The sequence below is a fragment of the Triturus cristatus genome, chromosome 3_1 (assembly GCF_964204655.1).
Source record: "Triturus cristatus chromosome 3_1, aTriCri1.1, whole genome shotgun sequence".
NCBI lineage: Eukaryota > Metazoa > Chordata > Amphibia > Caudata > Salamandridae > Triturus > Triturus cristatus.
Genome location: NC_140583.1, coordinates 740,535,312 through 740,679,490, shown reverse-complemented (window position 1 = coordinate 740,679,490; position 144,179 = coordinate 740,535,312). Strand labels below are relative to the sequence as shown.

The 144,179-nt window shown below is 46.3% G+C and overlaps 3 long non-coding RNA genes across 4 annotated transcripts; 1 reads left to right on the top strand and 2 right to left on the bottom strand.

Moving 5' to 3' along the window:
* Positions 1–61,291: 61,291 nt before the first annotated feature.
* On the bottom strand, positions 61,292–92,540 carry LOC146860904 (uncharacterized). Of its 2 annotated transcripts, XR_014978890.1 has the most exons (4): positions 92,429–92,540; positions 62,301–62,395; positions 62,089–62,190; positions 61,292–61,680 (listed from the first exon to the last, which is right to left on the bottom strand). It is a non-coding gene; the product is annotated as an uncharacterized LOC146860904 (long non-coding RNA). The 2 variants fall into 2 exon arrangements; XR_014978889.1 differs by lacking the exon at positions 62,301–62,395 and having other exon boundaries at positions 92,429–92,533.
* On the top strand, positions 92,400–98,402 carry LOC146860903 (uncharacterized). Its single transcript, XR_014978888.1, has 2 exons — positions 92,400–93,066; positions 97,531–98,402. It is a non-coding gene; the product is annotated as an uncharacterized LOC146860903 (long non-coding RNA).
* A 16,403-nt stretch (positions 98,403–114,805) lies between these two features.
* Positions 114,806–137,119, bottom strand: LOC146860902 (uncharacterized). Its single transcript, XR_014978887.1, has 3 exons — positions 136,989–137,119; positions 133,970–134,075; positions 114,806–115,648 (listed from the first exon to the last, which is right to left on the bottom strand). It is a non-coding gene; the product is annotated as an uncharacterized LOC146860902 (long non-coding RNA).
* Between the last annotated feature and the right edge of the window lie 7,060 nt (positions 137,120–144,179).

The following is a 144,179-nucleotide window of genomic DNA, read 5'->3' as shown; positions in this document are numbered from 1 at the left end:
GCTGTGGTGAGCGTTTCAGTGATTAAGTACCACTCAACAATGTTTGTAGCACTTTCCTATGGTTATTTCTGCATGTAGTGTGAGATGAACAGCATCAAGCAGCCTGCTACTTCCTCCTAACCAAACACACTGGCTGAGAGCAGTAAAGTTGAAGGAAAACACTTTTTAGGTCAGGCTTACTCGACAGTACATGCACTGGCTGATGAGAGTCATATTGTGGCTAACAAATAATTTAGAGGGCTTAGAGCCTACCCATTGCTTACCATTGTTTGGCTTCAAGTCACTGGTTTACTTCTTATGTGTGTTGCAGCATGTCAGTCTTGTGTTTTTCCCTCCGGTGGTGCATTCCTGCTTTACCTTGTCTTTGCTTAGCCTCTGCTTTCACTCGTTGTATTTCAAGCACTATTTTCTTCTTCTATTAAGTACTTCTTGAGTGTTTTCAAGCTGTCTCCCTCATGTACATATCTCCCCCTGCACTCTGTGATGCTGTCTGTCACCATAGGGCTTCTCCCCACCCCCTGCATGTTCTTTTCTCCCCACCTGCCCCTTACTTTTGCCACCTTTATTGTTCAGCTCCACACCGACACCCTCGTATTGCTTTACCGCAATCCTTGTGTTGCTTTTTTACCTCTGCCACCCCCCTTGCATCTCTTTGGTGTTGCTTCCTCCCTTCATCGTATTGCTTTGGAATGCTCCTCCTACCCCACCCTCCATCATATTGCTTAGGCACCCCCTTGTGTGGCTTCTGTGTTTCCCTTACTCCCCTGTTTTGCTTCTGCCTCCCCTCACCCCTGTTTCCGTTCACCCTATCAATGCTTGTTCTCAACTAAGGTCTTCTGTTTGAGCTCTGGTGTCTTAATAGTCCAAGCGTGAGTGCACTTGTGCTAGCTGTATGTCCAGTAGATGCTGCTGTAAACTTTCTGTTTGTCATCATTATCCTTGGGACGTGTGGTATTCCTATTGTTTTAGTACACTTGCTTGACACTTTACAGTTTGATCAAGAGATATACCAGAAATTACTTTTTCAAACACTTTTAAAAAAGCAAGCATTTCAAAAGAAAAATGAAGAATCTATCTGTGATACTGTCATAATAATTTGGGGCAGATGACATTCCTGGAAAGATATGTTGTGTTGTTCTCTAATTAATATAGCCCAAAAACAGCGTGTTTTTTTCGTACACTTTTTATGCAATGTATTGATGTTGTTTTCGGTGCACCACAATCTCATTACGTGCTCTAGGGTTTCTCTGGAAGGTAGTTGATGATTCTCAGACCATTTTCATTAGATTATTTTAGGTTTGGTGACACATTAGGTAGTCTAGTCTGATTAATTCATTAAGTACTCCTCCATGGCACACTGTACGTTGAAGTGAGCGCCTTTAGGTGCCATCTAGGCTCTGCACATGGTAAATCCTGGTTAATAACTATTAAACCCAATGTAAACGTACAGTAAACATGTTGAAACTACAAAGAATAAAACACACTTATCATTCATTTAATTTTACATCTCAGAAAGAAGCTGCTAAAATAATCAAGTCACATGTATTATGTCAGTCCTGCCATTCATTAATATAGGTTTGTTTTCATAGCATCACTGACTGGTGAAGTTAGTGAAGGCATTATTGAATAACATTACTTTAGTCATTGTTTAAATTCCTGTATGTTGCAGACTTGCCCTATCTAGATATGAATTGCATTTCCACTGTCCATTAAATAGCCGTTTAAAACCAGCATGTGATGTAAAAGTAGCTGTTGTAGTACCTAGAATAATGTGCTGCATGGCTCAATACTTTTACGGTCCCAAAGGTGAGACCTATTGTCTATGCCAATGCTTGTTTTTTCATTTTGTCTGCAGGGGGGTCATGATAGGCGAGATATCTTCCCTGGTGTCAACCAGCTCAATAGCCAGTTTCTCCATAATCACCCAAAAATGATTTACAAGCTGTGCTATTTGAAACATATTATTTGCCCTATCCTCACAAGGCTGCGATACTCTCTACTTCTTCTCGGGTGATAATGTCTCAGTTTTCATGCCATCAGACGGGGAAGCTCAGTGTATCATTTTAAGTCTCTCCTTTACCAGACCAATTTTTTCATTTGTTGCCCCCATGACACTTTTTAAGCAACTTGTAATGGAAGTCGGCACCTTGTTGGCACCAGCATTATCTCCTCTATTGTGGATGTTAATGATCTCTCCCTCATGTTAACAGTTACTTTTTTCAAGAACTCGCCTTAAATGTCATTGCCATTAGACCACAAATCGAGGGTAGACGTGGCTAGATGGCGATTAGCCACTTTTGTCACAGGGTGAATGCTGTCAAGAGGTTGGGCCCACAGAAGTATGCTAAACTTGTCCCAGTGTAATTTTCAGACACCTGGACACATTCAGCAGCACCTGCACATTGTCTGCTTTCGTTAGGACCAGCAAGGGACAGGCAGCAAAGGGGCTTATCAGATTCCAGCTAGGCCCCTAACAAAGCCAGCACATAAAGGGCCATTAGGCCTACGTTTGTTGGAGTATTCTGACTGGGTGCTATGGGGAGCCTCACACCTAGATGCAAATGAAATGGAGGGGAAGCAAAGGCACACACAGCTTATCACATCACATGTACTTAAGAGAGGCAGCTTTTGACTTTGTTCAGTCCTTTCATATAAGGGATTAGCAAGCACTGCTAGAATGTCAGATGTGTTGGTCTGTCCCAATATTTTACACAAATAACAAATTAAATACCACTATTAGGTGGCCGATTCCGATTCCGGCCGCAAAACGAACCGACCGACACGGACCCGGACCGGAGACCGACTGACACGGACCAGCGCCGTACGACCCGTGCAGTACGATGCAACGTGTGAGTACCAACCGACAGGTACAGAATACAAGCCGTACGACCGAGCCATAGGGAAAATAGTGATCCGGACGGAAAACCGACTCGATTTTCACCGACCGACACAAACCCTGAATGAACCCGACCGACCCATACCCGCGATGTCCCATTAGCGCAGTACGATGCAATGCGTGTAAAACCAGACCGACTCATACGGAGACCAAGCCGCACGACCGACACGCACAGACAACCCGGCACACAAGCAATAGAGACCGCCGCGAACGACGCGTACCAAACACAGAAGACAGGCAGCGTGAACGAGGCAGAGAAGCCCGTACGAGACAACAGCAGCGTCCGTTTCCGTCACATGAACGTCTCCTTCATGCCTACAAAACACAAAGGAAAAAGACAAAAAAAGGACCAAACAAGCAATGACAAAGCCAATAAATACCAAAAAAAAAAAAAATGGGACAGAGACACACCCACAACTCCAACTATATAAAGGACTACAATCACGACCATCATCCCTTGCAAACAGGAGACACAGCCAGCAGCAAACACCAGTACACAGCAACCACAGACACACTCACAACTCACACATCACACAACTCACACACCATCAGCACCTCATACAAAAGCACACACACATACACACAGCATAACCAACACCAAACCACCATCACTTGCACCCTCACACACACATCACTCACCACCACCACCCATCACCATGCCTCCAAAAAAGAATCCAAAGTTCACAGATAGTGAGTTAGAAGTGCTGGTAGACGAGATCATCAGAGTAGAGCCACATTTGTTTGTTACATTGGTTCAAAGGACCCCCATCTCACAGAAAACCAAGATGTGGGTGAGGATTGTTGACAAGGTGAACGCACAAGCACCAGCAAGGCGCACAAAGGACGACATCCAGAACAGGTGGTATGACGTGCGCAGGAGGGTCAAGAAACTCATCGAAAAAGATCACGCCCTGAGTCAGTGCACCGGCAGTGGCCCTCCTGCCAAACCAGTCTACTTCCGGACCTGGGAGGAGAAGTTGCGGGACATCCTACCACCAGAGAGCGTCCATGGCCTAACACACATCCCAGAGCCTGGTGAGTACACAAACAACATACCCAAGATTGTGTGGCAAGGGGACAGTAAAACCATGCACCGCAAGCAAAGCTACACTAACCAATAGATAATCAGCCCAAGATGTGTATGCCAGTCAGACACACGCAATACCTGCCATCTCATAGTGACTGGGGACTGTGTCATGACATGCACCAACCTACAAACAAATAGTGCAAGCCAGTGGCACTAAGCCAAATACACCCTGCCAGACAGTTTGCCACCACAAACACACCACCTCACAGTGCAGCTGACTGTCAGGAAGGAATAGCGGGGATGCAGGTGAAGTGAGTGTAGCCAAAAGCATGATGGGACCTGTAGTCACAGATAATGCTCCCCCTCCTGATTGGCCCATCAAGACCTCTCTGAAACATGCCCACATCACAGGGAGTGGAAAATGACTGACAAGATGGCTAACACTGGGTCCTGCTGTGGGGAGCACAAGGCCCTGCTAGGGCTTGTGTGCAAATCAAAAGCAGGACACCACTGACTGACATCCTGAAAGACAACTTGCACGCCCTACAATGGAAGCACGTTTCATGTTGGGAAGGAGGACTGACAGCCCTGACCATACTACTCAGCATGGGGAGACACCCCCCCCCCCAACACAAACTCCACACAACTCACCGGGTACAATGCATTGACACACACCTCATTGAAATATCAGCAAAAGATACCCCATACTGGGTGCTGCAGTATGTAGCACAGGGGCTAACTTGGGACTTGTAGCCAAACAAACACATTTCACAGTCAGCCATCTTGCCATTGCTGTCACACCCCCTCACAGGGAAGCAGAGTCGTCAAGAGGGAGTAAGCATGGGTGTTAGACCTGGCACCTTGGCGTGAGTCTCCCTTCCTCTTTTTGTCACTGTGCCTCATGTGTTTTTATGGTGTTGGCCGCTCAGCGCGCTGTGCCACTGCCAACCAGTGTCGCGGTGCGAGTGCTCCCTATGTAAATTGTATATGTTGGTTGGATTCCATGATTGGATTGTTTGATTTACTGTCAGACCCCAGTAAAGTGCGCCGGGGGCGCCAGGGCATGTAAATACGAACACCGCTGGTGGGCTTGCAGCACTGGTTGTGCCACCCACAGAAGCGGCCGGTAAAATATATCCGAGGTCTGCCATCGCAGAACCTGCGTGCAGTCTGGTACTGACATGCTGACCAGCAAGTGCCCACACTTGCCAGTCCCCAAAACCTTCCCTTAGCGGCATGTTAGTCACCCCTCTGGTAGGCCCGCGGGCAGGGTGCGTTGTAAGCCTAAGGTAGGACAAGCCCGGATGCGTGGCATGTCCTAGTAGTGAATTGCCGCCATCTTGTTGTTCACTACTGCAAGGCTACCCTGTTCTCATAGGCCAGTATGGGCGGCCGGGATTATTACACCCTATGATCCTAACCGACCCAGGGAACATGGTAGGAGATCGAGTTTAGTATGCCTGAACTCGGAATAATAAGGTACATCTTTTCGCAAGGTTTATTTTAATATTCCGGGTTTGCAAATGCCGCTTTTAGAAAGTTGGCCTTTGCTTGCCTAAACCTTTCAGCCGCCTCTGCGTGTTGTGTATCTGATGTCTGGCTGGTGTGAGTGACAGGGCTGGGGGAACCCAGATGGGCAGGGCTAGGTAGCCTGGTATGAATAGGACGATCGACAGGTAGATGGGTGGGAGGAGTGCTCCTAGGTTCTGAATAGGACAGTGCTCCGCTACCTCGATGCCGGCTCCACCCCCTGTGGAGCGTCTGATGACTCTGCCCTGCACTCTGAAAGGAGAAGCCTGCATCACGTAAACAAAGTGCTCAGAAACCGGACTGAACTAGGCAAGGGCCCCCCTGGCCTGGGAGAACAAAAGATTTGTGGTATAAATGGAGGAGCCCTGCTCCTAAGAAACTAGATCCGCGTTTGACCAAGAAGAATCTCTGCCTGAGGAGGAGGCACCGGGAAAGCTGTAGGAGGAAGACTGTCCCTATCCTGGGGGATTGGCCTGCAGTGGTGACCTTGCTGCCAAAGGAGAGAAGAGAAACTGTTGCTGAAGACTTTTACTTTACTTTTACTTTCAAGACTTGTGCTTTTCCAAAACGATCTCCAAGGGCTTGGAACTGAGCTTGCCCCCTGAACTGAGCCCCAGGACCATTGGGCTCTACCTGATCTTCACTCGCCTGCTGCTGGACTGTGGTGTCCTTTCCCTCGCCGGAGCTGTGACCCTCGTGCCCAGTCCCTCCCTGAGCCGTGACCAGGACTGCTTAGCCGCCCCCGCCTTGGGAACAGCCTCGCTCGATCGGAGCCGCTCCCCCTACGCTGTGCTGGGCTGCCCCGTCACCTCGCTCGTTGGAGGCTCGCTGTGCCCCTTCACCCTCCCGCCGGAATCGGCGTTTGTGAGCATCTCCAAGCCTCGGACGGCCCGGGCGCATCTGCGTACCCGGCTGCCCCGCTTTGTTCACCCGCCACCTACAACACCCCGCTCTTGTCGTGAGCCTGAAGATCAGACCCCCTCGTGAAGTGTGGGAGCCCCGGACGCCGCCTCGCTCTTCTGTCGAAGAGCCGCTGAAATCCCGCACCCGCCTTTGCGTCAAGAAACAAGGTACTGTACTTACGAACTCGACCGCGAGCTCGCATCGGATCCAGGGTCCGCAACGTTCTTATTTCCCTGTCATCTGCTGTGTGCTCCCTGGGCGCTGCCTCAGCACGAAGTGCGCTGAGGCCTACAGTTACCTTGTGCCCGCCTAAAGAACTTTCCGTAAAACCAAGAGAACTTGACCGCATTTCCAAGAATTGTGGCCCCATCAGTTCAACGTTACTGGGCCTTGTATTTGAATCTGCTGAAACTACATAAAAGCTTATTTTTATATACTTCCTGAGTGGTGTCCGTTTGTGGTGCATGCAAGGGGTTTACTGTAGGTGTAATTGCATTTGCTTAACCGTGTACGCCTGAGACTTAGCCTAGACTGCTCGCGCCACGCACCTAGAGGGTGAGCAGGGGTTATTCTGGGGAGTCATCCTTCGCCCTGACAAGAAGTAAAGGGTCCCTGCTTGTTGTGGGTTCACACCTGCGTCAACCAGAGTTCCCTCATTTCTAACATTGGTGGCAGCGGTGGGATTTACGGATTTGCATTTGTGGTTTGCGTATAGTGAATCACTGATCACCACGTAGTGAGAGGAGACCAGTAACACAGCCACAAGGCTAGCATTTGTTTTTGTTTTGCCAAGAGTCTCCGTTGTTAGAGCCATGCCTGGTTCACTTTCAGCCGGAAGGGCGGCTTCCATAATCTCTGGATTTGAAGACGTAGATTGGGAAGAAGACGCGCTTCTGAATCGTACCAATGAAGACTTGAAAGGTCTTTGCTCCAAGTTCAGGATTGCCCAAACTGGATTGAAAAAGAAGGAACAATTTGTGAAGGCGCTGAGGGCCTGGTATGAGTCAAAGGCACCAGAGAATCAGGTGGAAGTGGTTCCACCAGAAAGTGTCCATGAGTTTGGCAGGTGCCTGTCGCCAGAAGAGTTGGCAGACCGGGCCGCAACCCGGGCACACGAGGTGGAAATGGCAAAACTTCATGGGCAGATGGATATGGAAAAACAAAGATTAGCCATGGAAGAAAAGAAACTACAATTAGAGCATGACATGAAGCTGAGGGAGCTGGAGCTGAAAGCAAAAAGTTTGGAGCTTAATCCCTCTGGTGGCAGCACACCGCCAGTACCGGCGGAACCAAGAGTTTATATTCCCAAGGATGTAGTGAAGGAGTTCTTCAGGAATGACGACATCGGGCAGTGGTTCAGAGCCTACGAGGTAGCCATGTCTTCCCACCGGGTCCCTGAGAAAGATTGGGGAGCGGGGTTGTGGGGAAGGTTCCTGAGTGAAGGGCGGGACACACTGTTAGATTTACCTGTTGAAGTTCGTAATTCTTATGCCCATATGAAGGAAGCATTGATGGCTAGGTATGGGTTGACCCCTGAGTTATATAGACAGAGGTTCAGGGGTTGCACTAAGATTCCCAATAGTACGTATGTGGAGTATGTGACTTTCTTTTGCAGAGCGCTGGATGGTTGGGTAAAGGGTAGTAAGGTAAATGATTATCAAGGGCTTCTTGATTTAATGGCATGGGAGCACTTGTCCAGTAATTGTTTTCCTGAGCTACGCCAGCACCTGATCGATAATAAGCTGACTAACCCGAGGAAGCTTGCTGAGGAGGCGGACCGCTGGGTCAGTACCAGGGTCCACAAGGGTACCGTGGGAGATTCCGCCAAAGGTGGGCAGGGTCCCCAGCAGAAGAGTGGGGGGGACAGGGGTAAACAGAAGCAGTTCCAAAAAGGGCCCCAAAACAGTCCCCAAGGGAACCAAGGGAAGGGTTCTCAGCCTCCCCCACCCCAGAAACCGACCGGGGCCCCGACAGGTCCTCCTGTTCCAAAGGGGCCCGTAAGATGTTACAGGTGTAACAATTTGGGGCATTTTGCCTCTGATGTAAAGTGTCCATTGTTTGGTAAACCAGCACCCACTGGTGCTCCACCCCGGCAGGTGACTAGTGTAGCCTTGGGGGAGGAGAGGGATGTCCAAGGTGGGTGGGGTCCCGCAGAGATGTCCCTGGTCTCGCTAGGAGACCGTGAAGTGGTCCCTCCAACCCAGCTGCCTGAGAACACTAAGAAGTACAGGCAGTGGGTGACCATAAATGGCCATAGGGTGGAAGCTCTTAGAGATACAGGAGCCAGTGTGACAGCTGTCAGGTGTCACCTGGTGTCTCAGGAGCAGGTGGTCCCCAATGCATTCTATCCCGTTGTTGCCGCTGACAACACAGAGAGGCACTGCAAGGTGGCTCAGGTTCCCTTTGAGTGGGGGGGGGTCTCTGGTACTCTTCAGGTAGCTGTGAGGCCCGCCATGCCTGTAGACTGTTTGTTAGGGAACGATTTGGAGAGCTCACCTTGGGCTAAGGTGGAGCGGAGTGCTCACCTGGAGATGTTGGGTATGCCGGATTGGGCGTGTGTCACCACACGGTCCATGGCAGCCAGTAGAGGTACTCAAGAGGTCCTGGAGCCTGAGAGGGAGGCCCAGGAACCGGCCTCAGAGAGAAGGAGCAAGGGGCGCGGGAAGCCGGCCCCTGAAGTTCCCACGGTCCAGGAGGAAGCAGACCTTGAGGGGGATGCCCTGGAGCCTACAGGGGAGCAGATAGCTGAACTGGGAGACCTGCCGGAGCTGACCCATTGGCAGCAGGAAGGGGGTCCCACCAGGGAGGACTTTTGCAAGGCACAGAAGGAGTGCCCTTCTCTCGTGGGTATGCGGCAGCAGGCTGCAGACCAGGCCGCAGGTGATCAGTCAGGATCACATTTCGTTTACTGGGAGAACGACCTCCTACATACAGAGCCTAAGGTTGCTGAGCCTGGGTCAGCCCGTGCGCTGGTGGTACACCAGGACTTCAGAGCCTTCCTACTGGGGCTGGCTCACGATGTGCCATTGGCAGGGCATTTGGGGCAGGACAAGACCTTTGAAAGGCTGGTCACCCACTTTTATTGGCCTCAAATGCGCAGGAGTTCAGATACTCACTGCAGGACATGCCAGACTTGCCAGGCAAGTGGAAAGAGTGGAAGGAAGCAGAAGGCTCCACTCCAGCCATTCCCTGTGGTCGGTACCCCATTCCAGCGAGTGGGGATTGACATTGTAGGGCCACTGGACCCCAGGACAGCGATGGGCAATAGGTTCATCCTGGTCCTGGTGGACCATGCCACCCGGTACCCGGAAGCCATTCCTCTAAGGACAGTGACGGCCCCCGTGGTGGGACGGGCACTGATGGGAATTTTCTCCCGAGTGGGATTCCCTCTAGAAGTGGTGTCTGACCGAGGTACCAATTTCATGTCCAAGTACATGAAATCTCTTTGGCAAGAGTGTGGTGTAACCTACAAGTTCACCACCCCTTACCACCCCCAAGGAAACGGGTTGGTTGAGAGATTCAACCGAACCCTCAAAGGCATGATAATGGGTCTAGAAGGAGCCATGAGGCGTAAGTGGGACGTCCTCTTACCATGCCTTCTCTTCGCTTACCGTGAGGTGCCACAGAAGTCTCTGGGGTTCAGTCCCTTTGAGCTTCTGTATGGTCACCCAGTCAGAGGACCTCTAAGTCTGGTCAAAGAAGGCTGGGAGCAATCTCCCAGGAAGCCTCCCCAGAATGTATATAGTTACATGCTGGCCTTCAGGAATCAGACTAGGCGATTCAGGCAACTTGCTGAGGCAAATCTGGAAGCCAGCCAGGAGGAGATGAAGCGGTGGTACGACCAGAATGCCACTCTGGTAGAGCTTCAGCCTGGACAGAAAGTATGGGTCTTGGCCCCCGTGGAGCCGTGTGCGCTCCAGGATAAGTGGACCGGTCCCTTTGAGGTGGTGGAGCGCAAGAGTCCTGTTACCTACGTGGTGGACCTGAAGTCTCCTAGGAACCCCTTAAGGGTCCTACATGTCAACCGCCTCAAGCCCCACTTGGAGAGGTCCCAAGTGGGCATGCTCTTGGCAACAGATGCTGGAATGGAAGAGGAGACGGAACCTCTTCCTGACCTCCTGTCAGCCAAGGAGCAAGATGGGTCAGTGGATGGTGTCATCCTCTCTTCCACCCTGACCCCTGAGCAACAGAATGATTGTCGCCAGTTGCTGGGACAGTTTTCTGACCTGTTTTCCCTGGTCCCTGGTGTCACTGATTGGTGCGTCCATGATGTGGACACTGGGGATAGTCCACCTGTGCGGCACAAGGCCTACAGGGTGACTGACAGGGTGAGGACCTGCATCAAGGAGGAGGTCTCCAAGATGTTTGCCCTCGGGGTAATTAAGTCTTCTAGCAGTCCTTGGGCCAGCCCCGTGGTCTTGGTCCCAAAGGCTGCAGCGCCGGGAGCCACACCCGAACTCCGGTTCTGTGTGGACTACAGAGGACTCAATTCGGTCACTAGGACCGACGCACACCCCATCCCCAGAGCTGATAAGCTCATCGATCGGCTAGGGGCTGCCAACTACCTCAGCACGTTTGATTTAACGTCTGGGTATTGGCAGATCGCCTTGACCGAGGGGGCCAAAGAGAGGTCGGCATTTTCCACCCCAGATGGGCACTACCAGTTCCGGGTTATGCCATTTGGGATGAAGAATGCCCCTGCCACCTTCCAGAGATTGGTCAACCAGGTGTTGGCTGGGCTGGATTCGTTCAGTGCAGCCTACCTGGATGACAGCGCAGTGTTCAGCTCCACTTGGGAGGAACACTTGCGTCACCTCTGGGAAGTGTTGATGGCGCTGCGCAGGGCAGGCCTCACGATCAAGGCGAGTAAGTGCCAGATCGGGCAGGGTTCCGTGGTGTACTTGGGACACCAAGTTGGGAGTGGCCAGGTGGCACCCCTTTAGCCCAAGATAGAAACCATCCTGAATTGGGAGGCGCCCAAAACCCAGACGGAGGTGAGAGCCTTCCTAGGTCTCACCGGGTACTACAGGAGGTTTGTCAAGGGGTATGGCAACATGGTTGCCCCCTTGACAGCGCTGACTTCGAAGAAGCAGCCCAGGAAAGTGATCTGGACTGACACCTGTCAGAAAGCTTTTGAGGCCTTGAAAACTGCTATGTGCACGGCGCCCGTGCTCTTGGCTCCCAACTTCTCCAAAGAGTTTATCGTTCAGACAGACGCTTCAGAGCATGGTGTGGGGGCTGTTCTTTCACAGATTAATGAGGAGGGCCTAGATCAACCCGTAGCCTTTCTTAGCAGGAGGTTACTTCCACGGGAACAAAGGTGGAGTGCTATTGAGCGTGAGGCATTTGCTGTGGTCTGGGCGCTGAAGAAGCTAAGACCCTACTTGTTTGGGTCTCACTTCCGGGTTCAGACGGACCACAGGCCCCTCAGATGGTTGATGCATATGAGGGGTGAGAATCCAAAGCTGTTGAGGTGGTCCATTTCCCTACAGGGTATGGATTTCACGGTGGAACATCGCCCTGGTACAGATCACGCCAATGCTGACGGTCTGTCCAGATTTTTCCGCCTTAGTGATGAGGAACTCCCTGGGGTAAGGTAGTTCTCCCCACTTTTCAGCTGGAGGGGACACGTGTTAGACCTGGCACCTTGGCGTGAGTCTCCCTTCCTCTTTTTGTCACTGTGCCTCATGTGTTTTAATGGAGTTGGCCGCTCAGCGCGCTGTGCCACTGCCAACCAGTGTCGCGGTGCGAGTGCTCCCTATGTAAATTGTATATGTTGGTTGGATTCCATGATTGGATTGTTTGATTTACTGTTAGACCCCAGTAAAGTGCGCCGGGGGCGCCAGGGCATGTAAATACGAACACCGCTGGTGGGCTTGCAGCACTGGTTGTGCCACCCACAGAAGCGGCCGGTAAAATATATCCAAGGTCTGCCATCGCAGAACCTGCGTGCAGTCTGGTACTGACATGCTGACCAGCAAGTGCCCACACTTGCCAGTCCCCAAAACCTTCCCTTAGCGGCATGTTAGTCACCCCTCTGGTAGGCCCGCGGGCAGGGTGCGTTGTAAGCCTAAGGTAGGACAAGCCCGGATGCGTGGCATGTCCTAGTAGTGAATTGCCGCCATCTTGTTGTTCACTACTGCAAGGCTACCCTGTTCTCATAGGCCAGTATGGGCGGCCGGGATTATTACACCCTATGATCCTAACCGACCCAGGGAACATGGTAGGAGATCGAGTTTAGTATGCCTGAACTCGGAATAATAAGGTACATCTTTTCGCAAGGTTTATTTTAATATTCCGGGTTTGCAAATGCCGCTTTTAGAAAGTTGGCCTTTGCTTGCCTAAACCTTTCAGCCGCCTCTGCGTGTTGTGTATCTGATGTCTGGCTGGTGTGAGTGACAGGGCTGGGGGAACCCAGATGGGCAGGGCTAGGTAGCCTGGTATGAATAGGACGATCGACAGGTAGATGGGTGGGAGGAGTGCTCCTAGGTTCTGAATAGGACAGTGCTCCGCTACCTCGATGCCGGCTCCACCCCCTGTGGAGCGTCTGATGACTCTGCCCTGCACTCTGAAAGGAGAAGCCTGCATCACGTAAACAAAGTGCTCAGAAACCGGACTGAACTAGGCAAGGGCCCCCCTGGCCTGGGAGAACAAAAGATTTGTGGTATAAATGGAGGAGCCCTGCTCCTAAGAAACTAGATCCGCGTTTGACCAAGAAGAATCTCTGCCTGAGGAGGAGGCACCGGGAAAGCTGTAGGAGGAAGACTGTCCCTATCCTGGGGGATTGGCCTGCAGTGGTGACCTTGCTGCCAAAGGAGAGAAGAGAAACTGTTGCTGAAGACTTTTACTTTACTTTTACTTTCAAGACTTGTGCTTTTCCAAAACGATCTCCAAGGGCTTGGAACTGAGCTTGCCCCCTGAACTGAGCCCCAGGACCATTGGGCTCTACCTGATCTTCACTCGCCTGCTGCTGGACTGTGGTGTCCTTTCCCTCGCCGGAGCTGTGACCCTCGTGCCCAGTCCCTCCCTGAGCCGTGACCAGGACTGCTTAGCCACCCCCGCCTTGGGAAGAGCCTCGCTCGATCGGAGCCGCTCCCCCTACGCTGTGCTGGGCTGCCCCGTCACCTCGCTCGTTGGAGGCTCGCTGTGCCCCTTCACCCTCCCGCCGGAATCGGCGTTTGTGAGCATCTCCAAGCCTCGGACGGCCCGGGCGCATCTGCGTACCCGGCTGCCCCGCTTTGTTCACCCGCCACCTACAACACCCCGCTCTTGTCGTGAGCCTGAAGATCAGACCCCCTCGTGAAGTGTGGGAGCCCCGGACGCCGCCTCGCTCTTCTGTCGAAGAGCCGCTGAAATCCCGCACCCGCCTTTGCGTCAAGAAACAAGGTACTGTACTTACGAACTCGACCGCGAGCTCGCATCGGATCCAGGGTCCGCAACGTTCTTATTTCCCTGTCATCTGCTGTGTGCTCCCTGGGCGCTGCCTCAGCACGAAGTGCGCTGAGGCCTACAGTTACCTTGTGCCCGCCTAAAGAACTTTCCGTAAAACCAAGAGAACTTGACCGCATTTCCAAGAATTGTGGCCCCATCAGTTCAACGTTACTGGGCCTTGTATTTGAATCTGCTGAAACTACATAAAAGCTTATTTTTATATACTTCCTGAGTGGTGTCCGTTTGTGGTGCATGCAAGGGGTTTACTGTAGGTGTAATTGCATTTGCTTAACCGTGTACGCCTGAGACTTAGCCTAGACTGCTCACGCCACGCACCTAGAGGGTGAGCAGGGGTTATTCTGGGGAGTCATCCTTCGCCCTGACAAGAAGTAAAGGGTCCCTGCTTGTTGTGGGTTCACACCTGCGTCAACCAGAGTCCCCTCATTTCTAACAATGGGCATGCTGGGAAGAGGGGTGTAGCCAAGAGTATGATGGGAGTCGCAGTCACAGACAACCTACACCCACCCACATGGCCCAGCAAGACCAAACTGAACCATACTCGCCTCACAGGGAGTGGGAAGGGACTGACAAGATGTCTGACACTGGGCTCTGTCGTGGGGAGCACAAGGCCATGCTGGGAAATGGCCAACAACAATATCAAACTCTGTCTGTGACAAGCTGGGAATAAGCAGTGTACAGGCAGGCATCTGTTTGAAAAGTAGTAAATGTCATGTTTGTGAACAAACAATGCATGTAGAAATATAATTCACATTGTGTGTCTCTTCCAAACACAGGTGGTGCTGAGCACCCAGCACCAAATGACGAGGATACCCAGTCCCTGACTCTGGTGGACACTGAGCTCTCTGGTCTGACTCTCTCACTGTCCTCTTCGGATGATGACGACCAACCTGGCCCCTCCGGTGTGAGCCATCATGCAGCACCAGCAGCATCAACATCTGCCCCCCCTGTACCCACGCCTCCAGCATCTGGAAATTGACAGGGCATCCCCGCCAACACGGACAGACCAAGGACAATCAACACCCACAGCACAGGGACACAGGACCCCCCAGAAGCAACAGCCAACACCACCAGCAACACCACCCAAGGGGTCCCAGTGTCACCTGTGCGTACCACCGCTGGTCCTGCCCGTGTGGAGAGGGGTGCTGGGAGGGGTGGGAGGCACAGGGCACACCTTGCAGAGGGGTCTGGACTGCATGATGACCCCCTACTGGCACGCATCTTAGATGCGTACCAGGATAGCACCAGAGGATTTGGCCAGGTAGTGGGGATCCTCAAGGACATGCAACACGAGCAGGTCGCCCACCATGCCCGCATAGAGGCCAAGTGGGATGACATCACTGCGGTGCATCGGGACATACTACAATGCCTCCGCCAGATCAACACCAACCTGTCCACACACCCCTGTGTGCCCACAACATCTGTCGCAACACCATCTGCCAGCGCCACAGGGAGGGAGGAGGACTCTGGCTGAGAGTCCCCTGCACCGCAGAGGCCTGCACATGAGGATCCCCCCCCCGTAAGAAGAGGGGTCACCCGAAGAAGGACATGTGAGAGGCAGATGTTCCAGCACATCCCCCAGGGCCTCCAAACCTGTTCTGGACAATGTTCTTTGTGCGCAACCTGTTCACCTTGTCCAATCGCACACAACTCACCCACATGACATGTAGGGTTCATGTTGGGCCAATGTATCAGATGACTGTGGACTTTACTCTGGACATTTCATCTACCAGCACTTCCAACTCCAATGTGAACTTTGGATTTCCAAACCACTGTACAGCACCCACAATCCTGTGCACTTCCCTCACCAGTACACCATACGTGCCTCTGTTGCGATTCCAACTTGTCATGTTCAGGGAGATGTCGATCTGCTACACAACACAGTGCATGCCAAATACTGCAACGTAAGGTGACTCATGGGGATGTGATACATGTGAGGGACATACACCACTATGGCAACACAAAACATACTCACCATGGCCATGTTACTCATCACACACAATGATGTTGACCTGAAACACATTGGCATGCACAGACACAACACCAAGCCCAGTCAGTGGTAACAAGTCCACAGGTGAGGTAAGCAGATGTCACTCAGATGTGGGAAGACTGACAACGCACATAACAAAGCATAGCACAGGTTCATTACACATCAGCAACACGTTTATTCCACACTAGTTGCATGGTAATTCTATGTAACAGTGGACACAAGCTCACAATGTGTTGGAGAATGGAAGTCCAGGGATGTGTGGTACATCAGTTGATGGGAATTGTCAACTTCCACACTGGTGTTGGCTTCTGGGTGTTGGGGGTCAGTGTTGACCACACAACAGGCAAAGTACCCTGGGAAGGACAGACAAGATACAGTCAAGATACAGTCAAAAGCACAGAAGAACAGGAGAGAAATGCAATACACATGCACAAAACATGTTGCAAAACACCTACACAAACACTAGTTAGCAGTGCTACCCTATTGTGGAGTACACACCACCTAAAATGAACACATCACAGCACGCATCCAGTCAAGTGGCACACAGACACACTCAGACAGCAACAGACCTGGCTCAACACATTCCAGGCTACCTCCATACATTTAGAAAAACAACCCTGGAAACTCACATTCAGGTGAAGAATTTGTGGATGAGCTGGGAGCGGACGTCACCATCATCTTCATCATCACTGGCATCTTGGCCCAGGCCGGGATCCTCCACAGGTGCCGGAGGTTGGTAGTCGTCATCGTCATCCTGGCACCTCCTTCCGCACCGCCATGTTGTGTATCATGCAGCAGACAAGGATTATTTTGCACACCTTTGCAGGCTCATATGGGAGGGCACCTCCGGTCTTGTCCAGGCAGCGAAAGCGGCTTTTCAGGAGGCCGAATGTCCGCTCAATCACCCTCCTGCTCCGACCATGTGCCTCATTGTAGCGCAGCTCGGCTGGTGTCACAGGGTTCCTGAAGGGTGTCAGCAACCACGGCATGTTGGGGTATCCGGAGTCACCTACACACACACAAATGAACAAGTAGCTGAGTTTTGTAGGAGTGCGGAATACAACAGTGACAAACACACACAATGAGAAACAGTCAGTACACACCGACAAGCCAGGCACGCTGAGCTGGCATCTGTGATATCAGCGTTGCAATGCGACTCCTCCTCCTAATATAGGCATTGTGCGCCGAGCCAGGGAACCGTGCACACACATGTGTGATCGACATGTCAGCAAGACAGACCACCAGAGCATTGATCGAATGGTAGTGCTTCCTGTTCCGGTATGCCTGCTCATGTGCCTGTGGTGGTATCAGGGCAACATGTGTCCCATCAATAGATCCGATGACGTTCGGCATCCTTCCCAGTGTATAAAAGGCATCCTTAATTTCAGGGAGTTCATCTGGGCTCGGAAACTTGATATACAGGTAGAGGAATTGCAACATCCCCTCCAAGACATTGCGTAGCACCTGACTAAACATCGTGGAGAGGTGTGGCTCACTAGTTAGAGGCGGCAGACCCGTAAGCAGAGAATCGGCCAGGGACCAGGGTTCAATTCCCGACACGGCAGGGTCGTGGACCAGGGTCAAAAATGGACTCGATAATTCTCGCCTCGATACCTACTCTAACCAGGAACACACTCGGCAACTCTGGGCATTAAGCTTGCCTCATCTCTACAACGGCCCCCCACAGATGCCGGGGATGCCTGGTTTCACCTTGGAGATACCCAGAAAGGGACCATCTCACAGGGATAGCCAGGACGGGTTCCCCAGCGGTCTACAGCGCCGGGACGCCCCGTTGCTTGGGTAGCTGTGCGCTTTACAAGTCTACAACATTAACATTAACACCAGCAGTAGCCACAGTGTACTGGAAGGTGCCGGTAGCAAAGAAGTGCAGGGCTGTCATCACCTTCACCTCTGGGGTCAGTGCTGCAGGGTATGTCCGGCCAGGTAGCAGATGTGGCGCCAACTGCTCCGCCAACTCCTCAATCAGTGGCCTGGTGAAGTGGTACCGTCGGATGCAGTCGCATTCCTGCATGGTTGCAAGGTCTGGGAACGGACGATGGACAGCTGGTGCCCTGCAGTACAGAGATGCACAAAGGAAGATTGTCAGTACATCCACCCATGTGGCCATGACCACGATCACTATCACATGCTAGTTCATGACTTTACACAATGTACTGAGGTGTGTGCTGTTGGGCATGGACACATATGTCACCTACAAGACCACCACCTCACTTCTCAATTCCACATGTCCACATGAGTCCCATGTAGTGCAATGGCCAATCATCTGGCTGTGTCACCCAACATATGTGCTGCTGCAACGTTAAAAAAATACACCCCAGTGACAATTGAGGCCTCATGCCTCCCAGGTATCACATATCTTTGCCATGCAGAAACCCAGGCTCCCTGTATTGCCACATCAACACAGCAATGGACATGGCGTAGCACGTACACACCACAAGGCAAGCGTAAGTCTCACAGGTAGTGGCCACTGTTGTTCCTGCCGGCCCTACATGTACGTCTCTTAGACACACACCCCATCAAGGTTGATGCATGTACCACATGGATGTGGAGACTGTCACCTATTGAGAACATGTGATCAGACACATCTGAGACACAACATGCACACAGACTGTGGGTGCACATCAGTATTGTGGCTACAGGTCTCACTGTGATGTACATGCCATCACCCCCAGGACTCAGGGTGTATGTGACATGTCCTAAACATATACAACCTGACACAGTGGCCTTGACTCATGCCCATTACTGTGCAATTGCACATCATAGTGGTAAAGTGCACAACACACAAAGGATTCTGCCCCCATGTACAAGTGCACAGCCTGGGAGTGGCTGCACAAAGTGCTAGCCAAAAAAACTGCTGTGGCCCCCCCAAACACCCAGGGAATGCAGCCTTACATGCCATGGGACACTGTGTGGCCAATGCTATAGTGTGGCAGGTGTGCACAGGTGTCCATGGCCAGTATATGTGTGTTGCATCCGTATAATAGTCACACTAATGAGGTGCGACGCGGATGACAATGCGTACGCATTGCACGGGTCATGTCTGAGCCGTGCGTACGCTTTGTCATTGAATGCAATGAGGTCCGATGCGGGTGACAATGCGTACACATTGCACGGGTAATGTCCGAGCCGTGCGTACGCTTTGTCATTGAATGCAATGAGGTCCGACGCGGGTGACAATGCGTACGCATTGCACGGGTCATGTCCGAGCCGTGCGTACGCTTTGTCATTGAATGCAATGAGGTCCGACGCAGGTGACTATCATGCATACGCGTCGGACAGGCATGGTCCGAGACAGGCGTACGCCTTGGCCATTGAATCGTATGGAGACGGGTGCATGTGTACATTCAAAATATGCATTGTACAGTCAGTTGAACGAGCCGTGCGCACCCATTGGCTCTGGACTTTCATGGAGATGGATGCAGATTCAAAACTTGTACGAGTTGTGCACTGGAAATTCAGTTGGATGCCTATAACAATGTTGCAATTTCAAGTGTTCCATGAAGGTGAAGATTTGAACGATGTGGAAGGCGTGTACGAGTCGTACTTTTAAATGGATTGGCCAGATTCATAGAATGCAACCGTGTTGGACCTATCACTTGGGACACATGTCACAGAGTCTGCCTCTGCAGCACAGATATAAGGCTGGCTAGCTCCCAGGGAGCTCACTTGCCTGCACTACATTCTACTGGACCACATCCCTGCTACCACTGCTGCTGTCTATGCATCCTCTGGCTCCTGCTATGGCACGTACTCTGGAGAGGGCCCCAGCCTTCACTGAGGAGAACCAGGCCCTGCTGGACGGGCTCCTTTCAGAGTACAGAAAGCTCTATGGGAAACCAGGGGAGCAGGTGAGTGTGCAGTCCGCTGCCTTCCTAATTATGCATGTTGTCTGACTAGCAGTACTAGCAGTGTGTACACCAGTGGTAAGCAGTCTCAATGACTGCTTTCATCCACCAAAGTGTGTAGGTACATGCAATGAATGGTTTTCCTGCTGCAAAAGTGCATTATTGCAAGCTCAAACTATCCAGGTATTGTTAACATGTCATACATGCATGTGCTTTTGCAATCCCTATGGTTGCACTACCTGTGTAATGTATTTCCCTTTGTGATGATGACATGTCTATCCAAATGTGTGCTGCACAAATCTGGGGCATGTGTGTTAATGTACTTTTCACTTTGTCCTCCTCACAGGTTGATGCCCACCAGAAGCAGGAGATCTGGCTGACCATCGCCCGGGCTGTTCATTGTTTGGGGGTCTACAAGTGCCGGATCCGCATCTGCCAGAAGAGGTGGCAGGACCTTCGGGGCTGGACCCAGAGGATAGCTAGAGTCCAGCTGAAGCTGTCACCTCCACGCAGGAGGGGTGGACACCGGACCCTGACTCCCCACATGCTCTGGATCCTGGCGCTAGTCTTCCTGGACCTGGATAGGCAGCTGAAGGCCAGACAGCAGCAGGAAGGGGGTGAGTCCATGTCTGATCTGTGTACTATGTCTGACATGCAAACAGCAGTCTTTTGTCCTGCTCACACTTCCACGTTATGTAGCTCTTGTAGTCCCAAACTCAGGTCCCTCATTTGTGTGATGCAACCTCCCCATCTGTTCCACAGGTGTGGCTCCTCCAATCTTTTGCTTGTGTCACTAGGGCACTGTGTCCCTGCAGTCAGCTATGCTTCAGGTACTGGTCAGCATCAGTTCCCGTGAATCTGTTGTGTGTTTCATGGGTGGGTCAATTGTTTACACAATGCCTGAGATCTGGCATGTGATCTGTGTGTGCCCTTGAGATGTGTACCAATTGCTGGTCTGACTCGCAACATGTGGCTGGGGTATTCCAAACAAACCCATGCAGCAGGAGACTCCAATTTAGGGGCCTCAGGAGTATGTATAGCAAGTATGTCTCACTTGCTTAGCCACCTGACTACTGTCCAGAACCAAACACTCTTCCACTTAGTCCTGGCCAGTCATGCCCCCTCAAGGGCATTTACAAACACTCTGTAATCCCACTCCTGAATATGAAATTGCAGGTTGTGCTCAGTGACATGTGCCCTCAGGTGTCTGCCTCTGTGTCATCAGGGTGTGGCTTGGTGCTACGTACAGCTGGGGTGTCCATGATTCAGAGGGTCAGCATGACATCTGCGATGTGACTGTGAGAGACAAGACCTGTGTGACATATAGGTGTGTGATCATCTGACAGCGCACAATGGTGTATGCAACTGTGTCCTTCATGCAGCTGGGTCACATGCATAGCAGACTGTGATGTGTTAATGTACAGGGAGTTGTGTTTGCTGACACTCATGTCTGATTTGCATGATGTGGGGTATTCTGGGTCCTGGATATGTTGTTTGCATGGGATGGGCAAGTGCGTCGGTCATCTGCTGAGTTTGCTTTACCCCAGAGCTAGGATTGTGAGTCAGTGCATATTGTTGTTGTCTGGATGCCCTGCCCCTGTGACAGGAGACAGTGTTGACTGACTTTCAGGGCATACCAGTGCCATGGCATTTAACTTGCTATGAGTGAGCCTGCATTTTGTTCAAGTGTGCACCATGCACCACATTGTGGCATTGACCATCAGGACAGGAGTACATCATAGTGTGTGTTGCTGGCATGCATCACAATTATGTTGAATGAGTCTCTGCCCATCCCTTCACCCGGACACCTGTACTGAGTCAGTAGCAAGAGATGTGCTGTGTGTATAGTGACATACACCTACATGTTCACTTGCATGTACTACTGATGTGTGGGTGGTGCATGTTGGCACATTGGGGTGTTAGCATCCAACATGCAACGGCCATATGTGTGAAAGTCAAGGAGGGATATGTGTGCCATGGTTGATGTTGAGAATGACAATTGTCTTATCCTAAACAGTGTTGCCACTTTGAGCTGTGTTCCGCTGATGATGCCAGGGCTTGCCCTGTGATGTGATGTACTCACTGTGTTATGTGCAGTCGGTGCAGGTGACTGATGTTGTTCTCTTACTTCCTATTCCTATCCAGATTCATCCACGGCCACAGGAGGGGACAGCTCCACGGACCAGGAGGAGCCATAGTGCCTTACAGGGACAGAAGGAGAGGAGTCAGGTGGACCCATTGGCACGGAGTGCGAGTTGAGCCACACAGAGGAGTCGTCAGCACCATCCCACCAGCTGAGGGCCACAGCAGCTCTGAGGATTACTCCCTTGTGGAGGCGGGTGTCAGCAGCCACCAAAACCCAGCTAGTGAGGCTGTCCCTGCCCCCGCCACCACCACCATCACCACCACCACCAGACCCCTCCCATCGGCTCCCATCCCAGAGGTCCCTGTGGGCTGCCGTGTTCGTGAGCATGTCTCCTTCGTGCCAGGCACCGCACCCCCCACTGCCCCTGTGTCTCCTGCTGCTCTGAGTGAGGAGTCTGTGGACTTACTTAGACAGATCCATGTAGGGCAGACGTCGATGCTGAAGGTCCTCCATGCACACAGAGGTCTGTTGACACAACTGGTGTCATTCATGGAGGGCATTTCCTCTGGCATGTCTGTCCTACAGAGGACCAATCAGTCCATGGCCTCCTCCCTGATGGCAGCAGTGTCCCTCCTCCAACAGTCCCGCACCCCTCCTACCCCTGCACCACCCACGATTCCTAGCAACTTACCTGTCCCAAGCACAGAAACCCCCAAACCAAGGTCTAGACGTGCACACAAGCAAGTGCAGGGGACTGATTCCACACTCACAGGGGCTGGTTTACTGAGACACACACAGTCATTCACAACCACTCCGCAGTCCTCCGAGACCTTTCCCTCCCAGCCCCCTTCCCTTGCCTCACCTGCAACCCCATCCCCCCACAAGCCCTTCCTCTGTGACCTTGGCCTCTTCCCCACCGACCCTGCAGATCCTGATTACAAGGGGAAGAGGAAGTCCCCACACACAGAAGGGAGTGCCCCTCTCACCCGGACACCCTCCCCCAGGTGCAGTCAGACCGAGACGCCCACACGCAAGTCCCCCCGGCGCCAGAAAAGCAAGACCCGACCGCCACCACGCAGCTCCAAGGCAAAGTCTCCGTCCTCCATCCCCCAGGCCACCACTCCAGAGGTTCCCCCCCCACTCCCTGCCCCGGGTTTACCCACACACAGATACACCATCCCCAAAATGCTAAGGCCATCCCCCCCAGCATTTGCTCCTCCACACCTGGTCAGACAGTTGGTGCCACTGATGTGGGGACCGTGCCCCCCCCCTGCCCTGCTGACCTCACCTGTCCCCCATTCCGCTCTCATGGATGTAGGCACGGCTTTGGAGTCCACGACCACCCCGTCTGACTTGGGCACTGCAGTGGTGAGCCAATCCACTCCATCTGACCTGACCACTGGAGTTGTGCCGGCATCCACCCCATCTGACTTGTGCCCCACAGTTGTGACAGCACCCACCACTTCAGTCAGCTCCACTGCAGTTGCAAGTGTCTCGCCTGCATCCCCCACCTCTTCACTGCCTCCTTCTGCTGCGCCCTGATCCTGTTCCTGCGGTGCCGGGCCTGCCCCCATTTATGCCCCTCCGAGGGGATGACCCCGGTCCTTAGGAGTGCAGGCAAGCAAGGTGTGACAGTTGTCACTCTACTTCACTCCTTGGCATTTGGACATGGACTTGCCATTGGCCTTTTGTTTGCAGAGACGTTTAGATTTTCATATACTGAATTTGTCACTCTAGTTCACTCCTTTGCATTTGGACATGGACTGGCCATTTGCCTTTTGTTAGAACAGACGTTTCACTTTTAATATGATGAATAAAGCTATTTTCTTTATCCCTGTGAACTTGATTTAGCTATACATTATGTTGATGTTGTTTTACATGCCCTTGCACCTCTAATGCTTGGTTTACAATGTTGAGTACTGATGTGTTGATGTGAGGCACTCCCTGTGGTCCATGAGATATGTATCCTATTCTGGTGGGTATCCATGTCATCCTTTGCAGCTACCTGGGTGTGTCAGGATCGACTATTTGTGTACATCTCTCTGTGAGCATTTCATTGGCATGGTCACATCTGTGGCTTGCACCCCTGCATATATGATGTGCTTCCCATTGTCCAATTTGTCACTTCCACATACTTTGTGCTCATCAACACTGGACCTACAGGTGTGGGCATCATTGTAATAGGAGCAACTGGGCCTCTGTGCAACTTGCTACACATATGTTTTGGGTATGTGCAGATTACTTAGGGGAGACTCACGTACCCAGGCTGTTGTGACCAGAGCCTTCATTGTGTGGCAACTGATGGATGACTGATCAAGTGTTCTGCAGACATGAGCGGGACTTGAGGGGAATATGTTTGGCACAGCTGGGCTCCCACAGGAGTTGTGTACCCTCAAATAAGTGTGTTGTCCAGTGACATGGCCTGGGCCCATGGTGTGTGTTGTATGAGCATGTGTGTGTGTACACATCCCTGTTCATACACAGACAGTGTTCCCTTGATATGTTCCTGTTGTTGATGCTTGCTGAGTGGTACTTGGTTCATCCCACTACTTTTCCAATGGGCTACCAGATGTGTGGGTGCATGACACACTACTGTTAATTGGTGTATCATCATTGGGATTTGTCAGTTCTGAGTGGTGATGATGTTGTCAGACACAGATGGGACACAGTCAGGGTTCCTCAATGCACTTGTTTGTTCGCAATATCATGTAGTTGTCCCTAGGTGGTAGTTTTCAGTGATTGAGACATTTGTATGTGTGTGTGACTGCTCCCACTTGTCAGGTTCATGGCTGCGATGCTGGCAGGTGTCAGCATGTGTGCCTTGTGTTTCTCCTTGGCATCTGCATTGTCCTGGGACTGTGGCAGGGATTCTGAAGGTTACATGAGCTCTAAGGTCATGGCCATGTCCTGCATACTGTGCAGTATGTCTGTCATTCCCCAGGGTTGCAAACTGTCCTTGTGTGATGTGTCTGTGCACCTTAGTTCCTCCCAACATTCCTGTGTTTGTCATGGGTGCATGTGCTATATCACCTGTCCATATGGGCTTCACAGATACACATTGTTGCAGTTCAGGGTGTGTAGTGTTGAGGGTGGACTGATGTGAATGTTTGCATGGATGGTCCCCTGGCTCCCGTTTGTCCATGGATGAGGGGCCATGGTGAGTGATTTGTGTTTGTGTATGTGTGATGTATGTTTGTGGCACAGGACACATGTCTGGGTTTCCCAGTTTGTACGACATCTGCCTTTGTCATCACAGTGGAGGTGTCATGCATGCTTGTGTCACCCCACTGTCTGGTCCCTGGGGGTAGTGGTGTTGTGTGTCAGTCTCTTGCTGTGTTAGTTGGTGTTCATTCCAGCTTGTGTCACATGTGTCTGTTGTGCTCCCTCTCATCTCCCAATGCCTGATTGCCCACTGAGGGTGTCCCAATGATGGTTTACTTTTGTATGGCACTGTGTCCACATCTGTGTCACTGTGGTTCAGCCCCCCTCATGTGTTGTGTAGTTGCCTGGGGATACTGTGACACACACACACATGTTGTGTCCGATGTGCAGTGTGAGTTTGCCTGTTTGTGTTTGTGCATCTGCACCAGTGCATTGGTATTGCTGTTGTGGGCCTTTGTCTGGATGCTGTTTCTGCGAGTTTGCATGCTGTCCCTGTGAGTCATTTCACATTATTGTGCACATTCATCCTGGTTGTTGGGTGCCATTGCTGTCATGGAATGTGAGTTTCTGAGCTGACACCTACAGTCTACACATGTTGTTTTGATTGGTGTGTCTATTTTCGAGATGTGTGCATGCTTGGTGATGGTCACTTCTGCTGTTGTGTCATTGTACGCTGTATGCATTGTCAGCCCCCATGTGTGGTGCTTGTCTGCACATGGCCGAGTGTGTTATGTTTTCACAGCACTGTTAGCCTCACCACATCTCTGTGTGTATGGAACACAAGCCACTAGTTTGCCTCAGAAGTGTTTGATGTGTTGGGAGCAGGGATCATACATGTTGTTTGTTATTTGCAGCTTTGACCATGATGACACTTACCTTTTGGTGACTGTGATGAGGGGGGTTTGGTCTCCATCACCACAATGCTCCACATCTGCTGCATTTTGTGCGCCCCCACTTAACTTCTGTTCTACACAGTGAGGGGGTGTACTTTTTACATTGCCGCAGTGCTATGGTGATGCTTGCCTTGTGTATTTCACACTCATGTGTTGGTCACACATGTGCTGTTACTTACATTGTATGCTCGTAGCCATAATCACTGTTGTGGGCATTTGTCACAGACAACACACTGTTGTCATGATGTTATGGGGGATGTATTTTGCGGACATACTTGATGTTGGAGTATGCTGGATGTGTTGCGCATCACCCATCCTATGGCTGGGGGTGGCAGGGGTGATGGGCAACATGAGCCCTTTGGCCGGGGGTGGCAGGGGTGATGGGCAACATCAGCCCTATGGCTGGGGATGGCAGGGGTGATGGGCAACATGAGCCCTATGGCTGGGGGTGGCAGGGGTGATGGGCAACAGGTCCCCTGTGAGTGGGGGTGGCAGGGGTGATGGGCAACATGAGCCCTATGGCTGGTGGTGGCAGGGGTGATGGGCAACATGAGCCCTATGGCTGGGGGTGGCAGGGGTGATGGGCAATATAAGCCCTATGGCTGGGGGTGACAGGGGTGATGGGCAACATCAGCCCTATGGCTGGGGGTGGCAGGGGTGATGGGAAACATGAGCCCTATGGCTGGGGGTGGCTGGGGTGATGTGCAACAGGTCCCCTGTGAGTGGGGGTGATGGGCAACAGGTCCCCTGTGAGTGGGGGTGGCAGGGTGTTAGACGGACCGGGAGGGTCGGCCGAGGACAAGGGGAGAGGTCTCCGGGGAGAGCCGTCTCCAGCGATCGTACAGACAAATAACTTCCCCCCCACAGACAGATACCACACAAGGAGATGAGTTAGTGTTCTTTATAAGCACTTCTTAAGGTACGATGAAAAGGTACAAGGAGGTCTGGACTCAGGGGTCCCCTCGATTCAAGTCTCTCAAGATGGGAAAAGGGGGTAGCGGGACAGTCTGGTTACCAGGCTGGTAGTTGAGATGGTATGATGGGTAGCTCACAATCCTCGAGCTTAGGTGGTCTAGCTGGTACGGGCCGCGGCAGCGCCAGCAGGTCCCAGTGAAGATGGTCGATACACGGGCCGCGGCAGCGCCAGCAGGTCCCAGTGAAGATGGTCGATGTACGGTCCGCGGCAGCGCCAGCAGGTCCCAGTGAAGATGGTCGTTACAACGGGCCGCGGCAGCGCCAGCAGGTCCCGACGAGGATGGATGTTGCAGAAGGCCGCGGCAGCGCCAGCAGGCAGGACGATAGATCACAAGATAGGGCTACGGCAGCATTTGGAGGTCGGAGGGTCCGGGATGAAGGTGTCCAGACACCCAGCAGGGGGTGGAGCCAGCGCCTGGGGGAGCTGGAGGCGATCGGCACCTGGCAGGGGAGAGTCCTTGGCACTTCGTCCTCCCATTGACCTGCCAAGTGATCCGCTCACCTCCTGGGTGGATGGTGGTGCCGGGATGTCGGGGCCGGCCAGGCCCAGGGTTAGGGTCGGGGGGAGGCCACGCGGCTTCGTGGCGCAGGGCCCAAGATGGCGGCTTGACCCGGCCGAGGGAGCCGGTGGTGGCTTGGGCCCGTGCTACAGGGAGGTCCGAGGGCAGGAGTTCCGTCGGGAGACGGGGTGCGGGTGATTCTCTTGGGCCGCGCCTGGGGGGCCGGGGCTTGGGCCCTGTCATGCAGGGGGGGCGCAAGCCCTTCGTGTGGCCTGTCCAACATGCGTCCCCCCCAGCTGAAGGCGGGGAGAGTCACCCATCTCCTTGGGGACTCTCTTCGTCGAGGCGGAAGAAGCGGGACAGGCCATCTGCGTTGGCGTGGTCTTGGCCCGGTCGGTGCTCCACGGTGAAGTCCATTCCCTGCAGGGAGATGGACCAGCGCAATAGTTTTGGGTTTTCCCCCCGCATCTGCATCAGCCACTGCAGGGGTCTATGGTCGGTTTGTACCCGGAAGTGGGTACCGAAGAGATAGGGCCGGAGCTTTTTGAGGGCCCACACCACTGCGAAGGCCTCCCTCTCGATGGTGCTCCAGCGCTGTTCTCGGCCCAGGAGACGTCGGCTGATGAAGGCCACCGGCTGGTCATGACCCTCGGGGTTCACTTGGGAAAGAACCGCTCCGATGCCGTGGTCGGAGGCGTCTGTCTGTACTACGAATTCCCGACTGTAATCGGGGGCCTGGAGCACAGGGGCGGTGCACAGGGCGGCCTTCAGCTTTTCGAAGGCCACTTGACAATCGGGGGTCCAGTTAATCCGCTTTGGTTGGTTCTTGGACGTGAGACCCGTGAGGGGCCCCACAATGCTGCCGTAGTCCCTCACGAACCGCCGGTAGTAGCCGGTGAGCCCCAAGAAGGCTCGGACTTCGGTCTGAGTGACGGGGGGCTGCCAGGACTGGATGGCAGCAATCTTAAGTTGCAGTGGGGCCACCAGCCCGCTCCCCACCTGGTGCCCCAGGTAGGTCACGGACCCTTGACCAATTTGGCATTTGCCGGCCTTAATCGTGAGGCCGGCCCGCTGGAGGGCCTGTAGGACCTCCTGGAGGTGGAGGAGGTGGTCGGACCAGTGGCGGCTGTATACAGCGATATCGTCCAGGTAGGCAGCGCTGAACTCTTTGAGCCCCGCCAAGACCTGGTTCACAAGACGTTGAAATGTAGCGGGGGCGTTCTTCATGCCAAAGGGCATGACCTTGAAGTGGTAGTGGCCATCGGGGGTAGAGAATGCGGATCGTTCTTGAGCTCGGGGTGTGAGGCCGATCTGCCAGTAGCCCGCTGTTAGGTCGAAGATACTGAGGTAGCGGGCGGCCCCCAGCCGGTCGATCAATTCATCCGCTCTGGGGATAGGATGAGCGTCGGTTCGGGTGACAGCGTTCAAGCCCCGGTAGTCGACGCAGAATCTCAGTTCAGGTGTGGTGCCGGGGGCAGCGGCTTTGGGGACCAATACAACTGGACTGGCCCAGGGACTGTCCGAGGGCTCGATGACCCCGATCGTGAGCATTTTGGCCACTTCCTCTTGTATGCAGGCCCGTACCCGATCTGGTACGCGGTAGGCCCTGTGCCGGACAGGGGGACTGTCCCCGGTGTCCACGTCGTGCAATCACCAAGGGGTGACCCCGGGAGTGAGGGAGAACAGTGAAGCGAACCGCAGCAGGAGGTCCCGGCAGCCCTGGCGTTGCTCTGGGGTGAGGGCATCGGATAGCCGGACCCCGTCCACGGAACCGTCTTTCTCCTGAGTCTTCAGGAGATCAGGGAGAGGCTCGGAGTCTTCTTCCGCCCCACTGTCTGTAGCAATCAGGAGGCTGAGTTCTGAGCGCACAAAGTGTGGTTTGAGTCTGTTGGTGTGGAGGACCCGAAGGGGGTTCCGGGTGGTCCCCATGTCGATGAGGTAAGTGACGGGGCTTTTGCGCTCGACCACCTTGAAGGGCCCCGTCCACTTATCTTGCAAGGCACATGGTTCGGTGGGGGACATCACCCACACTTGTTGTCCAGGTTCGAACTCGACGGAGGAGGCATTGTGATCATACCATCTCTTCATGTCTTCCTGGCTGGCCTCGAGGTTCGCCTTGGCCATCTCCCTGAAGCGCCGGGTCTTATTACGTAGGGCCAGGAGGTACTTGAAGACGTCTGGAGGGGTCTTTAGGGGGGCCATCTCCCAACCTTCTTTGACTAGGCTGAGGGGCCCTCGCACAGGGTGCCCGTACAGGAGTTCGAAAGGGCTAAAACCGAGGGACTTCTGGGGAACTTCTCGGTAGGCGAAGAGGAGGCACGGGAGTAGTACATCCCACTGGCGACGGAGGGGCTCTTCCAATCCCCCAATCATCCCCTTGAGAGTGCGGTTGAATCGCTCCACTAGTCCGTTCCCTTGGGGGTGATAGGGGGTCGTGAATCGGTAGGTGACCCCGCACTGTTGCCAGAGGGACTTCATGTATTTGGAGATGAAGTTCGTGCCTCGGTCGCTGACGACTTCTCGGGGGAAGCCCACCCGGGAGAAGATCCCCATTAGGGCCCGGCCAACCACCGGAGCTGTTACCGTTCGCAGAGGCACCGCCTCGGGGTAGCGGGTGGCGTGATCCACCAGTACTAGGATGAACCTATGTCCTTGTGCCGTGCGGGGGTCCAGGGGCCCCACAATGTCTATTCCTACCCTCTCGAACGGGGTGGTGACCACCGGGAAGGGTTGTAGAGGGGCCTTCAGCTTACGGCCACTCTTCCCGCTGGCCTGGCACGTGGGGCAGGACCGGGAGTGGTTCAGGACGTCGTTCCGCATCTTCGGCCAGAAAAAGTGGGTCACTAGGCGACTGTAAGTTTTGTCTTGGCCCAGGTGTCCCGCCAGGGGGACATCGTGGGCCAGATTGAGCAGGAAGTCTCTGAAGCGGAGAGGTACCACCAGTACTCGACCGGCCCCTAGCTCTGCGATCCTCTGTTCGCTGTATAGCAGGTCGTTCTCCCAGTAGACCCAGTGAGTTCCGGTGGAGTCCCCTGCGCTCTGGGGGCTGGCTTGTTGGCGGAGTCCCTCGAGGGAGGGGCAGGTCTTTTGCTCCTGGCGGAACTGTTCTTGGGTGGGCCCCCCTTCTTGACGCCACTGAGCCAGGCCGGGGACGTCCTGGAGGTGCGCGTCCCCTTCGGTCGTTGGCTCCGGGGGGTTGGCCTCATCGTTGTCTTCTACTGGGGCGACCGGGGGCGGAGGTGCTGGCCATTCCGGTTCTTCTGGTCGGGGAACGGCACGGGCTGCCCTGGACCGGGTGGTTACGCAGGCCCAGTCCGGGAGGCCCAGCATCCCCAGGTGCTCTCTTCTCTCGACGGTGGCCCATTGGGAACTCTCAAGGTCATTCCCCAGGAGGCAGTCCACGGGGGCATCATCCCGGACCGTCACTTTCAACAGGCCGGAGACCCCTCCCCATTCGAAGGGGACGCAGGCCATTTGACACAGACTTTCGGAATTGTCAGCTGAGCGGACGGGGCAGAGAATGTTCGGCAGGATCTGCTCGGGTTTCACCAGGTGACAGCGGACGGCCGTCACACTGGCGCCTGTGTCACGTAAGGCCTCGGCCCGATGCCCATTAATGGTCACCCACTGACCGTATTTCCTGGTGTTGGCGGGTAGGGGAGCCCGCGGGACTATGTCTTTTCCCCCTAGGCACGCTAGAACCATGGCGGCCGGTTCCCACTCTTGCTGGGCCGGCTCATACTCTTCCTGTTCCTCTGACAGTCGTTCTTCCCCCAGGGCGGCGGCAGCTACCTGGCGGGGCTTGGGTGTTTGGTTCTGCGGGCAGCTCGGGTCATTGGCGTAATGGCCGACTCGCTGGCATCGGTGGCACGTGACATTGGCTCGGAACCCTGGACGCATCGGGGGGTTTCCCCGGCCGGCCGGGGGCGGGGTGCTGGCCACGGGTGTTGCCGGGAGGGTGTCTCTCCCTCGCCCCTGGCCTCCTCCTCCTCCCCGAGGACGGTGCTGGCCTTGGTTGCTTCGGTTCTGCTCGTGCGGTCCTCTCCGGCTCACTCGGGTGCTCTCCCATCGGTCAGCTTCAGCGGCGAGCTGCCGGGGGTCGGTCAATTTACTGTCGAGGAGGTGCTGCCTGAGCTCGACGAAGCAGTTGTTCGACAGGTGTTCCCATACCATGAGGTTAAAGAGTTGTTCGTAGGTCGTTACATGGCTCCCCTTGATCCACCCCTCGAAGGCTCGGCTGAAATAGTTTATGTACTCCACCCAAGTTGTACCCGGGATCCGGGTGCAATCTCTGAACCTCTGGCGGTACATCTCGGGTGTGAGGCCGTAGCGGGTGAGGAGGGCAGCCTTCATGTGGTCGTAGGACGACATTTGGTGATCAGGGAGCTGCAACAGGGCATCGCGACCTTCGTTGACGAACCTCCCCCATAGTCCAGCTCCCCAATCACTCCGGTCGATCCGGTGGGAGGTCATGGCGATCTCGTAGGCTTTGAACCACTGCTGTATGTCGTCTTCTCGGACATACTCTCGGACAACATCCTTGGGGATGTGGACTTTCTTCTCGGTTGCCCCTGGGGTGTGCGGTCGCTCAGGCACCCCCGTCTCTTTATTCTGATTCCGAAGTTCTATTTCCGCCAGTTTGCGTTCGTGTTCGAGTGTTATTCTTTTTTCCTCAAGCTCTCTCTGTCTCTGTTTTTCTTCTCGCTCCTCTCGGAGCCGCAGATGCTCTAGATTTAGTTTCTGCTCGGCTAACTTTAGTTCACCGTCCATCTTGAGTCGTGCCATTTCCAACTCGTGTAATCTGGTCCTTTCTCTTTCCTGGATCTCCTCCTGCGAGAGGCCCGTTCCCCTCTCCTCGGGAGCCGTGGCGTTCCCCTCTGGTGCGACACTGTTTTGGTCGGAGGATCCGGTGATCCCAGTTTCTGCCCACGACTCAAGGGCGCGCTTCAAATCCTCTTTGGTACTCAGGCCGGTGGTAGCAATGCCTAGTTCCATGCAGAATTGTTTAAGTTCGCGGTGGTTATACTCTTCCAACTTATCCATTTGGAACTTTTCAGTGGAACCGCTATCTTTAGCTGACATCGTGGTTTTGTCGTGGGGTGAGCTACTCTCTGTACGATTACGCGTTGATTCGGATCGCGCCGCTGGCCACCAATGTTAGACGGACCGGGAGGGTCGGCCGAGGACAAGGGGAGAGGTCTCCGGGGAGAGCCGTCTCCAGCGATCGTACAGACAAATAACTTCCCCCCCACAGACAGATACCACACAAGGAGATGAGTTAGTGTTCTTTATAAGCACTTCTTAAGGTACGATGAAAAGGTACAAGGAGGTCTGGACTCAGGGGTCCCCTCGATTCAAGTCTCTCAAGATGGGAAAAGGGGGTAGCGGGACAGTCTGGTTACCAGGCTGGTAGTTGAGATGGTATGATGGGTAGCTCACAATCCTCGAGCTTAGGTGGTCTAGCTGGTACGGGCCGCGGCAGCGGCAGCAGGTCCCAGTGAAGATGGTCGATACACGGGCCGCGGCAGCGCCAGCAGGTCCCAGTGAAGATGGTCGATGTACGGTCCGCGGCAGCGCCAGCAGGTCCCGGTGAAGATGGTCGTTACAACGGGCCGCGGCAGCGCCAGCAGGTCCCGACGAGGATGGATGTTGCAGAAGGCCGCGGCAGCGCCAGCAGGCAGGACGATAGATCACAAGATAGGGCTACGGCAGCGCCAGTAGTCCGTCAAGGCTGATTTCTCTCGGTGTCTCTCGACTCCAGGATACAACTGCCTTCCTGCTCCGCAGCTGCTCCAGTTATAGGGCAGGTGCCCTTTGATGTCCGGACCCTCGCATTTGGAGGTCAGAGGGTCCGGGATGAAGGTGTCCAGACACCCAGCAGGGGGTGGAGCCAGCGCCTGGGGGAGCTGGAGGCGATCGGCACCTGGCAGGGGAGAGTCCTTGGCACTTCGTCCTCCCATTGACCTGCCAAGTGATCCGCTCACCTCCTGGGTGGATGGTGGTGCCGGGATGTCGGGGCCGGCCAGGCCCAGGGTTAGGGTCGGGGGGAGGCCACGCGGCCTCGTGGCGCAGGGCCCAAGATGGCGGCTTGACCCGGCCGAGGGAGCCGGTGGTGGCTTGGGCCCGTGCTACAGGGAGGTCCGAGGGCAGGAGTTCCGTCGGGAGACGGGGTGCGGGTGATTCTCGTGGGCCGCGCCTGGGGGGCCGGGGCTTGGGCCCTGTCATGCGGGGGGGCGCAAGCCCTTCGTGTGGCCTGTCCAACACAGGGTTGATGGGCAACAGGTCCCCTGTGAGTGGGGGTGGCAGGGGTGATGGGCAAAATAAGCCCTAAGGCTGGGGGTGGCAGGGGTGATGGGCAAAAGGTCCCCTGTGAGTGGGGGTGGCAGCGGTGATGGGCAACAGATCCCGTGTGAGTGGGGGTGGCAGGGGTGATGGGCAATATAGGCCCTATGGCTGGGGGTGGCAGGGATGATGGGCAACAGGTCCCCTGTGAGTGGGGGTGGCAGGGGTGATGGGCAACAGGTCCCCTGTGAGTGGGGGTGGCAGGGGTGATGGGCAACATGAGCCCTATGGCTGGGGTTGGCAGGGGTGATGGGCAACATCAGCCCTATGGCTGGGGGTGGCAGGGGTGATGGGCAACATGAGCCCTATGACTGGGGTTGGTAGGGGTGATGGGCAACATCAGCCCTATGGCTGGGGGTGGCAGGGGTGATGGGCCACATGAGCCCTATGGCTGGGGTTGGCAGGAGTGATGGGCAACAGGTCCCCTGTGAGTGGGGGTGGCAGGGGTGGTGGGAAATATAAGCCCTATGGCTGGGGGTTGCAGGGGTGACGGGCAACATCAGCCCTATGGCTGGGGGTGGCAGGGGTGATGGGCAACAGGTCCCCTGTGAGTGGGGTGGCAGGGGTGATGGGCAATATAAGCCCTATGGCTGGGGGTGGCAGGGGTGATGGGCAACAGGTCCCCTGTGAGTGGGGGTGGCAGGGGTAATATAGGCCCTATCGCTGGGGGTGGCAGGGGTAATGGGCAACAGGTCCCCTGTGAGTGGGGGTGGCAGGGGTGATGGGCAATATAAGCCCTATGGCTGGGGGTGGCAGGGGTGATGGGCAACAGGTCCCCTGTGAATGGGGGTGGCAGGGGTGATGGGCAACAGGTCCCCTGTGAGTGGAGGTGGCAGGGGTGATGGGCAACATCAGCCCTATGGCTGGAGGTGGCAGGGGTGATGGGCAACATCAGCCCTATGGCTGGGGGTGGCAGGGGTGATGAGCAACAGGTCCCCTGTGAGTGGGGGTGGCAGGTGTGATGGGCAACATCAGCCCTATGGCTGGGGGTGGCAGGGGTGATGGGCAACATGAGCCCTATGGCTGGGGTTGGCAGGGGTGATGGGCAACATCAGCCCTATGGCTGGGGGTGGCAGGGGTGATGGGCAACATGAGCCCTATGGCTGGGGGTGGCAGGAGTGATGGGCAACAGGTCCCCTGTGAGTGGGGGTGGCAGGGGTGATGGGAAATATAAGCCCTATGGCTGGGGGTGGCAGGGGTGATGGGCAACATCAGCCCTATGGCTGGGGGTGGCAGGGGTGATGGGCAACAGGTCCCCTGTGAGTGGGGTGGCAGGGGTGATGGTCAATATAAGCCCTATGGCTGGGGGTGGCAGGGGTGATGGGCAACAGGTCCCCTGTGAGTGGGGGTGGCAGGGGTAATATAGGCCCTATGGCTGTGGGTGGCAGGGGTGATGGGCAACAGGTCCCCTGTGAGTGGGGGTGGCAGGGTTGATGGGCAATATAAGCCCTATGGCTGGGGTTGGCAGGGGTGATGGGCAACAGGTCCCCTGTGAGTGGGGGTGGCAGGGGTGATGGACAACAGGTCCCCTGTGAGTGGAGGTGGCAGGGGTGATGGGCAACATCAGCCCTATGGCTGGGGGTGGCAGGGGTGATGGCCAATATAAGCTCTATTGCTGGGGGTGGCAGGGGTGATGGACAACATAAGCCCTATGGCTGGGGGTGGCAGGGGTGATGGGCAACATCAGCCCTATGGCTGGGGGTGGCAGGGGTGATGGGCAACAGGTCCCCTGTGAGTGGGGGTGGCAGGGGTGATGGGCAACAGGTCCCCTGTGAGTGGGGGTGGCAGGGGTGATGGGCAACGGGTCCCCTGTGAGTGGGGGTGGCAGTAGTGATGGACAACAGATCCACTATGGGTGGGGGTGTTTGTGGTGCTGGCCATGTAACCCCTATGGTGGGCTGTTGTTAGTGGCCAGGAAGTGGATCCCCTGTGTGTGTGTGCCAGTTTGCGGGTACGTGTCATTTGTTTGTGTTGTAGGTGTCTGACTTACCGCCTGCGCCGTCGGCGTCGGTCCCTGATCTGGTCATAGATGTAGAGTACTGGTATGACCTGCGCAATAGGATTCATGGTGTGTTCGTGTCGTACATGCTGCTTGTTGCTCCGTCTCGTACCCGCTGCAAGCTAGTCCGTCTCATAGCCATGTATTGATTTGTGGCATGAATCGAAGCTGATATGCTTCCTTTCCAGATGCTGTGACATCCCGTGAGTGACGACCCGTCCGGCGCGTAGGAAGTACACATCGTACTTGTCATGCCGGAAACTGCTATGGATACTGCTTCTGAGCGACTCGGTTCATCTTTAGGAGTTAAGGCTCGGACGGAGAATGGGGCTTGATTCACAGCCTACGTGTCAGTCGTGTTTTTGCCAGTTATGCGCATCGTACATCCTCTACAGGACGGACCGGCTCCAGGTACGTGTCGGTTGCACTGTAAGGCTACGGACAGCTGTCCGACCGGCCATCGGAATCTGCCCCTATGTGTTTTTTCTTTAAAAGCGCTATAGCGGTACTTATCCCAATGCAGGGTGTCAGAGCGGTTTACATCACATGTAACAATTATACTTGGACATTAAATCATATGTGTGTAAATTATTGTGCAATATGTGCTACATAAGACAGTAAGGTTTACAAGGTATAGGAGCCACATGTCCTTCATAACTCACTGTGCTTTACGAGCTGCAAGTAGCAAAAGGATGTCTGTCTTAAATGTAGCCATTTACATAGAATAAAACTCTGTCATCTCTGTGTTACATATTGTGCTTTGTAGAAGATATATTAACCTTTGATGCTACTTTGAATCAAAACAGGGACTAGAAAAAAAACAAAGATCTCTCCAGCAAATTCATTAACCTTCAGAGTTATCTTACCATTAATATTATTCCCTTAGATTTATTTGGCACACAAAGATCTCTGAAGCTGGTGCCCTAACCCCATAAGATATTTTAAAATGTATACTTTGCAACAAATTAAGTAGAACAGATTTACTGCAATTTTTCTCCTTTTTGCCAATTTCTTTAGGGAAGAGTTTGAAAAACAAATGTATATGTTGAGGCCCAGAGTTTGCGTTTGGAGTGCGTCACATTTTGGCACAACCCCGGCACAAAATCTCATCTGTTAAATATTGTAATACGTTCACATGTACTCAAGATAAAGCTGCTAAACAGATATGTGAGATCTTAAGATCTGATGCCACTTCCTGTGAAAGCCACATGTGTTGTCATGTGCCATGATGTCACGCACTGCGATGTCACACGCCATGATGACACCTGCATACTCCCTAGCTTGGTTAACCCCCTTACTTCTTGTTTTAGGACTTGTGCTCTAGCTGCCACAAACTCACCTCCAAATTGTAAGCCAAATGGGAGGTGGCCCATTCCAGCCTCTTTTGATGTCTGACAGGCTCTTGACCCGGTCCTCACCTGGACACAGCCCGGCACGTCCTGTGCTGCAGGAGTGTTCTCGTCTTCAGAGAAGGTTAGCCCCTCCTCCTAAACCGGAGCTTGTCAGCAATGCAGTCCTATGGAAAATGAGGTCCAGAAACCGTACAGGTATGCTGCACGCCCCACAAAAACATATCAAAGATGTAACTACAAGCCCTTGAAAATCTCTGCTGACTTCAAAAAGCAGGGGTAATGCCCAGCTGTCATTGGTCCTGTAGGAGTGTAATTAGCCCTGTCTTTTCACCTCATGGATAACTGTACCTGTTTGCAGTGTATAATTTCTACAAACATAGGTGCCAGGGCCCAAAGTACCTCTTACGATGTGACTGCAACTCCCATACTCTCCTACCCCCACTGACCCTGCCAGTGGTGCAAAAAGGCAGTACTAATAACCTGAACACACTTCTATTATTATAAAGTGTATAATGAAAAGTTAAACGCCTGTGCTGTGCTGAAACTGGTACACAGCGCCACCATTTGGTAGACTGCCATCAAAAAAGTGTTGATTTAAGCATTCTCTCCCTTTGGAACTTAGGTTGTGTCACGTGCACTTAGTATTTTGCAAAAAATTAAAGACCTTACTTTATAATCAAGTTTAACTCCCCTGTGCTCACTTCCTTAACTTGTGGCTTGCGATTGGTCCAGTTTAATGCCGGAAAACCCTGTTGCATAGCTGTGCGCTTTATAAATCTTAATTAAAAAAACAAATAATTAAGGCCCATATTTATGACCTGGTTTGGTTGCTCTTGTACAACGCAACATGGTCAAGAGTGACACAAACAAAAAGTCATATTTTGTACAACGCAAAGCCACTTTGTGTGGTTTTGAATGGATTAAAGAAAATGGAGCAATGCAATACTTCGCAAATCCTTCTGTTGCATTACTCTGTGCTAGGGATGAGTTGCATGCGTCCCCACGCAAATCTCATTGTCTGTGAAATATTTCAAGATTTATTAAACCTGGGAATGCCCCAAAAAGATATGCCATGTCCATGTGTGCTGCATTTGTAACACACATGGAAAGAGGAATATGCCTCTTAGGATTTTTTTTAGCAGAAAGGTGCCACTTCCTGCACAAAAACAATGTTCATGCATCACAGGGTCTCTTGGAACATGTGCAAGGGTGTCTGCATTGGCGCTAGTCAGCCCATTGTGTGCCAGCACAAGGTGGAATCACAGGAATGCGCCGGATGCCTTAAACATGCCTTAAATATGGCAAATTCCTGCACTTTCCCAGTGATGCAGTGCAGTGCAGCAAGGGGACTGGTTGTACTGCACTGCACCACTTTGCCTTTAAAATAGTCCCTAAGGGTTGGTGCCTATGTTCCTACTAATATATAATATGAACAATTGATTCTGTTGGGTAAAGGTAATTTCTTTAAAGCCCTTAAACCAGTCATTGGTTTACTCATAGGAACAAATAATTCATCAAAAAAAAACACATATAGGTAACACACCAAAGGACACCATAGAGGGTATTCAGAAGTTTTATAAATTACGTCATTTAAGTATACCACCATTGATTCATGAGGCTGTCAAAACGTAAGAACACAACATAAAATGCGTTGCAATTTGTGTCAAGGTGAATATAGTGCTCAGTGCAGTGGTGAAGGTGCACAATATATACAAAGTGAATTTCAACGAAATGTCGTTTTTGAAAGGCCAGAAAAACAACAATGTTTGAATAGCTCTGTAGATTAAATGAATAGGTCTTGACACAGAGTCTTTCAACTGGTCCAGGGAAAATGTTGACGTTTCAACCGAGGGAGCATTACTGTATTAGTCAATGCGGGTCTTCATCAGGACAAGAACAAGCGGGACAGCCTAAGGAGTAGTAAGAGTATGGGTCAGGTGTGTTGTAGTGATGGATGCTAGGACTAGTCATTGCAAGGACGGCGGAAGACTCACCTAAAAGGCCCAGTAGGACTCAGGGTCGTGTATATGTTCATGCAGCTACAACATTCAGCTGTCAATTGAGGAATAATCAACCAGGGGACCCTATTGATGAAATGAAGCATATTAGGGACCGGAAGAGCCAATAGTGTGGAGTTAGCACCGAATAGTCATTTAATGAGGACTTACTCCAAGGGAATCAATCAACCACGGTGGCATGAGGCATTGAATACCAAGGAGGAGGAACAGAGGGACCTCACGTCTCCTATGCAGTAGAGCGCAGCAAATGCGCGTTTCTATATGAAATTTTTTTTTAAAAAAGAGAATTAGCTCCTTCCGTAAAACCGCATAAACTCGGGATGTAATCTTCCATAAGTGAATGTCATCTTCCATAAGTGAATGCTCACCTCTTACGAAGACCAGGGGGCCAACCCAGACGGCAGTCGCAAACGTCCTGTCTCGTGCGTGGTGGAGACGGGAATGCCGATTAAATACAGGTTTAACGGGTGAAGGCGCGTGTACGTAACGTAGCGTCTTTGGGTAGGTTGCTAGGCAACGCATGACGTGCTATGTCATGCGGGAAGTCATGTCTCAGAGCTGAGAGAATCACATTGTTATTCGGGGATGATACGAGTAAAACCATTGGAAAACGACAAGTTGCTATGCAACGCATGACGTGTTCTGTTATTGGGAGGATCAAATCTCTATGTGAAACATCACGTAGGCAGTCCACTGTTACATCGTGGGAGATCTCAACCCGAAGACAAACATACAGGTGGTAGAAATCGAAAGGACTAATTGTGCTAACACTGAATCACAGATTAGATCTAACCTTATTGACAACAATAGTGTTGACATGCATACTACGGCAAACCAAGAATTGATTTCTGTCAACATATTAAGTACCAACCTTTTGGAAACACGACATGCCATAACCCTTCCCAACACTGTGACAACTCTCAACCCACCTCACACCAATATTACAACACCGGTAGAGCTGTCTAATGGTGCATCTAGACAAACAGCAATACCCAATGAAATCACAATGTCAGACCAGAACGAACCTATAATCAATTTGTCAAACCACGTTATGTCTATAGCCGAGAGACGTGTCCTCGCTAAGGGGCTCTCCTTTGTGCCGACCGTTGTACCTGACTCTTTTCAAGTTAAACTTGAGCTCCAACAATTTTTTCGGAAGATCAGATTGAAATATTACTTCAGCTTAAACACCTACAGTCCTAAACCAGCTGCCACCGGCTTCAGACCTGCCTCCACCTTCACACCAGGTTCACACCTGATAAATGAAAAAATACTGGCCTTTGAGAAAATTGTCCTTCATGAGACTATGCTACTCCTGGAGCAAAGAAAATATGTACAGTATAATATTAGCAAGGAAGAAAAACTTGCACTAAATTCACTGCGAAATAATGATTCCATTGTGATTAAAGCTGCAGATGTTATGTTATGTTATGTTATTTATATTTCTATAGCGCACAGCTGCCCCAGCAAAGGGGCGTCCTGGCGCTATGACAGACACTACAACATAACACACAATAAAAGAAGGGAAATTAAACAGACACGGGAAACAGGAAAGTTTTAATCGCCTGCCTGAAGGCGAGCAGGTCTTCAAGAGCTCGGATGTGTACCGGGAGCGAGTTCCATAAACCTGCCGCGAGCACCCTAAAGGAGCGGCCACCCATTGTGCTCAATTTAAAGCGTGGACAGACCGCCAGAAGAAGCCCCTCCGATCTCAAGGATCTCAAAGGAATATAGGGCGTGAGTAGGTTGGCAAGTGCCGGCGGCGAAGAAGATTTCAAAATTTTAAAGGTCAGGCACAGCGCTTTGAACTGGATTCGCTGTCTGACCGGGAGCCAATGTAAGGCCGTGATGGTACCAGACACTGAGCAATGTCTAGGGAGGCCCACAATGGCCCGTGCCGCGGCATTTTGTACCCTATGGAGCCTAGAGGCCTCCTCTTGATTCACCCCTAACAGCAGTGAACTGCCGTAGTCCAGCCGAGATAGTATAGAGGCCTGGACCACAAGCTGTCTGGTAGGGGGATCAAAGTACTTTAAAACCGGCCTTATTCCCCGCAGAATGCCATAGCACGTGGCAGCCACCTTCTTAGTGTGGTCCCTGAAGGTGAGCGCAGAGTCCAACCAGATGCCTAAATTTCTCACTCCAGAAGCTGGAATGGGAGTGACACCCAACTCTGATGGCCACCACTGGTTACCCCATAGCTCAGCGTGCTTCCCTAATACCAACACCTCTGTTTTGGTGGCATTTAACTGAAGGCAGTTGGTGCGAAGCCAGCTTGCTACTGCCATCAGACCCGCTCGGAATCTGGGGGCCTCCACCTCAGGGTCTCCACTAAGTGTCACCGCTAGCTGTGTGTCGTCCGCATATGAGGCCATCGTAAGACCCCACTGTTTGACGACACCAGCCAACGGTTTCACATAGAGGTTGAACATAGTAGGGCTCAACGAGGATCCCTGTGGTACCCCCAGCTCCAGGGGATAAGTGGCGGATTGGCCAGGTGGTATAGCCACTTTAAAGGATCGATCCGATAAAAAAGACCGAAACCACTGGAGAGCGAGATCAGTCACTCCCGCCTCCTGTAAGCGTTGGATCAGTATATGGTGGGACACAGTATCGAAGGCAGCGCTTAGATCTAATAATAAAAGCGCTGCAGTACGACCTGAGTCCAGTACCTGGCGAAGATGTTCCGTGATGTAAAGTAATGCCGTCTCGGTACTGTGTCCCGACCGGAAGCCGTTCTGACTGGAATCCAATATCTGGTTGCGAGCCAGATGCTCAGACAGAACAGAGTTGACGTGGGCTTCTGTTACTTTGGCAATCCAAGGCAACAGGGATATGGGTCGATAATTTTCTGGCAGCCGGGGGTCAGAGTTGGCTTTTTTTAGTATAGGAGTAACCACTGCCTGTTTCCATGCCGTGGGTACCGACCGTTCCGTTGGACAATGACATATTGATAAGAGTCAATGTGGGGTCACGGCACAGTGGGGAAAGTGTGTTGATAAAGGCTGGCTTTAACGGGTCCGAGGGAGAACCTGACTTGACCCTGAGGCTAAGCCTGTCAAAGGTCTCAATAGTCAGTTCAGGTAGCATAGCAAGGGTCTCATATCCCATCGTATCGGGGACAGTAACCTCTCGGTTCTGGTGGAGTGTGTCAAAACCTTGGTAGATTTTTTCCACTTTCTCCACAAAAAAGGAGGCCAGCTTATCACAGTGGGAATCTGTGCAAATCACCTCTGAGGTGGATCTGTTTTTCATAAGATCCTTCAGTACCTTAAAAATCAGTTTTGATGGGTTAGGGCTGGTAGCAAATTCTTGAGCGTAAAATGCGGCTCGTGTTCTGCAAATAGCTCTATGGTAGAACTTCAGCTCAGTAAAGTACCGAGTTTTCAGAGCAGGGTTGTAAGATCTTCTCCATTCCCTCTCTGTTTTTCGGCAAGCTTTTTTCAGTTCTGCGAGTGACTCATTATACCAAGGACTAGGTGTTTTTGTCCGGCCTTTCGACCACCGTAAAGGTATGAGAGAGTCCAGGGCATCGGTGATCCAGGCACAGAACTGTTGGTAACCTTGTTCCACATTAATAAAGGTGCTCAGAGGTTTCTGTTCTAGTATGCTATAAAACTCTTCAAGCCTAAGCTTGTGCCAAAGCCTTTTTAGAATAGGTCTGTCCACAGCTATAAAAGGCTTATCGTGGACCGGACAAAAGGCTTCTACCAGCAGATGATCAGTCCACCCCATCAGCCTCGGATCTGACAACCACACCCCATCAAGTGTGGAAAAGAAGGGGTCCAAAATATGGCCCCCTGAGTGGGTTGGAAGGGTGACGAGCTGAGTGAGTTGAAGAGCTTCAAGGTTCGCCAGCAGAGTGCTCACCGTAGTGGATGACCCATTATCAAAATGGATGTTAAGGTCCCCCACGATGTTGAAATTGGCACAACCGAGTGCTATAGGACCGATCATATCGGCCAGTGCGGACCTGAAGACAGATAAGGGTGGGGCAGTGGTGCTACAAAACTCCGCTGACTATGTGGATGAGATAAACCTCCAACTGAGTGACCGGGAGAGCTACCAACCTACCCCACATGACCCCACACCGAACCTGAAATCCATGATAGAGAACGTGACAAAGGAAGGTATGGCTTCAGGATTCCTAAGCCAGCATGAACATGATTTCCTTAACAAGAAGGAACCTCGGATTCCGACCATCTACACATTACCTAAAGTGCATAAGCGGTTAAGTAAACCACCAGGCAGACCGATTGTGTCCGGTTGTGGTTCTATACTTGAACCATTGAACCAATTTATTGATCATTTTTTACAGCCTTGGGTTCCAAAAACCAAATCCTTTGTACGTGACTCGATGCATATCATACAACTTTTGGAGGGACAGGCCTTTGATGTACAGACACAACTGCTGGTAACACTTGATGTATCGTCTCTTTATACATCAATCCCTCAGGATGAGGCACTGATGGTCATCAGAAACACGCTAGATGGACGACAGAGCACTGGATCCCCACAGACTTCCTGATCTCGCTCTTGGAGATTGCAATGAAGAAAAATTATTTTGTTTTTAAGAAACAATTCTTTTTCCAATGCAAGGGTGTGGCGATGGGAGCTACCTATGCGCCGAGCTTGGCAAATATTTTCATGGATCACTATGAGGAGGAACACTTGTACAGCAATGAGAATCCATACCTAGATCGGATCACAGTTTGGAAACGCTACATAGACGATGTTATAATGGTGTGGGCTGGCGATGCAGTGGAGTTGAATGAGTTCCATGTCTGGCTTAATGCCAGATCGAATGACATCCAATTTACCATGACGAGTAACAATGAGGCAATTGATTTTTTGGATCTCACGTTTCGGGTGGAAGAAGGTCTCCTGTACCGTGACCTGTATCGGAAACCAATGGAAAGAAACACACTGTTGATGTACAACTCTCACCATCCCCGCAACCTGAGGGATAACCTGCCTTATGGGCAGTTCCTCTGACTCAGAAGGAATTGCACCAGGCGCACTGATTTCTTCAAAGAAGCAGATACCCTCGTGAGTCGCCTGAGAGAGAGAGGATATCCAAAAGGACTGCTTAAACGAGCGAAAAAACGAGCTTGGTACTGCCCACGCAACCAACTTCTGGAAGTTAAGACCAAAGACACCAAATCAGATAACATTGTCTGTGTCACGACCTTCAACACCAGGAGTAATGACATTAAAAAGATTGTCAAGAAATATTGGAATCTAGTGGCAAGTGAACTCATGATCAAACAAGATCCGATCTTTGCTTTCAAGAGAGGCAAGAACATCAAGAATACCGTTGTGAGAGCATTTCTGGAACCACCCAAGCAACCAGATCTAAGGAACTACTTTGGACTACCATCACTAAGTGGACACCATAAATGCGGACAGTACAAAGCATGTGATTTTTGTCAAGAAGGAACGACTTTTACTTATAACAACAGAACGTACAGACAACCACACTTTACAAATTGCAATAGTTCCCATGTAATCTATGCCATCCTCTGCCCTTGTGATCTGATATATCTGGGGCAAACCATCCAGAAAGCAAAAACCAGAATCCTCCAGCATATGAGTAGGATAAGGTGTAAAGTACAGGGCGCACCCATGGTTGACCATTTTTTGACATACAACCATTCTCCAGACAGCATAAGATGGTTGATTATTGAGAAGATCTGTCCCAACCCAAGGGGAGGCGCAATCTCTGGGGTCCTGAACTACAAGGAATGCAGATGGATTCATTCGCTCAACTCAATCCAGAATGGGTTGAACGAAATAGAAGAGACTACTAGACAAATGGGGCAACTATAACCTTTCTTGCCCATGTTTGGGTTAGTAATCGCATATCTGACATAGAGATAGATGAGCTACCCTTTCTGACTGTTCTACACACCTTCAACTTATTAGACAGGGACTCAGACGAGATTATAGCTATCCCTGCCCACTCTAGCTAAGAAATCTCACACTCTAGTCATACATACCTGAGAGTTCTATTGAACTGAGTTCACATGACCGCATACTTGATATTTACTCGGTTTCCGAGTCCTATATCGCAGGCCAGTGGTGTGTCTCCAGCTAATGATTGGTTAATAACTTTAACTGTGATTGTGCTATTTACTTATACTTTTGATGCATATCTGTGATCTTTGCCGAAATACTTACACTTTCCTTCTTAATTGATGTGTCGATGAAGTCTATGCACACTCGTAATGATTTTCTCCCATGGGTTGCGCATTTTATGTAAAATGTTAATTAAGGTTCATTTGTACCTAGGCTAATAATGTGTTTCCCAGTTTGAGATCCACAGTTTGAGATCCACAGCTAATTCTACTCATCAACATCTTAGCTCCATAGCCATAGTTTTCCAATCCCACAATATAACAGTGGACTGCCTACGTGATGTTTCACATAGAGATTTGATCCTCCCAATAACAGAACACGTCATGCGTTGCATAGCAACTTGTCGTTTTCCAATGGTTTTACTCGTATCATCCCCCAATAACAATGTAATTCTCTCAGCTCTGAGACATGATTTCCCGCATGACATAGCACGTCATGCGTTGCCTAGCAACCTACCCAAAGACGCTACGTTACGTACACGCGCCTTCACCCGTTAAACCTGTATTTAATCGGCATTCCCGTCTCCACCACGCACGAGACAGGACTTTTGCGACTGCCGTCTGGGTTGGCCCCCTGGTCTTCGTAAGAGGTGAGCATTCACTTATGGAAGATGACATTCACTTATGGAAGATTACATCCAGAGTTTATGCGGTTTTACAGAAGGAGCTAATTCTCTTTTTTTAAAAAAAAATTCATATAGAAACGCGCATTTGCTGCGCTCTACTGCATAGGAGACGTGAGGTCCCTCTGTTCCTCCTCCTTGGTATTCAATGCCTCATGCCACCGTGGTTGATTGATTCCCTTGGGGTAAGTCCTCATTAAATGACTATTCGGTGCTTACTCCACACTATTGGCTCTTCCGGTCCCTAATATGCTTCATTTCATCAATAGGGTCCCCTGGTTGATTATTCCTCAATTGACAGCTGAATGTTGTAGCTGCATGAACATATACACGACCCTGAGTCCTACTGGGCCTTTTAGGTGAGTCTTCCGCCGTCCTTGCAATGACTAGTCCTAGCATCCATCAGTACAACACACCTGACCCATACTCTTACTACTCCTTAGGCTGTCCCGCTTGTTCTTGTCCTGATGAAGACCCGCATTGACTAATACAGTAATGCTCCCTGGGTTGAAACGTCGACATTTTCCCTGGACCAGTTGAAAGACTCTGTGTCAAGACCTATTCATTTAATCTACAGAGCTATTCAAACATTGTTGTTTTTCTGGCCTTTCAAAAACGACATTTCGTTGAAATTCACTTTGTATATATTGTGCACCTTCACCACTGCACTGAGCACTATATTCACCTTGTCACAAATTGCAACGCATTTTATGTTGTGTTCTTACGTTTTGACAGCCTCATGAATCAATGGTGGTATTCTTAAATGACGTAATTTATAAAACTTCTGAATACCCTCTATGGTGTCCTTTGGTGTGTTACCTATATGTGTTTTTTTTTTTGATGAATTATTTGTTCCTATGAGTAAACCAATGACTGGTTTAAGGGCTTTAAAGAAATTACCTTTACCCAACAGAATCAATTGTTCATATTATATATCATTGCCCAGGTTCTGAGGGATACTGGGTCACCCCATTGTTTATATATTTATGTTCCTACTAAGACATGCGCTTGTGAGCTCCTGCAGAGAACGATTTGTCAGCGTGCAAGAGGTTATGAAGAGCACATTACACATGAGTTTTCTGAGGCATAAAACTTTTAACAAAGGAAGATATTGTTACACATTTTACGATTGTTGCAAACTTGGTGCAAGGGTGTCTACGCTGGCGCTAGGCTGCTGATACGGTACCCACGTTGGGGGGAAAGGACAGCAATGCACCCTATCAGATAAATAAAGTGCATTGCTGCCCTTTCACTTTGGCGCACGGCAGCACAGCAAGGTGACTTGCTTAGCTGCCCTACGCCAAAACCCCATAAATGAGGCCCTAGATGTCCTTTAATGTTTGGCCTCCACCTATAAGCGCTACATCGAAGGAAGTTTTCTAAGAGAACGTGTTCCATCTCAGCACTATGAGTGGGATTTTCTGAATACTTTCTTGAAATTCAAATCTGTGGCCAAACTGGCTCCTGGTCCTGTTCCGCATGGAACAATGGTGATATTAATTAATAAGTGCACTGCACACTGCCCAAGTGATGGATGTGGTGTGGGTGAGGCCCCGGATCTTTGTTATAAAAGGGCGCGCATGGAGCGGATCATACACCCTCCTGACTGAGCAGGCTTTGTGTAGATCGCCATCCAGTGACATCCGGTGACACCGGGAAGATGAAGGCTGCTGTGCTCATAGTGCTGGTGTCGATGGCTTATGCTGACAGCGATGAACCACTAGAACCAGAAGAAGCACTTTTAAAGCCGATATCACTACCGCCAGGTGAGGCTTTTAAGTCAAACTCAGATTTTTCTGATATATACTTTCATGAGTGTGACATGTAGACTGACTTCAGAGGCGGGGGGGGGGGGTTCTTCAAACGTGGACAGCGGGGCTGGAGGGAAGAGTTTTGAAAAGCGGGTTTAACTGATTATCTGTCATTGGAATGTTCTTAGAAGAAGAGGAATGATAATTAGTCAGGACTTGAATGCAAAAAGTCCGGTGCCTTCATTGACAAAGAGGTTGCTGTGGACTTTCCTGCAGATAGTGTCAATGCGCAGTGATGGGAGTTCGACAAGTAAATGAAGCTCTTCAGAGCCTGAGATGCACAACATTTGCCTTGCTGAGCAGCGTTGTGAGCTGTAGCTCCTGAAAGAAACAGAGGCGCTCTCTTTGAGACTTTCAGGAGACCCACAAATGTCACAGAGCCTCTGAGAAATGCTCACAACACCTCCTCTTGACTGAGAGCGAAATAGCCTGTAGTCCCGCCGAGAGAATGACCTCCCACAGAAAGAAAATCGCTGTGAAGATAACACTTCCCCCAGCTTGCTTGTCAATGAATATGTATCCACCCCAGAAAGTTGAAAGGCCGAGCCAGTCCTACAGCCTTTAGAGCCCTGAATTTAGTCGCTGACATCTGATGTCTCAGTACAAATGACCAGCCATCTTTCAACCATAGCGTTTTGTAGGTTTGTTCTGTAGGTTTTCTTTGCTGTGGTTTTGAGACTGATTTAATATATCTCTGTGTTTTTCACCAGTGGAACCAAGTACGTGCAATTTGCTGAAAAGCAGTGCCTTCGTAAGAGTCACCCTCAGCAAGAAGGTCTATTGCCAAGGATATGTTACCGTCTCAACCTGCAGGGGCTACTGTTACAGCACTGTCTCGTAAGTGATATTGTGTATGTGGTGCTCTAGATGTAAACTGATGTTGAGGTCTGGGGTCTCTGCAGTGGCGGCCGCCACAAATAAAGGGTGGTGACTGGGTGGAGGGAGTGCGGGAGGGGCCGCAGGAGGGGGTTTTGCGCAGGGATGGTAGTAATATATTTCTTTAAAAAAGAAGTTGCCTGAAACCCCCCCCCCCGCCTCCCGGGTTGTGCCTCCTCTCCTCTTCCTGGTCCCAGCAGCCCCTGGGACAGACTCCCATCTAATCCTCATACTGCAAAGCAGCGCATGGATTGGCCTGAACGGGCTGGAAAAATCCTCCAATCAGACCAGGGTAGTCTGTTGGGTTTCTCCATGCAGCACAGCTGGAGAAACCTAAGTGTGCATTATTAACACCAGGTCCGACGCGTTTCGGAGTTGAAAAGCACTCCTTTCTCACGGGCAACAGACTGTGTTATTTTTTCTAATTTAAAGCGCAAGTGCCGGTCACGTGCCATAGACACAAACAACATACTTAAATTCATCATATTTTAAATCTGAAATCATATGGCAATTAATGCATTGACATGCGATATTCGTAACAAGAAATGATAATGTTTAAAAGTGCATGGAACCGAAGCAACATTGTACATTTGCATGAAGTAATTCAAATATACGAAAACTTTATCAAAAGCGCTGGTGCGCACAGAGACATGCTGGGATACCCGTACCTTCATTGGGGGTTATCATGGCAGAGAAACACACAAAGTAAAGCCCGAGTGGGCAAAAATAAAAGTCAGACCAGCGGACGGTCAAATCGACTGGTAATGGGAATGTGTCCTCGTGCATGGGGATACAAAGAAATCAAAACTAGAGAACAGGGCACCAGCACGCTCCTGCATGCACTCACTTATTTTAATAAACAGTCACAACCCACCTTAGTAGACTTCACAGACCTCCAGGGGTCCATGGACCACAGGTTGAGAACCTTTACTCTATACAATTTTGGTCAAATATGTGAGAGGAATGCTCAGTTCCAGTTAATACTTGCCTACATAAAGACAATATGGGAAATAACACAGGCAATCCAAAGTCTTCTATTGAATTTTGTGAAATGTAAATCAGCAAAACCTAAACAAATACGTTTCTCATGTAGAATAAAGCATTCATTTGGGACACAGCAAAACTAAAAACAACGTTCTTTGCACTTTCAAAATAAGGGTCCAATCGCACCAGCACAACTAGCAATCATTTAGACAGAACAAGTGGAGAAAAGCAGGCTTAGGAGTGTAACCTGTCAGTGGTTTCCTTCTTGAGTGCCAGATTCTGCAATAGGTTTGGTCTCAGAGCTTGCCAGACACCCAAAAAGCCAGCATGTTTCCACCCATCTACAAGATGTAGACTGGACTTTCGTCATGAAAAAAATGAAGACATGCACCACACCACCCATAGAAGTTCAAATAATGTGTGCATTACACATTTCCTGTAAAATATTTTTCGTGCTCAAACATCTGCAGGGATAAAACAATAACAGGCTGTTGCCACATTGAAGAATAATTAATAACGCATACTTCTGTTTCCGATGTATTTCTCCCAATGCAAACCTGTCAATCGAGAGGCCACATGGAATCAATCCATAATATTTAATAAGTCACTTAAAGTACCGAACCTTGAACAGAGTTGGTACACTATTAACTGCAAGCAAGGGGTGCTCTGCTCTGTTTGCTGTATTTACCAAAACTCAGTAACTTAACCTGCGGTGGATACACTGGGAAGGAATAATCAAATTAAAAGTAAAAATGGGTTATTAAAGACTCTCAGGGTGCATGGAGTCTATTCCTGTGTCAAAAACGTGCTGAAAACCATTTGAAGTAAAACAAATGTCTGTTCCCAATCTAAATTAGTTGCGATAGGGTGCACAAAAAGGCTCTGAAAGAAGGGAGACATCGATAACAAACATAATTGCACGCATGCCAACATTACAAACATTCATTCACATTATTCATTAATTGTGAGTTAAGAAATCTGAATCATGCAAGAAAGAAAAGGGAGAAGATGTAAGGCATTGGCTCCAGATAAAAGAACAAAGGGGCATATCAACAAGGGCTTTATCTCTGCTTTTTTGGCTTTAAAAGCCAAAAAACAGAGATAAAACTAGCGCCCTATCAACAACAGGGTGCTAACACGCAAATTTGCATGTTAGCACCCTTTTACTCTACGCTTCCCCTTGCATCTCTAATGAGATGCAAAGGGGGCGTTCCAGAGTAAAATAATAGGAGAAATGTCGCTAAGCGACATTTCTCCTATTATCAAGAATGTCGCTAACCCTGTTAGAGACAAAAAAAGCAGCGCTAACCGCGGTTAACGCTGCTTTTTTACGTCTGCTAATTTTCAGACTTAGCCATGATATCCTATGGAAGGAGGATATCATGGCTAAGTTTGCCTGTCCCTATCAACAAGGTAACGTGTGATTATCGCTGGGTTTCCAGCGATAATCTCACGTTAGCCTGTTAGCGTGTAGATTTTTATCGCTATTGAGATAAGCGTTGCTAATAGCACGCTATCTCAGCGATAAAAATTCACGCTAGCCGGCGATAATTATCCTCACGCTAAGAGCGCTGAGCGATAATTATCGCCGGTTGTTGTTGATATGCCCCACTATTTCTTGCAGTGCCTAACATATTTGTGCTGCAATATTATGCAAGTGAATGCTCCTTGTGAATGTTGTGACTTCGTCTTCTGGTAGAGTAAGTTGGTGGGTTAGTAAATGCTACTGAAGTATGTTTATGTGTAATCTCCAAGGCACAGGTGTGAATCCAGCATAAGAATGTGGTTCACCATAAGGCCTTCATTATAGGTCGGTAAGTAATCGTATTTTGCCCAAATTACATTTACTATTACACACAGCGACCACCCAAAAAATATTTTCCAAGTAAAATCTGCAAATTTGTCCAGCAAGTAGAAAGTAAGCAAGCTCTACTTTGAGTCAAGGGCCCGTATCATGAGCGAAACATGAGTGTTACCATGCCACCGCCTGCAGATTGTTTTGTATTGAAATTCTTTATTAAACACTTTTTTTTACAGTGCGCCTTATATAGATGTGTGTATATCAGTCAACAAAGGCACTGTGTCTTCGTCCCTCAGTAGACTTTCTAGCCTCCCTTCCCTTAGCATGGAATACCTCAGTCCTATCACATTTAACAATTCATTTCGACTGGTACAAAAGGTTAACAGGAAACAATTACGAAACAGAACCCTCCAAAAACTGCTCCAGACGTTCTAAAAGATTTCCGATTGGGAATTAAGTGCAGATATATTCTTACTCACTATTCAGAGATTCCTCATCTCATTCCTGAGCAGTTGAGGGAATGCCTCCCTCGCAAGACACCTTTCCCCACTCTTTAGTATTTATTTTCTCCTTTCCCTTTTTCAGCTAGTGCGGTTTCCCCTTGAAAGGATATCTTGCTATGCTGCTGGCCTCTGGGATACAGTGACGAATTTGACCTTTGCTGCATTTTAAACAGATACTTAACGAAATCATCCAAATGCAAACTGAAATGTTTAGGGTGCAAAATGGCAGATGGTTTTGAGACGCATCTAATTTTCCATGGCCATAGCCAAATAGGACTTCTGCAAGCTGGTATGGTGTCTGCTGAGGTAGATGATGCACATAACATGTCAAGTGTGATATCAGACAAGACAATCTCGCCATTAATTATTTGTTTTTTACCCTGTATTGCTTGCTTAGGAATTTAGAGAATCTTCTCAATATTTATCCTTTCTCTAATGAGAATAATTTCCACTTGGGCTAATTGTTCTTCTTGCACCAATATCCCTTTGTGAAGTTCTCGTTCCGTACTCTCCTCCACAATCTTCTATATATTAGGAGTTCTTGCTTCTGTCTGACGATCAGCTTCTATTGCTCTACCAGCAGCAGAAAATCATCAGAGCTTAGCACAATTATGTCATCTTGCATTTCTGGAAAATAACCCTCCTCCTCTTCTAAATGCTTCCTCTTTTTAGAGCACTGTCTCCCCTCATTTAGAACAGTCAAAATGTTGGTTCCTGCTTTAAGAACTCCTTTCAGAGGCCACAGGGCTAGCAGAGGTTTTTGGGCCCGACCGGCGATGTTGTGAACTTTTACTCCTCCTCTATCTGAGCAAGACTTTCTATGGGCACTGAGTAAATGGGCCAAGCACTACCCCTTCTGCATTTGACTCTCAGTAGTAGAGCTTGGTGAGTAGTCAAAAGCTTTTGGGTAGAGCGAGGTGCAGGTTATGAGCAAGCTCATAAATCACAATACTCAGAGTGACCCCAAAAATATCATTAGCCTGTCCAATACTTTCTTTTGGTAAGAAAAGCAGTATTAATCAAACACAGAACACAGCACACTAAATAAGTCACACAAAATGCCTCTCAGAGCTAGCTCTGATCTTGGCTGTGTTCCCCGAATGAGTCCTCTTCCCCCCCTCCTCCTCACACTAACTATCTCTCTCTGGAGGTGATCCCACAGCTGTTGCCTGAAGTTGTGATGCATAATAAAGCCTGGCTTTGGCCTTGAAAGTTTCTGCACTCCGGGCCCTAATCAGTCAACTGGGGATGGGATAGGGTTATATAATGAGATCGCAGTTGAGCTGGAAATGGTGCATGGGTTAAGGTTAAAGGAGAGAAGCTTTGAGGAATCGAGGACTGAGAACAGACTATAATGGACACCTGATGATACAATGTTTATTCAATATAGTAAAGTTATCAAACCCTATTAATTTTCTAAATGACTTGATGTTTCTATCAATGTTTATCCATGTAATTGTTGTAAAATAGTCAATGAAATTGGAGTGACCATTAAAAGGCGCTTTTTAAGTCATTCATTTAATTCACAACTGTACTGTTGGCAGTGCACCGATTTAGAGTCCTGCTTGCCCTCATGACCTGCTCTCTCTCCTAGCACCGCCCACCAGTGTATCTCTAAGCCATTTTACAATCATTTGGAAAACAAACCAAGTTTGCAATCTATCGATTACTTTTCAGCAGTTATTGGTTTTACATTTCTAAGTCCAGCTCGTTCAATTGAAAAGAAGCAAAACTAAAAATCATTTGAATTCACTAATTTGTTGAGTAACATTTTGTAAATAGATGGCATGTCATTACCAATACTTGTAAGAAATGTAGGTACTAAAATCAAACAGACCTCAAATTTGAAACTTTAACCTTTCTTGCATTCTTTAGCTTGTTTCAGTTTGACTGTTTTGAAACAGTAGTAGTCATACAAAAGGGTTCGAACACACTTTTTTTTAGGTCTCGGTTGGCAAACAAAGCTATTGTATCGAATAAAGAATAAACGCCCTAAACCCTTGATTTCCCATGATCATGACTTGATTGCTCTCTTTTCTATCTCTGGTGCCTCTTCCTGATACTATGGCTTTCCTATGTTTGCCTGGCCAAGGAGCATGTCTGTCTCCTGTTATATGATGAGTGATCTTTGTTTGTATCCTTCCACTTCTGATGTCACACTTTACATTACAGTGCATGCAGGACTATTTTCCCAGTCAATTTTTGCATGTTGTCCATCTTTCCTAGAGATTTTTTTAACCATTAGAAATAATATTCAATCAATCAGGAGTTTGTTAAGCGTGACTACTCACCCGTAAGGGTCTCAAGGTCTCAAGGTGCTGGGGTGGTGGGGTGGGGTTAGCAGGCTCCAGTCCATCAAGGGGGGGGTTCTGTCGAAGTCAGGATTTGAGGTTTCTTGCGAAGATAGGGAGCGATGTCTGTCTGAGGTGGAGCGGCAGGGTTTTCCAGGCTCGGGACGCGAGGAAGGAGAAGGAGCAGCCTCCCATTTTGGTCTTTCTGGTGCGGAGGAGCACAGCGTAGGAGAGCTGGGCAGATCTTAGAGTCCTCTGGGGTGTGTGGAATTTGAGTCGGCTGTTCAGGTATGCTGGTCCGGTGTCGTGGAGGGCCTTGTGGGCGTGGGTGAGCATCTTGAAGGTGACTCTAGCTTTGATGGGGAGCCAGTGGAGATGTGGCAGTGTCTTGGCAGGTCGAGGACCAGTCTTGCGGTGGCGTTCTGGATGTTCTGTAGCTTGCGGGTGAGGTTTTTGTTTATTCCAGCATAGAGTGCGTTGCCGTAGTCGAGTCTGCTGGTGACCAGAAATGAGTGACGGTCTTTCTGTGTTCCCGGGGGATCCATTTGAAGGTCTTACGTAGGAGGCGGAGGGTGTGAAAGCAGGAGGACGAGTTGATTTGGCGGTCCATTTTGAGCTTGGAGTCCAGGATGATTCCCAGGTTGCGTGCGTGGTCCATGGGGGTGGGCGGGCTTCCGAGGATGGGGGGCCACCAGGTGTCGTTCCATGCGTCGGGGTTTGGGCCCATGATGAGTACTTCTGTTTTGTTGGTGTTTAGTTGTAGGCAGCTGTTTTTCATCAACTTGGCGACGGCTTCCATGCCTTCTCAAAATTGTGTCTGGGGGTATTGGGTTTGTTGGATAGGGAGAGGATCAGTTGGGTGTTGTCTGTGAGGATGAGTTGGGTGTTGTCTGCGTATGACACAATGTTGAGTCTGTAGGTTCTGACGATGGGGGCCAGCAGAGCCATGTAGACGTTGAAGAGTGTAGGGCTGATGGAGGACCCCTGGGGGACTCTGTAGGCGGTAGGTGTAGGGTCGGAGAGGAAAGGAAGGAGTCTGACCCACTGCATTCTGCTGGAGAGGAAGGAGCAGATCCAGTTGAGGGCCTTGTCTTTGATCCCTGCATCATGGAGTCTGCGTATTAGGGTACGGTGAGAGACTGTGTCGAATGCCGCTGAGAGGTCGAGGAGGATGAGGGCTGCTGTTTTCCTTTGTCCAGTATGGTGCGGATGTTGTCTGTTGCAGCGGGGAGGCTGGTTTCCATACTGTGGTTTTTTCTGAAGCTGGATTGGGAGGAGTCGAGGATGTTGTGCTCTTCGATGAATGTGCAGAGTTGGTTGTTGATGGTTTTCTCGATGACTTTCGCTGGGAACGGGAGCAGGGAGATAGGTCTGTAGTTTTTGAGGTTGGTGAGGTCTGCCGAGGGTTTCTTCAGGAGTGTGTTGACCTCGGCGTGTTTCCAGTCATCGGGGAACGTGGCGGTTGCCAGGGAGCGGTTGCTGGTGTGGCAGAGCATGGGTGCGATGGTGTCGGTGGCTCTGTTGAAAATGTGGTGGGGGCAGGGGTCTGTGGGGGCCCCGGAGTGGATTGACTTCTTCGTCTTCAGTGTGTCTTCGGTGGTGAGGGCTGTCCAGTTGTCGATCGCTGGCTTCAGGGTGTCGTGGGTGGTTGGTGAGGGTTCAGTGTGTTGGTTGTATTCGTCGAAATGGTCATAGATGCTCTTGATTTTGTGGTGGAAAAAGGTGCTGAGTTTGTCGCAGAGGTCTTGTGAGGTAGGGATGTCAGTGGACTCGCTAGTGGGCCGGGCGAACTCCTTGATCATGTTGAAGAGTTCTTTGCTGTTGTGTGCTTGAGTGGAGATTCTGTCTTTAATCGCTTTTTTCCTCGTTTTTGCGATGAGTTGGTGGTGGGAATTGGTGGTGTGCATTGGTGGCGGTTCTGAGGTTGTTGTATGCTTCTTGTTACTCCAGGCCTTTTCGAGGCGGTGGCAAGTGCGTCTGGACTCTTGAAGTTCGATGGTAAACCAACTGGCTTTCTTGGCGTGGGTGTTGTTGTTTTTCTTGAGGGGGGCTATGATGTTGGCGCTGTCGGAGATCCATCTGTGCAGGGTTCGGGCTGTGGTGTTGGTGTCGTCGTTTTCCACGATGGTTGAGGTGGAGTTGCTGAGTGATGAGGTTAGATGGTCGTCGATGATTCTAGTCCAGTTTCTTCGTGGGAGCAGGTGGAGGTGTCAATGGATGGTGGGTGTTCTGAGGGTGAAGTGGACGCATCGATGTTCAGTCCATGGGAATTCAGTGGTGTGGCTGAAGGTGATGGACTTACCTGTTGTGAAGAGGGGGTCGAGGGTGTGTCCTGCTGTGTGCGTGCGTTCGGTCACAATCTGGCAGAGTTTAATGTTGTGGAGGTTGTCCAGGAGGGATGTTGTGCTGGGGTCCAGTTGGTTGTTGAGGTGGAAGTTGAGATCGTCCAGTAGGGTATAGTTGCTGGACGCGATGGCATGCGGGGAGATGATGTCCGTGATGGAGTTGGCAAAAAGTCCGCGAGGTCCAGGTAGATGAGGGTTCCTCGGAGGGTGGTGGTAGGGCTGGCCAGTATCTTGAAGTGAAGGTGTTCCATCAGGTCTGTTGGCTCTCTCAGGGAGTGTGCTCAGGCAGAGTTTGGATTTGTGGGCGATGGCGATTCCTCTTCCCGGGCGGGTGGGGCGGTCCTTCCTGGGGATCTTGTATCCTTGGGGAATAGCGATGGCGATGTCTGGTCTCGAGGTGGTGTTGGTCCATGTTTCAGTGAAGAATGCTACATCCGGGGTGGTGCTGTCGAGGAGGTCCTAGATTTTGGTGGCATGTTTGTGGAGGGATCGGACGTTGAGGAGGATGCATTGCAGGATCTTCGGTTGGGTTGTGGTCTTGTGGGCGGGTTGCGCGGGTCCGTGGTCTTGGCGGTGCTGCAGGTGTGCTGGCAGAGGGGACAGCTGAAGGGTCCATGGGTGTCGGCTGGTGATGCTAGCTTGCAGTTGTTGTTGCATCCTGGGTTGAGAGCGTGGAGTGCCGCTGGGTCATAGTGTTGGCGTTGAGGAGGTCCAGGGTTCCTGGCGCTGGTCGCGGTCGGGTCGTGGACGGGTGCAGACGGGCTTGCCTTTGACGCACCAGCGGTGCGCCAGCGGCGCGCCCACTGCCCGCGTCTGCCGCCATTAAGTAGGGGGAGGGGAGGGCTGGACAGCTGGGAGGCAGGAGGGGAGCTAGATTGGGCCAGTTGCCTTTGGTCGTGCTGGGGGGAGGGGCTGCAGGGGCAGCAGTGGCAGGGAAAAACAAGCAGAAAAGGCAAAAAGAGAGGAAAAGATAGAAGGAGAGTGAGAGGGGTAGATTAAATCAGGGAAAAACGAGTGAAAACAGATGAAAGACAGAGGGGGAGTAAAAGGGGGAGATGGAAATCAGTAAAAAAACGAGTGAAAATGGAGAAGTGACACAGAGGGGGAGTGAAAAGGGGAGATTGAAGTCAGTGGAAAACGAGTGAAAACGGAGGAAAGACACAGAAGGAGAGTAAAAGGGGGAGATTGAAATCAGTGAAAAACAAGGGAAAACAGAGAGAGAGAGAGCAGAGCGAGAGAAAGGAGACAAAGGTCCACTAGACCACCAGGGATGAGGCGCAGGTAAAACCTGCGGGTGGAGGGCCTCGAACACCAGCACTCGAGAGTGCTCAGGGGGGCCTCACTTCATGGTGGAGTTGCGAGGGGGGGAGAGCAATTTCACTGACAATGAGTCAGTGGTCTTGCTCGCCTGTCCCCGCAGTGGCCGCCATTAAGTAGGATTCGGGGAGGGCTGGACAGCTGGGAGGCAGGAGCGGGGAGGGGAGCTGGATTGGGCCGGTCGCGTTGGTCGTGCTGGGGGGAGGGGCCACGGGGGCAGCAGGGGCAGGGAAAAATGGGCAGAAAAGGCATAAAGAGAGGAAAGAGTGGAAATGAGGCAGTGAAAGGTGCAAGAAAAGTGGGGGAAAGACACAGAAGGAGAGTGAGAGGGGAAGATTAAATCAGTGAAAAACGAGTGAAAACGGAGGAAAGACACAGAGAAGTAGTAAAAGGGGGAGTTTGAAATCAGGAAAAAAACGAGCGAAAACAGAGGAAAGACACAGAGGGGGAGGGAAAGGGGGAGATTAAAATCCGTGAAAAACTAGTGAAAACAGAGGACAGACACAGAGGGGGAGTGAAAGGGGGAGATTGAAATCAGTAAAAAAACGAGAGAAAACGGAGGAAAGACACAGAAGGAGAGTAAAACGGGGATATTGAAATCAGTGAAAAACAAGTGAAAACAGAGAGAGAGAGCGGAGCAAGACAAATGAGACAGAGGACATCTGGACCATCAGGGATGAGGCCCAGGTAAAACCTGCGCGTGGAGGAGGGCCTCGAACACCAGCACTCGAGAGTGCTCAGGGTGCCCACACTTGATGGTGGAGCTGCGAGGGGGGGGAGAGCAATTTCACTGACAATGTGTCAGAAGAGATCGTTGAATGATTTTGCCTTTGCTTGACGTAAAGAATTAAAAAATGACTGCTGTGCACGTGCGTTCATGCACAGAGGCCATCTTGAAATGATTTACCTTTTGTTGAGGACATGTCATTCAAGGATGGCTTTTACACCTCTGTGCTCTAGCATGGTTGTCATGTTGGAGAAATCAAGTTTTGACAAAACCAGTATGTTTCTAGTGTGTGATGTGTTGGCTTTGCCAATGATCATTATATGGAATTAATATTAAAATTATAGCAATTTGTCATGCCAACAGCTTTGCTTTTATTTGGGCTATAGAAATGGAATGCATATTTATTTTTTCTAATAAGAAGAAGCCAGGTGCATTCCTGGCTTTCACTGTCTAGATCCTTAGGACCTGTCAATCTATATTTATGCATACAACCTGTAATAATCTGTAACTCAGCCTTGAAGTAATATTAATATCACAGCGCAGATAAGTTAACAATGGATGCATCTAACATTTGTATTGTTCCCATTGTTCGAAAATTTAAGATGCAATAACAAGCATTTGCTATTTTTATGTATACTTATTAGAATTAAGATGAATCTATGCTGGTCTTAATAAAACGGCGTTGGTTTGAACTGCAGTGTATCTATTATTTTGTATTAATTTAGCGGACGTTACAAACCTAGGCATATTACCCTGCTGTCCTACCACCATGCTTTCAGTGCTCACTATGCTGACTCGCCAGATGTGGAACATTCTCTCAATCTAAACTCTTGGGGAAAGATACTGGAAGGAAATTTCCAGTGGCAAGATCCAAGTCAGAGACAGCGATTCTTTAAACTCCCATTTAGTTGGAAAACCTGTAGTAGACCGGATGTGAACCGTGTTGTCATCTATCGTACTGCCTCTGTTGCTTCCTTGGTGGCCTACACCCAGTATGCATACTCCTCGGTGTGAACAAGTCCATTGGATACCCTTAACCGAGCATGCATACCCTATATTCCATTAACACTCTTGGGGTGAATTAGGCATTTTAACCTGCTTTTTGCACCCACGTGGCTCTTTGGTATTACGGAAGGGATTACAGGCTATTGTGTACCCTAGCTGTAATATTGTTTCCATAGACGTATATTGCGCACCTGAACACTACCCAGCATGCTCTGATATTTGCATCCTTCAGTCATAGCCAATAGTTGGGTGCCATAACAAACCAAACCGGTCTGCAAGGGGATCCCTCCACCTTCTTGAAAACGAGGTCTCGTCTGGTGGCATGGGAAACAAAACATTGTTTTCAAACTGTTACTTTCTTTCACTTGCTCACTTTCGTAAACGCTGGGGTAAACAGTCAATCATCTCACATGCACTAGCTAGAGTAAATGTTTTCCTATAATCAGGTGCAATTTTGCAGTGTGCAGAGGGCGCTCACATTGAAGGCAGACAGACAATGCCTGGACAGCTATCATCAGCCATGGTGCGCTTCTCTATGCCCGGGTATGTATCCTTCACCCAGCCTTATCAGAAATCCAATGGGTCAGTGTATGCTGGATATCCTTTTTTTAATACAATAATATTTCCTTTTATTTCCTTTGCAACATTAATGCACATGCACAAAGCTCATATACACGATCTTGAAACCATGTAAAATGTAACATAAACATATTAGAGCAAACAATCAAAATCCCTATTTCCAAATGCCCATTCCGGAGACTTAGCCATCTCCTCCAATCAGACAACACTTACGAACAAGAGAGGTACATCACTGTAACTATGCATAGGAACCCAATATGTAGACTCAAATGAGTTCATGTTATCCTTGGCCATTCCATATTTCTCCATCGGTCACAAATAAAAACATAGTGCCTCAGCCATCTTGAGCCGGATGTATAATGTAACAACGCGAGTCATTACAACGCGTGCAGTTACATCGCATGTGTTACAACGCATGCGATGTTACAACGCTATGCCATTACAACGCAAGTCTTTACATCGACTTGCGCTAGATGGCGTGCTAACATTAGAAAAGTGTAATTTACTATTCCAACTCCAGTCCACTTAACAGTAGGGAAGGTGTTGGGATAGTAAACTACACTATTTGTAATGTTAGCACGCCATCTAGCGCAAGTCGATGTAAAGACTTGCGTTGTAATGGCATTCTGTTGTAACATCGCATGCGTTGTAACGCATGCGATGTAATGGCTGCGCGTGGTAAAAACCGCGTTGTAATGGCTGTTCCCCTCTTGAGCCTCATGCCGAGTGGCCTCCCATGGGCTTCCTTCCTGTGCATGTAACTCTTGTTTGTCTAAATAGACTTTGAGTTGAGAGGGCCCCATGTATCTTCTGGCTGTGAAGTAAGCAGCATCATCAAGACATACGTCTTGATACGGTTGCTGCGGACAGCAAAGTCTTTTAACCAATAGCTGATCATAGGTAACCTGCATCAACACCAGTTCATTGCAACCCTGCATTTGACCAACAGTAATGCCATCACCATCAGGAACCGAACACCCAGAGGGAAGTCCTTTACGTATCCTAGAAGCACAGTCAGCTGCTTAATCTCCAAGCGTTCATCTATCATCTCGCCCAGTACTTTCATGTAATCTCTTTCAAATAAAGAGAGAGGGACCCCTGTGACAAAGGAGAGGGGCACCAAATATGACCTTAGTCAAAAGAATAGATCCTCCCTGTCTTCAGAAACACATTCAAGTTAACACCTTTCACACCACAGGGATGAGGATGGACAGCACAAGCATAAGAACCAATGAGAAGAAATAAATCAGACAAATTTATTCAACAATTCATAAAATAATGTACAGATACAAAAAATACAGAGTCAAATAGCTAATAATTAAGCAAGGACAATGTCATCATATCAATGTACATATAATTAAAAAACAGTTATTTAAGAACAATCAGTCTACTCTTGATCAAAGACAAGAAAGACCTACACATTAATATATACAGCAAAACATAAAATTGGGAACAACATAAAAAAGAAAGAATGAAAATGATAATCCTATTAGCTTGAGGAAATCACCAAATCACGAAATTTCTCAAGTGTGACCAAAGGTTCTGTCCCTTTTAGATATGTGTCACACAAACCAATAATCATAGATTTAAGGTGGTTTCCTCTTTTAAGAGCATCGACGCGTTTCGGTGGGCCAAGATTCACAGCCAACACCTTCTTCAGGAAAAGCACGATAGAGTCCCAATAGTAATGATCCTAAAAACAATTTAAAAAAACATATAACATCATTTTGATTACATCACAAATGTATTTCTTCTCACTACATGCCATCTAAATACTGTCCACTATCATCCTCCTGCAATTACTAGTATAACAACCATATATCAATACCGCTCACACTACATCCTTGTGACACCCATAAGATATACTGATGGAAAATCATATTTCCCATCATCAATCATTCAGATATGTCCAATACATTCATAGATTACCATAAAGGCAATAATTAGAGGAATTTATTACAATTATTAGGAAAGCAATGCTGTATTCTCTGCATTTTCACTCTAGTGCAAAAAATCACTCGTCTTACTACGGCACCAAATTATGGCCTATTTTTAATATAACTCTTAATTTAAAAAGAATTATGCCCAATATCGAACTTACATTTAATTTTGAGAAGGCAATGTCCGTATGGATCCTGCCAACGGTTCTGTTTATTCGGTTTATTGTCCCCGTTTCTGGAAAGAATCTTCGCTGGTGAACTCACTAAATCGATAAAGAAAGTAATACCAGACTCCTTACTTACATGCTGCAATGTGAGTGATGACTAGTTTATTCTATCCAAAGGATAGAACAATATATATTGTTCCATGTACCTTATGTAGATAAAGTTCGGGTCTAAATAGGCCTCAAGACAATGCTTCTTTCAATTAGGTGCAGTCATAATTTCATATAAAAGATTTCGAGAGACCTATAGGAGGAAGTGAATACGGTTAAAGTATTCACACATTCGTGACATGGAAGATCATCATCTTGATTAAATGACTTCTAGACACCGACTTTATTGACATCCTTACTTAAAAGAGTTTAAACAGGATACACTGCAAGAGGCCCAAATATATAGGCCACTAACGATAGCTGATCACTCGGTTGCTCCTATATTTGGAATCCCCTTCACACTAAGACTTTCGGTACCTACATAAAGCTTTTCTGCATATCGTTAAAAACCCCATTGGCTAGGCAGTGTCGGATACCTACTAAACACCCCTTTCTGGTATATCTAAGTGTGTCTCACTAGCAGACTTTAGCCACAAAATAAAATAAAACTGCTGTTTACAAAATGGGAGCCCAGGGTATATATAGTGTAGACTCAAAAGGACCTAGATGTCTGGCAAGGATGTCTACCACTGAAAATTCTCCCAACCTAAAACTAAATACCAAAGCCCCTCTTGATGCTCATTAACAGTATATCCAAATACACAACATACATAGTCATCAAGGTACATAGTTTGAAAGAAGTACCTTGGATATTGTCTCAGCCGTGGATTACCGTGCCCTCATAAGGTGTGGGTAGACAAATATCCCATACCGGTAAATGGTGCCAAATAAAGCAACTATGGAAAAAATATTATTAAAAAAATCATCCTATTCTCCTTTCCAAATAGCGAAACACACCACCAGCCCATAGCCACCTCTAGACAACACCTACCTTAATTTAGGCTTGTTACGATGTGCATGGTACGGTTTTCTTCGACAAGGGTGTTTGGTGTACGATGGGCGGAAGGTTTAAATTTCACGCCCTTAATTACATCGGACCCAGGAAGTAAACACACCTCTTTCGGGGCAATGACCACTCACCCTAAATCCTGTACAGACGCCCGCATAAAAGATGCGCCATCTTTGAAAGGGACAGAATAGCATCTTGGTGGGCCCAACGACAACAATTATCATCAAAGCTCTTAATGTGATGTCCAGCTCGCCTTTGTTCGGAGACAGATTGTTTCAGAAATAGCCTAAGCCGAACAATGCACATCATTATTTTATTCCGTGGAGGGAAATTCACTACTGCCAAAGAAATATACAAACAGATGTGCATTGAACACCGATACCTCCAGAGTCAAACCGCCATCTTGGGACGGTATAAGAAATATAATTATAACTCATGGGGTACAAAGTACTAAGTATGCCTAATCACAGTAGAAATCAGCATCACTACTAATAGTGTATAAATGAGAAGATCACCATAATTGTACGAACAATGGAGGTTAAGCACACCTCCTACGAGGTAGTACGTACTCACGCTGGACTGTATTCAGGCACTGGCCAAATAGGCGCGCCATCTTGGAACGGTACAAAAACCTAAAATCCCACCAAAAAGCGGTACAAAATGAAGGAGTAAATAAAGGTGGCAAATCTTCACCTCACAGTTGTTGTTGTTAAGCCACAAAGGCAGCCATAAAGAGCAAGATGAGAATCTGTGAACCACAGCACAGCACAAAGGGGAAACTATTAATACTTATCATCTTGCTGCTAGCATATTCTCCCATTCTTCTCTCGAGTTCAACCCCTTATGTACAGTATTGAGATGGGAAATGTACCATTGTTCACGTGCCTTACGCTTATTGGTGATGTTGCCGCCTCTCCTATCTACTCTGACCTTTTCCAGGATAAACCACATGAAGTCGTTCTCTCCATGTCCAAACTCAAGAAAATGAGGAACAAGGGGGGCGGTCAATTTTTTTGTTTTAATGGCAGATCTATGCTCTTGGAGCCTAACTCGTAGTTCCCTCCCTGTTTCCCCCACGTAGCCTAAACCACACGGGCATCGGAGAAAATAAATCACATTTTTACTCCTGCAATTGTTGAGAGTACTGGCTCTCATAGTGCAACCATTGTGTGTTATCTCTTTCGTTTGAAGGCATAGTGGGCAGATATTACAAGAGCCACATCTATTGTTACCAGTAGCTGGATGGTTTTCAATAGTTCTTTGGCTCTCACACTTATCTTCACAATATGTGTGCACCAACATATCTCTTAAGTTGTTATTTTTCTTGAATGCATACAGTGGTCTTTCCAGTTTGACCTCTTCTTCATGATTAAGAATATGCCAATTCCTATTGACGATATTCTTAATTTGATTACTCAAATTATAGAATTTGCTGACAAACACCACTTTGTTAGGTGGCTCCTTTTTCACTACAGGTTTATTGACCAAGGCAGCACGGTCATAAAACCTTGCGCGTTTGAGAGAATGTGTCAGAAGTTTCTTTGGATAACCCCTATCTTTAAACTTACATTTCAGGACATCAGCATGCTTATAGAAGTCTTGTAAATCAGAGCAATTCCTCCGGAGACGGAGGAACTGACTAAAAGGAATACTATCCCGTTGGGATTTAGGGTGAAAACTTGAAAAGTGGAGTAGAGTATTTTTCGCCATAGGCTTAGTGAACAACTCTACTTCTAAAACTCCATCCGCATCTTCAATCGTGATGTCCAAAAAATCTTAGGTTGGTATCTCCAAGATTCAACCAATCCAAAAACAGTTCCAGGTTTTCAGTGGTGCCTTCCCAAATAAAGAAAATATCGTCAATGTAGCGGTACATTTTCGAAGAAGGGGGCCACCTCGTTGTGTATATGCTTGTTTTCAAATTGACCGACGTATAGACAGGCCAGACTAGGCGCACAGGTAGCCCCCATGCTGGTCCCTTTCAACTGTTTGAAGTACTCATCATTGAACAGGAAAATATTGTTCTTCAAAATTAGGTTAACAGTAACACAACTGACAATAAATTCAGCATTAGCACCCCCGAGGTCACGGTCCATCAGAATCTCTCGGATTACATCAACCGTATCGTTCTGTGGAATATTAGTGTAGAGAGACTCAATGTCCAGAGTAACTAGACATTGAGTCTCTCCACAAAAAGGTTTCCCTTCAATAAGAGAGATGATGTGGGCCGAGTCTCTAACATAGGAGCGCAAACCGCACACAATGGGGCGTAGAAAGTGGTCAACATATTTGCTGACAGGCTCCAGCAGAGAACCAATACTACTCACTATCGGTCTCATCGGGGGATCAGTGCAATTTTTATGGATCTTTGGTAGACCGTACAAGGCAGGAGTCCTGGGTTCCAGATTGTTTAGGAACTTAAACTCATCATCACAAATCCAGGACTTATCTTTCGCTTCTAGGAGCAACGCAAGGCACTCTCTAGACACAATGGCTAGATTTCTCTCATTTGTACGTACATAATGTTCCTTGACATTTAGCATTTTCAGCATCCTGTTTTCATAATCTGGGGTGTTAAACAACACTACACCACCTCCCTTATCGGCAGGTTTAATAGTTACAGTTCTGTCTGCTTTCAAAGAGTTGAGGGCCTGTCTTTCTGCTCTATTGATGTTATTATGTCCTGAGAACTTGCTAGATTTATTTAAAATATTCTGAATATCACTCTCAACAGCTTTTTCAAAGACTTCGATGTTTTTTCCAACCATCGTGAGACTGGAGTAAACTGGGATTTGGGTTTAAGACCCGAATGATTCACACGCTCTAGCGTCTCCCTATTCTCAAAAAATCTCCTTAGTCTAACTTTTCTAAAGAACGAGCGGAGATCCTTCTCTCACCAGCAATTGTGTGTGGTGGGGCACCCTCAGACTAGATGTATGAATCTAGCACATCCATCCCCACAGGGCACAGAGTGGTGGGAGTGAGTCAGAGCTATTCTAAGTTGTCGATTCGGGGTACTGCCTGAACAATGTATAAATGTGAAATAAAGTAGTGCCTATTGCTCATGAACACGAGCCTTGTCTGGGTACAGCAGAACTTCCATTTTAAGTCTTTGAGGGACTTGCCCAAGTCAGTTTCCTACAACTGTCTAGACTGTTCTGCTCACCCCATACTACAATGTGACATATGCATATAACTTGGATACCCATCATGTTGTGTCAGGGAACTAATCATTTGTGTTAGGGGTGTAAATTCAGTGAGCTCCATTAGGTATCCTGTGTAGTTTGTAGCTTGGCATATATGACAACGTCTAAAATGATTCTCCCTTGATTGAAATAGTTTAGTGTGAAAAATCACCTATCTACATGTACATGACCTGATTCTGACAGTGCCATTTTCGTTTGTGTCATCTATACTTTGCACTCCATGGTCAGGAGCAGCATAGAGTTATGTTGACGTCGGAGGGCTGGTGAATATAACAAGCATTTGCAATGCAATAGGTCTCACATTTGCTAGAGTTTGAGCTGTTGGCATTGTAAATGACAATGCCTTTTATTTATGTGTTGGTTTTTAAAACATAAATAAAATGCATTGTCATTTACAATGCCAATAGCTTAAACCCTCGCACATGCAAGAGCTATTACATTGCAGGGTGGAGAGCTAGAAGAAAGGATGGATGGATAAGTGAAAGGGTGAATGGCGGGATGGATCAGTGGAAGGGTGGATGAAGGGATGGATGGGTGAAATAATGGATGGAAGAATAGATGATACATAGGTGTGAAAAGGGTTGAACATGTTTGGATATGGACGGGCACACAGATGGAAGGACAGAATGAATGGTGAAAGACTGAATGATGGATGAAAGAATTAATAGATGACTTTTTGAGTGACACCCAGCTGCTACTTGAATGTTACACTAGTAATTGTAAATGTTTGCATGTTTTGTTTTAGGTGTAAAGTTTTAGGGAGAGCCTCATAGTGCCATGAGATGAGCTTGAGATGTATATTGTGTTTGTAGCAATAGGCAAGTCATCAAAAATAAACTATGTAATAGTGTATCAGCAGAGCATTCTTTAAGAAAGCTGCAGGGAAAAGCAGCTTTGTGACTTACGTCAGTTGTGCCACTCTCTGCGAAGCCCCTAAAAGCAAAGTTAGAATCCATATTTTAAGCTCCACTTGCTTAATCACCCATAATGTGTTCCCTATAGTGGGTTCATCACAGCAATCCTCCCTTTAGTTCATCCATGCGTGCCGCTTTACATCTGACAATAGCACTCAGATTTGAGATGCTAGTAACAAAGTCTATCCGAGCAGATCTTCCTGACCACTTCTCTCACCAAACATGCCTGCTCAGGACCATGAGTTATAAACAAAATATCAGACTGGACAACCCAGTGCAGTAATCATATAAATAAATTATTATCATATGAAATACCACAATAAGACCTCATATCAAACAACAACTCTGTCACAAAAGTTAATATCCAGTTTGAGAGAAAGAGAAGACAACTAATGTACACTATTTATAATGTGGACACAAATTTACACTCAATCTTACAGAATCAAAATAGACCAATAATTCATGGAAGTCAATTCACGCAAAGAAGAGCGAGTATCATCCCTCCTTTTTCCTATGGATGACATCACAGAATGTTCCTTGACCCGCCATTTCCCCATCCAAAGCTTCATGCTGCTGGGATGCGAAGCGAAGGCCTAGTGTGCAATCCACACACAGTAAACATGGCTCATTTGGTTCTGTCTCCTTTCTTTTCCTTCCTATGCCTCTCTGCTCCCTGAGATTATGGGTAACAAGGCAAGATAAATAATAAATAGCAAGTTAGGGGTAGCAGCAGCTACCCCCAACTCCCCCCCCCTGACGTCCATGCCACACACAAATCTGCTTCCAGTAACAGTGAGCAAGCCTACATTCTGTTAGCAGCTTCATGTTTGGCAAATAGTGTAGTCTATTGAACACATGTTCCTGCTGTACTAAAATATTAGACAACCAAAGTCAGGTGGAGCTAAATCGAAAATTAAAATGAACGCAGACTGCTAAAGTTCACATGTAAAAAACACAAAACAGCCTCACTCTTCCCACAAAGCTCAGGAGCGTGTCTTGTTTACACGGGCGCATTGGAACAATCTGCTGGGTCACTTCTTACACAACCATGGCAAAGCAGGCAGCTGTCTTTTTCAAGTTAGGAAAACGTCGTGTTTTTTCAAGAATGTGCAGGCCCAGTGACTGAACAGTCACGTTAAAAGCGAACAATTCGCAACCCTCTTCCTTACTAGTTCCTAATAGTCATGGGGAAGGTGCACACTCACCACCAGGGCTTCCAGTGCACAAGAATCGGTGTGCCTCTTAAATTCACACCAGTAGTGGTCAAAATAAAAGACGAGTGCTTCCTGTCAAGTATGCTTTCCAACTTTAAAAAAAAGTGAAAGCACACACCGTTAGCATATTTATACCGTGAATGTATGAGTGGCAACGTGTATCCAGCTTAATTAAAGAGTTTACTTATCTGGCAAAGTATATTTGCAAGAGTTGAACATGGAAAAAAGAATAAGTGACAATGGAAGTTTAAGCCTGGTGTCAAATTACCTCTGTAACTTGTCTATTGCAGGCCTTAATTAAGTCGAATAATGGATACCACATCACTGTGTATAACCACTGTAGGAAGCTGGCTCTTTATATGATATATCAAAATTAGATATATCGTGCAAAGAGTCCAGGGTTTCCCTTATGGACAGACAGGGGCTTGCTCTAGCAATCTCAAGGTGCTCTTCAAGGGGGTAGTGTGTTTGGGAGGCCTTAGGCTCATCAGAGAGGAGTGTAAGACATATGCAAATAATCAAAAGTCAATAAATGATGCGCAGGACTCAATGAGGAGATGCGCACCAATTTATAAAAATAACACAAATCTTTATACATATTTAGACACCAGAACCAGTTCAATAAGGTAACTAAGTTTTTCAATAGAAATACTGTTACATTTAAAAAGTCAGCACCGTAGCGATTTTTCAGAACCGGCAATGTCATCTTTTGGGAGGAAGAAGAAGTAGGGCATTCAGTTACAGTACTGCGACTTACGGGACCAATCTTCAGCAGTTAAGGTGAGAGGTAGGCAAGGTCCAAGGCAGCACCAGCAAAACACCACCAGCGGCACTAGGGCAGCTGATTGCAGGGGTGTAAAACAGCATTGAGTGCCTAGTGTCAGTCTATGGGGATCGGTCTTGAGGTAAAGAGGCTGCAGGCTTTGACTGGGAGGGCAGTCGAGCTGAACCAACAAGGGGACTCAGGCCTCACAATGCTCGAGGATGTAGGGATACCTTTGGTCCTCTTCCCCAATTCCCAGTGGCGACAGTGCAGAAACGTCTTTAGGCGTTGTGTTTTCCTTACCAGGAGCAGTCGCAGTAGAGGGGACCTACATGCAAAGACTGCAGGTGATGTCAGAGAGTTCACAATAGGCAAAACTACAGTAGACTCGGTCTCTGGAGGGCTGAGGGACCACACTGGCATCATTGGTCCACCTCAACTCGGGCTTGGAGCAACGGGTGCAATGGTGTCCTTAGGCATCAGGTTTATGCAGTCTTGAAGTCTTCTCAGGTCTTCCAGGGTGCTTGCAGGATACAGGGAAGTAGGTCAGCTGCTTCACAGGAGTTCTTCGTTCCTGGGTGAAGTGCTGGCAGGTCTCCGGGCTTTGGGGACTCAGCAGCTGCAGTACAAGTAATCTTTTGTCGCAATTGGCGAAGTCAGCAGGCAGGCCAGCAGGGTTAATGCCAAGTAAATTTCTGTATCTTCTATTCTTTCTCTTTGTGATTCTGCACGTCCGTCTTCTTCTTTCAGGTCATCACGATGTGAGTTTCTGGTGCCAGGGCTCCTCTAAATACTGAATTTAGGGGTGCTTGGGGAGTATAGGGCAGTAGCCAATGAGCTGCCTACCCCTCGGGTCACTACATCCCCTATATGACTACTTCCTTTGGAGAGTGGGCATTACACTGTCCCAGAGTTCCTAAGTTTACCATCACAAAGAGGCTAATTCTGAAAAGTTGTGTCCTCTTCACGTTAGGCCACCTTAGGGGTGGTACTAGCCTAGGGGTGGGCTCACCTGTCCAGGTACCAAAGGGCCTTGGACAAAGGGGGCCAGCTTCCTCTCCTGTGAGGGGAGCCAGATTTGCCTTTCAAAGCTGATGGCTTCTTTGAAGCTCCTTTGCTTTTGAATGCTAATCAGCAGGTCATCCTGTGTGGGTGTGAACACACTCTTTCTGAGCAGGCTTTGTTTCTGTCCTCCTGAGAGCAAAGGCCCTCACCCTGGGAGGTCAGAAACTGGTTTTGGAGTGACAGACTGACAGAGACCATTCAGCCAATGCACCAGTGGCTGTATGGTGTTCCGGTGGGCACCTTTAAGGTGCTCTCCGTGTGCATGCATTTACAAATCCACTACTGGAACCAGGATGGATTTGTAAATATGAGAAGTCTAATACTAAATATCCCTGTCATCATTGAAACCATCCTGTAGCTGGTGAGCTCATCTTTGTACTAGTATCCAGCACCTGTTTTAAAATGGCTTCCCTGTTTACTTGTACTAGCAGTAATGTAACTGACCAGCACATGGATATATCCCCTCATGCAGATATGACCGCACATGTAGTATAAGGCACCCTGTCTCAGGGCTGTAAGGCCTGCTGCAGGGGTGACTTAGAAATATTACTTACAGAGTTAGGGGACATGAGACACAGGGATGTGCGTCATGTCTTGATTTCACATTTGTCTGGACCAAAACATGCAGCCTACAAGTGTAGTCTTGCATGAGTTTGGTGAAACATCCTTTAGCGTGGCACAATCGCTTGCTACAACTCTTGGGGACACTCTTTAGTACCTCAGACCCTAGGTATCAGGGGTACCCAGGGCCGGCTTTACTGCTGGTGGCGCCCTGTGCGACAATGTTTGTTGCGCCCCCCCAATGACCACATCCACCACGGATTCTCTCACTAGCACCCTTTAACAGTGACCAAGTACCCATAACCACACTCTCTCAGATGCATTGAATTAGTTATATAGCACCACTCATACCGGTGTAGGGTGTCCGAGCACTTTGCATCACACGCACATTACACAGAGACAATCAATCACACGTGTGTAAATCAGTGTATAGGAAATGTTACATAAGCCAAAGGACTAAAAGTGTAGGAGTCACATGTCATCCATACTGGTAGGCAGTATAGTTTAAGAGTGCTTGGTGTGGAGAAGCACAAACTCAGAGTCGAAAAAGAAACAGCATAGCTGTGAGTTTTCTTTAATAATAAGAATCGATTTCTAGCCAAATAAACCCTTCTTGCAACATTAATCAATGTTCTAATAATGTATACTTTGCAGTGCGTATGCAGTTCTGGGATGAAAGTTAATAGCTCACTATTCTATATTAGGACTTTAAGTTATAAATTGCAAGTAACAAAAGGAGGCCTCCCTTGAAATCTGTAACCTGCTGATCTGTTTACATGATATGCACTCTGTAATCTTCTAGGGGATCCCCTCCGAGGCGGTTCAATGTTTTGGTAACAGCAATTACCGCTAATCAGGAACTCATGTATCATAAAAGACGACGGTTGTGCCACAGGAATAATCTCTTCAAACGCGCTGACAGACCTCTGTTTTCTCCGTTGACATACTAGACTCCCACGTTGCGCATGTGTTACACTTCGCTGAATAATTTTGAATGTATTTCAAACTCTAAGACGCAACACGCGCCTCACAAATTCTTACTTAAATGTCAAAAGCTCTGCCCTATGAGGAGACACTAGTTCCTCACGGATGGCTACAGTTGAAGTGCGCAGTTCCTTCTCGGAACACGCACATTGGGCTCCCTGCAGGTCGCGTGAGAGGAAACACTAGACCGCAAACCTGACTTTGGCCAATCCTCCAACGCACGGCCCTTTTCCTCACCAGAGTCTTTTATTATTTTCAAGCATTGTTTCAACAGGAGTTTTGACACCAAATATCTTTTTCTCCATCGTGGATACTTAGTCTGTCCCAATAAATGTTTGTTGTTTTTTACACTTAATTCCACATTATGGGCCTCATGTAGGAAGCCTAATACCGGTCGGTAACGGCCGATATTTGGTAAATATACCGTTACCGACCGGTATTTAGGCTTTTGAGATGTAGGGGGATCATTTCATGATTCGGTATTTACCGAATCGGTAAAATTACCGAATCGGTAATTTTACCGATTCGGTAAATACCGAATCATGAAATGAGATGTAGGGGGAGTGTGTGGTGGGTGTGGGGATTCGTTATTTACCACCAACTAAAGGTTGGTGGTAAATGACGAATATGTGTAAAAAAGCATTTTTGTGCACGTTTAAGTGTGCAATGTGGCAGACATACATGCCCTTAGGGCATGTATGTGAGCCACATGTGCACACATGGCCGAATCAGGGGTGCAACAGGGTGTCAATGTGACACCCTGCCACCCTTGCATGTGCTCCCCCCATTACCGAATCGGTATTTACCGAATCGGTAATGAGGCATACCTTCCCATCAATGGGAAGGTATGCCTCATTACCGAATCGGTAAATACCGATTCGGTAATTACCGAATTTCTACGAATCGGTAATTTTTACCGATTGAATACCTACATACGAGTTACCACTTCTTAAATACCGAATCGGTAAAGTTCGGTATTTAAGAAGTGGTAACTTGTATGCTACCTACATATGGCCCCATGTGTGGTTGCTGCTAAAGTCTTGACATAGACAATTTTCTAATTTTATGTACATTCAGAGATATTCCAACTGCTGGTATCAGTGCTCCAAAGATATCACCTATAATTTCTGACCAACTCTCCCTCCTTTTACGTGTTAGCTGTCTACCTATATCTTGTGCAATCCGTCATCTCCCCTTTATACATGAAATATTTTTTGAAAGACCAGGCCTAAGTAGCAAGTCCCATACCAATAATCATGCAACCTATAATATGCTCTGTTCCCACAGATGTAATATATTCCAGGGAATACTGGATCTTTTCCTCCTTTAAATCCCCATCCTCCCATGATTTTGTATAAGTCATGGCATTCACTCGCACCTACAAAATAATTATCATATACAGTATTATCTCTACTTATGCATAACTTCCCTTTCTGGGGCCAATCTAACACCATTGCTGGGTTTGATTCTCCCTTTATATAATTTTCTTTCCCAACATCCCAAAATGTTGTTTCCATCTTTTCCCCAGACACCTTCTTTTGCATTTTAACTAGCCTCTCCTCTACCATGTTCAGGAAAGTTTTCTCTTCTTTTCTCAAACTACAAGTAAGGTTATTCTTAAACACTTCTTCTAAAGTTAATTCTCTTGTTTCCAGGAAAAATTCACCTAGTGTTTTACCAGGAATCACCTTGTTTAGTTCAAGAACTACAGGAATCTGTGAGAAAGTATTATCTATATTAGTGTAATAGTATTCTAATTTTCCAGTTTTATAAAACAGACTAGCTAAGACACTACAAGTTATCCCATATGTCAAAGGAAGTGACACCTTCTGATACAGATGCAGGTAGCTGCATAGCAGTCTCTAACCTCCATTATTTTTACATATTCATATAGTAACTTTGAAAAAAACATTGTAAGAAAAATCGTTTATGCACTTCTCTTTGTGAAATTCTTTTCTATCTACCAGTTTTGTGACATTACTTTCATCAGCCTTTTTATTATTAGTTCCGTTTACTGTGTGTCCATCTATACTTTCAAAGGTTACTCTAAATGAAATTGTTATTGCTAATATGATCCAGGCAGGCATTAGTAATCCTGTACAACAAAAACACATTTTACACCATCTCCGATGAAATCCACATGTTGGATTTCTATTTTCATTTTTTTGCCATTTTGGTAATGACCAGTGTCTTTTGACTTAGCCTCTTTCTTCAACAATTTACCTGTGTCTAAACCTAAGGTTTCAGTTGCCTACTTGGTTCTTTTCTGGTCATGTGTCTTGTCCAGGTTATAATTCCTTTTCGATTTCCTTTGTCACTCAATCCATGTATGAATCGTCCTTGTCCTTAGGTTCACAGTATTTGTTCAGAATTTCCTGATCATCCGTTTCTTCTCTGGTGTCAGACAAGATAACTCTCAGGATTTCCGAATCTTCTTCTTGTTAGTCCACCTTCTGCACAGTCACTCTTAGACATTCTTGGCTATCAGCTTCCTCTTGTATATCAGGAAGTGCCACGTATGTCCATTCCGGTGACATGTACTTCGGGTTTGGTTTCTTTATCCTCTTTGTGCTTTGCAAGTGCTTCTGATCCATGTCCTTTTGTTTCTCTTGACTAGACACTTCATTCACTTGTTCAGTATTATCAGGCTTTATTCTGGTTAGTCGGTATCTCAACCTCTTGATTTTGTTGGACCAAATATCTTCTTTCAAAGGCCTTTTCAATTTAGATCCTTTCCTTTCTCGCTCTGTTTTCCAAGCTCTTTTCCTCAAAATTCTTCCACCTTTACTTTCTGCTTCACTTTCTTCCGATTCTGTCTCCGTCTGGATTTCGCCTTCTTTAGATTTTATCCTCAAGATTTCAGGTTCACTGCCTGTATCTATCCCTCCTCGTGTTTCTTTCACGCAATCTTCCTGCTGACTATCTGTCCCTTTTTCTACCTGGGTGTGTTGTGTCCCTACACCTCCTCTGGTTTTTCCGCAAATACCTCACCCTCACCCTCTGTATCTAATTACTCACCTTCCATCTCTGTTATTTCGGGGGGAATTTCTCTTGTATTTGTACTCGGTATTTCTTTTCCAAAGATTACTTGTTCAGTTTTTCCAATATCATGATTTATTCTTTCTTGTATTTCTACTGGTTCTGTCTCAGATTCGGAGCTTGTATCAGAAATTTCAAGTCGTCTTCTTAGTGGTATATTTTCTTGTCCAGTAATTTGACTTAGACCCTCTTCTCCTGCTTCTGGGTTTTGTCTTGTTCTCGTTTCTTCTGATTCTGATTTGGAACTGTTATTTGATTCTTCTCGTTGTTCCTCTTCAGATTGATCTTCCGGATTTGGGACTCGAAGAGTGTGACTGGCATGAATCACCCCTGCACACTTCACAGCAGTTGTTGTTGTCAGAATCACTTGTCGTGGTCTTTCCCAGTGTGGAACCAGACAATTTCTTCTTCTGTGTACTTTTGGGCAGACTCAATCTCCAGGACTCGAGTCATGAGCTGGCTTCTTTTCAAGAGTGGTCGCATCCGGTCCAACCTGATGAAACACCGAATGTACCATATCAGCCAATCCATTGCAATAATCCAAGACGAAGTCATCAGATATAGGCAGCAGTTTGTTGACAGGAAGGAAAACATGTCTCATTGCTCTGCCCATGATAATTTCATGGGGGTTCAGACCAGTTTTCCTATCAGGAATTGATCTAATGCTCATTAGAACCAGAGGCAAGACATTTGGCCATTTTAGACCTGTGGCCAAACACATTTTTCCCAATCTTTTTTTATGGTGCCATTCATTTGTTCCACCACTCCAGAAGCCTCTGGTCGGTAGGCAAAATGCAGTTTCTGTTGTACATTAAATGCTTCACAAATCAATGTTATGACCTCATTCTAGTAATGTGTTCCTCTGTTTGTTTCAATCGTTACTGGGAAACCAAACCTAGGAATGAACTCTCATTTTTTTTTGCTACAGTAACTCCATCCTTCCGTCTGGTTGGGTAAGCTTCAACCCAACATGAAAACAGACAGACAATCACCAGTACATTTCTTAGCCTGTTACATGAGGGCATTTCAATGAAATCAAGCTACATTCGAGTGAAAGGACCTCCCTTCCGTCCTATGGTTCCCAAGCTCACCACAGTTTTCCTTCCTGGATTAAAATGCTGGCATATGAGACATCTCTGACAAAGGCTCTCAGCTATAAGCCGAAACTTTGCATTACACCAGGTCTGTTTAAAAAGTCTAATCATGGCATCCCTGCCTATGTGGGCCTGCCCATGGTACATACGTGCCATGGCAGAGATCATGCTATTAGGCATTCCTGGTCTTCCATCTCTGTAAACCCAAACTCTGTCTACTTCTCGTTGTGTACATCCAGATTTTATCCACTGTTTCTTCTCCTCTTCCCCTGCCTCTTCCTGTAACTGTCTCACTTTATCCCATGTACTTACGGTGTTAGTAAAAAGCAAGGGACAGAAATCCATTTCCTTTTCCCTGTTACGATTTAATGAAGTTTGATTTCGTGCACAGTACTGTGCTAGGTCATTGGCAAACTCATTGCCTGCTAACACATAGTCGGTTCCTTTTCTATGTGCACTACATTTTACAACAGCGATCTGTTTAGGCAGTTGTATCGCCTCAAGTAATTTTCCAACTATTTCTGCATTTCTAATTGGAGTTCCACTCGACGTCAAGAAACCAAATTTGCCCGAAATCATGCACCACTCCAAACCCATACTGGCTGTCAGAAACCACAGTGACTCGCAAATTCTTTCCCAGCTTGCATGCCCTAATCAGTGCAAACAACTCAGCAACTTGAGCAGATCGTACTCCTCTCAAACAAGATGCTTCCAACACAGCCACTACAGTACACACAGCATATGCAGCACTCAAAATCCCTTCTCCAGTTCTTAGGCATGAACCATCCACAAAAATCACATAGTCACTCTCTTTCAGAGGCACATCTTTTATGTCCGGACACGGTTTGGTGAAAAAATCAAGCACTTCCAAACAATCAAGATCTACTTCGTCTTTCACCTCTGCATTCACGGCATCAGATAGTAATGTCGATGGGTTCACATTAGTGCATCTTATAAGACTCACATTTGTAGCACCCAAAATCACCTTTTCATACTTAGTTAGACGACTATGCGTCATGAACTGTGTTTTACTTCTTGTCAAAAGGATCGCCACATCATGGGGAACACACACTCTCACAGGGTATCCCATTACAATTCCTTCACTTCGTTCCAGACTTTTACAGGTGGCAGCTATTGCTTTCAAACATCCAGGCAATGCTACAGCTACTGAATCTAGTACAGCTAAAAAATAAGCAATCGGTTGTCTCAATCTTCCATGTCTCTGCACTAATACGGAGAGAGCACATCCATCTCTCTCACTGCAATAAAGCTCAAATTCTTTTTCATAATCAGGCATTCCAAGTGCTAGTGCTTCACACAAGCTGTCTCTCAATTGTTTAAAAGATTTAATCTCTTCCTTATTCAACTCAAGTGGATCTTTCACATCACTCTTTGTCAGTCGTACTAGTGGTTTTGCAATCAGCGAGAAATTGCTGATCCCCTGATGACAGTATCCCACCATTTCAAGAAACATTCTGACTTCTCTCTGTGTCATTGGAGCTCTCATTCCTTTAATTATTTTAATTTTGTCCATTGTTACTTTTCTCAGGCCTTTTTCAATCTTATGACCTATGTACTGTACCTCTTTCTGAAAAAAACTACAATTTTAATGGGGATACCTTAAGTCCTCCATCTGCCAAATGATTTAACAGGGCAACTGTGTCAACTACACATGCCTCTCGCGTCTTCGATGCCACTAACAGGTCATCGATATATTGAACAAGCACTGAACTTTCTGGCATCTTTAAATCATCCAGTGACTTCTTTAGAATCTGATTAAATATTGAAGGACTCTCTGTATACCCTTGAGGGATACGGCACCATGCCAAAATACGCTCACCGAACTGGAACGCAAAAATGAGTTGCCTATCAGGGTGCAATGGAATAGAAAAGAAAGCATGACACAAGTCAATGACTGTGTACCATTCGACATCATGGGGAATCTCATATACAATTACTGAAGGGTTTGGCACAATGGGACAGCAAGGAACAACTATTTTATTCACCTTTCTCAAATACTGTACTATCCTAAAGCTCCCATTTGGCTTTTTCAAACCCATGATTGGAGAGTTGCATGGACTGCTCATTATCTCTCTCAGAATTCCTTGTTCAATCATTCTGTCTATTACAGGGGTTACTCCTGCAATTATTTCTGGTATTAATTTATACTGTGGAATATTCGGGTAATTTACTCCTTTTACAGTTATTTTCACAGGATCTTTTCTTTTCATTAATCCAACATTCTCTCCTGTGAAATCCCATACTTCTGTTTTCACTGTTTCTTTTAACTCTTGAGGCAATCCTTCCTGATCAAATACAACAAATGCTTCGGTAATTTCAGGTTCTAAGTTTGCCATTGTCATTCTATACAGTACATATTCGTCTAGAGTTTCAAAGGCTATACCATCAGGTGTGCAAAAGATGGTGCATTCATTTTGCACAGTAAGTCTCTCCCTAGCGGGTTTACAGGACTAGTGTCGCATACTACACAACGATGCATGTCAGTGAATTTCCCTATTCTAACCTTTACGTAAGATAAGCTTTTATCTGTTTATTTGAAACTCCAACTACTTGGATTGTTTCACCCGAGAGAGGAAGATTTTTCACTTCAGCTGATCTAACAGTTGAACGAGTCGCACCAATATCCACTAGGAAAGTAATGTTTACTTCACATCCACAAAGGGTCCTGTCTGGTCTACCTCTAGAGTTGCGTCAAGTACGCACTCCTCTTCCTCTCCTAGGCACCGTCAATAACCCTCTTCTAACTCACTCTCATCGAGAGGGCCGACCAAACAGTCACTGTGCACTTGAGTGGGCATACAACTCTGCCCCTGCCCTGCTCTGTGGGTAGAGCATAACCACCCACCCTCCTGTCTGCAAAGGAAACATAGCATGAGAATATCAGGTAGTTATCATCATGTTATGTTTCCTCTTCTTGCGCTGCTTGAAAGCAGCGGGCGACGTTCTTCTGCCACAGCAGGGGAGCCCGCACTGGGGGTGCGTCACCCACAGGCGCTAGGCCTGGGCCCGACTCAACTCTATCCCTAGGCCTCCTCCACTACGCGTTCCAGATTCTCCTCACTTGGACACTGAAACCGTAGCGCAATCTGCTGCACTCTCTCTAAATCTGTGAATCAGCCAGCAGGTGCCTCAGCTAGTTGGGATTTCACAAGCCTGGTTACAGCAGTTGCCGCCAAGTCTGCTGGGGAAACTCCCAATACAGGTAATGCAACAGGGCCTCGTTATGCCTGAAGTTGCAGTGCTCCCACCACACAAGTTCGGCGCAGCTTAGGGTCCTCACCCTCCACAGTGTCTGGCCAGCGCAACAGCCTCTGGCCTGTGATGCAGAGAGGCACGACCCACCATTGGTAAAACTCTCCTGTGCACCCTGGTGTAGTGGTAGCGTGTGGTATGCGATGCAGACCTCCCTATATTAGTGGGCAGGAGCACCTCTACCATTCACAGCTCCAAGGGGCACCAGGTAGTCTTCTCACAAAGGTCAGCAACGTGTCTCCATGTGACCTGACAGACTTCACCACCAGGTAGAGGCGATCTCTTGACGCCTCAATGTCTACCGTCATGGCCCAGCAACTCTACAGCACCTCCGCATCCCACTCTGGGTCCCAGACGCAGGCGAAGCGAGGCCTCTGGGCCCTGGGGACTGTCCGCACATTCAAGGTTTTGGCTGCCATGGTGTTATGGCGCTATGAAAAGTGATGCATCACAGGTTTTCCCCAGTGAACCGCCTCCTTTCATATATGCAGCCCTGATTCTGCATTTCCTCTTCCCCTGGGACTCTGGCTGGTCATCCTGGCTGTTGGGGGGTTTGGAGAGGTTGTTGATCTGTGCTGCACTTGTCCCTGGCTGCTCCATTTTTCATTCCATTGTCTTTTTGTTTTTTTTCAATGGAGGTGGACTTATTGGCCATTTTTGCCTCTAGAGACAAAAAAGGTGAAGTTCTGCTTACTAACGTGAGTATTTTGCGAGCAAATTGGCCTTTCGTCAGTTTTAGCCCTCTAACGTCAGAATTTGTATCGCCTTCACTCGGTTACCTGAAACTATCGCCATATAGCGACTATTGCAAATACATCGCTAACAGGGAGCTAGTTTTTGGTGCTAGGCCTCATTAAGGAGACTACCGCTAATTAACGCTAATGCTAGTTAGCAGCAGTTCTTGTACGTATACCCCTAAGAGTCAGTTGGCTGATGCCCTGTTGAATTACAGCGAAACAAGATTCCAGAGGCCTTCCCTGTAACTGCCCAGCTGACCAGCAATAACTAGAGCTGCTACTGGCCTTGCTGGAGTGAGTCCTGACCCCCAAGAGGTGCCTTTCCACATCATGGACCCTTTGCTGGTGTCAGAGTGCACTTGTTTAACTTGTAACCTGCAAAAACTGGTCTCCAATTGAAAATCCAGAGGTTCTGGGCTCTTTGCCTCAGCAATGACCTCCCAAGTCTCCCGCCAACACGAAACTATTGCTCTTCATATCAGCACTGACTGCCAGTGCCCACATTTCGTGCTAATGTGACGCGTCCGCCAGTGACCTGTTCTTTGGGCCAACAACATTCTTTTTCCATTAAACTATGACTGGCAACCAGCTCCCGCCCTGGACTTCCGGCCTGTGAGCAGTGGGACTGATGAGGGTGAGGTTTCGGGAGACCACCCCCGAAATTTTTGCCGAGAGGAAAGCATTCCGCCTTGGATGGTGGCCAAAAACTGGCCCTTGAGTAGAGCTCAGCCCACTCAAGGAGGATGTGCATCACCCAATAATTCAGCTGTCGGGAGTCCCCCCAGCTGCAGTAACATACTGGTAATGTCTGTAAGAGAAAAACAGAAGGTGAGACCAAGGTACAGGCCAATTCAGAGTGGTGCCCCCCTACTGACACTTACTGAAGGCTGAGTGAGGTTCCCTTCCAATGAGGCCGCACAAACAGCTTGCATAGCTGGAGGGGAATCGGCAAGTAGGTCTGCTTGTACACCGAGAGACACTAACATGTAGTGCTGACTGTGCAGCGGGTAAGGCAGGTCCCGATGCGGGAGCAAATTTAGCAAAGCAAGGGTCCTTAAGCAAAAACCACATAGAAAAGAGTGGCTCTGAAGAAGCAATGTCTATTAAAGTGATGGGTCCCATGCCCTTCTCAAGACCTACTTGATATGCAAAAAGTAGTTCCTTCTCAATATGAACTAGGAGTGTGCAGTTGGACAGTCACCCTCACAGACAACCCCTTATTGCCTCGGCAGTGCGAACCTTAAGCAATAGGAGAGACAGCACCACGAAGTTATGCTGTTGATACTTTTTGAAGTTGATGCGCTACCCTGCATGTTGATCAATGAGAGAGTGGAATGATCACTCACCAGTAGACCACGAACAAGAAGCCCAGCATGGCCTATAAATGCTCACCTCTTACATTTTAGAGACCGGGGCACAGCCTTCCATGTTGCTCATGTCTTTCAGACACCAAAAGAGTCCACTGAGTCGTTAAACAACTTCCCGATAATGGTGACTCCTCAGCTAAGGTGGAGGAGTGTCGCCCCACTGCCAGGAGCAGCAAAGAAAGGAAAAAATATCATTATAATAACATAATGTTATTATTATTTTATTTTTTCTCCTGCTGCGGCAGTTCCTGATGGTGCGGGTGGATCTGCAGGGGAGGAGTGGTAGAACACTCCTGTGCACAATGACTGTTTGGTGGGCTTTCTCGGGCTGCCCAAAGCGGTCATGTGCAATCCCCTGTTCTCCATGCAGGCTGCATTACAACTTGCATGAAGAACCTGCCCACCCCTTCAACCCCTGGCTGAGTATCGTGTTGTAGTGCTCAGACCAATCACAACGCTGCATTACATCTCTGTCATTGGCTTAAGGGCAGGAGCCTGGCTGCCTGCTTCCTGTTCCGATCTGGAGTCGGACACAGGTGACCAGGAGAGAAGACGCGGAACTCAGCTGCAGTGGCAAGGTAAGTTTTATTTTTTATTAATTTATTTTTTAAATGCTGCCCAAGCCACCTGCCCCTCCTGCGCTTGCCTCTCCCCACCTTGGAACCGTGCCAGCCGCCCCTCCTTCGGGGCACTGCCAGTGGAGGAAATGAAAATCAGCAACCTCTGGATCCTCCTCGCCTATCACGGCCCAGATTTTAGAAGCAGAAGAGAATGGATAACTCTAGATGGTTGATGGGGACTGAGGGCCGGCCTGAGGGAGAACTGCTACATCCAAAGCTGCGTCCCACTCTTTACTGACAGCTGCAGACCTACCTGCTGAATGACAACCAGATACACCCAGACAGATTCCTCCTATGCCCTCTTTCATAGTGCCCTGTTGGGACAGGCCCCCACAGAGAGTACACCACACAACACAACTCGATCAATAACTGGAAACCAAAAACAGGCTAACTAGTGTCCCAACAGATAGCCACATTACTGAGCCTCCCAACACCATAGACAGCAGTTGAGGGTCCTAATCTGCTCTCTGATGCACTCCAGATGGATAAACCCTTTACAAACGGCTTTGAAAGCTCTTACAGGGTGGGGAAATGTTTGGTTTGGGATTGTACTGTTCTAACTGGGAGGGAAGCATGGCCTGGTGGGAAATTCGAACCACAATCTGCAATGTTCTGGCATTGAACGATGGTTGAAAATATGGAGAGATTTACTTGTTTCCAAATTATTCATTACACACAACTTCAATGTACTGCAGTGACTCCTGGCCCGACAATATAGACAAGGACTGGCCAAGCTCCCAACCCATTGAACATGGAATGTGCGAGATCTCAGCATTCCTCGCAAGATTAAACAAGTCCCATAATATCAGGACCAACACCAGACCCAGATAGCTTTTTTGCAGGAATGCCACATTAACCCACTCTCAGTGTGTAACTTTGCTTCCCGCTGGGATGCTTATAGGATTTTATCATCATACTCTTCCTGTTCATGAGGAGTAGCTATTATTTAAAAAGATGTATCTTATGTCACCCTCTAGGCTCCCAATCAGATGCTCAGAGCCACTATTCTGTTGTTTGGGGCCAGTTGGGCACCACTACAATCACTGTAGTGAATTGGTAAAGCCCAAATACAGATGGCTCCATCTTATTTGACTCCCTCTGGGGTACGATCCTCTCACACTCCCTGACATGGGGAGGAGATTTTAATTGTGTGCTCCTGGAGAGGTTTGATAAATCACATATACTACCCAGTTACCGGAGCCTAGCCGCTGCTCATTTTAGGGTAACTAGCTGGTGACTTGTGACAGGGGTACCTTGGTGCATGAAACCACATACATGGCATGTACCCTCTCATATCACTCACCAGTATTACTACAGCTTGCAATGCCCAGCACAACGCAGGGGAATCCGGCACTTGCTGGGCGATCACCTAAAAAGGCTAGAAAGAGAACTCAACCTGTAGCTGTCTTTATCCCAGAAACCTGGTGGTGCCACCCTTGAGCAGACCAGAACCAAGCCTACTGAAAATACGGAAGTGGCAATGAGGAAGAGCAATTCTAGAAGTGGCAACGAGGGAGAGCAATTACACTCACCAGTAGACCATCACAGGAGTCTCACCACGGACCATTATTGATCTACTCTTAAATTTAAGAGACAGGGACATGGCCCTCTGTCTGGCTCAGCGAATTTCCCCGTTGTCTTTTGATGGTGATTTCCTCTCTTTTTCTCCAGACTTCACCATTGCAGTACAAGAAGCATATTTTAATCATTGTGGGGGGAGATAGGAGGACCTGTGATCCATTCAGCTTCCGGCTAGTTATTCATAATCAAAGGGAATGGATCACTTGTAGCAGTCACCAGGGTTCAGGTGCTTGTTTCCTATCATTGGTAAAGAACCCTCATTCACGTAAGATGGTTAAGGGGCGGTATATCTTGGTTCTCCGCCTTGATTTTAAATACGTGATAGCATCATCATGGGGTTCTTTCCATGCTTCCTCTGTCCTGGAGGTAACCACTGGGTGTGTTTCAGCAGTGATCAGGGAAAAAAAAAAAATTGGGTGAGATGTGCTCAAGTGAGGTGAATGAATAAAAAATTCCTCTTGCTGCCTGGACTTGACTTTATTCCGTTAGGTGCAAGGGAGGAGATATTAAAAAACAACTATGTGCAGATGGGATGTATGATGAATCCGCTGCAGTCTTAGTCTGAATGGTTGGTCGACATGTTTCAGCCTTTTAATTGCCCAAAAGGGTCAGGAGGCTTTCTTTAGGACCTTCAGTGAATCGTGATGAGTGAAGGAAGTGGATAGTATCCAAATCCAAATTAAGAGTAAAAGTTCGAGTATTGCTCGTATGAACTTAAAAAGGAATAGTGCCTTGGAGGTTCGAAATCCGAACTTCGTAAATCAGGGATGCGTATTTACGGGGGTTAGGAGCGGGCACGACTTGTGCTGATGCTGACTTCCTGTTCACATACAAGAAGCATAACCAAGTTTCTACCTGTCAACAAAAACTGCAAAGAGTGAACATTGAATTTGCAAGACTGCCAGTGACTCTAGAAGGGAAACAACAACATGTCTTTCTCACTTTCAGACTCCGCAATAGGCCACCGAGTTCCTCAAACAACTTCCACCTCTGGCTGACGGATTAGAGAGGCAGAAGGGATAAGCTATGAAGGTTGATGGGGACTGAGGGTGGCCTTAGGGACAACTGCTACATATGAAGCTGCGTCCCACCCGTGTGCTGACAGCTGCAAATCTACCTGCTGAGCGACAGCCAGATACAACAAGACTGTTCCTTGCTATGCCCTCGCCTATACTGCCCTATTGGGACAGGCCCCTGCAGAGAGGGCACTGCACACCAAAACTCCATGAGTAACAGGGCACCAGAAACAGGCTAAGATAGCCACATTACTGAGTCCTTCAGCACCTTCAGAACCAGTTGAGATTCTTATTCAGCTCTTTTATGTACTCTCAATGGGTCAACCCTCTACTAAAGGCTATGCAATCTGTTACAGGGTGGGAGTTAATTTGTTTGGGATTGGTTTGATCTTACTGGGACGGGAGAATTCCCTGGTGGGATTGAGCAGCCAGTGTGGTACGGGGTGTGGGGGATTTCAATGTTGAAATTTGCACAGTAATTTGCAGTGTACTGGCATTGTACAATGGTTGGGAATTTGGAGAGATGTACTAGTTTCCACAATATTTGCTTATACATGCAACTTCTATATACTGTGGTGACTCATCGCCGGACAAGATAGCTTGTCTGGGATGACCTCTATCGTCAGTGCCTCTTTTTTACATTGGTGTAGTTCTTGGGTAGTCTCCCACATTCCTCAATGGATACTTTGATATGCTATAGGATTTGAAGTAGCTGTAGGCAACATTTCTCATGACTGCCAAGGAGCCCTCAGTCTTTGTGACGCTAAATAGATTGCTGACTGCTACCTCTTCTAAACATCTATTTGCAACGCTGTACAGAACAAGAATTACGATGTTGCCACAATGTGCTAGACTAGGATGGAAAAAGGAGCTGGGTATGTGTAGTAATTACATTGCAAAAGGTAGATGTAGATACAGCATTTATTAACTGTCTGTCTCCACAGCTTCCAGGAAAACAACTGGCTTCCCCAGAGATTCAAAGCACAACACTCCATTTCCATGACAATGACATCATAGTAATAATGGACGTGAGCATGCACATAGAATATACATGGAAGTAAAAGAGAGACTACTACAACATTTCCTATCCCTCGAAATATTCAAAGACAGAAAAATAAATAAATGAATAATTGTATTTAAAAAACTATTTGGGAAAAAAAAAACATTCATTAACCACCATAAGGATATAAACATAACAAAAATAAAATATTGATTATAGTTATGAAATAATAAATCATACAAAACTGATAACGACACTTAAATTATGTTCACACAGTGCAATACGAACTATAGATCTAAACGATTTGGTTGGACATACTTCAAAACAGACTCCTTTTCTGTTCCTCCCTTTTTTCAGAAAAATTTCCAACATTAGATTGACCTTGACTCGAGTTTTCCAATTTTTTTAAACTTCTTTGGTATTCAAAGAGAAACGTATTCAAGGGAAGGTGTATGTGGCGAAAAAGGGACTAAACATTCTTGGATGGTACCATCAAGGATTGTTTGGTATGACTCTCAGACCAGGGACTTTGGAACAAGTTTCCATTGTCGCTGATTTGCCCACAGATGAGAGTTTAATTTACTGGTCTAAAAGGTTTCCTAAAGTTTTCAGTGACAACTTAGGTCGCATTACTGGTTTTAAACATTCTATTTAAGTAAAAATAAAACCCTGCAAAGGAAAATTTGGTTAATAAAATAACACTAAATCACGAAACTCTAAACTGTGCTCCTGCAGATAAATAAATCAAGACAGTAAATGTGAATTCCCAACAGTACAGCAGTACGATAAGAAAGGTATCCAGTTTCGTCAAGTGCAAGATGTGAAGTGATATATCAAATTCATGCAGTGAAGAAGTGGTTTTACTTATGATGAATTTGTGTGTCCAAATCTTTGCCAAAACTCCTGATGTGTTTTCCTCAAAATTGACCGAATGAACTCCTCAGATCCAGATTTCCTCTTTACTAAAAAGGGTATTCACATGAAAATTGACCTAAGGTACCGCTGCATGAAAAAGTGTTTCATTTGGCCAATACACTTGAGATTTCACTTTTTTTTTCAAATGTAAAAGACGACTGGTAATAAATACTAGGGTAGCACTCTGATAAACTCTTCACTCCACTTTCCATGTGTTTCAAACTGTGTTGAAGTCTCTGCGTGAGCGTTTATATAAATTCTTGGAAATGCAGTACACGCGCTCACCCCACCAACGAGGCTTCAAATAATTAACTACTAACCAGTCACACGATGTTCTATAAATAAATATCAAGTTACCGTTCGTGCTCCCAAATCCACATAAGTCCCGACGTCTAGTCGATCAGTCAACTGAACTTCCTTTCCGCCTTGACTTCCTGCTAACGTGACCTCCACGCAACGCTCTCTTTGCATAGCGTGCGCGTTCACTTCCTGCTATGTGACTTGTATCCGACGCTCCGCTTGCGTAACGAGCGTGTGCAACTCTTCACTGTGCGCACTCGCCTGCTTAACACTCCTTCACCCCTATTATGACAACACTTTCTTCGCTGGGACCAAGTGAAGATTCCACTGCGTCATCACTTGTCCGAGGACATCAGCGAGAGCAGATCCCTCAGCAAAAATCCATTGACGCGAAAAGCGCCGGCAACAGCGATAAAGAAACAGTCATGTAAGTCTTGAAATGTATATCTCATGTGATCACCGCAGCTCTGGTATTCTGGCTCAAACACGTTCCAAAATGCAGCAGCGTGCCATGAGTTTGTCAAGAAAGACGATTGATTTGTTTGAAAATAAAAGCGCTCACCAGATACGGACCACTTCCAATCAGATGATGTTGAGCTGCGTATAGGATGTTAGTTTCAGTTCGTTTTTCAATGTAAAATGTCTTCTTGTAGATCACGAGCAAATAGAAGGAAGTACTGAGGTTGTAGCAGGATTAATTCACGCGGGATTATATTCACTGCACGCATGGGTGGAGACAAGGACAGTTCTCGTCGCCAAATTTGTAGTAATTACATTACAAAAGGTAGATGTAGATACAGGATTTATTAACTGTCTGTCTCCACAGCTTCCAGGAAAACAACTGGCTTCCCCAGAGATTCAAAGCACAACACTCCATTTCCATGACAATGACATCATAGTAATAATGGACGTGAGCATGCACATAGAATATACATGGAAGTAAAAGAGAGACTACTACAGTATGATATCACTGAGGGACAGTGAAAATGTTACTGTACACAGACAGGTTTAACCTCCACTAGTAGCTGGCTGAGAACAATGCATTACGAATTTCTGCACCAATTTTATCATACCTGTGAGGCTGCATAAATGTCCCCTATGCGCTGGCTGATGACCCCTGCACCAGATATGGTTTGCCCAAGGTGGATTTCCTCCATCTGGTGGGGTGCTGACCCAATGTATTTGCCTACTGGGAAGAGGTCACTGCAGCGCTATCCAACATGGTGAAGGAGAGATACAATTGGACACCCTGGAAGCTTGTTATGATGGGTTCGAGGAATAAAGACAGGAAACGCTCTGATAGTTAAGTTGATTTACTCAAGGCACAACCTGGCATCCAGCTACCTCCACGACCCAGCTACAACTGACACCCGTGGAGTGCCGTCTGCCGCACATTCTATTCACGAGGACACAGAACGAAGAGAACTTGAACACTCTAACAAGGTAAGCGCAGCGATCACTTAAGTACACATCACAACACATCCTCTTCTCTTAATAATAAAACCAAACAAGAAAAGGTAAAGGAGACAGAATAAAGAGAAGAAGAAGAGAAGATCAAATTAAAGCAAAAAGAAAACAATCATGATCTAACATAATCTTGAAGATAACCAGGTGGTCTACGGTTCCTAACTCCCCATTCAACAGGATTATCACACAGCACACCTCGAACCACTCCCTTAAAACCTTGAGTAGAAGGACATTGATCATTGAAATGAGAAACATCTTCAGCACGTTTAGAACCATTGACAACCTTGTCGGGCAAAAACATAGCACCAGAACAGCTACCACCCTCATTGTAGCTTTGATCAACCACACCTCCCTTTTGATATAAAGCTACTCTGCGCAAATTCCAACGCTCTCCTCCCTCAATGACAACAAAATATCTACCAACACTCACAACACGACATGGACCTTTGAACTTGGTAAGACCCCCCTTAATCCTTCCAGATTTCAATGTGACCCAATCTCCCACTGAAATCTTGGAAGGAAACACTTGAATATCACGTTCTCCTCCAGAGGACACCCAACCCTTAAGCCAAGCTGGAACAAGGCGTAAACCCGGATGACGACCTCTCATAATAAAGAATGGAGACTTCAAAGTAACACTGTGAGAAGTTGTGCAGTAAGCCCACAGTGCATCTTGAACAAGACGACCAGGAGACAAACCATTTGCTAAGGCAAGTTGTAAAGTACCTTTAATAAGCCAGTTCGCCCTTTCGACCATACCATTCCCCATTGGATTATACAGAGAGGTACAAGAATGCTTCACCCCACATTTCTCCAAAAAACAACGCATCTCACCAGAGGTGAGTTGCGTCCCATTATCTACAAGAAGAACTTGAGGAATCCCTTCACGTAAAAATAAAGTCTCCAGCACTGAGATTGTGGACTTTGTTGTGACATCCTTCACGAACTCCAGATGTAACCACTGCGAATGTACATCCACCACCACAACTGCAAACCTCATGTCTGCAGACAATTCTGAAAGAGGCCCAATAAAATCCAGGCAAATAGTATGCCAAGGTTGACCCGGATCAGTGATGTGACCCATACAACCTTGCGAACCAACTTTTAATCTCTTCTCGCTCTCTTTACAAAAAGAACAATTAACCACCCATTCTCTGATTTGTTCATCCATGGCAGGCCACCAAAATTCTTGTTTTATCCGCCTGATGGTCAAACCTTGACCAAGATGCCCCTCATGAGCAATTTTGAAAATATGTAGTCTAATGGCACTCGGAGGAACAAACCTCTCACCCCTCATAATCACATCCTTGCCATTCAACGAGAGTTCGTCCAGCAACTTCCAATAGGGCCTAAGAGGAGCAGAAACCATGCTTTCGCGGGAAGCACCTTTCTTCATAAGAATTACAACATCCCGCAATATAGGATCCTCACTCATAGCTTCAGACCACTGAGTCTTGGAGAAAGAACCCAAACTGCACTCGCAAACATCAAAAACAACTGCAACAGCCATTTCATCTTCTAGCTTTTTGACAATTTCTTTGTCCACAGTTTCCCAATCCAGCGACAAGCGTGATAAGCAATCAGCTTGCACATTCCTCCACCCCTGGATAAACTCAATATCATATAGATATTCTTGTAATCTTGCCGCAAACCTAGCAAGACGTGCTGATCCCTTTCCAGCACCGCCTGCAGACAAAATTTTAACTAGAGGTTTGTGATCCGTCCTTAAAACAAATCGTGAACCCCATAGATATATTCTGAAATATTCTACACCCCAAGCTGCAGCCAGAGCTTCACGCTCAATTACTGAATGATTCCTCTCAGATTGGGTGAGAGTTCTCGAGGCGAAAGCAATAGTCCTCTCAGCACCCCTCGGAAACTGAGAGAAAACCACCCCAATTCCAGTAAGGCTTGCATCCACTGTAAGGAAGGACTTGCACAAAGGATTAAAAGGTGCTAGAATCCCTGCATTACAAATCTCCATTTTAATCTTTGAAAATGCATCAGTTTGCTCCCCTTCCCAAACAAAATTGCACCCTTTGCGAAGAAGTTTCCTGAGAGGTTCAGAAATATCCGCAAACCCACGAACAAATTTAGAATAATACTCCACAAGACCCAGGAAAGATCTGAGCTGATCTTTGTCCCTCTGGGAAGGAGCATTCTTAATGGCATCCAAAAGATTCTTTTTGGGAGCAATACCACCACTGGAAATCGAATAATCCACACATTCAGTCAACAAATATTTCCCACCCCCAACAGACTGTAACAATTCATTGATATTAGGAAGTGGAAATGTGTCGATAATTATATCACGGTTTAATGACCTAAGATCGATGCAAAAACGGAGATGGCCATCCGACTTGAGTGTTAAAACCATCGGAGAAATCCATGAAGACACCTCTACAGGCTCAATAACGCCAGATTGTAATAACTCATCTAACTGATCTTTAAGGCCTTGCCTAACTGAAAGAGGTACCTTCCTGAGCTTGTGTTGAATCGGGCATGCATTAAGTTTAAGAATGATCCTATGCTGATACCCCTTGACACACCCAAGCCTATCTTCGAACACCTTGTGGGCATCTTGAAGAATATCCTTAACCTGTACATCATCTTCCACAACCATAATTTGGTTTGTGGCTCTAGGATTGATAACGATGTGCAGATCATATTGATGCATCCAGCCTAAAATTGGCGGACCCTCTTTGGCCACATAGACTTTACCCACCGTGGTGCGTGATATGAAAGAGATTGGACCAGACATGTACCCCAAAACATCTATGGACTGACCTTGATACCCCACTGGGTTAATGTCTTTTTTGAAAAAAGGGACACTCCCTGACAAGTTGCATGAAAAAGAGATTCAGGGATAATAGTATACATAGAACCTGAATCTACCATCAATGTGACGTCCTCACCACAAATATGAAAAGTAGCTGTGGGTCTAATTAATCTAGGAGACTCTTGAGTGGCACCGACCATAGTTTGTACACATTCTTCTCCCACAACCAAAATTTTGTTTACAAAGGAGTCATCATGTACTACACTTATTTTATGTTTCGACCTATCAACAAGATCAGGTTGTTTACACATTCTAGAATAGTGCCCTTTCTTACCACAGCGCCTACACATCTGGTCAATGGCATAGCATTTTTTAAAATCTGCGTTGTGGTACTGACTACCACAACGTGAACACTCTTTGGATTTTGCTGTACCATTATAACCACTGGCATTACCAACTTTGACATTCCTTTTCATTACTGCATTTACGTCTAAATGCTCATCTCTAATCTCTACATTGCCTATTTCTTGAAGGGGTTTATCCTTCTTTCCCAGCTCTTTGATGCATCTTTGAGACTCCTCAATGACTTTAGCTAAATCAATAGCATCTTTTAAGGATGGGTCTTTAGCAGCCCATAACCTTTCTTGGATTTTCTTGTTATAACATTGAACGATCAGTTGATCACGGATCAACTCGTCAGACATGGTACCAAAGCGACACTTGACAGACAATTCGCGTAACCTTGACACAAAATCATCAATGGTCTCTCCTTCCAGTTGCGGCTGAGTATAAAATTTGTATCTGACTAAAACTAAATTAATTTCTTTTGCAAATCTGGTTTCAAGTCTCTTAATAGCCTCCTGGAATGGATCATCCATCGGTTGTCCATTAGGTCCCATGGCTACCGGTAAGTACTTAAAGACCCGTTGACCTTCAGTACCTAAATTGCTCAACAACAAGGCTTTCTTCCTGTCTGGAGAAAAGTTGGTACCATCCAGCGCTACGATGTAATTGTGCAGCATTTCAACCCAATCTTCCCAAATGATTGGCGGGGGACCTGGGTTAACCAGACATGTGGGAGGCAGCAACACATTGGACGCATTGGCAGCCATATTTAAGATATAATAAAAACAGTACAGAGCTAAAAATAAACACAGCCAAATACTCGATGTCAAACAATGGTTAAGCAAAACAAATCGAGCAGAACTACATTAATGTGATCTTGTAAAATACCAAGTTTGACCACACGATGGCAGCAAAATCCAGTCGAAACGCTGCTAAACAGAATACGATCGCTGCTCAAACTCCTTAATGTCTCCAGGATCACACAATTGGAACACACAGTACCGAAAATGTCACGATTACAGAGGATAGAGGCTCACCGCTGTATATAGTATTGCAGCACACGCCAAAAATGGTCACAATAGAAGCGTTGGGTGAGAATGAAGTGCTCACCTCACGTACCCGTCAGAAACCACTCCACTTGAAGAAACCAATATGGCGGCACGTTACGTCCCGTAACTTGCGTTGCGCATTACACGCCTGAACCGCAAGATACCTTTACGTACGCCATGCGTACCACTGACGTTTCTGGTGATCAAAGCGGAGCTCGCGCTTCCAACGACTGCCAGAGAAACTTGCCAATGCTTCCCGATTTTGGTGCAGAAAAGACCAGAACTCCAGGAAAAAAAAAACAGGAGACCAATGTGGGAGCCTCAGAAGTCCGCTGAAATGCTGATGCAGGAACTGGAGACACAAAGAGCAGGAAATCGAAATTCAGACAATGAAAACGATACCAGGTTGTGCCTCACCGACTCCAAGATCGTCGCCAAAATTGTTATGGCGGGTTCGAGGAATAAAGACAGGAAACGCTCTGATAGTTACGTTGATTTACTCAAGGCACAACCTGGCATCCAGCTACCTCCACGACCCAGCTACAACTGACACCCGTGGAGTGCCGTCTGCCGCACATTCTATTCACGAGGACACCGAACGAAGAGAACTTGAACACTCTAACAAGGTAAGCGCAGCGATCACTTAAGTACACATCACAACAAAGCTCTATTAGGCCATGTCAAAGACATAGATGCACAACAAAGGAAATGTGTGGCCTTGGCTCTACTGCTGGCAAAGCAGCTGATGATGAGCAGGTGGGGAAGGAGAAGGACCTCTAAATGTAATCAATGGCTTGCTGACATAGTATATGCCGATATATATGCAGAACTACTGTCCCCAGTATCAAGGCCTGGAGATATATGGTGAGGAAGCGGAAGCAGGGAGAAATATTATACATCCTTAAAGATATCACAAATTCTTATACCACAAGACTCTTTCATGATTAGCAGTTTGGGCCCATGAGAACTTAATAACCACTTACAACAACAGGTATTCCGATGAATCTTTGTGTAGATCTAATAGGGACTTGGCAATGGAAAGATGGATACAATTCCCCTCATGAGGACCCTAATGAAGGAAATATCTAACTTAATAACAACTGTCATAATATGTACAAATCTGTGAAAAACTCATAATAATGACAAACTCTGAAACACTTATCGTCACTTTTATCTAAGTTTTCAGGATATGAATGGTCAGTACATAAACACATTTGCAAGAATCATAGGTTTATTCATAAACAAATGTTACAGGTAAATCACTAATATAAGAACAATTTGCATCAAATTCAGCACAATCTGAATAACAGGCAATTGAGTGGAGAGAGAGAGAGAGATACAAAAGGGGATATATTTAATCACAAATATCCACATGCAATTTGAATTCATACGAACCTAGAGAAATATTGTGCAGCATGCAATGAGAAAGGAAGCTAACCTCTTGGCTGAAAAAGGTATAGCTAAGAGCAACATCACCAGCGATGAAGTGCAAAGAATTCTGGACAGTCTCAGTCAGATTTAGCAAGGACAGCAGCCAGTCAGAGTAGCAAAGAGAAAACAGCAGCAAAGCTCTCCTCTCAAAGAAACAGCTACTCCAAAAGAATTCTCTTTTTACACAAATATTTATACCCTAAATATTAAAGTCCAATCTCCTAAAAGTATCATTCATTGCTTATTCTTGTTTTCATTGGTTTTCAGAATAAGGTGATCATCTGACCATACTAGCTCAACAAAGTTCATTGAAGAAAGTCATTGTTAGTTCTAATGAAGTAATCCTTCTGCGGAAGCAGGAAAATATCTTGCAACATTATCCAAATCCTCGCGCATGTTTCACCGGTTTGTAACTTTCATCCGATGAATTCATTCACAGTAAATAATCAAGAAGAAATTCTTTGAGATTAATTTGTGTACAGCTAAACAAACTAACACATCAATTTAGAAATAGTGAAGGACAAAATACATTTTCTCCCGAAGCATACATTTTAAGAAAAGAAAATATCATTCAAGGAAGAGTTTGAGCCCTTCATAGGATTTTGTAATGCATCTCTCTCTAAGAAAATAAAACACATTTTAGTTACAACGATAATTTCATATAAGATCATCATGGCAATAGAATCATCATTTTCCAATATATCCACAAATATTATTCTAATTAGTCCATTTATTTATTAATATGTCTCTTTTACATTATAAGTAAAGAAAAATAAATGTTTTTGTATAACGTTTCCATAAGCATTTTCTATTTAATATTTCCATCTCTCTCTCTCTCTCTCTCTCTTGAATGTCTTAGTTCACATAAAAAAAGTTTATTTATTCATGTTCTCCACATGTTTAATGCTACTTTCATTTTTCTACACGTATTATGCTTCATTTTGCACTTTTTACTAAAATTTCTAACGTGTGCTTTGTTTTACACTTATTTCACAAATAATGTGTCACCCCCGTTAATAATTTTCACACTATTAGTCATTGTTTTTATTAGTAGGACAAATATGAATAGATTACATTAAGCAGGATTTTATTTTGCAAAAACATGCTTCATTAATGGCAACCATTGAAATTAAACTCGCTTACCCAGCTGGAAGTCTTGAGGTTGAGCTCGGGACACCAGGACACTCATAAACAATCGGTTTGAGCTGCGCGGTCTCTACAGGCACCCAGAAGAGTCCTACCTGATACTACCACATGCTGGAACTGAGTCCGGCTGCTATGTAGATGCGTGCACTTGGAGCACAAAGTATGAATACTGCTGTACCTAACTTCTGCACTTACCACTTTTTCAAATTGCTGTGTAGCTATTGACATGCCATTGTACTGTACTGAACAGAGCGGAGTTCAATCTGTTTTATTTAATGATATAAAAGCAGAAAAAATGAAGTTAAAAAACCCTATTATTCTAAGTTAGTTTGGGATTTTTCTTGGGTTGTGTTTTGACTGTATTAGTGTTTGAGCGCTGAGTAAATAATTTACACATTGCCTTTGAGTGAAGCCTGACTGCTTGTGTGTCATGCTACCAGAGGGATAAGCAGAGGTTATTTAGGGGCATATCGACAACAACCGGCGATAATTATCTCTAAGCGCACTTAGCGCTAGGATAATTATCGCCGGCTAGCGTGAATTTTTATCGCTGAGATAGCGTGCTATTAGCAACGCTTATCTCAATAGCGATAAAAATCCTCACGCTAACAGGCTAACGTGAGATTATCGCTGGAAACCCAGCGATAATCTCACGTTAGCTTGTTGATAGGGATAGGCAAACTTAGCCATGATATCCTCCTTCCATAGGATATCATGGCTAAGTCAGAAAAATGATTTAGATGATAGTCGTGCACAGCTCCAAGGTAATCACGCCAACTTGCATCGCGCTGAGAACGTTCTGCTTACAGCGCTGATAGAATTCAGTTTCCTGCATATTCGGTAAGAAGGAATTACGTTTAAATGCTTGTAACCCACCCGAAGCAGCTTGCACTCATTTAACACCGGAACCGCGAGCATTTGCTTTAAGCGCTTACAAACATTTGTCGGCTAATGTGCCACGCCACTTAACCTGTCTGTAAGTTGAAATAGTAACGTTACCACGTTACGTTTAATGCTTGCAGCCCACTCGAGGCAATTTGAACCTTTTTTAACATTAGAACCGCTAAAATTGGTTTAAAGCGTCAATGAATGCTTGTTAGTTAACGCGCTGCGCTAGCCAATCTGACTGTGAGATTAATTTGTAATGTTACTAGGCTCCAGTTAACAGCAGAAAAAACACGTATGCATTTGGTTTTAACAACGGAAAATAATCCATACGCGTAAATGTAAATGGCTACTTCAATTGTCGAACGTAACATAGTATGTATATCACTTGATGGTGCCAGATAATATGTGACAAAGATTTAGTGAGTTAAACATTGTTTGTTTTTGAAGAATTATTAGTGATAGATACCACTCTTTGTTTCATAGATTTCCCAGATGAAGGCCAGCAGGCCGAAATGCATTGGAATAGGAATATATGGATTGTTGGGAACATATGGATTGTTGTAAAAGGAATTGAATACCAAGTATAAACTATTGAATACTTCCATGAATATATCTTCATAAGTATGAATAAAATATTGCAATGAAGAGCAACTTCAAGTTTGGAAAACTTTATTGATCAAAATTTGCTGGTGAATCCAGCACACCAAAAATCAGTGCCCTTTGTGACACTAGCACTGACCAGCGCTAGTGCTTTCCTAAGTCAGAAAAATGCCAGACGTAAAAAAGCAGCGTTAACCGAGGTTAGCGCAGCTTTTTTTGTCTCTAACAGGGTTAGCGACATTCTTAATAATAGGAGAAATGTCGCTTAGCGACATTTCTCCTATTATTTTACTCTGGAACGCCCCCTTTGCATCTCATTAGAGATGCAAGGGGAAGCGTAGAGTAAAAGGGTGCTAACATGTAAATTTGCATGTTAGCACCCTGTTGTTGATAGGGCGCTAGTTTTATCTCTCCTTTTTTGGCTTTTAAAGCCAAAAAAGCAGAGATAAAGCCCTTGTTGATATGCCCCGTAGTGACTTTCGTGGTTCACCCTGACAAGGGTTGTGGTTATTACTTGAGTGGGGCTCCCGTCCCTTTTAATGAATATAACTCAATGTCTTACAACCCCGCCCCCCTCCCACAACATTCGTGCTTCAAGATACCGGGCATATTATCAAGCACAGCGTTAAAATTATCGTCGCTTTAGCGGCAGAAAACTGCCGCCAAAGCGGCGATAATGGGCTTGATAATATGCCCGTGAGAATTCCAATAGAAGCCCAGGTGAACACCAGACCATGGGCTTCTATGGGCATTCACAAGGGCATATTATCAAGCCCATTATCGCCGCTTTAGTGGCACTTTTCTGCCGCTAAAGCAGCGATAATTTTAACGCCGTTTCTTGATAATATGCCCCACCGTTTGTACTCTTCCATTTGGAAAAGTAAAAAGTAAGGCAGATTTCGATGTTCCTTCTACTGCTACGTAGCTCTTGCAATAGAAAATACCAAAAAGAACTATTTTTTTAAACGATTTTCTTCTCTATTGATGCATATATTGAAGTCTGTTCTTGTGTTGTTTTTTAACAGGTACAGCCTTGAACCATTCACACCAAGGCGGAGCTGCGCGTGCTGCACGGAAACCAGGATGAGGAATGCAGCGAGTATACTGCGCTGTTCGAACGGAGGCTTCTATTTTTATTTCTACCATACTATTGGTCAATGCGATTGTGTAAACAAAATATGCGAAGAAGCACAGCCAATTGATTTAGGCGTGCTGCCTGAATCTTACTTCGCGGCCACGCAGTGAGCACTGTCGAAAAGAAGCAGGCCACACAGACCTGTGCGAGTGATGGCGTCACAGGAGAAGAGTAGACATGAAATGAAATGCAAGCTGTTAAAATCATTTATCAGATTTCTTAGACTTTTGAAAAAAATGCTGTATCTTGTAATCTGTATTATGCTCTGCAGCTTCCGGCCTGGGCCAGAATCTAAGCAATCTAGCATATAGGGAAACAGGCATTAGTGTCATGGTGTTACTGACTCTTCCCCAAGCCAATGAGCCGTTTCTGCCAAACAGCTGATGAGCCGGTTCTGCCAGACAGCTTTTGAAAAAACGTCCCTTTGCATTAAAGGCAAACCCTGCCCTGGGCCGTGATCAGTTGGCAAGAACAAATTAAAATAGTGCAGCCTTTCCCATTACCCTCAATGTTTTACGGTCTCTTTTCTTTAAAAAGTGACAAAAGGGATCATATGCCTTTTAACTAAAAGTATAAGAAATTCTGTACCTAATGAGCAAAATCAAGGTTGTTTTGAACAGGCACAACTGCTATAGATGGCAAATAGAACTATGAGACAATACGTGAAACAATGCTGTTTATTCCAGACATGTTCTCTGTTATTTCAACTTCTGATCTCATTTTCCTTTCATGTAAAATGTAGTAATAAACTTTAATGCACGATATTCTTTGTCGATGTCTTCTGTCTGAGCATTGTCATGGTATCTAATACATAGTGAACTTTTGTATCATTCAACAGATGTTTACAGTTCTAAGGCTCATCCCTGTTGCATTCACTTTGCGTGTGTTCCAAACCGGGCCACACGTTTTTTTTTATCGGACATGCTAGAGTTAGATTCACGTTGTAGAGATCAGGCAGGCCCGGCTCCAAGAATTTTTGTTTGGGTGAGCCAAGGGTGCATTCGGGTGGGCCACTGGGGGCCCGATTTGTCACTTATATGTCTAGCCAGGCCCAGTAAAAAGCACTCTTTTCCAAATCTCTTTCTAAATGTTATCACTCTCGAAAAGTGTTTTCTCCCATGTAATGTCCCTTTGATGGGAAGTGGAGGTTTCTGAGGTGGGAAAATCGGGCAACTGACACTACTCGGGTTCCCTCTGTGTGAGCCTTCAGGGAGAATCCCTCTTCATTACTACCTCCACCTGATCCCTGACTCTGCAGCGCACCCCTTACAAGCTCAATTATCTACTTTTCTACCACCCCTCTCCAGTGCACCTTATCTCACAGCTGACCTTGGTCCCCAGCCCCATACAGGCCATCATCCGGGTCCAGTTTCATTATTCCCTGTAAAAAACATTAGTAAAATCACCTCCAAACTTGAAACATTGAACATAGCAGTAAATATAATTAGCACACACTTTTAAAGTATGTTCCACAGTTGCCCTAATGACCAACTGCTAATTTAATAAACACGCATTTGCAATGCAATAGCTCTTGCATTTGCAAGAGTTTAAGCCATTGGCATTGTAAATGACAATGCCTTTTATTTATGTTTTAAAAACCAACACATTAATAAAAAGGCATTGTCATTTAAAATGCCAATAGCTCAAACTCTAGCAAATGCAAGACCTATTGCATTGCAAATGCTTGTTTTAAATCTCGCGCCTTTTCTGGCCATGGCGCTCTCTCGTCCTGCGGGTCTTCAAATTCTTCACTCACAACAACCTTCGTTCATCGAGAGACCACTTCTGTAATGAGGACACGTGTGAATGGCAAATTATTTATATAGCACTTACTACTGCTGATGAGGTATCATGAGTGAGTTGTTTCGGCTCTGAATGTACATAACTTACAGTGTCCATTGTGACTTTTATTAAAGGTCTCTAACGTCAACTCGGACTACATGCGCACCATATAAAAGAAAATAAGCATTTCTTCAGTGTGACCCTCTGGCTGTCCTTCAGACAGACCCTGTCCGCCACCCATTCCCACCTAGCACTTAAAAAGACAGGCCCGCTGTGCAGGCTTCCAGCACATAGGCCATACAATGAATGAACATGACTGCCCCTAACACATGTCTTCCCCTCATGTCCACATCAGTGTTCCGACCTGCAGTTTGTTGTGAAGAGCTTGTTGGGTGCAAAGTGATAGGGGCAGTATGCCAATGAAAAGCACTGAGTAGATAGACTTCTGGACTTAAAGTACCTGTGTAAAAAACACAAATCGATGTTTGTAATATGTGCTATCAATTACATGACTTTGGAAAAAGTGAAAAGTTATTGGTTTTTATGTATATTTTTGTATGTTTGTTTGTACCTGTGGGCACAGTGGAGCAGTAAATTTTCTGTTTATCTTAAATTAAAATGGCCCTTTCAAGGATGTTGGTTTGAATGGGGAGTGCTGTCTAGAAGGATTTAGGCGAGCGCCACTGTATTGTTTCACATTGTAACTCATTCTCAGGGGACAACCATACAGGACTAGGTCATCTGTGGGTACATATCATCCCGAATTTGCAGTGCCTATTTCAAACTCAGATGGATGAAAGGCAAAGTAGTACAGTAAGAATGTCCGTCTGAATTGAATGTTGCACACAGCAGCAACAGGCGCATTGACACGATGGGCTATAATGCCTCGCTTTGTATCCTTTTAAGTCCACTGCGTTATATGGTTTCACACAAGCCTTGACTTTCTTTTGATATGCAAATCTCCCCACTTTGAACCCCATTTACGATGTAAACGGCCTCTTGGTTTTGATTGTTCAGGAGGTAGGAAGAAGGGGGAACGTTCAGAGTCTCTGACAAAGGCAGTAACCCACTGAGCTATCCACATATAATTCAGTTTTTCTGCATTTGAAAACTACCAACAGACAAATGATTGCTCTCCAGCAGGATCATAAATCACCAGAGTTATCGGTCCATGTTTATTATCATTGTACATCGTTGGCAGATTAACTGTGAAGGCCAAGGCTCATGTTCGGGTGGGACAGGCTCATGTTTGGGTGGGCCTGGCCCACCCGGCACACCCGCTAGAACCGGGCCTGGAGTAGCGTCTAAGTTACTGCAAAGGGTAATTCCATCAGGGACATAGAAAAGTAAGGCTGATACCCAATGGTTTGAGAATCCCCCTCTCCAGTAGCTTGAAACTGTCCGTGTTTTGCTCCTTTCAGTCCAGAGCTGTCACATTCCCTAGAGGACCACAGTGGTGGCTGTTTGCAGACCCAACATTACAATGGCCTAACACCTGCAAGGCTTGCGACCAGCTTAGAAATAAGATACTCCCACATCAAGTTGCATGTTGGCACTCTCACAATCATGCTATACATAATAAGAACAGGGATTCACGGATTCCCAGTGACGTGATGGCCAGAGCCTAAATCCTCTTGCCATCTTCAACAATTGCATTTTTGGCTATGCATACGTATGGTAAGTAAGTAAGTTCCTGGCACATGCATCAACAAAGACTTTTGCGATTCCTAAATTGCGAATTTTAAGGAATCGCAATTAAGGAATTGCAAAAGCCTATGCATGTAGGAATCGCTATAAAAATAGCGATTCCTACAAATTCCTTAATTGCGACTCGCAAATTGCGAGTCGCAATTAAGGAATGGCGTCCCAATCATTCCTATGGGCCTCCAGGCCCATAGGAATGAATTGGAGATTGCATGAGCAAATTGCGTAGGTACTCACAAATTGCTCATGCAATTTCAAGGGTGCAAGGGTGTCAAAATGACACCCTATTGCACCCCTGAAATTGATCTGTGCACATATGTTGCACACACACATGCTCTAAGGGCATGTGTGTGCGCAACATGAAACTTTGAAAAATGCACAAAAGTGCATTTTTCAAAGTTTTTGCAAATTACCATGAAGTTAAACTTCATGGTAATTTGCTCCCCCTATTAGCGAAATCGCTAATTTTTTAACTTTAATGCATTGCATTTAAGGAATCTCAATTTGGGATTCCTTAAATGCAATCGCAATTTAAGGAATCGCTATTTAGAGATTCCTTAAATTGCGATTTTTGCATTTGGGATGATGCATCCCAAATGCAAAAATACCGGTCGCAAAGGGGCAGATTCTGCTAATCTGCCCGTTTGTGAGCAGTTTTCTCGTTGATGCATGTGGCCCTAAGTGCGTTTATTTGCATAGTTAATAAAAAACATTGCAATACAAAGAAATCAAGTTGAAACAGTTCTGCATACGATATTAAAAAGATATTTCATAATTTACATCTTTTTTTTAAACCAATACTATAGCTTAATAGACATTCTACTTTCCAAGCAGTTTTTTTTATACAGCTCACGCTGTTAGTGGTTGAGTTATGTAGTTAAGTCAACTACTTCACCTCACTTCTTATGCCGGAGATCAATGAAAGTGCTTCTAAGTGTATAAAGTGCTTGAGAAGTTTTTTAATAAAGTACCTTAGTGCCACGCTAAATGGGAACAAGTGAAAGTAATAGAATTGCAGTTTTTCTTGGATGTTGTCCTGTAATGGGTTATGGCTATGTTGCTGGCATTTTCTTTTCCACCAACCTCATGAACTTTAACAGGTAGCAGTTCAACTGTGGGTCATTAGGTGCAAAGCAGGCCAGCACTGCTTGTCTTCTGGAGCGTATCCCTCGCTGATTGAAATGGCGTTTTAGCAGTTGTTTTCATTCTTCCAACAGCTCTTTACAGGTACATACCAGGTGCAGCAGATCTTCTGGTGCTGAGCCACATAAGCGGCTAGAAGAGTCCGCCTTCTCCTTTAGCCAGTGAGGAAGATACTGAATGCAAGGTAGCAGGCCAAGTCTATACTTCAAGAACTTTATTTTAGTAGTTTTGGCTTAACCCAAATCAAGATAATTCCGAGCTGCTGGCGCAGAGTACGTGTTCAGGGTCATCCACCCATGTGTCCTTTTCGAGTGGAATGCCTTGTCCACGACCCACAAGAGGTATTTGACCGTCTTCCAGACCAATTTTTTTAGCGTTGATTTGTTTGTAGGAGTATTCCAGAGTTGGTTTAGGCCAATATTGGCCAGGCTGCTTTTAAGGTGTTTGGCAGAGGGTGAGGCAGCATGTTGCTGTAGCTCCTTCCATAGGTATTAATTTAGTGTTCCTTGATCAGATTTCTGCACTTTGTCCCAGGTGATAATGTATGCCCCCTGTCTTGCCAAAGACTGTTTCTGAATATCAAACTGTAGCCTGATATGCGCCGGTGAAGTATATTTGGGCAAACCAAGAATAACCCTGAATGCAGCTATGACTGTGTTATCAAGAGTTATTGCATCTCTTCCTCTCTGAGCTTCACTTCCGTAGGCAATTGTTGGCAGAAGTTTGGCATGTATTACCTGTGCCAAGGGAAGGAGCGATCGACCATTTAGTTTGCTGTTTAATGTTTTTAAAGAGATTGCTAAGGCAAGGCCTTTACCTCTGATGCTGGTTTTCTGTGCGATAAAGTGGCCCCCTTTGTCTATCTTCATGCCTAGGTATTTATATTCCGACATATCCTCAATATGGGTCCTGCACCAAAACCAAGCTGCAGGTTTTTTCCTGTTTTTACTGACCATCATGGTCCTTGTTTTCTCAAGGTTTATGGTTAGTAAATTTACTTTGGAATAGTCCTGCATAACGTTCAAGAGATGTTGTAAGCCTACTTGTGTGTGGCTGATCTGGGCTATATCGTCTGCGTAAAGGAGGCACAGTAGTGTTAGCCCACCTAGCCTTGGGACGTGAGAGTTACAGCTGTTTAATATCGGGACAAGGTCTGCTAAGAACAAGTTGAACAGTGTGGGTGCTAAAACGCATCCTTGTTTAAGGCCTTTATTGGTTGATAAGCGTCTTGACAGGAGTGACCCATCACCCAACTTTACCTGAACCCATGTGTCAGTATGCAGACTGATCAACAGGTTTAGTTAGAAGAGGCTGAGGGATCCCCCAGCTGCTCAGTTTGGACCACTGTGTACCCAGGGCATAGGTACCCCAGAGGCCTACCAGGGACTGAAGCATGCATTACGCCACCCCTGGGAAGCCCTTAAAAATGACACCACAGGTCTGCTACTGCAGCCTGGGTAAGGTGGTGCATGCACCCGTTACTGAGATATAGGTTCACTATATCTCACCCATCACTGCACATAGACACCTATCAGTCTCCCCTATGGCAGGCCTTATCAATCCTGAAGGCAGGGTGCTTGGTTATATGTGAGAGGGTGCCCAGGCATGAGCTGAGCCCCTCTGCAGCCTTCAGAATCTATCCTCCGGGGTGTCAGTGGTGCAGCCTGACCATATACTCTTAATTGCATTATAACCAAACGGTAAATGCTAACTTTGGACTGGCTGCACAGAAACATGTCGTGTTTGCTGTCAAACACCTTGGAATCATACCCCCACACCAGTAAATGGTGTGGGAGTATGATCCCATCCTTCTAGATGGAGAGACATGACAGCACCGGTATACCTGGTACCAACTTAAAAGAGCCCTGCCATCACAAAATGGATGCTGCAGCCACATACACGGGTCTGGCCTCCTGCTGCTGACTGAAACTTTGGCAGGGGAGGCCTGGACAATAGGTTTACTGTCACAGGTGTGAGAAGTTGGGCTGGTATAAGCTATCCTAGTGGTTGCTATGGAGAGCAGCCTTCAGGCAATGTCTTGAAGGAATGTAAAGCAGCTTGTTTTACCAGTCTATAATCTCTTGAGTGGCCAAATGAAAGACATCCACACCAGGTATATATATAAAATATATGTATTTATTACTAAACACACCCTCCTAGTCTCTTTATGAGGCTAGAGGTCAAAACACATAAGTTACACTTCAAATATTACAGAAAAATAGTACAAATACACGTCAGGTCCTAGGGGCGAGCCAAACCATATACTAAAATAGTGGTATAAGAACCACAACTTGACTAGACACAAGGCCTAGAGCCTGTAGAATCGCTGGGACCCCAAGGAAGCACCCAGTTCCAGTAACCAGAACTTTAGATATCCTCTGAAACTGAATCCTGGAACTTCGACTCTCTACTCAAGACTAGAGGACTGAAGAAATCTCGCTTGGGGTCATGGAGTTACTCCCCTGCTTGGCAGGCACCAACGAAGCAATTTGCCAGTCTGCATTTCCAAAGCTCCCGCCAGACTCCAAAGTATCTGCAGCCCAGGAAGAGGATTTCCAGACATCTCAGAGGTGGACCCGAGTCCCCAGCAAAGCTGAGACCCACAGCCTTCGTGAATAGCGTGGAACCGGAACTCCTGGTCACCATGCACTTTTGCAAGTGCATTGACTTCTCGACATCTCATGAAGTCGTGCTTGGGCTGCCTTGTAGCCCCCCACCTGAAGCACTGAATCCACCGTAGATTGACAGCATAGTCACCCCGAGTTATCCGTGGGCCACCATTTTGTGTTTCGTCTTGAGGTCCCTTTGCGATCCCTGGTCCGTCGACTGGTGGATCTCTGAGGGGGTAACTTTAAATTTTCTTGGTTGCTCCAGAGGTGCCCTGACTCTCTACCAAGTAGTGAGTCCCATAGACCTTGCTGGCCTGCACCGAAGCATCTTTCTCGTTTCTGCATGGGTTGCTGTTTCCAAGGTTTGTTGTGTCCAATCTGGGCACCAATGCTGCAGCACTTGACATCTTTCGTAGGACAGCTCGAATCCAGTTCCTGGTTGTCCTTGACGCCTCCTGGTCCTCGTGGCTGAAGAGTCAAGCTTTACCTTCTTCACCTGAAATCACCCGACATCGGTGGGCATCTGCCTATTGCCTTCCTGGTCACTGGCTAGTGACCCAGACTCTGTCCCCTCTGCTTTCAGGTTCTTCTCATCTTTGATCCAGGCTTGGATCTCTTCGGACACTTCGCATCTTCCCGGCAGCAGCACTTCTTCGCCAGCTCCCATTGAAATCGACGGAGCGACCTGACACCATTTGACACCTATGCACCTGGCTTCCCTGGGTGAGGTAACACGAGTACTCCGGTGCTCCCGTGGGTGTTAGCCCTAGAACTTCCTAAGTCCCAAAGGATTTGGTCCTGACTCAATTCTAAGTCTCCCTAATCTTTAAAAATCTAACCGCGACTTTCCCCATAGACGCTAACGGGAGCCCGCGGCTGTGTTCTCTCAATGCACACGGCCCCCGTGGGTGCCCTGTGTCACTACCTTGGGTGGTTCCTTTGGGGTGCCAGAGATGCTACAGGCTCTAGGACTTGTGTCTATTTAAGTGGTGGTTCTTATACCACTATTTTAATATATGGTTTGGCTCGCCGCAAAGAGCCTAACGTGTATTTGGGCTATTTTACTATCATATTTGAAGTGTAACTTATGTGTTTGAACCTCTAGCTTCATAAAGAAACTAGTAGGGTGTGTTTTGACATAAATACATATATTTTATATATATACCTGGTGTAGTTATCTTTCATTTAGCCATTTAAGAGATTATAGACTGGTAAAACATGCTGCTTTACCTTCCCTCAAGACTTAGCCTGAACGCTGCTCTCCATAGCTACCACTAGGATAGCTTTCAATAAAGGTTGTCTTTAACCTATCATCAATAAGTGGTTGTTTGGACTGGTACAAGGTGTCCACTATAACTAGTGGACAGCAGATACCAGGCCAACTTCTCACATTGGTGGCAGCAGTGGGATTCCAGCTTGCTATTGTTTTACCAGATAATCTCAATTGAGTGACCAACTGAAAACCACTAAAGGTACCCAAGGTACATATAATACAAGCTTTAGAATACAGTAAGTTCTACTGAACTTAGAGTTGAGTGTTAAGGGCCTAGCGCACCCTTTCTACAACGCAAGAGAGTTTAGTAGACCACACTGGAGTAGGTAGTGCAATACACCACACCTCACTAGTAATGTCTTCAAGGCCAGGAACCAGTGGGTCCTTGCCTGAAGCCAATGGTCTTCTTCCCTCCAAGTATGATTACCTCCCATTCATGGAATTGAGAGCATTATGCAGTACTAGGAGACTGAAGACAGGCAAAAGTCCAACCACCCAACACCTCATAGAGGTACTCAGGCTGGATGATCTCAGAAGACCGATAGGGTCTGAAGGGGTAGGCAAAGCGGGTGGGGCAGCAGGTGAGGAAGGGCCTAGGAGTAGAACTCCCTATGACCTGATCTCTAATGCTGGCCAGGAAGATGACAATGATCTAGACCTGGATAATCCAGCTCCCCTGGAAGATGAGGGGGAGGGCCACAATGGTCCCCTCTTTGTCCCTTCTAGAAGAGTCGGTGGTGGGCCTAGAAGGGCTAGATCTCCCTCAGTGGGGTCTAACCATTCTGGTTCATCTATAGGGACCTCTATCTCTGCTCAAAGGAGTGAAAACTCCCAGGAGAGGAGAGAGACTGCTGAAGTATGAGGAGCTCAGTTTAAAATCAGAAAGCAGCAGCGGGCATTAGACAGAGAATCCCCATAGCTCCTGAGAGCTAGAAAAAAGATGGGACTAGAGTCCCATGGTGGCAGCAACTTCCCTAGTGATAGGGAAATATCTCATGACCATAGAAACCTAAATAAGATTGTCCCTCCCTACCAGAGTGGGGATGACATCCACAAATGGATAACTGCACTGCAAAGGGCCTGTAAAGTTCAAAGGGTTCCCCAAGAGCAGTGGGCAGCAATCTTATGGCTCTCCTTTGCAGACAAATGTGCCCTAATTTTTCTTTCTTCAGCACTAATCATAATTTCTATGGCAAAATGAATCCCCTCATTGTGTTCCTTTTTAAATTAAATGTTTTGAGCGTTACCAGTTTATTCCAATCAAGATGGCTTCAGGTGTGCCATACTTTTGTCATAAGTAAGACAGTAAGCGCTCTAGTTGTTCTTAAGAATACTCTGGGACATTCTGTCATTGGGCTGTACTTGGACTACATCTGGGTGATATTTGTGCTACATTTGGGCTCTTTTGTCTCTGTTGGCCATCCTGGGAGACTTATTTGTTATGAGGTTTCCTAATTTCCTCATTTACTGCAGTCTCCTCAGTAGGAAATACTTTCAGTTTTTTACTTTGGTTCCATCAAGAAGGAATTCAGATGTGTCACACATTTGCCATAAATTCTGAATGTTAGCACTCTAGTTGCTCATTAGATCACTGTAGTAAAGCTCACCCGGGAAGTCTGCTGCTGGTATTCAAAGTGCATGTTTCAGTCTGCATGTCAGAATTTTTTGATGAAATAGAAGAGGATTTGAGAAGTCAAATGTGCCCTAATTTTTCTTTCTGCATCACTAATCATAATTTCTATGGCAAAATGAACCCCCTCATTTTGTTCTTTTGCAAATTAAATGTTTTAAGTGTTACCACTTTATTCCAATCAAGATGGCTTCAGGTGTGCCATACTTTTGTCATAAGTAACACTGTTAGCGCTCTAGTTGTTCTTTAGAACACTCTGAGCCATTCTGTCATTGGGCTGTACTTGGGCTACATCTGGGTGATATTTGTGCTACATTTTGGCTCTTTTGTCTCTGGTGGCCATCTTGGGAGACTTATTTGTTATGAATTTTCCTAATTTCCTCATTTACTACAGTCTCCTCAGTAGGAAATGCTTTCAGTTTTTTACTTTGATTCCATCAAGAAGGCATTCAGATGTGTCACACATTTGCCATAAATTCAGAATGTTAGCACTCTAGTTGCTCATTAGATCACTGTAGTAAAGCTACTGCTCACCAGGGAAGTCTGCTGCTGGTATGGAAAGTGCATGTTTCAGTCTGCATGTCAGAATTTTTTAATGAAATAGAAGAGGATTTGAGAAGTCACTCAAAATGTGCCCTAATTTTTCTTTCTGCAGCACTAATCATACTTTCTATGGCAAAATGAACCCCCTCAATGTGTTCCTTTTTAAATTAAATGTTTTAAGAGTTACCACTTTATTCCAATCAAGATGGCTTCAGGTGTGCAATCCGTTTGTCATAAGTAGGACTGTTAGCACTCTAGTTGTTCTTAAGAACACTCTGGGAAGCTGCAGCTGTAGAACACAAAGGAATCAACTGACAGTCTCTGCCCTTGTTGGATGTACATGTTTTACTGAGAATGTCAGACTTCATTCTCACATGACTGAGAAGAGAATGTGAATTTACAGAGAATATGCTCTCAGTTTAGCTTATAGATCACCTTCCAAACCTCTGTGGGAAAAGCATGAGAAAATAGTTTTCTCTCAAACATGATTCATGATATCCCAGCAGAAGGCTTTTTCACATGGTAAAATCACCTTATAACACACCACAATTCCTAAAATGAGTATGGTACCATCAACAAATGATTTATAATGTATCTAAAGTCTTAAAACCTTCTATTAACTGCAATGCTTTTTAATGAGGTGCTATAATGTAAATTGGTCCCAATATGGCTGCCAACACTTCTTGGTTGAAGTGCTGACAGCCAATCAGATCTCACGATGAGATGTGTGGTTAGGCTACGCCCAGATATATATGTGATTTTACTTTTGATCTTCTCAGGAACTACTGAACAGATTTACACCATTTAACCAAAAGGCACGGGTGTGAACCAAGGGCTACATCTTTGCAAAATTTGGTGTAATTCCGTTCAGCAGTTCGGGCTGTAGCTGCGATTAAAGGTTCCTATGGAAAATTGCATGGGGAAAACATGTTTTGGGACCCCCCTTTTTTCTCGGCCCCCACTTGACGAATCACCCGATACTTTTAGGATAGGAGCGGACTGGAGCACCCAACCAGTTTTACAAATTTCACAAAGATTCGTCAACCAGTGCCAAAGTTATTCCAAATAGAATGTTGTGGATTTCCTATGGATAATAGGTCCTAACTATAACTACCTACTGGCGACTGCCAGTAGGTAATATATATATATATATATTTACCTACAGTCCAATAAAGATGCACACTCGGTGGATGATGTGCTAAAAGGTGGGTATTGCTTTTCAGTTACTTGATTCAACTTAACGAGTCTTGATCACAGAGGTGATCAAGACTCAATGAGTCGAAACCCATAACTGAAAAGTAAAAGCCATCTTTGAGCACTGCATTCCCTGAGTGTGCATCTTTATTGGACTTTAGGTGAATATTGAATGTCCAGCACGATCCCTCGGCATCTCGTAACAATTTGAACGATTTGGGCAGATATATTTATTACATACAAATATATGTGTATGTATATATATTATAAAAATAAGTACACACACATACATATATATGTGTGTATATATCTATCTATATATTCACTGAAAAAACCATAGGTTTCACACATGTTATAGTTAGTGGAAATTTTACTGATAAAAAACCTGTGAAATTGCCCCGTTATAGTTAGTGCTGGCAACTATAACTCACGCGACCGCAATCCTCTGCTGATGCTAATACTGTATTTAGACACTTATTTGCCCATGTCTTCTTCCATACATTTTTAGCTATACATATATTACAAATATTTTTTTTTCATAAAGACACATATGTCATCAGCAGAAGATTGCGGTCGCGTGAGTTATAGTTGCCAGCACTAACTATAACGGGGCAATTTCACAGGTTTTTTATCAGTAAAATTTCCACTAACTATAACATGTGTGAAACCTATGGTTTTTTCAGTGAATTTGCAAGGTTTTTTAAATGCTAATTCCTAACTATAACGTGTGTGAAACCTATGGTTTTTTTAGTGAATTTGTACGGTTTTTTAAATGCTAAGTTACTTTACGCCATTCGAGGCGTGCGCGCCCACTTAACGCAGTTCGTTCCGTGCACGGTTTTTATCAACTTTAATAAGCCCTGTACATTTGGTGGCCTTCGGCCACCAAAAGCACAGGGGGTGGGGTCAATGTGGATAGTGTTTTTTTTATTTCGATTTTATAATTTCATGTTGCCAAAATTTAGTTTTTTTAACCTATTAATAAGCCCTGTACATTTGGTGGCCTACGGCCACCAAAAGCACATGGGGTGGGGTAAGTGTGGATAGTGTTTTTTTTATTATTATTTTTTTACCGTACGCTTACGGTAAGCGTACGGTAAGCGTACTCGGCGAAATTGCCGAAAAAAAAATAAAACCGTTTTTGCTCTTGGGGGATGTTTGGGGACTCCCTCAACATGACTATGTGGGAGGGAGTTGTCAAAACAGCCCCGTAACATGTTTTTGGCCATCATGTTTGATAAACAACACTCAGTGCGAGAGACAAAATGGCGGACGCCGCTTCCTGGTTTCAGACGATTCGAATGTTTACTAAGATCTAAGAGCCAATCAGAATCGCGCTCGCGCACGCCACCGTACGCTTACGGTAAGCGTACGGTAAGCGTACCGTAAGCGGGCTCAGATATATATATTGATTTAAAGGATATTTTCTCAGAATCTACTGAACAGATTTACACCAAACCTACAAAAGGCACTTCCTTGACCTAGGGACTACCTCTCTGCCAAATTTCTAGTAATTCTGTTCAGCCGTTCGGGCTGTAGCTCGTTCTAAAGGTCCTATGGAAAAATGCATGGGAAAAACGCGTTTTGGGACCCCCCTTTTATCTCAGCCCCCGCTTGACGAATCCCCCCGAGACTTTCAGGGTAGGAGCGGAGCGTAGCGCCCCACCTATTTTGAGAAATTCGCGAGGATTCATCGACCGGCGCCAAAGTTATTCAAAATAGAATGTTGAGGTTTTCCTATGGAAAAGGGGTCCTAACTATAACTACCTACTGGCGGCCACCAGTAGGTAATCTATATATATATCTATATTAAATAGATATATATATATATTATACATATGTCTATATAGAGCCTTCTAGTGTTTAAAATTGATGATATTCTTCCCCAGCATGTCAGTGTCTGGTTTCTAAACGGCGAAAATAGCAGTGAAGTAAACCAACAGTTAAAGGTACATTTTAATTAGGAAATAGAATGAAAAAGACTTTAGAATTAACTGAAAAAACAAAGGTTACAAGACATTATAGTTAGGCTCACATTTCACTCGTTCAAAACCAGTGAAATTTAGCAGTTATAGTTACCTCACATATTACATCACTCATGACATGGTCAGTGACATCTCTGATGACAACACTGATAAGTCACTGATCATATTATCCACAGAACCACACACTTACCCACTCACACCCCTACATAACCTATCATACACCCGCTCATACATCCACATCACTCACATGCCCATTCACTGACCCATACAAGTACTCATACAACCACTCACTCATCCATACAGCCACGCAGACACACACTCACTCGCTCATACAGCCACTCACACAACCACTCACTCACCCATAAAACTACTCATACAAACAGTAACTTTACATACAGTCAATAACATTTATTTATTTATTTATTTTTACAGTTTTATATAGCGCGAACCAGACCCGTGAGGGTATCAGAGCGCATTACAGGATTGAGGGGCCATGAGCCAATAACTTGCCCATACACATAACACACACACTTATTCACCTATACAACCACTCACACACCTACTCACTCACCCATAAAGCCGCTCAACACAGCCACCCACTCACCCATATAAGCACTCAGTTGCTACTGAGTATTGATAATACGGCTTTGGCGCAAACCAATGCCCAGAACATCCTTAGACATACGGTTGGCTGGATGACTGCAAACCTGTCGAAAATAAACCTGGAAAAAATGGAGGTTTTGGTGGTTTCGACCGTAGCCTCACCCTGGAGTGACCTGTATTGGCCCCAGGAATTAGGTCCCACACCGATACCACGTGATAAAGCTAAAAGCCTTGGTATCAAGATTGACAATGAGTTGTCAATGGCCAGTCAGATTTCCTCCGTAGTAGGGATGTGTACCGGCTTGATCAGACAGCTGCGTAAGTTAGCTCCCCTCCTTTCTCTTTCCATGCTCCGTATGGTTGTCTCTGCTACAATCATTTCAAGGTTGGATTATGGGAACGCTCTCTATTTAGGTCTGCCTAAAACCTTGACCAATAGATTGCAGGTTGTCCTGAATGATGCGGTGTGACTAATTTTCAGGCTACCTAGAAGAACCCATGCCTCTCCTCTACTGCTTAAGCTACATTAGCTCCCTATTGAGCAGAGAGCGGAGTTCAAGAGCTTATGCACGGCCCATAAGGCAATTTATGGGCAAGCCCCCGCCTATATTAAAGAATGCTTGGAGGTCTATAAGCCCAAACAAATTCTTAGGTCTTCTGATTCCCAGCTATTGGTCTGCCCTCGATATAAGTTAGCAACCAAAGGAGGGAGATCCTTTTCGGTTTTGGCTCCACAGATATGGAACAAACTACCAGAACAGCTTCGGAGAGAAGTAAATCTCCTGCGTTTTAGGAAGCTGCTAAAAACGCTTCTATTTAGGGAGGCATTTGGCCCATTTAAATAGCTGCATTGTAGGCCTTTCTCTGCCTCTCTTAGGCTTTGAATCATAGCTGTTTGTCATTGGTCTTGAGCGCCTAGAGGCCTGTAAGTGAGTTGGCGCTATATAAACCGAAGTTAACAATAACAATAACTCACACACCTACACAACTACTTACATATCCATTCACACATCAATAAAGGCACTCACACATCTGCTCACTCACCCATACATCTACTCACAGACTCTACAATTCAGTCACTCACACACCAACTCACTTAACAAAAAATGCATTACCACACCCATACAGCCACCTACACAGCCAGTCACTCACTCATAAAGCCATTCAGACACCCACTCACTAACCCATATAGTCACTTATACACCCACTCATATAGCCACTCACACAGCCACTCACTCACCCAAACAGTCACTGCTATACCTACCCACTCACCAATAGGGCCACCCACACAGCCACTCGCTCACCCACAGTGCTACTCACACACCCACTTAGCAAACCATAAGGCTACTCGGAGGCCCACTCATACATTGGCACACACAGCCACTCACATAATGTATGTTACATAGTATCACTCATTAGTACTACAGAATGTATACTATTTTAATTTTTATAGTACCTTGGTATATATATTTAACACTAAACCTTTTAGAAAACACTCTTTGTGGCAAGGGTCTGTACAGCCAGTCCAAACCAGTCCTATTCTCCCTGGTGCAGCATGACCGCAGGGGGTGGAGATAGCATTATGAAAAGGAGACACAGCCTATTCTGGTGCAAGAAAAACTCCTTCCATAACTTTAAATGCAGACCAGGTCTATTTCCCAAAAGGTGTGTTAATAGATTCTGAGTTCAGAGAGTCTAAACTCAATTCCTCTATCTTGTCCCAAATTGAAAGTTGTAAAATGTTACAATGTAGCCCCAATTATAGCCTATGGGACAGACAGCCTTTGAACAGTGAAAAACGAAACACAGTATTTCACTATCAAGACAGGTAACACACACCAGTACATGCCCTACCTTTCACACACACAGCACCTTGCCTATGGGGGTACCATATGCCTACTTTAGGGGTGCCTTTCATGTAAGAAAAGGGAAGGTTAGGGCCTGGCAAGGGGTGCACTTGCCAGGTCAACATGGCAACATGGCAGTTTACAACCACGTGCGCAGACACTGCAGTGGAAGGTCTGAGATACATTTACAGGGTTACTCATGTGGGTGGTAACAAACTACAGGAAAGATGCCCATAAACCCAGTCGAGACCTGGGTGGATAGTATATACCATACAGTACTGTCAACGGGTATTATTTTAGCTGACAATTATAAAGGATTATGCACATAACATGTTTTTGGGAAGGGGGAAACAAGGGGAGACAAGAAACCAGAAAGCAATAAATCCAACCGAAATGAGTAATGAATTTTAATCGTCAACTAAAACAATACCTGTTGTGACATTGTTGTATGGTATATACGCATGTGGGTGGCACAACCAGTGCTGCAAGCCCACTAAAGGACCATAAAAAAAAGCAGTCAATGTACGAGAGAGGAAGACATTTGAGAAAAGAGACATCTGTCCAGATGACCCTGGTGGGAATCCACCCGGCATTAACTTGGGGGTTGACTCTGCAACAAAAGATCTAACCATATGATGTCTAAGAAAAAACATTTTATGGCGTGCTGGGAAGCACACTGAAGAACACATGCTGCAATGGTGAACATTTGACACGTGAACAGCTGCAGGAAATATACAAAGTAGATAAAGCAATTAGATTCCATAACATTGCAAGGACAGAAGACTGACAAAAAATATCTTGACACGTAATTGTATCACTTTCAACATTTTATATGACAAGTAAATTGCGTCAAACGATTCAACATTCCCTTTAATCGATGTTATTATCACCATATTAAATAGCAAATAATATATTGGCTGAAATAAACAGCATTTGTTCACATAGACTGTAATACAACAACACAGTATCTATGCTAAAATTTGAGATTAACAAATCAGGTGCATAACTTGTTTTACTTACAATTACAATACATATCAGAATTGTCACTTTATGAAGAAATGTGATTGAAAAATATTGGGAGTGATGGGAAATATTCGAAAGTTACAATGTATGCATGAATTCTCAACCCGGATTTAATGCTGTTGTAACTAAAAACAGACACCCTGAGACTAGCCCTTAAGGGATTATTAAGATTTTATTTAAAAAAAACTCGGCGGTACGTAAAGGCTGAATGGCAAGGAGTAGAGTCAGTCACCCCATTACAACAGCACCTGATTTCTCTTTATGCTAGTTTTTTTTTGGCCCAAGCCCAGACTTGCTGAGAGTAATACAGAGATGCATTTTTACAAACATCTGAGAAATCTGAGACAAGTTTAACTGACTGCATTTCATTTCACCTTTATTGCCCCCCTATATTCTCCAGGGTTCCTACACGTTTGTCTTTTCTTCTATGCAGCAATTTTTGTATCTGAGACTTCATCGGCAGCTGGGACTTCAGCGGTTTCCAGTGGAGGCAGTGCAGACACATCGAAACTAAGAGCACCACATTCGGTGCACGCGCATCCAGCAATAGTATAGTAATTATAAGTATAGGAACCTCCCGGTTTACATGGTAGGTTCCCCGTCATCACCGCCATTTTTGTTTCCGTGCAGCAAAGACAGCTGCGTGTCGCTACCAATGGTGCGAGCGAGTACCTGTCAAGTAAAAACACAAGAAAGTATTGTAATACCTGTATCAGTAGAAAATATTGATATAATGAAAATCCAAAGATAGTTCTTTTTTTAGGCACCTCCTAATGCTGAAGCTTCATAACGGTGGAAGCTTTTTTTGAGGGTAGTTGACAGTGGTACATTTCTCTCTTTCCTAAATCAAACACAGCATTCATAACCATGGCTTTTCACTCACTGACACTGTGCCACTAGACAGAGGCCCTCCTTATACAAATGAGTGCTGCCCCTGCTCCTTGTGCAAGCAGCCCATCAGATGCCGCCAGGCGAGGCTCCCTTCAGAAGGGAACACATGTATCCACAGTCCATTTTTGGCCTTGCTTAACCACTTCGGCTGTTCAGAACCCACCTGAACTAAGAAAACTTTGCAGTACTTGAAACTCTTACATCTGGGATTGGTGACCAAAAAAGTTCAAAGGAAGTTCTCATTGATTCGTGGCCTATTAGTCATTGAGGGTGATTCTGTGCACCACCAGCTAATTAGGGGGGGCTGCACTGTGTCCGACAATCCTTTGAGGAGTTGGAAAAGCTGGTCAGGGACAGGGCTGTATGTGAGTAACTTTGAAAACATTCACATTCTCAATAACAACAACCCATACAGAGCTAAAATATTTTTGAGGCAGCGTTACATTGATGATGTGATCATGATCTGGAAAGTCACCCCTTACAACCTGCCGGAATTCCATAGATGGATCAACACCAGGGACGAGTTCCTACAATTTAAACGCACAGCAGACATCCGCAAACTGGATTTTCTGGACATAACGATCTACATCGAAAACGAAGCCATCAACATTGGGCTTTTTTTACAAACCAATTGCAAAGAACAGCATTCATTCATCCAATACGTATGCTCCAGAAAAACCTGGGACCCTTCAGCCTTATCTAAAACTACTTCTCCAGCAGGTAGCTTCTGCAGCTCCCATATGAATGTGGGAATGTGGGATTGTGCTTTAACTGAATTGACCATGCAAGAAATTTCCCACTCATCTGTCTCTCCTCATATACCGACTGCTGAAAAACCTTCAAGCTAATAACTTCTTCCATAATGAAGAATTCCCTCAAGTCATGCTTAGCTTTTGCTTAGCTTTTTCACGATGTTTCTCTATAGGGGGTTGTTGATCCTGAGGCCTATTCTTAGCCTGTAGGACTACATCAACTGTAGATTGGAGCTCAGCGATACAATACAGGAGACTAAATGAAAGAGGTCTGAGAAGCAAGTACATTGTGACATACCAAGATGATCACTGCCCCATGGATCGATTAATTCAAAGTCATTTGTTCAGCGCGTCCACCACTTTTTTAGTTTCATTAGCTGCTTCCCATACCAAATCCTGAATAAAGTTAAAATCACCCTTAAAATTATCGGGGCTACTGCTGTAATAATGGTTGAAAGCATTCTGCCTGGTTAACTGGAATGCGCTTTTTTTATGGCTTGCGAGTTTTGGCTTTCCTGCTCAATTCATTTTAATCCTATGGAATATATATCAAGGGGCACAAGTGAAGGTATATGTGAATTTCAATCATGCGGGGGTAAGTAGATATAAAGAGGGGAACGCTTTAGGGGTGTCCTCTGTCCCCATTTTTTTGTGTGCTTTTTTATAGAGCCCTTGGCTGTCAGGATTCAGAAGAATGAGGGGATTGAGTCACCCATAATGGGGTGGCTACAATAAAAATGTCTGTGGATGATAATATCCTATATCAAGACAGAGATGCAGAACGTTCACAGGGTGTTAACTGAGTTTGAGCAGTGTAAATGGATTGGGGGATATAAAATCAACCAGAAAAAAACAGAACTGCTACGTTTCAATACTTCAGTTAGTAACTTCCTGCTTCTCTTCAGCAGCAGGCGAGCTCCCAAAGTCTGATACATTATCTGAGGATCTTCGTAACTAATAATTAATCCCAGATTTATCAATTAAACTCTGTGGAGATGCTTAGGGGCATATCAGCAACGAGGCGATATAAAATTATCCCCTATTTTGCGTCCGTTTTCGGGCGAAAAGCGGCGATAATTTTATTGCCTAATTAGCAAGGTCATGCTATCGCATGAAACCTTGCATTAGCGCCCAGTTTCTTAACGCCCAGCCTTGAATCTCTAATGAGATGCAAAGTGGGCATTCCTGACCTGACATGACCGGAGAAACGTCGCTAAGCGACATTTCTCCTATCATCCTAGCGGCAAGAAAAGTAGCGATAACCCCTGTTATCGCTACTTTCCTTACGCCTGCTCCAGGACTGACTTAGCCATGATAGCCTATGGAAGGTGGATATCATGGCTAAGTATGTGAGGCCCTATCATCACCAAACTTCGTGAGAATATCGCTGGGTTTCCAGTGATAATCTCACGTTTGGCTGTTAGCGCTAGGATTTTGATCACTTTTGAGATAAGCGTTGCTAATAGCACGCTATCTCAGCGATAAAAATCCACGTTAGCCGACGATAATTATCCTAGCGCTAAGTGCGCTTAGCGATAATTATCGCCGGTTGTTGCTGACATGCCCCTAAAGAAGATAATGGGCTTGCTGGATATATAGGCACCACTCCTACTTACACCAGTGAGTATAATACCCTTTATCAAAATGTCTATTTTATCTTTGCTGCTATTTCTTTTTTCAAATGTCCCTATAAAAAACAGTAGGAGCTATTTCACGGAACCGGAAGCACTTTTTAGTCACTTTGCCCACTTTGGGCAAAGTGACTAAAAGTGACTAAAAAGCGGCGATAATTTTAATGCCATGCTTGATAAAATGCCCCCAGTTTGGAGTAAGAAGGCTCCTAGAGTAAAACTCCTTGTACTTCAATTAGGTATCAGTCAGGGTGGGGTGGCGTTACCCAGTGTACAGAAAATATTATGAAGCGTAATTGTAGGAGCTTTAGCAAGATCAATGGATGCAAAGAGTACCGTTGATCTTTTTTTTATAGACAAAATTATGCAGGAAACTAAAACCCAGCTGACGCTTTTTATTAAGAAAGCTAAACTAAAACAATATACAGGATTTTACAGGAGATAGGTGCTAGGCTCCAATCACTTTAAGGAGTTATGACACTTCTTGTTGAGGGGTAAGAAGTGCATGCTCTGTGTGGTGATCGTTGCAAGCTGATTTTCTAGGGATTTCAGCAGATTATCCTTCTTTTTTGAAGAAACACTGCTCTGAATCAAGTCCAAATACCGTCCATGCCATAAGCTCACTCTTAAGGACGAAACTCAAGGGCATTGGAAATTGATAAAGATTACTACGTTTCATCTGTAGGGTACTTAAAAAAAAAAAAAAATAATAAGCTATTTAAAAAGTACAGTGGCAGTGGAAAGACCATGGAGAGTGTGAGGAAGTAATCCAGTGTACTGAGATAGACAAAAAAGCCATCCAATCATGAGCAATTGTGTGGCCCAAAGCACAATCTATGCACATCATATTGTGGGCAATAGGTCTTGATCAAGGGCTAGCCAAAAAGACAAAATAAAAGTCTAACATCCTTTCAAAGTACCAGGAAGGCCATAAATGACTTCTGTTCTTATTTTTCAAATGTCTCAACAGACACAGGCTTATTTTTCTACACTGCTCAAAACTGCACAAGTTCCATACATTCAAGAGTGCCTACTGAGTTTTAATCATGGAATTGATCACACGAGTCTGCAAAATATGTGTCTTGAGAAATTCAAAATAACAAGGTGATGGATGGAATGATTGAATTAATCTCAGTCACTGGCAATCGCTCAGGCCACATCCCAATCCATCATTTTTCAACCACCTTTCCACCTCAGTTTGGACACAGCCATATGCAAATCAGTCTTTACTCTGTTCCTCGTGGGAATAGTCCAGCCCAAACTGCGATGCAAGGCCCTCCCTGAACTGGAACAAGCAACCCAAGGACAGTTTGGAACCTGCTATGGGGACTTCAACAAATTGTAGCTTTGTTCCAGGGACACAGTGAGCCTAGGGCCCATGTCTGGTCATATCCTGTGCACTTAGGGTATTAAATGCAAAAAATCTAAGTTATGTGTGGAATGCTTGAGGTAATGGGTGGAGTGCTTGAGTTAATCTCAGCCACTGTCATTCGCTCGGGCCAAACCCCAATCCACAATTTTTTAACCACCATGCCACCTCAGTTTGGACCCAGCCATACGCAAATAAATCTTGACTATCCCTGGGCAGAACTGGCGGAGGTGCACTATGCGGATTTCCAGAGATACGGAAGACTCTGAAATTCCACGGAGTTCCGTTCCCTGTGTGAGTAACTTGAACCGACATGCAGACCATGAATTGATGCAGTCCTTGGTAGTAAAATATTGACAGGGTGAAATAAGAGCTATTCTACACTACATGTTGCCAGTAGAGGGTGCATGTGAGCTAAAAAAGAATTAAGTATTCTTGCTATTCTCTCTAAACTCTCGCTCGTAGTGACATATTAATTTTACATATGTTGGTGATAAAATATAGCTGCAAAGCACACTGACATATTTACAAAGTAGACTGAAAAACCCTTCCTTGACGTACTATACTAGGACAACGGTATAACAGCAGCCATTGCTAACCGAACAGCATGTACGCGATCTGGTGTGTTTGGCAGGCCAGACCTCCACAGGTGCAGCTGCAGAGGGCCGCATCAAAAAATCTTTTATTTCACATTCTTCTTTGTCAGTCCAGTTGCATGGCGAGAAAACTGTTTTGAATGCCTTTTGGAAGGATGATGGACTATTCCAAAGCCCAACTACCCTTCGGCAAAGTCCTTGTCAGTGTGAGACACAGTTGGACACCCACAGTGGGGTGTTTCTGTTATAATTCTGAAGTAGGTATGCATGCACTACGCAGTGTGGAAAAAAGTCTGCACTGCCCCATATGTACTACGTCATATCAGAGAGAATACATTCTTCTCTGTGCCTCCCTTGATCTAGGCTGTGCCATATGCCCAATACCCTGAAATATGTAACACACCAAGCACAACCTAGCCTTCCATGCCCTGTAAAGGTGTAACACAGCCTACATACTACAGCATGCCCTGCAAACAAAATCGTGGCCAACATTGTGACACATGCCACTCACAACATACAGTGCATCCTGAACTGTGCCATACGGGCTTCCATGCATAGAGAGCAGGTCCCCTGATGTCCACAGTTTGGGTGCCCAAAGTATGCAGGAAATGACCAGGGTTTCTTTTCTAATAAAGCCTTGGCAGAACCAGGGTTGCGGCTTGCAGGCAGCTGGGCAGACGGGGTGCAGGTCGGGGTGAGGACGCGCAGAGAGTTGGAGGCCGCTGCCTCACACCGTGGGCAGCAGGTGTTGTTGACAATCTCAAATAGGTGTAGTAAAGTGAAAATTTGTGAGTGGGCATCTGTCTTTCCACTTAAATCATAACTTCTGATTCTCTTACATTTTATTATAGCAGAATATTCACCAAAGCATTCACATCACTCCAACAATGTATGTTTCTATTTTTTCTGCGGTCTAGAAACGTAATTTTTCTTCTATTTACACTTAATACATGAGCAGGTTGCATTTCAAAAGGGGGAATGGGGAGTATTCACAATCTCCTTCCTGAATTTCACATCCTCAGTTATTTGGTTATAAGGGAGAAACTTTCTTCCGGTGCTTAATTTGTGGTGGTGGCTGCTCGTGGTGGGCTCTGGGCACCGGCACTCTGGAGACCGAGATGTATATTTCATCAAAAGTGTTTGACTGAGAATAAGAGAGAGAGGCAAAAAAGTTGAAAAGAAGGAGCAAGGGAAAGTTAGAAAAACAATGACAAAAGAAGAAATCAAAAATAGAATGTACAAGAGTGAGCTAAAGAGAGAGGAAGTGCAGGGCGAAGGATTAGAGGCATGAGGTGGAATGAAAATTAGGGATACTTGATATTTTGAAACCCCAGCATTGGACAGTGCAGATGTCGAACTCCTAAAGAAAACCTTTGGATACCTGCACTTATTTATAAATACTTGAAATTAACTTTATTCCTAAACTAGGGAAAGTCAGAATAGAGTTCTGCAGCTCCACCCATTACATTTCTCTCTGCCACTCTCTCTCCACATATCACTGTGTCTCATTGGTATTTTCGCCCTTTGGGGCAACATGTAGGACTTCCCCATTTTTAGGTCTCGCCTATGCAGCGCGCGCTGAATAGGAGGACCTTTAGCCTTTGTTCTGCTCTTTTTGGAAGCACATACTCGTGCTTGTGGCGGCATACACCTTGCGGAAGCGCGCAGGGGCGCACCACAGGCACGTGTATGCGCTTCCAAAAAGAGCAGACTGCGCGCGCACGCACGCACCACTCCCAGGAAGGTTTTAGACATTCATTGAGAGGTTTATTGCCCTCTGCTACCCTCCGGTGGTAGTTTCATAAATTGCAGCTTGCTGTTTTTCTTGTTGCAGCGTGCGACGGCAAATATTAACTAAATATATACAGGGCCGGACTGGGAACCACAACCGGCCCTGGTAAAGTGCTCAGCCGGCCCCCTCGGGTGCCGCCGAGCTCTGTGCCAGGGCCGGTTTTCGGCCGATTTTGTTACAGGGCCGATTTTGCAGCTATGCTGCAAGAACGTCCCTGTAACAAAAACGGCACCCAGGGACCCAAAACCGGCCTCCACCTGTGCAGCGCACCGGGGGATTGCCCGGTGCCCGCTACGGCCAGTCCGGCCCTGAATATATAGTCTGATTCACAGTGCTCTCATGAATGCAAAGCGAGACCTCCGTTGCCAAGAAGGACTATTTTAGAAATGCATCTTTCAGCGATGCTCAATCTGCTATGTCGGAAGATAGAATTGCACCAGCTGTATCTGCGCTTCCTTCCTCTTAGCAGGACAGTCCATATACCAGCAACGATCCTCCTCCGAGAACCACATTAAACCACCATTGCCTGTACCAGAATTGTCTACCCCAGCATATTGCCCCAAACCAACAGATACCCTGTAACACCTGTCTTTTTCAGATTAAAATATTATTAACACTGCTTAGATCCGCGCCAACCCTCATACCAACACAATGACATATTCTCAATGTAGCAACACACTTCCTCATAGGTTCTGTTCCATATCAGCACCAGCTCTACACCAATACAATGCCATGTCCTCCACATACCAACACAGAGCAGGTTGCCTCCTTCCTCTGTGTATTCTTCTGTCCCTCCCTCCCTTGCTTGTGGGCAGCATTATCCAGTGTCATTGAATATCTTTCCTATATCAGCAGATGCCCATTCCTCCTTTCTTGGTCTGTGGCCAGATCTGTGCTCTTATCACCAGATACATATTTTAGGCCTGGATTATCCTTCCTACAAGGGACAGTGATAACAGTACCCCCTTATTTTCATATGCCCAGTTGCACTGCCGTCATTCAACTCCAGCGCAATGCCTGAAAGCAGCCATAGTATCCCACTGCCTTCTTTTTCTCTACCCCACCATAGTGCCCCCCGCCCCAGGAGTGTCGTAGCAGTTTCCTCCAGTCATTCCTAAGCCAACCCAGGGCACTCTGCAGAGTGCACCCTAGCAATGTGTGCCCTTCCTTGCTACACTATCGTAGGGCCACCATGTATCCCTGTTCTAGCACAAGCCCCCACCCCCAATCCTCTTGTTCTTCACCAGATGACAATTTACTTATGGCAACAATAACCAGGAGCCTTTCAGTCCACAATGTAATAGCCGGATACTCTGAGCAGCTACCATATTTAATGACTAAACAATGTTTCCTCTTTTCTATGTGTTTCTAATAAAAACATGTTGTGTGCCAATAGCACAGAGTAATTTATGCATAGAATAGGTAGTTAACAATCTGCAGTATATATTTTTTTCTAGTTCTGATTGTGAACAAGTAATCTATAGATTCTGACACATGGTAGCTATACCACATTATGGGGCATATTAACAAGCCAGGCGATAAAATTATCGCCGCTTTAGCGGCAGAAAACTGCCGCTAAAACGGCGATAATGGGCTTGATAATATGCTCTATGGAATTCCAATTGAAGCCCTTGTTAGATGTGAAGGGCGTCTAACATGGGCTTCAATTGGAATTCCATAGAGCATATTATCAAGCCCATTATCGCCGTTTTAGCGGCAGTTTTCTGCCGTTAAGCGGCGATAATGTTATCGCCTGGCTTGTTAATATGCCCCTATGTAGGAAAGCATAAACCGCTAAGTAAATTATTGTTTGGAGGAGCCATAACAAATTTGTCTCAGTTTACAGTGATTTGAAATTGTTTGCCCACTAAGCAGTTGTCCTATTCACCGGAAGTTAAATGACTCACGTTGCAGGGCTTAATGTTGAAAAGGTTAAGATTCCACATTCCATATGTCTATCGAGCAACTTTAATGATGCGGTGGTGAACAAAATAGGCAAAACAATTTACAGTGACATGTAAAATGGTGCATATGTTATTGTGCTTATGACCAAGGGGAACGTTTCTTTGTAGTGCCTTTGTATTACTCAAATCCATAAGCTGCACCTAGGATCAGATAACGTAATTAATTATACAATACAGAGCCACATGTTTCTAACGGTTACAATTTGTGTTGGTTTTGTATAAAGTGAGCATTTTAAGGAAGTGATGAGTTTAAGATTGCTTATGCATGTTTGGGTATTGTTTTTATTTGACTCGTGAAGTTAGTAATCCAGACAACTTTCAGGCCAAGAATGCCTCCACTGCTCCACATAATGAAAAGATGCAAATCAACTAAATTTTTATTGTTATTGCGCTAGATCTCTGCTTAGGTCTGCCACACTACAAACTATCATAATGATATAAAATTAATCCATGAAAAATGATTTGGAGAACATAGAATTTCAACATCACTTTAAAAAAAATGCAAGGAAAAATAAACATATCCTATCTTGTCCCTTCCCATCATTGCAATCATGACGCACTGCGGTCTTATTCACTCGTCTGGAAGCAGCAAGTTGGTAGTCGTTATACATGACAACATCGCCAATTTAAGTCTATTTTTTACCTCATTGCATAACTGTTTTTGACATAGACCCATCCATTCGTGGCATTGTCCCTCAAACTGCTTGTGTCTACAGTTTTACCGCTTCTTCTCCACCAACGGCTTCCATTCGTCCTCCATTGCTTCCACTCTCCCTGACATTAGTGGTAGTCAGAGATTGCTCCCTCACACATTTTGTGGACTGGTCAGCTGCACTTATGCCATTGCCTTATAGTCCTCTTTTTCCATTACAGCTGACGAGTAAGCTGTTTTAGCGTTTGAATGATATCTGAACTAAATAGAGGTCTTTTAAATGTCACTGTTTCAATTGCTTGTAAGATTTTCATTTTGCTGTGTGGAAAGGAGCAGTGTGTGTGTAAGATGTGTTTGATTGATTGCAACATTTTCTGAGTGGCTTCCAGGACCTACACGGGTGTAGGGATGAGAGGTGCTAAGTACAGAAACTGCGGTACTCTACCTTCCATGGCAGCCATAATCTACAGCATTTACAACATAATAGTTGAGTTCTGACCTACAGAAGTGGGTACAGTACTCTAGAGATAGCCTCCTGAAGTGCATGCAGTAAGTCAGTACGTGGAACACAGTACACAAGAGGTAACCTCCTGAGCTTGCTTCACATAACTGTACACATCACTACAGATGCGAGCAAAAGAACTAAGCACAGTACTCTTATAAGGCCTCCAGACCTCGGCTCTACCTCTAATCTGAAGACAGTGCATTAGAGGTAGCCTCCTGAGCTGGGCACAGTATCTCAGAGCTAGCCCTTAGATCTGGGCACAGTATGCCAGAACTGGACATATTCCAGAACTAGCCCTATCGCGGTTGATGTGTGCTTCAGAACTGAACACAGTACCCGAGAGAGGTCTCTGGATCTGGGCGAAACATGCATAGGAGGATAAAGTACCAGGGGGGACTTCAGACCTGTGTGGAATAAAGCAGAAGGGGTCTTACCAATGACTAGTTTAGTGATAACACAACATTAATTTTCCGCTGGCTGTATTCCCCCCCACCGCTCTTCATTCCTCATGCTTCCCCTCTGTCTATTTTCATGAGCATTTTAAGGCCGGTGCATATGAGCATTTGTAGGTGATCGCGGCCAATGATAGTTTGAATTGATGCCTTGCAGTTCTTAAAATAGTGCTTTGTTCTAATGCCTCATGAAACCAGTCCTCAGTACAGGATGAATCCTGCGCCAGAAGACACAAAGACATGTGCAAGCATCTGCAGGCCACGTTAAGAGCACCATGGCCCTGGGAAATTTCTTGTTACTTTGCCAGCCCCATGGATTTTCCCCTCCTCCTGATAATTTAAGGATATTCACAGCACAGAAGTAATGTAGTAGCTTGAAAATGTAAGGATATTCAATGCGAGTAATCTTAGCTTGCTTGAGGCCCAAAATCCCTGCCTTAAAATTGGATGGGCAGATTTCAAAGTTCTAATGTAGCAGAATGGCTTGGTGAGTTGAGCATGGTCTTTGGACCACAGCGCAAACGATGCAACCTGATGGCCAAACCCCTGCCCTTCTTCAGGAGAAATGATCACCTGCAATAGTCTGCAGCCTCTACCCAACCCTCAAAACAAATACTTCCCATGTTTCGGTGCGTTGGTCACTCCCAGAGATGTGACTTGTGTCTGTGACGGTTGATCTGACAAATAGGTCACCATATCAATCCCACATCTCCAGGCAGCATGTCCTGAGTACAGGGGGGTCTCCAATAAAAAGGAACAAGCATTGGCATAGCCAATAGGTCTCGCCTTGGGGACCTTATAAGTGTTTAGCCATGCAACGGTTGATGTTGTTGCACCAAGGATATTGTGCTGCATAACTAAATACTTATTAGGTCCCAAGAGCGAGACCTATTGGCTATGCCAATGCGTGAACAAATTTGCAGCTGCGTTAATCTTAACACAGAAGTAGGGTTTGCAGGGTTCTACGACGGCACAACACAGGGAAATATATTGAATGCCTTTTTTTACCACGCATGTTTTTACAACATATATGCTTTTACAACGCATGCCATTACCACACATTTTTCTTAAATATAAAAACAATGTATTTGTGGGGGAAGACCTCCACACCGCTCCAACGTACCTTAACTGTGTGGTAAAGGTATGCGTTGTAAAAGAATGCACGTGGTAAAAATATGTCTGCTAAAAAATGCGTGATAAATGCACGAGGTAAAAACCTCATTGTAAAGGCTTAAACAAAGTAGGTCGCACACTGCTCGTCATACCAGCAAATAGCCCCATAGAACTCTGGATAATGTAGTAGCAACGGTGAGTACGCCTATGCCACGAGTGTGTCACTATAATGCCATCCCTGGACACGTGTTTCGAGGTAATTGCCTCTCGTCAGCAGGGAGCAGGTAGGTGTGTGGGGTGCCAAGTAGACTGCCAAAATATTAAAGGTAAAATACCTCTTACGGCGCGCAGGTGCGGAACCAAGGCTCGTCAGCCCAAATCGCTCGAGGGAGCTTAAATACATAAACAAAGTAGGTCGCACACTGCTCGTCATACCAGCCAATAGCCCCATAGAACTCTGGATAATGTAGTACTACATTCTCCAGAATCCTATGGGGCTATTTGCTAGTATGACGAGCGGTGTGCGACCCACTTCACATTTGTATTTAAAGCTCCCTCGAGCTATGGGCTGTCGAGCCTGGATCCCGCACCCGCGCGCCGTGAGAGGTACTATACCTTATATATTTTGGCAGTCTACTTGGCACCCCGCATACATACCTGCTCCCTGCTGACGAGAGGCAATTACCTCGAAACACGTGTCCAGGGATGGCATTATAACTATTTACTCGTGGCATAGGTGTACTCGCCGCTGTCACTACATTCTCCAGAATCCTATGGGGCTATTTGCTAGTATGACGAGCGGTGTGCGACCCACTTCACACTCATTGTAAAGGCTGTTTCCCGCTTGCACTCTCCCATGTCAACAAGGCTTAGTTGGCTTGAACTTGTGGTGTAAACTGTTAGCCAACTGCTTCCGGATTCTGCAGGTGCACACTTTTATGAACTGTAGGGTAAACATTACACATTAGTAAAGGCAAAGTAAATACGGGCTGAAAACTCAACCTAGTATTCCACTGCACCAAACAGGGCATTTGGACTAAGATGGTGATGATTTGGTAAATCATTTAAAGAGGCATGCTTTACTTAATGAAATAGCAGCTGTGAGGGCACATGGCGCGGAGTTATTATTATCCCAGTATGCTGAAATGAAATGGATATTGCAACTGCGCATTTAGTTATTGCATTCATTTCCCAAGACGGTTACCATAGTTTCATGTTGTTATCCATTGCGGCGCAGCCGTCAGTCTCTTAGCCTCCTCTCTGCCATCCTGCTCCAGCTAGGATTCGATTAACTGAGAAGTGCAGCAGCTAACCCCTTACTGCAAGGACAGCAGGAACAGTACATTTCAAACTTTGTGAAGGCCAAGCCTGTTCCGAGGAAATCCCATGATAGGATCAGGCAACATTCTTATCGCCAGGTGGCGGCGTTTTTGCCAAACTGCTCTCCAAGCGGAGCACGGATTGGTAAAAACTTTGCAAACTCTGCTGGCGGGGAGGAGTTAACCGCCCACCACTAGTCTTGACCTTGTTCTCATAGCAAGATTCCAGTGCGAACTGCCAGCATTTACCCTCTCCAGCAGAATTGCAAAATGTACTCTCCTCAATCTAAACATCTACCACAGTGAAAAGATTGATGCTTCAAGGTAACCTGCAAACTGGGCTGCATTGAAATGCAACATTGAGGCTCCAAAAAGAAATGGCTCACAAGTTGAAGAATATGCCCCTCTTTATCACGATGATCTCTTCTTCAGTGCTGTTGGCTCTTAATGACCCAAATCTCAGCCTATCCTCAGCAGTAATGGGGACACCAGATTGGCATCCTGTATACTAAATCCTTCTAATCAGAACAAAGCTATAACATTACCTCTGTGTGGTATCGAGAAAAAAGAAGAAACACTTCTCATTTTCCGCCACTTTCAACTTTGACAATTCCGTCTGCTAGAAAGGCAACGCCTATCTCCATTTGCACCTGTGGTCTACACTTTGCTTGTACAAAGATATCACTTAGCGTACCCATCCAGCATTCATTCAAAATAAAACTTTTTTACAAGATAGCATCTCAATTCCGCATCCTCTGTCAGAAATACTTTCCAAATTCATAGCTTTATTAACTAGCTCTCTTCCAATCTCCTGGCCCTTATTGAGATAGGGCTCACAGAGGCAGACACGTAGGGCCCGATTCACAAAGGTAAACTGAGACGAAAGCCTAACTTGACAACTTTTGGTATTTACAAAGGGCACGGCTCGTAAATACCCTTTGTTAATACCAAGAGACCCCTCTAAAATATATGAGTTCAAGATGTGTGCTCTACAAAACCTTCATGTATTTTATTTAATAAACTATAATGTGGTACCAATTACATATCAACCAAGGCTTTAAACAAGGTACCCCTAACAAAGGACTTGCCTCTTAGTTCAGTAATGGCATTGTTTTCGGAATGGCGACAGCATGAATGTTTCCAAGATCATGCTAAAAAATACCTCTCGATGCAGTGATGTAATCTGATCTACTAAGGTATAATGCGAAGGCATGTTATTAAAATCCACTTTTTTAAAGTTTGCAGAGTTTATCATGTTTTCACATCATGTTTAGTGCAATATGTCTTCAAAACTTAAGGTGTTCCTAAAGTTAAGTTGTCTAGGTCACCTTCTTTTCTTCTTTACCGTTACTTTCATTAACATGTAAAATAAAGAATGCCTGTTTGTTTCACAGCTTTCTGAATATTACTACTCTGTCAAGCGAACAGCAGCCCAGTGCTGCTGTTTGCCAGAGGGCCGCAATTAAAGGTCAGGAAGGCCATATGTAGCAAATGATTTGGCAGCAAAATTGCATAATTTCAAAGGGTCCAATAGTGCTCGGTATGTGTACATGAAAATATATTACATTAGAATTGCAAGCTTGGGTGGGGTATCGTGGTGTTGAAGCAGTGGATAGTATATGTAGGTAGTGCCATATCCCTCAATTCTGCATTGACTCAAAGATCTCCAACACCTGTGGTGGAGCAACCAAACTAGCAGCTCAAGTAATATGTGAGGCCAAGAGTCAGTCATGCACCTGCAACCTTGGCCTCTATTCAGGATCTGAATTCCAGAACTTGGATGGGGCCATAGTTCATAGGAGGGTATGTATGTATGAATATGGGGTTCCAAAGCACAAACCTACCCAAAACCATTGGATATTTGTGCATCGTCAAAGCCAAACTTAAAGTCAGCGAGTATCAGGAGAAAGTTCTGAGTTGTGGATGGTTAATACATTGTGACGTAGTGTTCTTTAAAGAGGTTAGTCTTCAACTCTTTCCTGAATTGAAGCAGCATTGGGGCAGTCTTCATGGATACAGTGATGTAGTTCTAGACCCCGAATGCAATGGTAGAATTGACCCAATGTCTTGTAAGGTTTGCACGTAAGCCCTTTAGCACACTACAGATTACAATGATCTCGCACAGTACTTCTGGGGAGTACCGTGGCACAGCCACCTGTATGATTAAAGCATTTACAGCGCGGACTCAGGATACCAAAAGTGTACACATTGATGACTGACGTGTGTGTGCTCTGTTATATATCAGTTCAGCCAGGGTAGTCTGTCATCAAATAAGGTGAAGAGATCGGTAATGATAGCATTAATTATAATATGGTTACCTTGAAATTGTTGCAGACTTTCCATTCCGGCATTCAGTCAATATTAGTCTCAAGTTCTGTATTGGGATGGGGTGCAGTTATTACTGACTACATTTGTGATGCCATTTCCCAGGTGTACAAGCAGTTCCAGCATGAGTTAGGTAAATTTACTTATCACATAAATCCTCAGAAACCACCTGACATGTAAGAACAGACTGTCAGAATATGCAGGTAACAGGTGTACACCCAGGAAAGGCACCATTCATGTAACGGAGGAAAGCCCTTACATTGCAGAATATTACACATTGACAGAGTGCCAGAAGTATCTGTTGCAGAAGTGTTTTCTTTAGCTTGATGGCTGACATGCACTTGATGGCCTCTAATAATTGACAGAAGTGGTCAACTCAATAGAATTTCCTTTCTACTCATTGCCTTTATGACCAGTTGCTAGTGCATGGTGATAAAATGGTGCACTTTGATGTTGATGCATCTCAGTACCTGGTGCAGGGACTAGGATAGCCTTGCCTCTGTGACTCTCGGGAGGGATCCAGCCTTCAGAAAGTGGACTGCAGTCAGTAGGTTGACATGGGCAGGACTTGTCTGGGAGTGTGCTAGAGGTCAATGAGCTCCTTATCCCAGCCTGCACCCTTGTCATGGATCACGTCTGAAGAGAATCAGTATCACAACGTTACTTATTCCCTGGACATGTCACACATGTTGATCATCTCCTTGCATATCCTGTCTTTCATCTTCAAGTAGCTGTTCCTTAAAATGAGAGGGAAGGCTACAGAGACATTCCCCATCATAGACGACAAATTGGTTAATAAGAGGTGTAGGTGGATCTCTTCCAAGATCTCAGTGAATAGCATCCGTGGGTATGTAAAGCACTATTCAAAAATGGGCCCCAATATGAGCAATTATTGCATCACTTGGTCTCCTCTGACCACGAGGGACTCTATTGTGTATGCTATAGCAGTTCTAAAACGATAGAAGTTCTGAACTAAAATAAATCATTTTCTTTTACGTGTGACAATACCTTTGTCTAATTTTCAGAACAGGATAACTGTGTGGGATGGCTTGAATATGAATCCTTTTCTTCCCTTTCCCATTTGCGAAGCATGCCCTAGCACTGTATCTGATACCCGAACAAAAATGCATATTTCTGTTTGATGTACTTCCCTTTATTATCAGAAGTACACACAAGGTCAAATAAATGTTATGTGGTAATGGTGTCTCTGCTGTGCCCATGTCTGCCTGACCATTTTCCAGCTGAGCATGTATCTTGTTTATTTCATGCAGGTGCTAGCTTTTAGTGCTGGAATATTTACCTACATGGACATGTTCTCTATGTATACCGTGTGTACCGTATGACAAAGCGTGAAGTTTTATCAAGGCTTTGTCAACATTTTACATTCCATTGTTAAATCGGCATGTATGCCCAATTAATATAGATCCAATGCATGCTGCTAACCTCTGATACTACATATTATCATTTCAATTGGACTATGATGCACCAGTTTGGTAAAATGGGTAATATCGAGCTCGGCATTCTTTATATTCTCATTTGTGATAATGGATTTGGAGCTTTGAGAAATACAGCTAAAATAAGATAGCATCAATTGTTTGCAGCTTTGGGCTCTTTTGAAGTTAGTCCGTTTCTTTTCTCTGCTCTTCGCCCAGAGAGATAACATTAGTTTGATTAAAAGAGCCAAGGGGTCTTTTGATTTCTCATTAGACTTTCCTCTATACTTGAATACATATGCATAAATTACTGCAAATTGACATTTCACTAAATCTGACAGATGAATCTGATTTGCCCTTTGTTGATTTGTAGATTCTGCCTAAGCCTGCCATAGAACAGCATTGCCTGTAGCACTTCCCGCTCATATCTGCCGTAGAATGCTACGGACGTGCCTTCGGATGGATTGAATTTTAGGTGCAATTAGGGCAGCTGGGACTGTGTAAAAAGGCTGAGGGAGCATCCGGATCTACGCGGCAAGACTCGCGTGTTCCTGGAAGCCTCGGGGCGGGGGGAAGGGGGTCGGAGTAGCGGGGAACTTAGCAGAGTATACACCCTTGCCATTCACGCCTTTACCACGAAATTGCGAGGTAAAGGCGTGCGTGGGAAGGGAATGCGTGGGAAGGGAATGCGTGGTTAACTCGCATCCGCGGTTCGGGCTGCCTGGCAGAGCCCCACAGGTGGTTGAGCCTTGCGTCCCTCTATCCTACAACCGTTTCTATTCCCACCGCTAGTTGATAAGTAGGAAGGACACACTGTTTAATACATTCTGAATTGTGAAACCGTGCAAATTATTACAAACTATAAAATCATTTTAAAAATGCAGAAATTTGATCTCAACTCGACCATTTAAGCATTACTAATAACCCTTCATTGGGTAATGCATTGTAATATATGTGTTATCCCTGCAGGCAGGGCTTTGAGTGGGCCGGGTCGTGCTGAGCACCGGCAGTTTTGTAAAGGGGGCCTCGAAACGGGTCTCTATCGGGATCTGTTTTGTGCCCTGGCACAGGTGGTCCGTATTTTTACAGACAGCAGTGACAGCAGGCACATCCATGTGCGCATGCTCACACTGCTCACTTCTCACTAGTGGAGAAGTTACATCATGGCGTCATGCCAGATGTGCGTTGTAGGGGAAGGGAAATCCTTTAAAGCAGTGGTCTTCAAACGTTTTATCTCCGCGCCCCCCCAGTATAGAAAAAAAAATCACCGGCTCCCCCCTCAACATTTTTCTCAATTATTCTATTTAACTGGAAATGTTTAAATATTTCTAGACTTATTTAAACATTGCAGCTAAGGTCTGTCACTGTTTTAGAAATGTAAACAAATACAGGATTTCCAAACATACTATTCTGGTGAGGCAGGACTTACTAATGTGTAATAGTATCCACAGTGTGATTATTCAAAATGGTAGTGGGGGTTTTAGAGAAAATTTGGAGTCCCTTTCCTCTTGATGCCTTCTCCCAGCCAGGATTTAAATGACAAAGGATGTTAATGATGGCCCATTACAGACGAGCTTACTGCAGCTCATTTTTTGGGCTGAAAATAAAGCATAATGTTTCTTCTGGCCAGAGACTGGCGCCCCCCCCTGGGATCACTTGAGGCCCCCCTAGGGGGACCCGCCCCCCAGTTTAAAGACCTCTGCTTTAAAGAGAGTCATTTTCTCTCTGGATTTCCCTTCTCTTTTTGAAATTCAGAATCAGCACCATCATCGAGGTGTCACCAGGGCTTTAAATGGAAGCTTTTTCAATAGTATATACAACAAGTCATAGTTGCTGCTTCTTTATTTTATGCAACTAACAACTATTGACAAAGCCAATAGTCCTGACTTGTTGTAGGTATGATGTTACTTGTTGTATCATATATATGGATGCAATGACAGAAACAGCAAAAAACAAGTCGGGAGGCACACTATGCTAAGCACAGATTTTTAGCTTAGGCGTTTTAAGCCATGCCTTTAATTACACTGCCCAAGCCCCTTCGAGAGACCCCCCAGTTTTTTCATCCCACTTAAAGCCCTGCCTGCAGGTGTTTGAGCAAAGAAAAGGTTATAAATAAAGGTGTATATGTGTTGCCTATCCAACTGAATTGTTTGTCCCAACACCCATTCACCTCCGGGCCACAAACATAAAATCACTTACGAGGAACTGCTTCGGCAGCCTCCGGAACAGTATCCGACAGTGACATATCCGGAGCAAGGGCCAAACGTGACCAAGACAGACCTCTTCACAACTGTACAATCGGCACCTAACAAAAAAAAACCAGAGGTATAAGAAATAAGTCCCCACCCCAAAACAGATATAAACCTTCATTTAAACATTAAAGTAGTAATTTTGGAATCACCAAGGGGCATATTAGCAAGGGCTGGCGATACAATTATCGCCGCTTTAGCGTCCGTTTTCGGGCAAAAAGCGGCGATAATTATATTGCAATATCATCAAGGACACGCTAGCGCGTGTTTCTTTGATGTAGAGACCGTTTTTTCACAGCCTCGCCTCGCATCGTTAATGAGATGCAAAGAAGGCATTGGTGTGAAAACAACACATGAAAATATCGCGAAGGCAGCTTCGCGATATTAACAAGGAGGTGCAGCGATAAAAAAATCGCGCTACCTGGGCCTTAACGCTGGAATTTAACGTCTGTTAAATTCCAGACTAAGGCATACTAATAATGGTAGGTGGATTATGCTGATATGACCACAGGGTCGTATCAGCAATGTTATCGCTGTTTTCCATGGAACAGCGCTGGAAAACCAGCGATGTTCCATGGTAAACACCGCTATCGCTGAAATATTATCGCCATAGCGCTATGTATTGTTAATATAGCGTTATCATGGCGATAATTTTCAGCGATAGCCGGCGATAATATTTCTACCGCTATGTGGGCTTGTTAATATGCCCCTAAATTGTGCTATCTATTTTGTACAGAGCCATCAGACGTCAACGTCACCTTACGTTTCACCTTTGAGGCGGCTATTTCGAGTGCCATATCTTGAATCTTAGTAACAGCTATTATTTATTATGAGCTGTGTACTGTTACATTTATTCACAGTAAAATTTAGGGTTATGTAATGTGTCGAACAGACTGCGCTGAGTCCAGTCTAATTACGTCCGGTTTCAACCGTCAACTTTTGAGTAGGTTTATGCGTCACAAGGACATGGCCTAACGGCTAGATCGGCGACCTCCAGGATGGGAAACCTGCTCGAGCCTCGGCAGGGACACACAACATCCTGTGATTACTGGGCAAATCTCCTTGTGCCGAACAAATTGAATGTGTCCATCTTTATGTAATGCAACTGGTGCTAGTATAAAGCACTCGGATATCTTCGGGTCTAGTTTGTGCTATATAAAACATTCCCAAAGCTCAGTAGGGGCATATTAACAAGGGCCAGCGATAATTATCGCTGGCCCCACATAGCGGTAGAAATAGTATCGCCGGCTATCGCTGAAAATGATCGCCATCATAACGCTATATTAACAATACATAGCGCTATGGCGATAATATTTCAGCGATAGCGGTGTTTACCATGGAACATCGCTGGTTTTCCAGCGATGTTCCATGGAAAACAGCGATAACATTGCTGATATGTCCCTGTGGTCATATCAGCATAATCCACCTACCATTATTAGTATGCCTTAGTCTGGAATTTAACAGACGTTAAATTCCAGCATTAAGGCCGAAGGTAGCGTAATTTTTTTTATCGCTGCACCTCCTTGTTAATATCGCCTTCATGATATTTTCATGTGTTGTTTTCACAGCCACGCCTTCTTTGCATCTCATTAGCGATGCGAGGCGAGGCTGTGAAAAAACGGGCTCTACATCAAAGAAACACGCGCTAGCGTGTCCTTGATGATATTGCGATATAATTATCACCGCTTATCACCCGAAAACGGACGCTAAAGCGGCGATAATTATATCGCCAGCCCTTGCAAATATGCCCCAGTAGTTCGTAACAGAGCTTTTAATGTTTACAGTCTGCCTCACCCCTGAACGAGAGAGCCTTTTTTGTTTGAAAAGCTGTGGCTCAGTAGCGCTCTGAAGCCCATGTACAGCTCAGCAATATAAGGGTTGGTTGTCATTTTCCTGTCAGTCCTCCTTATCCCGATAAGTTGGGTCGTCTGTAGGGTCGTTAATTGTTCCTATTTTTCTAAATAGGGCTATCACACTGTTCTGATTCCAGTGAAGCCTAGGGGCTTCATTCGATAGGTGGTTCCATGGTTGGTCGCAGAGAACCGTCAGATGGCGCGCCAACCGTCTTCGTCGTCTCCTCAGCCCATCTAGTGGAGAGGGCACTGCAGGATTAATGATGGCAGAGCCTCGCTAGATCCACCATCTGCAAATCTAGACCTGCTGCCCCTGGCCCGGGCTGCCGGGTCTCATTGACAGTCGTATACCCTAGTAATGTGGAGCAGCCCCTATGGAGTAGAGTAAAAACTCCCCCCGTGTCAGGGAAATGTACTTTTTCACTCGCAGAGAGAATCCTGCTTTGGGAATTTAATGGTGTTGAACAAAAATGGATGGTGAGAAGATAGAAAAAACAAACACAGCCCACGTGACGTTCAGTCAGTGCTTAGTTTGGGCGGTAGTTTCCGGTTCTCGGCACCGCACTTTACTGTCAACACCAGCACCTATGACAGTCAGACAAACAGTGGCGCTGTTTGCCTAAGTTCGTGATGAAGACAACAACAGTTGTTTCATAGTTCTCTATACATTAAAAATGACTAATACCTGTCACCCAAAACATAAAAGAATAGCCTGGGCAGCCGGTATTAGTCATTTTAATGTATATAAAGTCTAAACCGCTGACATTGGCAATGAGTGATGCAAGCGTCTCCTGGACAAGGGCCCTGGTGTTACAAACTGAGTACTACCTTTAGCCCTGCCTGAAATGCATCCGTCAAACCAGCAGATACACTGGACACATCCTCTCTTGGTATGCAAAGATCTCTAATTACGGCGGGGAGTCACTCCTCTGACGTGCAGCCGCCGTGGCCTAGATGGACATGGTATTATATACAATTGCTCCCTTAAAAGCTAACTCCAGTAACCCCTCATCTCCTCTCTGTAGGCATCACCTGCTAATGTTACACCTTTCGCTCTCGCAAATAAAGGTATATGATAACACGTCTCAAGTGAAAATCAGAGTCTTGTGAGCTTACCTGCTATTGGTATGCTTAGGCTTTTGACATATGTCGCGAACAACAGGACCGTCAGCACAGCCGCCTTCATCTCGTCTCTTTCGCTTGGGTATTGGTGTCGAGGCAAAGTCGTCTTGATGGGTGTCCGACCCTGAAAGCAGGTGTCCTTTTATAGCCAGGATTCCGGACGGGGCTGAGACCACGCCCACAATAAGGAGGGGGCAGAAGGGGATCTCATTCAGTCGCTTGCACTCTTGTTCCTTCTTTTGCATATAAGGAAAGGGGGAGCAGGATGGACAAGTATTGGTGTCTGGGAAATTCCCACTTCTACCCCTGGGCTGAGAAACCTGCTCAGTAATTGGGGACCTTTCAAACAGGAAAGGCAACAGTCAGTTTTGTATGGACAGGTTAAGGACCTCCTGCTCGCCCTAGTAATGTTAATACTTGAGACATTAGAGCAGGTCAACTCATATTTTAATTGCACTGAATAGCAGCTGGTTAAAGCTTCCATTCTTGTTCGGCCAGCACGTGCTTCGTCCAGTGAGTGGCGCGCGGCGAGGCCCTTCAGACTGATGAGCCCCTTATGACACAGGTGTGAACTGTGAAGTCAAGGTGGAATATTTGTGGACAAAGGGTCCCAGAAGTTACATTAGAGTTTGGGGTTATCACTCCATTATTCTACTTATCAACCGCCCCTGTTATCAGAGGGAGCGGAAGTTTTTGTAAGTCGCGTCGGTCCTGTGAGTGATAAGGTCCGAAGACTGCGCGAGCAGAAAACGCATCACGTGGGGCGATAGATCAGGGAGGAAAGTCTTTACACATCTTCTGGGCAAAGTCGTCTGGCCAGAGGAACCCTGTGCAGTGTCATTGGTTCCTAGCTGGTCGATATCTACCCACGGGATTCATGCCTGCTGCCCGAGACGAGCCTTATTACAGTAGCCACGCTGACACAATCAGGGATGAATTGGGATCGAAAATTGGCCCGGGCACGGGCACCCTAAAAAAAAAAGTGGCCCATATTTACGGAAGAAAGAGGGGTCTTTCTATTAAAGAGGCATGTTTTCTTAATTTCACTAAAATAAAAGAATGCAAATGTTGCCAGGACTCTCTGTTTACGGATTAGTTCACTATGGTGGACCACACCTGAATATAAGCAAGCCCACCCCTGCAGTGCTCAGGCCCCGCCCCTGCTCAATCTGCATACATCAGGACAGGGGGCCCTCCTCAAACTGTATACCTTAAGGGGCCCACCCAGCGAGAGACCGGTAATAACTCCTCCACCCCGTTGATAAATGGACGGTGATAGGGGCCCATCTGCCTCCTCACAGGCCGCTCAGGCCCCCTCTGGGCCGGTGAAGGCATCTGAACTGCATCGACACAGACCAAATCTGCCAAAAAAGAGGCCCGCATCTGGATCTCGGATACCGGCCCATTGCCCGAGTGCCCGCCTTACCAATCCGACCCTACACATAATGATGCATTCTTACCCCAGCAGCTGCCAGTGAAGATGAAGGAGTTCTAACAAGGGACTAGAGTGTTCAGCTAGGTCACAAAACGAGCCTGCACTTTGAGACCTGCTTATGGATGAGACAGTGTTTAGAATCATTCACTTGACTGAGCAGAAGCCTGATAATATCAACGCGCCATTGCTTCTCATCTCTGCTGCTATAGGTTCCAGTAATGAGTCCCCCGAAACACCCCTTCCCATGCGATTGTATATGATATACGATGTGGTCCCACCCAGAAAAAACAGTTTTAAATATGACAAATTTCACTTTTTCTTTAAAATAGTTTCCTGTATGTTCTACCAGAATTATAAAGTTACATATTTAAAATATGTTTTGATTAATTTCCTTTACGTATAGTTGTTTAAAAAGCTCACAAATACATTTCTATGACAACGAATATATATATATTTTACCATTTTTCTAATAGATTTTTGCCTAAGAACGCAAAAAAGACATACAGACATTAGCATGGGCACCCTTGTATCCCATTACTCGACATAGAATCATCAGTTTCACCCCCAGCCATCCTCTGTAGACACCTGTAGACTGAAGAGTATATTACCTCTACTGCGAGTCATTTATTACGAGAACAGAGAGGCCAATAAGTGGGCTCCGCAGAAAACTCCAAATACTGCTCGTCGCCATCTGTTGGGAACAAATAATTCCATGCACAAGGAGTTGGTAAAACGAGATTTAATAAAATTAAATTCAATATCTTTACTCGGTCTATTTAAAATAGACCATAAAAGTAGATAAACCTGTTACACATAACCACGGACTCACACATTTTTTAAAGATTTTAAAATGTTTTCATTTATTCCCAAATATAAAGGTGCCCACAGAACAGCAGCCTTCTCCGGGGCAGGTACAACACAACTGCCAAGGAGAGCCGTTTGACTGGAACGTCATACGAAGAAACGTTCCAGAATGCTGATCACAGAAAATAACCACAGGTAATGCAAATAGGTGACCGATAGGGAAGAAATACATATTAATCATACTAATCACAACGTGTACACTCCAATGTAAGCGTAATACTAACTTTACATACTTCTAAAAATAATGTATATTTATATAACAATTTACCATTGTTAGAAATGGGGGCCTCTAGTTGGCAAGGGTTTGCACCTTTGTCCAAGTTGGGAGACTTCCTTCTAATCAGGATAAGGGAGTTACACTCTTAAAATAACCCTTGCTCACCCCCTTGGTAGCTTGGCACAAGCAGTCAGGCTTATTTTAGGGACAGTGTGTGAAGCATTTGCACATAACTAACAGTAATACAGTGAAAGCACTACAAAAGGACACCAAACCAGTTTAGAAAAATATCGGATATTTTTATATATCCAAAACAAGACCAAAAATGATAAAAATCCACAGCACAGTACCTAGAAATCTTCAGTCATCAAAATAAACTTGAAATATAGTTCCTTGAAGTCAACAGCTCAATCTGGGGCTTTCACGGCATAGTAAACAACAAATCCAAACAGTTCTGGCTGACTGCAACATCGCGGGCCAGCTACGGTTTTGGGTAGACCAGCAAAACAGTACCTTTAGAAATGCGGGGTGTCTGCGAGCTCTCAATGAGCCTTGGAGGGCCGGCATCCACTGGCATCTGTTCCGGAGGTCAGTGCAGGAGCCGTCGGGCCCTTGAAGTCACACTTGTTGCAGAAACAACTCCTCACGGTTGAAATCGGGAGCACCGGCGGGCCTCAGGGGGACGGTGCAAAGTGCAGCAGTGCGGCATGCGGTGCCCTCAGGTTGCGGCTCGTGACAGTCATCCAACAGCGTCGGTGAGACCAGGGCTGTGGTGCAAAGTGATGAGGTGCTCGACGCGGTGCTGGCAGGTCACAGTGCAAGCAGCCACGGCATCGTTGCTGAAGCGATGTCGCCAGCTGACGAACTGGAGTCGATGGTGCCGGCATTGGTAGGCCAAGGCTGCGGTGCGGGTTGAGAACGGTGCGACGTGTAACTTATGAGCGGCGCCCTCGAACCACGGTGCAAGCAGCGGTGTTGATATCAGTGTGGAGAGGCGTCATCGGGGATACCAAGGCAACGGTGTGAAGCAAGGCGGTGCGAGAGTGGTGCCCACAGGTTGCAGTGCAAACAGTGGCTCAGGGGCGGCATCAGGTGACGTTGTCGGTGAGACCGCGGTTGCGGTGCAGCGTTGTGGCGGTGCCCTCTGCGGTGCCTTCAGGACACGGAGTCAGCAGTGGCGTAGACAGCGTCGGGTTGCTTTTTCTTCTGTTGTAGCACAAAACACCCAGTCCCCAGTGCTGATGGCAGAAGAATTTGAAGTCGTTGCTGTTCCTGAGACTTCTTGAACAGGGGCAAGCTCTACTTCAAGCCCTTGGAGAAACTCACAAAAAAAATTTGCAGAAAGGTCAGTCCAGTCCTTTCACTGCCCAAGACAGAAGCAGCTACTGCAGGCAAACACAGCAAAGCACACAGCAAAGTGGTAGTCCCTCCTCACAGCTTCTCCAGCTCTTCTTATTGGCAGTCGTCTTTGTTCCAAAAGAGTTCTAAAGTTCTGGGGTTTGGGCCCCAATATTTGTATCCCAAATTCCTTTGTCCTCTCAGGCAGAGAGTGTCTGTGCTTAGTCCAAACCAGTTCTGTCCTCTCTGGCCCAGCTTCCTGGCAGAGGGTGGAGGCAGCATTGTGGAAGGCAGGACAGGCCCATTCTGGTGCAAGGACATCTCCTCCCACTACTCTAAATGCAGCCCAGGTCTATTCAGCTCAGCCCTCACCAATAAGACTCATCAGCAACATAAACAATGCATCATGTTCAGCAATATTTACAAAGTGAAGCATCTAGGCAGATGCGTCACTTCGTAAACCGCTGCGCCACAGTACACTTGCGGTAGGTATGATGTATGCAAGGTGGGCGCTCCCCCACAAGAATGCCTTGTAGAACTGGTGCAGTGAAATATATCAGATTTCACTGCGCCACTTCTAGGACGCCACTGTGTCAAAGCCTTTCACCTGCCTAATAGCAGGCGTAAGGGTGACGCAGCGCTATAGGGATAGGCCTCCCCACGCATTGCTGGATTTGTATCATGCTTGCGACACAACTCCAGCAATGCGTGACTTTTGCGCCAACATATATGTCAGGATTCCTGACGCATCTGTCACTCCTTGTGACATGGAGCGCTGTACAGTAAATAAGGTGCATCGATGGTGTCACAAGGGGGTGCAGTGAAAAGACTGCGCGAGCAGAAAACGCATCACGTGGGGCGATAGATCCGGGAAGAATGTCTTTACACATCTTCTGGGCAAGTCTACGCCTCGTGCAGTCTGGTCGGAAGAAACCCCTGCAGTGTCATTGGCTCCTAGATGGTCGATATGTACCCACGGGATTCACGCCTGCCGCCCGAGACGAGCCTTATTACAGTATCCACTCACACAATCAGGGCTGAATTGGGATCGAAAATTGGCCCGGCCACTGCTTCTAGTGTAATAAAAAGGAGGGGTGTTTCTATTAAAGAGGCATGTTTCGTAACTTCACTAGGATAAAATAATGCAAATGTTGCAAGGACTCTTTGTTTACGGATTAGTTCACTATGGTGAACCACACCTGAATATAGGTGAGCCCACTGACCTGCTCACGTCTCCGCCCCTGCTCAATCTGTATACATTAAGGGGCCGACCCAGCAAGAGACTGGGAATAACACCTCCACCCCGTTGGTAAAAGGGAGGAGATAGAGGCCCATCTGCCTCCCCAAAGGCCGCTTAGGCCCCAACTTGGCCGGTGGAGGCATCTGAACTGCATCGCCACAGACCAAATCTGCCAAAAAAGTGGCCCGCATCTGGATCTTGGATACCGGCCCATTGCCCGAGTGCCCGCCTTACCAATCCGACCCTACACATAACGATGCATTCTTACCCCAGCAGCTGCCAGTGAAAATGAAGGAGTTCTAACAAGGCACTAGAGTGTTCAGCTAGGTCACAAAACGTGCCTGCACTGTGAGACCTGCTTATGGATGAGACAGTGTTTAGAATCATTCACTTGACTGAGCAGAAGCCTGAATATGGACGCGCCATTGCTTCTCATCTCATCTCTGCTGCTATAGGTTCCAGCAATGAGTATCCCACAATCCTCCATGCGATTGTATATGATATACGATGTGATCTCACCCAGAAAACAATGGTATAGATTTCACTTTTCTTTTAAAATAGATCCCTCTTTGCTTTCTGCAGAATTACAATGTTAAATATTTAAAATATGTTTTCATTAATTTCCTGCGTGTTTCGCTGTTTAAAAGGTACAAAGAGACATTTCTATCACAACAAAAATATATTGTTTTTTAACTTCGTTTTTTTTATTTTTGCCTAAGAACTCAAACAAAACATACAGATATTAGCTTGGGCACCCTTGTATCCCATTCCTCGATATGGAATCATCAGTTTCACCCCGGCCCAGTTCAGCTGTTCACCTCTAGACTGAAGAATATATTACCTCTATTACGATTAATTTTTTAGGAGGACAGACAGGCTAATCACTCAGTGGGCTATCCAGACAACTCCAAATATTGCTCGTCCCCAAATGTTGGGAGCAAATAATTCTACGCACATGGATTTGATACAACGAGATTTATTCCTAAATATAAAGGTGCCCACAGAACAGAAGCCTTCTCCGGGGCAGGTACAACGCAACTGCCAAGGAGAGCCGCTCGACTGGAATGTCATATGAAAAAACTTTCCAGAATGCTGATCACAGCAAATAACCACAGCTACTACAAACAGGTAAGCGAAAGTGAAGAAATACACACTATTCATACTACCCACAATTTGTACACTCTGAGGTAAGTGTAATACTATGTGCACATACCACTAAAACGAATGTATATAACAAGTTACCATGCATTTTTACCCTAAATACTATTTACATCACGTGCATTTACAATACATGTTTGCGCTGTAACTGTATACGGCATGAATTAGGCGCACACAGTAGGTGGCAGTGTTGACTTTAGAAACGCTCCCGCCAGCCTGGTCTCACCGACCGAGACAGACTGCTCAGTGCCTAAGATTATGGCGGTGTGCGGGGATCTCTGGTTTCAAGGTGAACATTGATAAATCAGAAATGCTCAACAGAAGCCTACCCCTGGAAAGAGTGACTCGCCTTGCAGAAACGGCATCCTTGCATTTGGCCGCTAACAATCTAAGGGGCATATCAACAAGGGCTTTATCTCTGCTTTTTTGGCTTTAAAAGCCAAAAAAGCAGAGATAAAACTAGCGCCCTATCAACAACAGGGTGCTAACACGCAAATTTGCATGTTAGCACCCTTTTACTCTACGCTTGCCCTTGCATCTCTAATGAGATGCAAAGGGGGCGTTCCAGAGTAAAATAATAGGAGAAATGTCGCTAAGCGACATTTCTCCTATTATCAAGAATGTCGCTAACCCTGTTAGAGACAAAAAAAGCAGCGCTAACCGCGGTTAACGCTGCTTTTTTACGTCTGCTAATTTTCAGACTTAGCCATGATATCCTATGGAAGGAGGATATCATGGCTAAGTTTGCCTGTCCCTATCAACAAGGTAACGTTTGATTATCGCTGGGTTTCCAGCGATAATCTCACGTTAGCCTGTTAGCGTGTAGATTTTTATCGCTATTGAGATAAGCGTTGCTAATAGCATGCTATCTCAGCGATAAAAATTCACGCTAGCCGGCGATAATTATCCTCACGCTAAGAGCACTGAGCGATA